At 37.0% G+C, this 144,179-nt stretch overlaps 1 protein-coding gene across 6 annotated transcripts; it reads left to right on the top strand.

Annotated features, from left to right (window-relative positions):
- Positions 1 to 42,160: 42,160 nt before the first annotated feature.
- Positions 42,161 to 137,663, top strand: HHIP (hedgehog interacting protein). Of its 6 annotated transcripts, none has more exons than XR_013532879.1 (14): positions 42,161 to 42,947; positions 48,578 to 48,770; positions 54,774 to 54,930; positions 55,622 to 55,823; positions 100,477 to 100,628; positions 101,029 to 101,202; positions 102,114 to 102,257; positions 105,894 to 106,015; positions 108,692 to 108,815; positions 109,753 to 109,883; positions 112,043 to 112,124; positions 127,444 to 127,592; positions 129,551 to 130,556; positions 131,379 to 131,849. XR_013532879.1 is itself a non-coding variant. In XM_008992649.5 (14 exons), the coding sequence occupies exons 1-14, from the start codon at positions 42,669 to 42,671 to the stop codon at positions 131,391 to 131,393; spliced, it is 2,049 nt and encodes a 682-aa protein (XP_008990897.1). In that variant the 5' UTR covers positions 42,161 to 42,668; the 3' UTR covers positions 131,394 to 137,663. The 6 variants fall into 6 exon arrangements, 5 of the variants coding, with proteins under 5 accessions (XP_008990897.1, XP_008990896.1, XP_002745364.1 ...); XM_008992649.5 differs by having other exon boundaries at positions 130,428 to 130,552; positions 131,379 to 137,663; XM_008992648.5 differs by having other exon boundaries at positions 130,428 to 130,556; positions 131,379 to 137,663.
- Positions 137,664 to 144,179: the final 6,516 nt, after the last annotated feature.

The raw sequence follows: 144,179 nt of genomic DNA, 5'->3' as shown, positions 1-144,179 counted from the left end.
CATGGCTAAGTGGCACATGTAGAAAATATTTAGCAACTGTAGTTGACTGTTCTTTAACAACGTGGATGTACTGAATGTCTACTATGTGACAGGTGCTACTTTAAAGGTTTTCATATCCTAGTGTCAGAGCTCAGACAACACTACCACAAAGGAGATTGGGAGGGCCTTAGAAACAAGGTCACTCAGACCTTTCCCAGTCTTTCTGTGTGATTACGAGCCATAAAGCCATTCTCTGACCCATCTCACCTAAAAGTGGATCATAAGAGGAATCTAAACAGACAGAGGCCAAGAGGAATCTAAACAGGCAAACCTTGCTGCGTTTCCCCCACCAGTTTATTACCATTAAATCATACCCTTTGTGTCCAACGATACTTCCACATCACTGTCCATTTTTCAACAAACCTGAGCATAAAAATGCAGTTATCCTCAGGTTTTTGGATTTTCATTTCTGAAAGCTCCTGCATCATGTGAAACTTTTGTTGAATAAATTAATTATGCTTTTCTCTTGCTGCTCTGTGTTTTGTTATAAGTATAGACCTTCCAATGGGTGAGGGAAAGATATTACTCTTTCTCCCCTACATTAGCTTATAAAATCCTCCCATCAACCTTATTAGGGAGGTACCACTATTATCACCATTTCCCCAAAAGGGAAATTGAAGAATGAAGAGGTGAGTAACTCGCTCAAAGTTACATACATAGTAAATGACAAGCTGAAATCTGAACTCAGGTCATCTGGCTCCAGAGTCCACATGATTCACCATGGTCTTGTAGCTTCCTTGTTAAGTTGATAGTGTGATACAGCATTCTAAGAAAAGCTCATTGAAACTGATCTTTACTAATTGAAGTGTGATATGCTGAACAGGTGAAGTTAGCATTCTACTAGATCATGAGTATGGATTGGATATTGATTAGATTTAGACTGGACAGAGATCGTGGAAGTCAAAGTGAAACAAAGTAAAGCCCAGTATAAGATGAAAAGATCCTGTAATGACAGTTGTCCAAATGTGAAGCGAATGGCTCTAAAACAAATTTAATTTCCACTCACTAAACGTGATTAAGTAAAGGATAGGAAACCACTAGGTGGGAATATTGTTTAAGAAATCCAAACATTAAATACATAACATGACCAGAGCCTCTTACTGGGAAATCTACTAGTCAGTTCCATGTTATCTTGGTTTCCCAAGAATATTTTGCTCAGTCAGTACAAGCTATTGAAGAGTTCATAAGACTATGTTTAGATTATTTAAAATGTGCTAATTCTGGGGGAGCGGGAGTAAAACAAAGTAAGATTTTAGTATCTTTTTTCTGACCTATAACCACTCTCCTTCTACTCATTTCCCTCTCCTACCCTACAAGATGCCACCCTCACCATTATCATAAATTGCTGCATTAATGAACCATGATTTTCCTCCCAAATTATAGGCTGATTGCTTAATGCGATTAAGCTCACTACATATGCATTCAACTCAATTCACTTTCCTTGGGGAATCTTAATGAAGAGGAATTATTTCCCAGTGGTATGTTAAAAAATGTTGAAGCAGTTCTTTGAAAAACTAAATCTCTGTTTTGTTGCATTTTCCAATATCAGCAGTATAAAAACTCCCACCATGGCCAGTCTCAAGATACCAACATGATATCATGTTGATGAATGTAGAGTTGGGTGATATATTAGTTTGTTACTGCCATTAAAAATTAGCATACACTTAGTGGTTTAAAACACTACCAAGTTTATTGTCTTACAGTTCCACAGGTTGCTGGAGATCACCACGCTAAAAGCAAAGTGCTAACAAGGTGACATTCTTTTCTGGACTCTCTAGAGGAGAATCCATTCCCTTGCCCTTTCTCTCTTCTGTACACCACCCACATGCCCTTGCTTATGGCCCCTCTCCTGCCATCAATGGCAGGTGAGGCCTTTTTCACATGGCATGTCTCAAGGATGCCACTGAAAATGTTCCTCTACTGTGGAAAGGAGGAGAGCATTACACCAACACAGAAGGAGAACCAGAGTGAAGCAGAGGATTCTGGCATGCTGAGCATGCAGTTCGAGTCCTTTAACCCTTGCTTCTATAGAAGCTATCCTAATATCCTTCCTAAACATGTCTTTCCTGCACATATGAATAGATACATCTTCTTTAATTAACTTAGCTTCATTATTTGAAACCAAGAGTGGCAATGAATACTTATGGTATAAGGCAGCACTTGGTCTAGAAAGTGAACTGCCTACCCTAATTGATAGAAATTTTGACCTTTTAGGAATACAATAAATAAAACGTGTTTAATTCAACATATTTCTGAAATAAAGTAAGTCTTATGTTGTTGTTGTCATTGATGTTTTCATAGAAAAATCAATGTTAAGAAGTGTGAAGGGCCTACAATTTTACCCTACTGAGATTTCACAAGTTAGCTTGCTACAGTGGCTGGCAGAGGCCTGACACTCGTAAATCAAAAAGAAAAAAGTGTGTTACTCCTACCTATGGTGATAGCTGGAGTGTCAGCATTTTTTCTGATTCCCCAGCTTCAACCAAGTCACTTGGCACTTGCTCATCAAGTGGGTTGTGTTATAGAAGGAAAGAGAACCCAAATATTTTATAATGGTCATTAAGTCTGCCTGACTTTTGCCCCAGAGGAAGATACAATTTTTAGTTTACTAGATAGTAAACAAACCTCCTCTTTGCTCCAAGGGAGATACTATATTTTCCAAGGCGGTTCATTCCACAAACAACCTTTACAAGATTCCCTGGAATAAGGGTAGTAAGTGCCACTGTTCACAAGACCTGAAAAAAATGCAAGAAACTCATAGACAAGAGTGGCACAATAATCAATAAAGAAAAAAGTATTCAGGACAGGCGCGATAGCTCAAGCCTGTAATCCCAGCACTTTGGGAGGCTGAGGTGGGTGGATCACGAGGGCAAGAGCTCGAGACCATCCTGGTCAACATGGTGAAACCCCGTCTCTACTAAAAATACAAAAAATTAGCTGGGCCTGGTGGCACGTGCCTGTAACCCCAGCTACTCAGGAGGCTGAGGCAGGAGAATTGCCTGAACCCAGGAGGTGGAGGTCACGGTGAGCCAAGATCGCGCCATTGCACTCCAGCCTGGGTAACAGCAGTGAAACTCCGTCTCAAAAAAGGAAAGTATTCAAAATTACCTAAAGAATTTCAATAGCTGCTTACTGAGTAGCTACAAAGAATTATTATTTAACTTATTTTTTAATTATTAATTTTTTGTTATTGTCTGCCACAAAGAATCTCTTTTTAAACTTAGAGCCTTAATATTTAGAGCTATTGTAAAACAGATAATTGTTGATATAGAATTTTTAAGATTATTTATGAATAGATTGTTTAGAAATATTTACTGTGATATTGATATGGGTTGTATCTATGTCCCTGCCCAAATCTCATGTCAAACCATAATCTCTAATGTTGGAGGTGGGGCCTGGTAGGAGGAGATTAGATCACAGGGGTGGTATTTTATGAATGGTTTAACATCCTCTCCCAGTGCTGTTCCCATGATAGTGAGTGGGTTCTTGTGAGATCTGGTTGTTTAAAAGTGTGTAGCACCTCCCCACACTTCCTCCTGCTCCAGCCATGTAAGACATGCCTGCTTCTCCTTTGCCTTCTGCCATGATTGTAAGTTTCCTGAGGACTTCCTAGAACCAAAAGCCACTATGCTCCCTGTACAGCCTGCAGAACCATGAGCCAATTCAAGCTCCTTATTTTGTAAATTACGCAGTGCTCAGATATTTCTATAAAGAAATACAGTAACCTGAATACAATAGTGCACATTTTTATTTTTATAGCACTAACAGAATATTGTCCTTCAGAGACAGTGAGCTGCAATATGACTCCCATAACAGTCACTGTCAATGAAGGATGAGATTTAAGAAAAAAGAGAATGTCTCAACTAGATATTGAAGAAAAACTAATCTTATTAGTTAAGTGAACTGGTTCTCAAAAAGACATGAAAAGTGATAGTCTCAAGACACTATCTGCATATCAAAATGATTCTGTAAATCCAAATAAACTGCTAGTTATGAAACTGTGGAGGGGAAGAGTTTCTAAGGTAGGAGCACCCACCATATGGTGGGTAAAGATGGCAAGGAAGACTTCCATTGCTCTGTGTTGCAAGCTTCTTCCACCTAGTCCTCTCTCTGTGTTTAGTTTGCCAGAATATTAGACAAAATGGTTGAAGCAGAAAAGCACAGTTGACAGGTTTTGTAATGATCTCTCCATCTCACTCAAAGTATGACTGAAAAGTATGGCTGTAGAGCCTTGGCAGGAAGGTACCTGTTTTTACTTATGCCCAAAATGCTCTTCCTCCCAGATATCTGCCTCATTTAATTACATCTCTGCTTTAGCATCACTTTCTCATGGAAACCTACTCTGACTTTTCTAGGTAAGCATCACTACTGACATTCCCTCCCTCCCACACTCTTGTTCCTCTTTACTTGCTACCTATCTTTTTCTTTTTCCATAGCAATTATCACTTTCTAATATGCCATATACTTTATTAATGTTAATATAAGTATTATTTGTTTTCCATCTCCTCTCATTAAAACATAAGCTACATAAGGACAGGGATCTTTTTGTTGTCTTTTGTTCATTGACCTATTGCAGGTATCTAGACTATGTCTATTATCTAGTGGGCACTCAAGTTTACTGAATGATGAGTAGATTGGTGCATTTCATTCATTATTCTCTTTGTGTCCCCTGACACATACAGGCCATGGGAACTCAAATGAGTTAATTAACCTTTCTGAATAAAATGGGGTAATTGTTGAACCTGATTTACTGCTTGTTTCATAAATTATTATTATTATTATTATTTTTTTGCCAATCAGTTTGAGCTTATGAGGTTGCTCAGGTTAGCCTTGAACTGATGACCTCGCCTTCACGAGCGCCATGACCTCCGGCGGGAGCCACTTTGGACCCCTGTTTCATAAATTAAATGAGAGTATGTATTTAAGGCACTTAGCACACTGCCTGGTGGAGAGTGAGAATGTACTATTAGCTATTAACATAAAAACAAGCAAATTTGAAACCCGATAGAGAAAAGTACCAAATTCCATTCAGCACAAAACATTTCTAGATCTCTCTCCTAAACTGTGAGAGCTCAGAGCCTTAGAATCGAGAAAGATATTTTTTAGCAACTGTATTACCGTGTGTAAACTTACAGACCTGAAGTCTATAATGTTCCAACTTGTCACTTCTTGTTAGAAGAATTTTGTGTCATTTGCAAACCTGATAATCTCATCACTCACTTTACTTTTCTTCCAGATAATTAAAAAGAAAAAAATCTTAAATAAGCCATCTCAGTTTAATTCATAGGATCTTATTTTAAGTACTTACCCTTACTGGAAAGTAGTAATTTATCACTTCCCTTTATTCAATAGATAGACAAAAAATATATTGGATTTCAGTCTTACTAAGGACTGTCCCCAACCTGTGGCCCTTCTGAGGAAAGGCATAGGTTTGGAAAGAGGTTCCAAACTCATCTCTGCTCCATCATTTTCACAAGCCTGAGCTTCTTACAAGTAACAGGAGACCTCAAGGTAATGATAATAGACTTCAGTCCCTTTGGTCGGTTAAGGAACTTGTAAGCAACCCCAAGAACTTGAATGGTGTACAAGACATTCCATTGTCTAGAAAACACCAGTACAATAGAACACAGTTAGAAAACAGTTATAGAAATCATAAATGCAAAAACAGCATGTTATGAATTGACTATATGAATGCTAAAAGAATGTAGAATAAAGGGCCAACAGAAAATCAGAACTGTAAGGAAGGATTCAGCTCCAGTCTTTCAGTTCTGCAGAAGTAGTTGTAGGGACCCTGAATGCGTCTTGTTTTTCTTGGTGTAGACACCAATTTAAGCTAGCTTAATCCAAAAAAGACAATTTACTGAAATAATACAGATGCCTTGTGTAACAAAAGGGTAGTAAGCCTATTACAGGGCTGAAATAAAAAACTGGAAACTTTTCAGAATCCCAAAATGTGTTTGCTCTCTCAGTGTATCTCCTTCTGTCTTCCAAAACTTATGATTCTCTCCAGGACTACCTTCTTTCTCTGCTTCTCGATATATAGATGATAGTGGCCCAGAGCTTCCTAGCGTACATCATCTCACCCCCAGCCACTGCAGAGACTAACTCTGCTGCCTCTGAATCCAAAATTCAAACTTCTGTAACAGATAATTTAATCGGTCCACTTGAGTTAGATTTGTTTTGTTTCCCTTGCCTGCCTCTCCCAATCAAATGTAGTCAAACCAAAGGCGGCCACCCAGGGGTGTGTAGTGGGGGTGAATTCTGAGGGATTTGGGACATTGTAAACTGTACAATTATTCAAAGTCTTTCTATTTTCCCATCCTTACCTGAAACCTACAGATTTCCATTTCTTTCCACCTCTTTTTCCCATAAGCTCTCTAAGTACCACATCATGAGGCAGAAAGATGACATTTTTCACATCCTAGTGGAGTTCCACAGCTCCTTTTTCCAAACTCTTAGCTGTAGTCTACCCATATCGTAGGAGAGTCTTAATTATACAACAAGCCTCTTGCCTCAACTTAGGCACTGCCGACGACCGGCATTATGTCCCTTCCCTCCAGGTCACAAAGGAAGTTTCAAGTGAAAAGTGGCAGGATTATGCCAGCCACTGAGTATATGAAAAAAATAAAACATGGTCACTCCTCTTCATTAATAGGAGGGGACACAAAAAGAACAAAACATTGCAAAACACTGTGAGAAGCACAACTATGGTGGGAAAAGTGACAACACAAAGCAGGAGGTCATAGACTCAGGATAATACTTTTAAAAAATCCATTATCCTCAGAAAGCATCAAAGGGAAAGCAGCAATTGGTATGACATGTATAAAATATTAAAATGTTCAAGGAAGCAAAATTAAAAGTAATTAAATAAAATGTGACTTTTTGACTGCAAGATTGGATTTTCTCCCTGCACATTAAAGAACTCTGTGGAAAAGAAAACAATTAAGACAGCACATGAGTGTTAGTATTCTTTCCAAGTTTAAATTGATAGATGATTTTTAGTTCATTTCATAAAGAAATTCATTTATACATACTTTAAATGAGTTAAGTGTGAATTAACAGAAATATTCATGCTTAGCAATAATTTTCTTCATATAATAATTTAGTTTTGTCAGGGTGTTGCTAATTTAAACAAGATGACCTACCCACACATGACATTCTTGCATTACCAGCAGATTCTTGGCTAATGGCATCATAATTTCCAAAAGATATTCCAGAAGACAAACATATAGTAGTGACATTATCATAACAGGCTCCAGCCATCATTCAAGGAGACCATCCTGGTACCTCCACTCTTTCATTCAGAAAATAGCTTCTGGAAGGAATTAAAAATTAGTGATGAGGCAGAGGAAGTAATTGAAATAAATTAACAAAAAACTAAACATCTATGTTTCTCAGAATCACCACTTTTTCTATGTAGTTTCAGTATAAATCTTGATTTATTATATTATCTTTACTTTTATGTTGTCTTGGGTGAGACTCATTTCCATCTTTCCTTTTGAGTCATGTGGAATGACCACTAATGGGAATGATGACAACATGGAATTGAGTCATACAGTCAAGAGGGAAAGAAAAGCTGCTTCAGCTGATTATCATTTCTCCAGATGCCGCTGCAGTTAAAGTTGCAGTAGTTACACATTACAAGCACAGGTCTTTTCCTAACAGCAATGGCAAAGCTGAGTATAGAAAGTCAATGGACAGCGATGTACCAAACGTTTGCTATATGTGATACAAAGCGAGGGTGGCAGAGGATTACAAAATATCTTCAAGGAAACAAGTTCCAAAGAGATGCCATAGACATATAAAAATTTAAGAAGCAAAACTTTGGTTAGGTTCACCAACTGATAGTAAAGAAAGAGTTTATAAAGGGACAAAAGAGACTTAAATGAAGATAATATGTGAGTTACAAAATCTTTACTAGAATAGTCTCGTTTAATCTTGGCAACCAATCTGTGAAACTGGTGTGTTAAATCTATTGTATATATGGGGGTTTAATGTCTCGGCATGTTCAAATGTGACTTTATTGTAATTACAGCCATGAGACAGCCTCCCTGATATTTTAGCTCTTACAAAGTTGTCTGGATATGGTACTATGTTTGGTTAGAGCTATGATGCCGAATGCCAGGTCAGACCATGGTGATATGGTTTGGCTCTGTGTCCCCATCCAGATCTCACCTGGAATTGAAACAATCCCCACGTGTCAAGGGTGGGACTAGGTGAGATAATCAGGTCATGGGGGCAGTTTTCCCCATGCTGTTCTCATGATACTGAGTCTCAGAAGATCTGATGTTTTTATAAGCAACTGGCATTTCCCCTACTTGCACTCATTCTCTCTCCTGCCATCCTGTGAAGAGGGAGGTGCCTTCTGCCGTGATTGTAAGTTTCCTGAGGCCTCCCCAGCTATACAGAACTGTGATTCAGTTAAACCTATTTTCTTTATGAATTACCCAGTCTTAGGCAGTTATTTATATCAGCATGAGAACAGACTAATCCACATGGTTGGTGTGACCCCCCATAATGTATATGGCATTACTATAGGCAAGCAACTGCAGAAGAGGCAGATCCCCAGACAGGAGGCAAGAACTCTGGCTTTGGGCATGCAAGAGGAGGAACTTTTATTTATCTGGGCCTCACTGTCTAGATTATCTCTTTCAATAATGATGGAGACTCCTGTTTATTGGTATAGAACATGACCATGACAAAGTAGCTGGGCAGGAGATCAGATGGGACAGGCCCAACCAGCCTCAGAGGAGGGAAAGAACATTTTGTAAGATTACCATATCAATTCATGTTATTCTTGGGATTACTGTTTTGTTGTTTCATTTTTATTTTCTCTTATCACCCTCTGTTAACCCAAAACTTCCACATCTCATCTAAATATGCTGCAAAAAATGAATAACCCCATTAAAAAATAGACAGAAGACACTGACAGATGCTTCTCAAAAAAAAGACATACAAGTGGCCAATAAATATGAAAAAAATGTTCCACCTCACTAATCATCAAAGAAATGTAAATCAAAACCACAATGAGATAACATCTCACACCAATAAGAATAGTTATTACTAAAAACTTAAAAAACACACAGTTGCTGGTGAGGCTGCAGAGAAAAGGGGACAATTATACACTGTTGGTGGGACTGTAAATTAGTTCAACCACTGTGTGAAGCAGTTTGAAGAATTCTCAAATAATTTGAAAATGAAGTACTATTCAACCCAGCAATACCATTACTGGGTACATATCCAAAAGAAAATAAATTTTTCTACCAAAAAGACGCATGCACTCATATGTTCATCACCACACTATTCACAATAGCAAACACATGGAGTCAACCTAGGTGCCAATCAGTGTTGGACTGAATAAAGAAAATGTGATATACATACATCATGGAATACTACACAGTTATAAAAAAGAATGAAATCACATCCATTGCAGAAACATGGATGCAACTGGAGGCCATTATCCTAACTAAGCAAATTAACACAGGAACAGAACCAAATACTGCATGTGCTCACTTATAAGTGGGAACTAAACATTGAGTACTCATGGACATAAAGATGGTAAAGATGAGAACAATACACACTGGGGACTAATAGAGGCAGGATGGAGAGAGGGGGGAAGAACTGAAAAAATTGAGTACTATTGGGTACTGTGCTCAGTACCTGGGTCACAGGATCAATTATACCCCAAACATCAACATGCAATATACCCAGGCAATAAATCTTGCACATGTACCACCTGAATCTAAGATAAAAGTTGACTTTTCAAAAAGGTATTTTACATGTGTATAAATAAATAATGTGTTGTTTCTCTCTTAGTGGAGTTATGGAGAACAAAAAGAAATCGTGTATCCACCTTCGCCCCCTTGAAACCTTCATAGTGGTAACATCTTCGGTGAAAGAGAATCTTAGCCAGATTTGGCTACTATTCCTAAAGTGGAAATATGTCTCTGTTAATAACTGTGAAGAGTTTCAGGCATAAACTAAAAATAAAATCCTAAGCCCCCCAACTACTGAATGGACCCCCTCTTGGCCAAGGGAACCCCAGAGAAACCTTAAAAATAGAGTTCCTAGCCATGACAGAATGGAAGGTCAGACATGCCTTGTTATACACCCTCCCTTTTGCAGTTTAGACACAGCAACCGATCAGCATTACTGTTAAAAGAGAGATCATAAGACTGATGGAACAGACTCTTTGTGGCAGTAGGATACCAAATTATGAGCAAGTCCTAAGGCCACAACAAGCAGGAGTTGAGTTATACACCCCTACAGGTCATTTTGACACAGTATATGTCTCATGCTCCCGTAACCCAACTCTGGCATAGCATCGCAGGATGACGATTAGTCAACAACTTATCTTAATTACTGTATGTTAAAATTAAACATTCTTTTCTCCCGATTCCAAGTTTTAGACAAAGCCTTATTCCTTCAGCCAATCACAAACTGAGAAAACTCTAAACCCACCTATGATCTGTAAACCCCTGCTTCAAGATGTCTTGCCTTTCTGGGCCAAACCAATGTATAATCTTCATATAATGACTGGTGGTTTTTCCTGAAACTTCTGTTGTCCTGAAATGTATATGACAGTTACAATGTGACTGCTTAGGGACCACTTATTCCATGATACTTATGTTTGTGTTTTCCCTGGCCACAGTCACTCATACTGGCTTAGAATAACCTCCTTAAAATATTTTTAGAGTTTGCTTTTTTCCTCTGGCACAGATAATCTGACAACTAAAAGGAAACAATTGTCTCCCTACTGTCTGACAGATTGACAAATAACAAATTGGGCATCTCCATCTTCAGTCTTTGTCCCTTAAAATCAGCGCTCTTGCTATTGCCATACCCAACTGCACACAGAAGAACAACATGCAATAGCACTTTTCATGAAGTAGGGACATAACTAATTAGTTACTTCCCTCAAGAGAGGCACCAAATAATTCTTGATTTGTGGGAAAAAATCTATTTGGATATAACCAACTGGAATGCCATGACTCCACAGACACTGAAAAGGGGAGTTTCAGGGTGGCAGTTGTCAAAAGTGCCAACTGCTGAACTTATTCATGGCTTCTTTTTTTCAAAATGAAAGTACCGTTTGCTTTCAAGTCTCTTCTATCTGTCAATTCTATCTCCTCCATTAGCAGATGCTGGCGTTACACACGTTCATCTCACCCGCACCATCACATCCATTGGTCACTGCTGTACAGTGTGAATATAAACAAAGGCATTCTGTAATTTGCCCATATACATCATGACTTTTTATTTCACGCCACATCTGTATGCCTTTCATGATTGTTAATGAAGACATACTAGTGTAATCTCCTGCATCCTCAGTCTTTTCAAAAAGTCTTAAAACATCTGTTTCTGAAAGAGACTAAGCTCTAAAGAAAAAAAGGCTTAGGATGAAGATAAATGTTCATCTCCATCAGTAGATCACTGAAAACTGAATTTAAAATTTGTGTTATAATTGCTGAGTGGCTCTTCAGCAAATGTGGCAATAACAGATATATTACACAGTTTGAAGCCAACGGATAACATAGAATTTTGCAACACTTATGCAGACATCGCCTCACATTAGCAGAAATATTTGCGGTTGAATCTACATTAAGTAACTTTGTAGACACCATAAAATTCACTCAAAGCATTCGTTTCCCACAACTGATCTACAAGTAACTCTGTTTTGCTTCTCCAGATAAAGATAATCTGAAAACAACAGGCCAATCAAACAAAAAAAAAAGAAGAAAAAGTGTTTTTAAAGAAGCATTGAGGTTACACAATTACAAGATTACTTTTTCTTTTGGCTCATGAACTGATTCTGAGAGCAATTACAAGAAAGAAGAAACGAAAATATTCTGAGCAAAGGAAGCAAGTGTCAACAGTGTCTAATTTTTCAAGATTTTCACAATTACAATGCCAGCTTCTCTTTATAGGTGCTGACCTATCGTTTTAAAAATTGATTTTGCTACTCAAAAGTTATAATACCCATCATTCAGACAAAACACACTCAAATACCTTTTCAAAAATACTAGATACTAACTGTATTGGCTTCAAAACACTATAATTTTTAAAAAATATACCAAAATGTTACCAGTGTTTACCTCAGGGTGGGGAGTGGAGTGAGATGACTGTGATTTTTTTTCCTTTGGTGTTTCCTGCCTTCTCCAAATTTTCTACATTAAGAATTGTATTTGTATAATCAGAAAAAGTTATAATTTGTAAAATAAACTTACATTGTGTTCTGGAGGAATTAAGCAGTACCATTCTTTCCAGAAAAAAAAAAGCCAAAATTTCTTTTCAGAAGGAAGAGATAAGCTTTATGTAAGAATTATACAACCAAACTTTGGTTAGCATTCTATGGAAAGAATTCTCTTTGAATGACTTTTATCATCTAAAATATTAATTGAGCACATTTTGATTTCTCTGCTCGGGGTACCATGTTAGTGTCTTCTCATTGACTCTCAAGGAGTTCCATGCATGGATAAGCTACCCAGAAAAGGGAACTAAGACCTGCTGCAGCAGGCACTCAGCATCTCCTTTCATGATTCTTTTCATTGTTTGTATAGCACAGAATTCTTTTTGGCCAGAAAAGCATTTGTTTATTAAATTTTTCTTAAAATGCTCCTGGGTTTGAATTAAGGAGGACTTCATTTAGGAAAAAACAAAACAAAACAACAAACAAACAAACAAAAACATGCTGCTGCAGATTTTCTTAATACAAAGCATTTTAAAAAATACAAAGATTTACTCATCATATTTGCTTCTCACATTCAGAGTAAACTTGTCCCACTTGGGACATGGGCAAACCTTTGTTCCTTTTTTAAGTTTCTTTTAAAATGGGTATTTATTAAAAATTACTACATACAATGTAATAAAAAATGAAACTCATAAACTGCCCTTGGGATTTTCTATTTATTTCTTTTGACATTGACTTTCCTGGTTCAGGTAACCATATAAAACACTGATGATGAATGAAAGTTAAAAGTTAGATCGAGACCATCTTGGTCAACATGGTGAAACCCCGTCTCTACTAAAATTACAAAAAATTAGCTGGGCACGGTGGTGCGTGCCTGTAATCCCAGCTGCTCGGGAGGCTGAGGCAGGAGAATTGCCTGAACCCAGGAGGCGGAGATTGCCTTGAGCCGAGATCGCGCCATTGCACTCCAGCCTGGGTAGCAAGAGCGAAACTCCGTCTCAAAAAAAAAAAAAAAAAAAAAAAAAAAAGTTAGATTCTTTTTGTTTTCATAATTTTCCCCCAACTCTATAAGGAACAATTATTAAGAAATTAATGCTTACTCCTGTAATCCCAGCACTTTGGGAGGCCGAGGTAGACTGATCACCTGAGGTCAGGAGTTCAAGACCAGCCTGACCAACATGGAGTAACCCCGTCTGTACTAAAAATACAAAAAAATTAGCCAGGCATGGAGGCACATGCCTGTAATCCCAGCTACTTGGGAGGCTGAGGCAGGAGAATCCCCTGAACCCACGAGGTGGAGGTTGTGGTAAGCTGAGATGGTGCCATTGCACTCCAGCCTGGGCAACAAGAGTGAGACTCTGTCTCAAAAAAAAAAAAAAAAAAAGAAAAAGAAAAAAGAAATTAATGAGCACTATTTCGCCAAATACGTTATGCTATATTTTGCCTTCTAAAATATGTTGTATTAGCAGCATGTTGGTAGACTAGACAAGAAAATCTGAGTATGTCAGTGGATATTAATTCAATAGTTTGGCAAAACATAGAACAAAAATTTCCCTGTGTTTTTCTTGGTTATATAATGACTGCTCAGCTTCACTTTGCTATATATTTCGAGGGCAAGTCGCCTTCATTTTATTCCTCTTACACACATGAACACTGACATCCATGCAAACTTACTATTAAAATGGTACACTATCCCTATTAAATATTTTGTATTAGAATATATGAAGTAGAGATAACCTCCGTACCGCAGAGTAAATCTGTTCATTAGATTAGTAAATCTAATCCCCACATATTTTGGATGCAATTTCTTAACATAATAGTTCTTATCCAGAGAAATTAAAAGCAAATTCTTACACATATGAACGTTGACATCCATGCAAACAATAAGTGTGAAATGGTATCCATTAAGAAAGTAATGGCAGCCAAGGGCACCTTTCATAATGCACAAATTTCAAGTTCACCTCAGTTTTCTAGATTCCTACAAATAGATTTTATTATCTAAGTATAAATACCCATATGCAAAAATCAAAGAGAATGTAAGTGATATGTCCACTGTGGTACCATTTCCTTATGAACATATTAATAAAAAGTAAGAAGATAGAATTCCTAGAAATCATTCCTCTGGCTTAGTAGGAATGCTCAAGATTCTGACTGGGTGATGTTTTTTTTTTTTTGAAATTCACAGCATTTTTATTCTCAGAAACAATTTCCTAGTAACTAAAGGAAAAAGGGCCCACTACCTGTTAGGAGGCACGTACTTCTCTCGATGAACTATAATCATACTGATAGCAAAAGTAGGCTGCCAAATGCCTGGGCAAATAGGGGCAGGTCCCCAGTGAAACCCCACCTCCAAGCCAAAGACAGTTTAGAGCCTGAAAGCCAAGCTACAAGTTAAATCCTCAGACAGGATTGAGAACGTGTCTTCCTGTTTGGTGTACTTTCCTCTGGTTGGTCGCCACCCTTCACCTATATTTTATATATAACTACTCTTTCCTAATTTGTTTTCTACACTAACATGCCCACTTTTGAGTGGTGTCTTCCCTTTACCCTTTTTTGCATCCTCACAAACCAATCAGCATGCATTCCCCCATCTATAAAAGGCCCCGGACCAAGCCCCATGGGAAAACTTTCCCACCTTCAGGTAGGAGGTCCAACCTCGCATCCTCTCTCTGCTGAAAACTATTTCCATTGCTCGATAAAAATGCTTCTTTGCCCTCCTCACGCTTCAATGTCCAGCATAACCTCATTCTTCTTGGGCACAGTACAAGAGCTCAGGAATGCCAAACGTGGCTACAAGCTGTAACACAGGCAAGCTGGGGCATGCCAGTGTGTGCAAGTGAGCCCCAGGTAGGGTGGCACCAGCCAGGGATCCCCAGTTTCCAGAGTAACCAAGAAGAAAACTCCTACGTCAATGCCAACAACAGACATGCCTTGTTCTAGAAGTCTATTAGAAGGAGTCTATCATTTGGCTTCCAGATCAACATAGAAACAGAAAACTGAACATGGCACTGAGAAGCTGCCCAGTAGCATGTAAGTTCAGACCAATTTGTTTATTATGGGGCTGTCAAAAATTATGTTAACAATATAAGATTTTATAATATATCCCCAATTCCCTCCGTCTATCTACCTGTTTCCCGTTAAAGGAATCCTTTTCTTTGGAAGCATAAAGGACATAGTCCAGACAGATGATGTTATGCATAAACTCACTGGAACTAACTAAATAGCGAGGTATCAATGGATATGAAGCTGCTGCCATTTCACAACATGTATTGAAAATAGAAATTTTATGTTTCTTTTTTTCTGGGTTTTTTTTTTTTTTTTTTTTTTTTTTTTGAGACGGAGTTTCGCTCTTGTTACCCAGGCTGGAGTGCAATGGCGCGATCTCGGCTCACCGCAATCTCCGCCTCCTGGGTTCAGGCAATTCTCCTGCCACAGCCTCCCGAGCAGCTGGGATTACAGGCACACGTCACCATGCCCAGCTAATTTTTTGTATCTTTAGTAGAGACGGGGTTTCACCATGTTGACCAAGATGGTCTCGATCTCTTGACCTTGTGATCCACCCGCCTCGGCCTCCCAAAGTGCTGGGATTACAGGCTTGAGCCACCAGGCCCGGCCTTTTTCTGTGTCTTTATAAGGAGATTCAAAATAATGCTTTCTTTCAGTTCATACATATTTTTAAAAGTTTATCATTATTATGTCACCACTTTGTAGGTATAACAAAAGGAAAAGAAAGTACATGGATTCATAAACCTCTTGGTTCCTCAGATAAATGTACAGTAAGGGGAAAAAGCAGAAAGAGTATTTCCAAAAGTATTTAAAAATGGTTAAGTAATTTATATTTGAATAGTAGTGCAATAATCACATTATTGAGAAGGTGTAAAATGTTAACAGTTTGCTTTCAATTTTCCTGGATAAGACCTATTATGTCGAGAAATTGCATCCAAAAGATGTGGGGATTGTATTGTATAGATTTATTCTGCAATTTAGAGGTTATCTCTACTTCACATATCCTAATAAACATTGTTTGATAATGTTTTGGATTGGTTTGGTTTGCTAAACAGACTGTGGAAACCACTCTATTCAGTCACACTAGTTCCCATCTCCAAGCATCGCTTTTAATTACACTTAATAAGAATGGTGTAGCAGTTACTTGCAACAGCCTCTCACCTGCTGTCAACCAGGGCTTGATTTCTTATTCACATTTTAATGTTCTGTTCCGTTCATTTACATTTCAAAAAATTAATGTGAACAATTAATTATGAAAATTATGAAAGCAACCAGACTTTCTTTTTCCTCAACAAGTTGGTAATTGGTTTGGCTCTGGTCACAATTATTCTACAACCAATATGCACCAATTGTCTACAACAGACCAGGCTCTATGCTAGGTACTGAGGAAAAATCATGGTGTGAATAAGAATATTATCTCTGGTCTACCAGGGATCTGACAGCAATAACTGCTACTGAACCAACAGCAACCAGGAATAGTGAGTCCTATGAAGAAATGGAATACTATGACATCTCAAGAGGAAGAGTTAATCTTTTCTTTCTAAAAAAGGATACTGAAAACCTCTTTTATGCCAATAATTGTGCTTAACAATGGAGACAGGAAAGAATACGGAAGGAAAATAACAAACAAGCAGCCAACCAGTATTTCATTTAAACCTGTGAAATGCTATGCAATTACTGAGGAGTGATTTACTTCCAATTATATAGTCACTTTCAGAGTAGGTGTGGTGTGGTACTGAAAAGAATGTATGTTTTTTGTATTTAGGGTGGAGAGTTCTATAAATGTTTATTAAGTTTACTTGTTCCGAGTCTGAGTTCAAGTCCTGGATATCCTTGTTAATTTTCTGTCTCATTGATCTAATATTGACATTGTGATGTTAAAGTCTCCCACTATTATTGTGTGGGAGTCTAAATCTCTTTATAAGTCATTAAGAACTTGCCTTATGTATCTGGGTGCTCCTGTATTGGGTGCATATGTATTTAGGATCATTAGCTCTTCTTGTTGCATTGATCCTTTTACCATTATGCAATGTCCTTCTTTGCCTCTTTTGATCTTTGTTGCTTGTTGCTTTAAAGTCTATTTTATCAGAGGTGAGAATTGCAACTCCTGCTTTTAATTTATTTATTTATTTTTGCTCTCCATTTGGTGGGTAAATCTTCCTCCATCCCTTTGTTTTGAGTCTCTGTGTATCCTTGCATGTGAGATGGGTCTGGATGCAGCTTACCGATGGATTTTGAGTTTTTATCCAATTTGCCTGTCTGTGTCTTTTGATTGGGGGACTTAGTCGATTTAAATTTAGGATTAATAATAATATATGTGAGTTTAATACTGCCATTTGATGTTAGCTGGCTGTTTTGCCCATTCGTTGATGTAAATTCTTCATTATGTTGATGCTCTTTACCTTTTGCTATATTTTTGGAAAGGTTGTTCCTTTCTATGTGTAGTGCTTCTTTCAGAAGCTCTTGTAAAGCAGGCCTGCTGGTGACAAAATCTCCGAGTACTTGCTTGTTCGCAAAGGATTTTATTTTTTCTTCACTTATGAAGCTTAGTTTGGCTGGATATGAAATTCTGGGTTGAAAGTTCTTTTCTTTAAGGATGTTGAATATTGGCCCCCACTCTCTTCTGGCTTGTAGGGTTTCTGCTGAGAGATCTGCTGTGAGTCTGACAGGCTTCCCTTCATAGGTAACCTGACCTTTCTCTCTGGCTGCCCTTAGCATTTTCTCCCTCATTTCAATCCTGGTGAATCTGATGATTATGTGCCTTGGGGTTGCTCTTCTTGAGGAATACCTTTGCGGTGTTCTCTGTATTACCTAGAGTTGAATATTGTCCTGCCTTGCTAGGCTGGGAAAGTTTTCCTGAATAATATCCTGAAGAATATTTTCCAGCTTGGATTCATTCTCTTTGTCACATTCAGGTACACCTATCGAACGTGGTCTTTTCACATAGTCCCATATTTCTTGGAAACTTTGCTCATTCCTTTTTAGCCTTTTTTCTTTAATCTTGTCTTCTTGTTTTCTGCCATTAAGTTGGTCTTCAACCTCTGATATCCTTTCTTCTGCTTGATCAATTCGACTGTTAAAAGTTGTGCATACAGCTGGGCGCGGTGGCTCAAGCCTGTAATCCCAGCACTTTGGTAGGCCAAGGTGGGTGGATCATGAGGTCAAGAGATTGAGACCATCCTGGTCAACATGGTGAAACTCCATCTCTACTAAAAATACAAAAAATTAGCTGGGCATGGTGGCGTGTGCCTGTAATCCCAGCTACTCAGGAGGCTGAGGCAGGAGAATTGCCTGAACCCAGGAGGCAGAGGTTGCCGTGAGCCGACATCATGCCATTGCACTCCAGCCTGGGTAACAAGAGCGAAACTCTGTCTCAAAAAAAAAAAAAAAGTCGTGCATACTTCGAGAATTTCTCGTTGTGTTTTTCAGCTCCATTAATTCACTATATTCCTCTCTAAATTGTCTATTCTTGTTAGCATTTCGTCAAACTTTTTTTAAGGTTCTTAGTTTCTTTGCATTGCGTTAGAACATGTTCTTTTAGCTCACAGAAGTTTCTTATTATCTACCTTCTGAAGCCTGAGTCTGACAATTCATCACACTCATTCTCCATCAGGCCTTGTTCCCTTGCTGATGAGGAGCTAATCCCCTGAAGGAGGAGAGGCGTTCTGATTTTGGATGTTTTCAGCCTTTTGGCACTGGTTTCCTCCCATCTTTGAGGATTTATCCACCTGTCATCTTTGTAATTGCTGGTCTCTGAGTGGACGTCCAGTTTGTTGGTGGTGATGTTATTTCTGTTTCTTTGTTTTCCTTTGGCGGACGCCCCTCCCCCACAGAGCTGGCCCTTCCTGGGTTCAGCTGTGCTTGCTGTGAAACTCTCAACCGTCAATGTTTCAAATTGCTGTTTTTTTCTGGGGGTGGGACCAGCGGAGCCCAATCTCCTGGCTCTCCACCTCAGAGCATCCTTTATTTCTTTTCTTAATTGCATAGTCGATTCTCTCTCAGGTGCCCCAGTCGCCTGCCAAAAAGGCACCAGGATCTATGCAATTTCCCATGCAGCGACTGCACCGGCTGAAACAGTGGTGCTGAGATTTGTGGCACTTTTCTGCCCGGGAATCTCCCAGTCTGGCTCCTGGCTTCAGTCCCCCTCCCAATCAGCTGGATGGGTGACTCTGCCTTCTCAGAACTCCAAATGCCAACTAAAAAAGCACCCAGTCCCACATACTCCGCACTCAGAACCGCCATACCAGGACACCGGCAAAACAGCTGCGCCAGCCAAAAGAGTTGTGCTGGCGACCCGTGGGGCTTCTTCACTGGGAATCTCCTGGTCCATAAGCAACAAAAATTCGTCTGCAAGTCTGGCATCTACTCTCTCCCTGCGCCTTCACTGGGAGCTGCAACCCTGAGCTGCGGCTAGACGGCCATCTTGGATCTCTCTCTGAAGAGTTAATCTTTAATAGAATTTTAGGAATGGCTTTCTGGGGAAAATAAAGTTGAGAACTAACATCAGTTGTCTTCCAATCTTGGTTTTCTCCATATTCCAGGAATATAATTTTACCTAGTTGAGACTCTGAATAAGACTCTCTGCCTTCTTTGCAGTTAAACAAAGTCAAATAATCAATTTCTGGTCAGTAAAATATGAATAGAAACATGTGGAACTTTTGAATTGTACCTTTTGAGAAAATATGCATGATTTCACCTTTCCTTTCTTCACTTTCTGCTGTTGGGAGCACAATCATGGTGACAGGACATCCTGGACAATGTCAGTAAAGGAAATGACAGTGATAAAGAGTAGTAAAAAAAAAAAAAAAAAAGAATATGGCTTCTAATGATATTCAGAGCATAGCAGCCATAACAAATTAAAGAGAAATACAATACAGTCTTGTTTACCACTGGTTTTGTTGTTGTCCTCTGCTATACACAATTCAACATATGTCTTAACATTGTCTTGAGGGAAGAGCCTAAGAAAAATAGAAGAGGAGGAGGACAGCATTCCAGACAAAAGATAATTTTGCACAATCCATTCAAGGACATAAAACTTTTACATGACCAGTTTGAAAATAGGGGTAGGTTTGTCAAGATGAAGCTGCAGAGGGAGTAGATTGTTCCAGTAATGGCCCCTGATTGGTTCATACCTCTGCTACACACAGTTTGACCACGTGACTTGCATTGGTCAATAGGAAAATACCAGACACAATGTTAGCAAGGCCTTGACAAGTCGCTCTCATTTTGCTCCTTCAAATGCTGAGACCACCGCATGTGAACAAGCCTGTGTTAGCCTACTGGAGGACGAGAGATCATGTGGAACAGAAATGTGCTGTTCCAGCTGAGTGCTCTTAGGCCATCTGGCCTTCAATAGCCAGACACAGAAGTGAGGTTTTCTTGTACTATCCAGCCCTAGAAAAGCTTCCAGGTAACCTCAGAGATCTGCTAAGACAGTACAGATAAGAAATGCCTTGCTGACCTACAGAATTAAAAGCAAATACATTGTTGTTTTAAATTGTTAAATGCCATGATGGTATGTTACATAGCAAAAGCTAATTGATACAAATAGAACACAAACTATATAGGATCCTACAATTATTATTAATTCATCCCATGTTTATTAGCACCAACTTTATACCATATACTGTGCTAAAATAGATACTGGAGATGCAGCAGTGTACAAAACACAAGGTCTCTGCCCTCATGGATCTTACCCGCCTATCAGCCATACTGAGGAAATTTGTCATAAAGACAGTAACAAACTACTAAAAGTCTTTAAAACAATAGGACAATAATTAGGTTTGCATTTTAAAGACTGTTATGCTTAAAATGTGGGAGATGGATTGCAAAGGAGTAAGAGTGTATACTGAAGGACAGGTTAGGAGGCCAATGCAATAATACCAAAGAGTGATGATTGCAACTTAGTGTAAGATGTTATCCATGTACATAGATAGTAGAGAGATCCATTAATTAAGAGATAGAAAGAATAGGATTTGGTAACTCATTAAAAATATGGAGTGAGCAAAAAGAATGATCAAGAATAACACTTTTCTGGCTTGAGCAAGTTGCCAATAAATAATGGTGCTCTTTACTGAGGTATGAAACATTGAAAATAGAGGTCTACATAATGAAGATTATTAATTTGGATCTCATGATGTTAACTTTGAAATGCTCATAAAATTATTAAAGTGGAGATAATAAAAAGGCAGATACGTGATTCTAGAGTTCCACGAGACACTTGCTCTTTATACATATTCAGAATCATTTGACATAGTAATGGAAAATTAAAGACACACAGAAGTAGTCAGGGCATTATGGCTCATGCCTGTAATTTCAGCACTTTGGGAGGCTGAGGCAGGCAGATCACCTGAGTTCAGGAGTTCAAGACCAGGCTGACCAAACATGGGGAAACACCACCTCTACTAAAAATACAAAAATTAGCCCAGCATGGGGGCACCCACCTGTATTCCCACCTACTTGGGAAGCTGAGGCAGAGAATCGCTGAACCTGGGAGGTGGAGGTTGTAATGAGCCAAGATCATGCCACTGCACTCCAGCCTGGGTGACAGAGCAAGATTCCATATAAAAAAATAAATACACAAACAAATAAAAATAAAGACACAAAAGTGGATGAGATTGTCTAGAGAGGGGAAAGTGCAAATTAGGAGAAGGAAGGAATCTGGGCATAATTTGAAGGAATGACAACACTTAAAACTTTAATAGAGAAGGAGAATCTAGCTAAGAAGATTGAGAGAAAACAGAAGAAAAATGAAATCCTGAAGCATGTTCATGGGAAAAAAATGAAAAGAATATTTTTAAAGAAGTTGCTGAGTGGTTAAGTAACATAAGGACTGAAAAGTGTTATTTGGATATAGTAACTGGATATAGTAATAATTGGTGAGCTTAATGGGGACCATTTCAGTGGAGCATTGGAGTTGAAAACCCAAATGCAGTGCGTTGAAAAGACAGTGAAAAGTAAGTTAAAAGTGATAGTGTCCAGAACTCTATCAATAAGTCAGGCTGAGAAATAGAGGAGAAAGATAAGAATATTGCTACTCAGCAGGATAGAGAGTCAAGAAATGGTTTAAATATTCACATACTTAAATGTTGATGAGAAGGATCCAGTGAAGAGAAAGAGGTTGAAACTAGAGGTTAAAGTAGGGGTGAGATTCAGGTGGAGAAAATGACTTATTATAGGAAACAGAGCCCTTATCTGATGACAATAGTGTCATCTGACTGTAGATTCAGAGGAGGAGGATATCTGTGCTCATCTAGAGTTGGGGCTATCCACGTAAATGCAACCAACAGACAAAGGGTCAAGGGCACTGATGTCTTAGCAAGACAGCAATTGAAATGTGGATGCAAGAAATCTAATATAAGAAAGAAAAGGACAGGAGGAGACAGATACCAGTAGAGAGAAGAGACATCAATGGCCTAGAGAATCAAATGAGTTAGACATGGCAGAATAGTAAAGCAGTAAGCCCTGAAGTGTAGGAGGGTGCAGCAGATTTTAACTGGCCTCACATTGCCCATCTCCTGGTGTTCAGGTCTTTGTGGGATTCTATTCCCTCCCCAGACTACAGTTGATGATAAAGCGCTGGGTTATCTCAGTAATAAGTGGATGAGGTGATGTGAAGGAAGGAGACAGTGGGAAGGGGGAGAAAACTTAGAGAACCTATGACTTGCTTCTAACCAACTAATACAGCAATGGAGATGGAATATATACCATTATGTACACATGATTACGTTATGTAAGCTGTAAAGGCTGTCTTTAGGGGAGACTCTCTCTCTCTTGCTGGCTTTGAAGAAGCAAGCTGCCATATTGTGCACTGGCCTGTGTCATGGGCCATGTGACAAGAAACTGAAAATGTTCTCTGGACAGCAGCCAACAAGAAATGGAGGCTTTCAGTCCAACAGCCTTCAAGAGACTGAATGCTGCTAACAACAACATGAATCCTGAAGCATGTGTTGACATGGGAAAAAAGGGAAAAGAATTTTTTTTTGAGACAGAGTCTTGCTCTGTTGCCAAGCTGGAGTGCAGTGGCATGATCTCGGCTCACTGCAACCTCCCCCTCCTGGGTTCAAGTGATTCTCCTGCCTCAGCTTCCTGAGTAGCTGGGACTACAGGCGTGTACCACCATGCCATGCTAATTTTTTTGTATTTTTAGTAGAGACAGGGTTTCACCATGTTGGCCAGGATGATCTCAATCTCCTCACCTTGTGATCCACCCATCTCAGCCTCCCAAAGTGCTGGGATTACAGGCATGAGCCACCATGCCCAGCAAGAATATTATTTTTAAAAGAATGGAGAAAGTTATTGAAGTTGCCTAGCGGTTAAGTAAGACAAGGAATGAAAAGTGTTACATGGATATAATAAGTATATAGTAATCATTGGTGAGCTTAGCGGGGACCATTTCAGTGGTGCACAGAAGTTGAAAACCAGAATGGAGTGGGCTGAGAAGCCAGTGAAAGAGGGTCCTTTGTCAGTCTAGTCTTCATTGAGACTGGTGCCCCAGCCAGCATCTTGATAGCAGTCAGAGACCCTGAAGCCAAGCCTGTACTTCTAATTCATAGAAACTGTGAGATAATAAATGTGTTTTGTTTTAAGCTGCTGCTTTGTGATAATGTGTTTACAAAGCATATATAACCAATGCAGAGGATGTTGTCAGAGATAGGAATGTCAGACCAGAAATGATGACAAGCACTGGGTTATCTCAATAGTAGCTGGATGAGATGAAGTGAAGGAAGGAAACAGTAAGAATGAGAACAACTTAGAGAATCATGTTTTGTTCATATTGCATGATGACTAAGAAGTTATATTGCAATAAACTTCAGACTTTGAAGACTTATGATTTAAAAAAAGGTATTATTGAGAGAACTGCTGGCAGTACACATACAAAAGGATGTGGTATTAGACTGATAATCAGAAAATGAACACAATAATAGGATATCTGTGTTCAGGATAAAACAATAATCACAGCCCAGTCTTTTGGAAGGCACACTGTAGTGAACTGATTGAGAATGGTCTTTCGACATGTCTGTGTTTATACATAGCTCTGTGACTTACCAACTATGTGACCACGGGAAATTTTCTTCACTCAGTTTTTGTTTCTTATGTATAAAATGTATTTCTTTCATGTGGGGTTATTTTAATGATTAAATGAAATAATAGATGCAGAACATCTATCACTGCACCTGGCATAAGGTAAAGGCTTAAATATAGCTATTTCTACCAGCTTTTCATGTGAGAAACTCCTACTTCACACACACAAAAAAATTGATCAAATGAATTCTAAGTCTAGAAAATATTTGAAAGAGTAGAAAATATCGCATAAGAGTCAAAAAAAGGTCTTAGAAGAATCTATTAAGAAGTCATCCAGGCCAGGTACAGTGGCTCACGCCTGTAATCCCAGAACTTTGAGAGGCCAAAGCAGGTGGATTGCTTGAGATTAGTAGTTCAAGACCAGCCTGACCAACATGGTGAAATCCTGTCTCTACTAAAAATACAAAAATTAGCTGGGCATGTCGCGGGGTCGGGGGGGGGGGCGGGCAATCCGTAATCTCAGCTACTGGAGAGGCTGAGGCAGGAGAATCATTTGAACCCAGGAGGCAAAGGTTGCAGTGAGCCAAGATCACACCACTGCACTCCAGCCTGGGAGACAGAGCAAGACTCCATCAAAAAAAAAAAAAGTCAACCATTCGTATAAGTAGAATAACACAAAAGAACTGAGAAATTAATTATGTCCCAGCAGCAATGAAGAAGAAAAAGCCCAGTTTTAAAAGAAATGAGGTAAGGCTTGCTTACAAACTTATAGAATGCAACACTAACTTTCAAACATATGATCTCATTTTTTCCCTGAGGAGAACCTAAATCAGCATCCATACCTCACAAGAGCAACACATGTTTAAACCCTTCTTTTTCTAACTGTGAGCAAAGACTTTATTTCAGAACTGTGTTGTACCTCCAGATGTAGTGCTGGCTTTGGATTGGCCTCATATACAGTGCTCATCACTTTTTCAAGATGAGAGTAGTGCTATTCTTCCTCAGGTGCTTATTAATCATCTTAAGCTGTCGTTTAAAAGCAACAAACAATGCACACATGTTGATTAGCATAGAATTATTTTTCATAGGAAAATAAAGTCTGGCTCAATATGTTTTGGATTCACATGTACAAGAAAAAATTCACCATGTAATTTTCCATCTCCTTACCAAGTAGAAAGAAAGATCATTCATTTTAAAGGGCACATAATCCTGATATTTGGATTCATTTATACTTACAACTATCCAAAGAAATGTCAAGAGCTAGTTATGTTTGAGAATATATATTCTGGATAATTTAAATAGAAAAATCACATTTTATGTAAGGTAAAAAAACCAAAGCACCAAAAGTTTGAATTTCATGGAATCTCTGGTCTTATGAAATTCAAATAGATCTTAAAGTATAAAAGCTTTTTCTTTTATCCAACATTTATTCTAATTTTTTGCATATAAAAGTATCTGTAATGCCTACCAAATGCCCAGGTGTTTACAACCATTAATAAATGAAAATGTGTGTAGAACTTCATGCCCTTCGGCAGGACATAAAATTTAGAATACTTCCAAAAAAAAAAAAACTGAAGAATTTCCTTATAAGTAAATCGCATTTGGAAAATAAAACCAATATGTATAATTCACAAATTTTAGAAGAAGAATTTGCAATCATGCTCCACACCACAGAAATAATTTTTAAGTACATCACATTGCTACTAAAATTGTTGCCTTAGTTTTAGTAATGTCTTTGATCCAAAAATTGACATGCTAGGGTTTTGTTTTAGTCTCTCAGAACATTCTTTCAGAAATGTATCTGACCCCTTCTAGACCACATGACCAAAACATTTGTTGCAAATACACATTTTAAACTAGGTTAAAAGGGTTTCATAACACAGCATTTTTCCAGGATAATTTATAAATAATGCTTTAAATGGTTGACAATATTTAAATTATCATATATTTAGGTTTGATATAATTATATATTTTTAAAAATATGAAATAAAGTTATCTTTCAAATTTTTTTAAAAAAATATATTGCCAGATTGTCTAATTGCCTGAATCGTACACAACTTCGTATTGTTGAGATTGGTTCTGTGTCTTGTTTAAGGTAGTTGGTTTCGAATAAATGTCTTAGTATTTTTACACTACTCTTAAATTAAAAATATCTAGAAACAGAGCATGTTTTCATTCAGTCATTAGCAAATATTCATTTGCATATTTTGTTTTAGTGGCTTAGTTGCCAAACATTTAGCTAAATGATAGATACTCATTGAGGAAGCAAACTTTCCTACAGGGTGGTCTTGATATGAGTCAAAACCAGGAAATTAATGCTTAGTTTCCAAAACACCTAATGCACACAAAAGTAATTAATGCTATAGATGTGTGGGCTTTCAATTCTGTGAATTAATAATGTCTTCCATATTTTATTAATTGTTTACATAGTTGAGGTATTATACTTCCTTATATCATTTACATAGGTTTGAGATACAAATAAGTTAATTTAATTGACGTAATCATTAATCATTGAATCATCTCAGTTGTGGTCATTCTGTTTATGAGGTAGTTTCATGATGTACACTGTTTTTCATTATATTACAATTAAGTACCATTTCTGCTCACCCTCTGGTCCCATTAGTTCACCCTTCCAATTCCACGGAAGGAAAATGTATTAGTAAATTACACCACTTTCAGGTATTACAGAAAATTGACACTTACTAAAGAAGTACTATAAAAAAAATAACAGTTGAAGTCATTACCACCAAATAAAGCGACTTTTTAAGTGAGTTTGACTTGACAAGATGCAATTTCAAGAGATACAACTTTCAGGCCTAACTTTCATAAGAAATCTACATGAGAATCCTGTTGCAGGCACACAGTGATCTCCATCTCAATTATATCTTTATTTCACTGACTTCAGTCAATGTGCAGAGAGCAAATCAATGAATTGGGGAAGTCTAGCAGGGTGTCAACAAAGTTATGAAGATTCAAAAACACTCATAGGATATAGGGCTGGCAGCACCAAAGAGGTTATGGAGATAGTGGTAGGTCACAGAGCCTGCAGCTGTAGCCAGATAGAGTGAATGCTGCGGGGAAAATTATTCTGTCATGATTCAGACATGATAAAGTAGATGTAGACATTTAATAAATATAGATGCCATCTGCTAAGTGTTGCTGCTGCTCCTAAAGATTTTAAATGCAGTAACAAAATTTTTTCCAATTGAATTTAAAAGTAAACATACATGTAAAGTGGAAACGATAAGGCCTAATTAATGCATAGTCCATAATATTGTTTAATAATAAATTAATTATCTAGCAAAATAGTTATAATGAATCGTGAATAAATAAAATATAAATTGAATACCATTAAAACAATTATGAAATTATTATTATTTCATATGAATTAAACCATAATCAATATATCTGCATAGTAACTTTAAGAGAAAATGTCATGGGAATGAAACTTGAAAAGATGATACAAGCTAGGCAAACAATGTACTTTTTTTTGGCAAATTTACAATTGATGCATTTTAAAATACAACTTTGCCAAAAATCACTCCTCCTTTATCCAATATCCCTCATCAAAGTTCCTTGCTCTGGAGTCAATACTCTTGGACATGATCTTGAGCATGCCACATTGCTATCATTGATGCAGCCAAAAATTTCTCAAGATGCTCTCATTCTTGAGGGCTTAGATGTCATATCCATAAAAATAATTCTGCCATCTGCCTGTATGTCAGCAACTTACTTCTCATTTCCCATAAATGCTCAATCAATATTTTGCAACTTCTCTACTTTAAGAATAATTCGATTTCAGAAAAATTTAAGCACTTAGAAATGTAAAATGAATAATAGGTCAGCAGGGACTAGATGATAAAAGCACTTAGATATTTTTCCTATAGAAGCAGGACTTTTTTCTTAATTGACTATGAATTCATTGAAGAATTTTATGCAGGGAGAAACATATGAAATGAGCTGTGGTATACAAAAACTCACTTAGTGGCATTGGGCATAATGAAATAGAGTTGAAGAAAATAAATTATAGGCTTGAAAATCTTACGAAGTTGTTGCAGTGATGCTAATAAGAAATGATAGGCCCCCTAATATATAACGGACCTAGGCAATGATCATGAATCATTGTTGAACCCATTAGATAAGTGATTATAGGGATTTCTTAAATGAATGGATTAGTATAATAATAGTTAAAGCCATTGAAAACTCTTTTTGTTACAATGAGAGAAATAGCCATACATTATATGTTCCCAAATATGATGAAACAGAAACCACTTATGGAATATTCTCACAAAAAGTCCATTCAAACCTCTATATCTAAATATGAGTTTACAGAAAACAAAGAGATACAGAAATAGGCTTGAAGATACTAGGATAATACAACCAAATAAATCTGCAATGTTTAGAGAGATCCTACAGGAAGAATAACCTGATTTCTTCAGTAAATAAATGGGAAAGAAAAACAAAAAGGGGCTGAGAGCGGTGGCTTCCTCCTGTAAATTCCGACACTTTGGGAAGACGAGGTGGGGGGTCACTTGAGCCCAGGAGTTCTAGAACAGCCTGGCCAAAATAGAGAATGGCCATCTCTACTAAAAATACAAAATTAGCCAGGCATGGTGGCATGGCATGTATCTGTTATCCCAGATACTTGGGAAGCTGAGGCATGAGAATTGCTTGAACCCAGGAGGTGGAGGTTGCAATGAGCCAAGATCGTGCCACTGCACTCCAGCCTGGATGACAAAGTAAGATTCTGTCTTAGAAAAAAAAAAAAAGGAGGAACCTCTCTAAACTAAAGAAGAATCAAAAAAGTTATGTCAACCATGCAGTGCATGAATCTTGCTTAGTTCCAGATTTGAACAGACCAATTATAAATATATATGACAATCAAGGAAATGTAGTGGACATATGAACATATTTCATAGTGGATACAAGAATAAATTAAAAAGGAATTATTATTTTTATGACGATAAAAATTTTTTTGCTATGTCTTAAGAATTTTTTTCCTTTAGAAATGCATAAGTTTTACCAAGGAAATAATATAGTATCTGGAACTTATTTTAAAATAGTTCAATGGAGGGATTTAATAAGGGAGGAATATACATTAAATAAGATAAGCCAAATGTTGGTAACTGGTGAAGCTGACTGACAGCTGTATTTTACTCTGTTTAAAATTTTTTATAGTAAAAAATTTAAAATAACTGTTAAATAAAAGAAGCACTAGCTGAGAGAAATGGAAAGAAGTATACATTTCTGAGCAATATTTAAGAGGTACTATGCACAAGACTTAATGGCCAATTATATCTGAAAGAGGAAGTGAAGATGGCTGATACATTTTTAGACTTGTGATTAGAAGTATTAGCATACTGGCTGGGCAAAGTGGCTCACACCTGTAATCCTACCACTTTAGGAGACAGAGGCAGCAGATCACCTGAGGTCAGGAGTTCAAGACCAGCCTGGCCAACATGGCAAAACCCCATCTCTATTAAAAATATAAAAATTAGTGAGGCATGGTGGCAGGTGCCTGTAGTTCCAGCTATTCAGGGACTGAGGCAGGAGAATCACTTGAACTTGGGAGACTAAGGTTGCAGTGAGCTGACGTTGTGCCACTGCACTCCAGCCTGGGAGACAGAGAGAGACTCTGTCTCCCCCAACAAAAAAAAAGAACTATGGATGTATTGTTCATCAAGACAGAAAGTACATGTGGAGGAGCAGATTTAGAAGTAAAGATGACCAGTTCAGTTTGGGATGAGCTGAGTTTCAAATACTAGCTAGACATCCGAGCAAAAATGTCTAAAGGGCATACCAAGAAGAGAAGGAGGCCAAGGAAAGAAATCCGGGGTTCATAAGTGTGCAAAGGAGATGTAGAGAGGAAGTGAAGACTGAGGAGTTGTATCCAGATAAATAGGAAACCCAGTTGAGACTGGAGTTACTGAAAACAGGAGAAGACATAGTTTCAGGGAAAGGAATTGGTCAATAATGTCAATTAAATAATTAAATGTTAATTACTATATATCTTTAGTTTTAGCTAAAGTGGTTGCCTATTCAAGACAGCAAACTGAGCCTAGGAATTTATCTTCTCTTTTTCCTGAGATTCCACTAAAATAAGAATTCAGTACTTCACCCCTATTCAAGATATTGTTTTCCATGGTTTCAGTTCCCTGTGGTCAAATTCAGGCCAAAAATATTAAATGAAACATTCCAGAAATAAACAATTTGTAAGCTTTAAATGGCATGCCATCCTAAGTAGTGTGATAAAATCTCATGATGTCCTTTCTGTCCCACATGGGATATGAATCATTCCTTTGTCCAGTGTATCCACACTAAATACTCTACCCACACCTTAGTCACTTAGGCATCTCAGTTACCACATGTGATGGTCCTTATTTTACTTAATAATTGTCCCAAAGTTCAAGAAAAGTGATGCTGACCATTTGGACATGTCAGAGAGAGGCCTGAAAGTACTTCTTTTAAGTAAAAAGTGAAAGTTCTCTACTTAAGGAAAGAAAAAAGTCATATGCTGAGGTTTCTAAGCTCTATAATAAGAAAAAATCTTGTGAAATTGTGAAGAAGGAAAAAGAAATTTGTGCAAGTTTTACTGTCGCTCCTCAAACTGCAAAAGTTATAGCCATAGTGCTTTCATCTAAGAGTTAAGATGAAACAGACATTAAATTTGTGGGTAAAAGACATGAACAGCAGTGTGTTTCAACTGATGGCAATTATCCCCTGGGGGTCTTGAAACATAGCCCCAAGGTTAAGGGAGGGCTGCTGCATACCAATTTAAAAGGGCAGAGGCAAACACAGAGCTGTGAAAAGAACAAGAAGGGGTTTATCAGTGGATAAACTGTTTCAACACATTTCTAGAAGGTGGAAAACGAGTGGCAGAGAGGAGCCCAATAAAGCAGACTGGGAAAAGATGCAATCCAGAGTAAATATGGAGAGGCTGCAGCCAAGGCAGGAGCCATTCTGTCTTTCAGAACTTGGGGGAGGTTATAGACTCAAGGATGCCAGGTATAATGGGCAGCAGAGTACAGCATAATACTAAAAAAGAAACAGTTACTGAAAGTCTGCTACTGATTTTCCTTCCTTATATTCAAAATACATAGCAGCCAGGTGTTACCCTCTGGGCAAAAAAAAAAAAAAAAAGAGAAAGAGAAAAAAGTAGAAAGGGTTATGTGTTTTCAAAATAAATTTAACACACTGTACAAAAGAAGTAACCATGGATGTTGGAGTACCAGGAATAAAAAAAAAAATTCTGAGATTCTTGGTTCCCCAGGCTAATGGCAGAGTAGGGAAGAAGGCAGGGCCATGGCTCTGGAAACAAAAGGTGATGGACAGAACTCAAAGGTGTAGATATGAGATGGGGAAATGTAGTTAGGATCACTACTCATAATACAGAGCAAAAATGGAAAAAGACTGAAATAAATTCCTACCAACTACTTTGTGAGACTGTAGGTTATATAAAGTGATAGTCCCACAGAGACAGACATAAACAGAGGCTGGTAATAAAACATTGACATGAACCACCCACTGGCTTGGTAACTAGGCATGCTATGTCCTGTATTTATTCAAGTAATTGAATTGGTTATTGAAAAACTTCTTATATGCACAAATAAAAAGAGTTAAGACCCTTGCTTCTAGCCAAGATGGAGTAACAGGGATCAGATTAATCAACCCCTGAAACAACTAAATAGTTAATATTGCAATATTTTAACAATGGGAATGTTAAAACTGGACACAATTTTTAGGCATTGCATATCAAATAAGTAGGCAGAGGACACTGACCCCTGAGAAAGGGAAAACAAGCAAGGTAAGCCCTATAACTGCCCCAGTTTACTGCCCAGACTTGAAAGAAGTAGATCCTTGGAGCTTACATAGGCCTAAGAATAGCTGGTGTTACAAGAGCCAGAGAAGTACATCTCATAATTCAAAGAAAATCAGGTAGTGTCCATTTTTTTTTCTAGGCAAACTTGGTGGTATTGCCTTAGTAGTGGAGAAAATAATACTTAAAGGTGGTTTTGGTTTTACCTAACAAAGTTTAACAGCAGGCTTGAAAAGATCAAATTGTTACTAAGTAATTTCAAGAAGAGCAAAGCTCAGGAATATTTATAGAAATAGGCCAAGTGTGGTGGCTCAAACCTGTAATCCCAGCACTTTGGTAGGCCAACGTGGGCAGATCACAAGGTTAGGAGCTCAAGACCAGCCTGGACACTATGGTGAGACCCCCATCTCTACTAAAAATAAAAAAATTAGCTGGGTGTGGTGGTGCACATCTGTAATCCCAGCTACTCAGAGGCTGAGACAGGAGAATCGCTTGAATCCAGGAGGTGGAGGTTGCAGTGAGCTGAGATCATGCCATTGCACTCCAACCTGAGCAGCAGAGTGAGACTAAATCTCAAAAAAAAAAAAAAAAAAAAAGATTATGCATAGAAATATAATGCCAAGCATCCAACAACAAGGTTAATGTTGCAATATTTAGAATCTGTCTTAGTCAGTTTGGGCTGCTAAAACAAATTACCATAGACTGGTGGGTTAAATAATCAACATTTATTTTTCACAGCTCCAGAAGGTGAGATGTCAGAGATCAGGGTGCCAGCATGGTTTAAGTTCTGGTAAGAGCCCTCTTCCAGGTTGCAGATGGCGAACTTCTCCATGTATTTTCACATGGCAGAAAAAAGTGAGAGAGCTCTCTGGAGTCTCTTCAGTAAGGGCACCAATCTTATATTTGAAAGCTCCACTTCTATGTTGAAACTACCTACCAAAGGTCTCACCTCCTAATACCATCACATTAGGAATTAGGATTTCAACATATGAATTTTGTAAGACACAAACACTTTGTCTATAACAGAATCTAATAAAAACTATCAGGCATGCAAAAAAGCAGGAAAATATGAGCTGTAAAAAGGCCCAAAATCAACAAAATCAGTCCCAGAACTGTCACATGTAATAGCATCAATACATAAGGACATTAAGACAGTTATTAAAACTGTCTATTCCCTATGCTCAAAAATGTGCAAAAATGTAGATAAAGATGATTCAGGCAAATAACAGACTGAAAAGACTTTAAAAGACCCAAACTGGAGTTTTAGAGATAAAAATGCAATGCTTAAAATTAAAAACATATATTTACATTAGATGAGATAAAGGGCAGAATTATCTAAATGTCTAAAAGATACAGAAATTATGTAAAATGAGGTAGAAAAAAATAAAGGCTAAAAAATAAATGAAGAGAGCTTCAGTGAACTGTAGAACACCTTCAAGTAGCCTAATATACATATGGGCAGGAGAAAAAAATTGAAGATTTAATTAAAAAATTAGATGAAGCTACAGATCCAAGAATTTCAATAAACCCCAAGCACAAGATTATGAAGAGAAGAATATGAAGAAAACTACAACAAGGTATATTAGAATCAAATGGCTTAAAGATGCTCATAACGATGAAAAGCAACCAGGGAAAAAAGACATGTTATATACAGAGGAACAAAATAAGAATGAGGGTAATTTCTCACTGGAAAAATGTAATTTAAAAGATAATAGAGCAACATGTATAAATCCTGAAGGAAAAAATAAATCTATACCCAGCAGAACTGTCTCTCAAAAGCAAATGTTTTAAAAAAGACTTTTTCTGATATACAAAAGCTGAAAATACAACTATCACCATCAGTCCCTAACTACAAGAACTGTTAACACATGTTCTTCAAGCAGAAGAAAAATCTTATCAGATAGAAGTTTAGCTGTATAGTAAAAAATAAATAGCAATATAAATGGTAAATATGTGAATAAATATAAAAGACTTTTATTTTAAAATCTCTCTAAAAGATAAATATCTATCTAAATAAAAAATATTAACAATATCATACTAAAGTGTATAACATACGGGAAACATATATACAAAGGCTGGAAAGGAGAAATGAAAGTATATTGTTTTAAGGTTTTTATACATGAAGTGGTATAATATTAACTGAACATACAATGTGACAAGTTAAACCCTAAAGTAACCACTAAAAAAAGAATGTGAGGTAATAAGCCAATAACAGAAATAAAATGCAATAATAAAAATAATGAACCCCAAAATAGGGAAAAGGGTAAAAAGGAAATAAACTAAAAAAAAATAGATAGTACAAATAGAAAACAAATAGTATGGTAAAGAATTTTAAACCCAACTGAACCAATAATCATATCAAATGTAAAATGTTTAAACATCTTAATTACCAGCCATAGGTTATCACATTGGCAAAAATAAGCAAAACTCAATCATATCCTCCTGTACAGAAATAGGTTAAAATAGACAGAAATAGGTTAAAACTAAAAGGATGGGAAAAGATATACCATGTTAACACTAATCAAAAGAAAACAGAAATGGTTATATTAATAACATGATTTTAGAATAAAAAATATTACTAGGAATAAAGCAAGACATTTCATGATGCTGAAAGTTTCAGTTCATTAGGACTACATAACAATTCTAAACATTTATGTACCCAATGACAATGCCTCAAATTATACAAAACAAAAATTAATAGATCTGCAAGAAGAAACAGACAAATCCCTATTATATCCAGATATATAAATATCCTTTCAATAGTTAACACAACAAGTAGATAGAAAATCAAGAAGGAAAGATAAGACTTGAACAATACTATCTACCAAATTGACCTAATCACACATTTATAGATCACTCCACCCAAAAACAGCAGCGTATAGATTCAATTGTACACCGAATGTTTATAAAAATGGACCACTTTCCTGCCCACAAAAAAGTCTCAAAAATTAAAAATTTCTATGCATATGGAATATATTCTCTAAAAACAATGGAACTGAGTTAGAATCAACAACAGAAAGTCTTCAAAAACCAGCCCCCGTGTATTTGACAACTAAATAACAGAGTTCTAAATAACCTGTGGGTCAGAGAAAAACTTAAAGGAGGTATTAGGAAGTGTTTTGAACTGAATGAAGATGAAAGCATGACATTTTAAAATTTCTGGAATATGGCTAAAACAGTACGAAGAGAAAAATACCTACATTAGAAAGAAAGAGAGAGAGAAACTGAGACAGAGAGCCCCAAAATCAATGACTTCAAGTTTCATTTTAGGAAACTATCAAAATCAGAGCAAATTAAAGCCAAAGTCAGCAGAAGAGAATAAACAATAAAGATCAGAGAGGAAATCAATTAAATTACAAAAAACCAATAGAGAAAATAAATGAAACCAAGAGCTGGTTCTTGGGGGGAAAAAAATCAATGAAATTGATAAACCTACAGTCAGACTGATGAAGAAATAAGAAAAAAAAAAGATGCAAATTACCACCAATATCAGGAATGAGATAAGTGATACTATTACAGATTCTATAGAATAAAAGCCTAACAAGGCACTCATTAGGAACAACTTTGTGCCAATAGATGAAATAGAGAGATTCCTTGAAAAGTAGAGACTACTATCAAAGCTCACTGTGCTGCTAACAGTTCACAGCTGCCTGGTCTCCAGAGAATTGTTCTTGGCAGAATGGAACCTGCCTACCTGGAGATGCATGATCCCTAAGGGGAAAACCTGCAAATAATAACCAACTATCATATGGATTTAAAAAAGTAATCCCTCTACCCTTGTCTCAAGTAGGAACCAATTCTATGGTGCAATTCATGCTCCTGAGCCTTCTTGGAATCAGGCTGAAGCTAGATCCCAGATCCAGCCTTATTTAGTTTCCTTCCCTGGCCATATCCTGCTGTTCTCACCCTCCTCTCCCTTGGTTCTTCTCAATGAATTATTTTCCCAAGAATCCCTGTTTCAATCTCTGCTTATAAAAAGTCCTACCTAACTTAGGGCACTAGAGGGAGGCTAGAAGGCAAAAGAGAGAGAGGAGGGACTTGCTCCTTTCCCTTAGTTTGCAGTTCCTGGCTACATCACCCCAGCAGTGACCCCTTCTCTTGTGTTATGGATTAAATTTTGTCCCCCAAAAAGTTGTTAAAATCCTAATGCCTGGTATCTGTAAATATGACCTGATTTGGAAATAGTGTTTTTGCTGATGATCAAGGTAAGATGAGATCATTAAAGGTAAAGTCTAATCCAATATGACTGTTGTCCTTATAAAAAGGAGAAATTTGGATGCAGAGATAGACATGCACAGAGGAAAACTACAGAGAGATTACTACCTACAAACCAAGGAGAGGAGCGCTGGAGGTTGCTGGAAGCCAGGAGGGAAGCCCAGACACATTGTACCTCATATCTCTCAGGGTAGCCAACCCTGCCAGTGGTTTAATTTCAGACTTCTAGCCTACAGAACTGAGAGAATACATTTCTGGGGTGGAGGGGGGTTGGTTGTTCATTTGTTTTGTTTTGGGTTTTTGGTTTTTTGGGTTTTTTTTTGAGGCAGAGTTTTACTCTTGTTGGCCAGGCTGGAGGCAATGGAGCGATCTCGGCTCACCACAACCTCTGCCTCACAGGTTCAAGAGAGTCTCCTGCCTTAGCCTCCCTAGTAGCTAGGATTACAGGCATGCACCACCACGCCCGGCCAATTTTGTGTTTTTAGCAGAGACAGGGTTTCTCCATGTTGGTCAGGCTGGTCTTGAACTCCCAACCTCAGGTGATCCAACCATCTCAGCCTCCCAAAGTACTGGGATTATAGGCATGAGCCACCGCACCCGGCTGAATTTCTGTTGTTTTTTGTCATACCTTGTTAAGGCAGCTCTAGGAAAGGAATATATCCTATCTGCAGCAATTGGTTTCTTCTTCCTGTGCTGTCATCATCAGCTTCATTTCACCATCTCAGGGTATCAGGACCCACTGGGCAGCAACCCTGTCTCCACAGCTCTAGGAGGGCTCTCCAATAAGCCCCTAAATTCTATTAATCCCAGCTCTTCCCTCATTCCTCAATCCCTAGGGATGCGAGTGGCTTCCTGGAGTAGTGTTCCCCTTTTGACCTTTCAGTTCCCTGACATCCACTTAACTAACTCCACATATGTAAATTTCACTGTGAGAATAGCTAGCATGGTCTATTTCTAACAAAGACCTCTGACTGAAAACTATCTCATTCCAAATTTAAAATCTAAAACCGTAACATACTTTATAAGATCCCATGCAATCTGGACATTGGCTATTTCTCTGTCGTTGTTTCTTGTCTCTGTCCAAATACTGCCTCAGAAAACACTTTTCCTGATGATGTACGTAAAATTATTTCTCCCAACTCCTGCAATCTGTCCTCATGCTCCCTTTTCTCTGCAGCATTCCTTGCCATCAGATGTACTCTATATCTATTTGTTATCTATCTTCCCCATTAGAACATGAGTTCCATGAGAAAAGTTTTATTCACTGCTGAGTCCCCAGGGTCCAGAGCAGGCTCTGGCACACAGTAGGTACTGACTTGAAAGACTAACTAACTGTAGAAAAACCCCTAGGAGCAGCCCTACCATTGTTTCCATTTACCTGAACTATAACCAACCTTTAATTTTTAAAGGATGTGTATTTATTAGCTCACTTTACTGGCCACCCTTCCTCTGTGGAGTCATACTCTAGTCACACTCTGCTTTCTTCTGTTTAACAATTTACTTTTTGAGACAGGGTCCTGTTCTGTCTCCCAGGATGAACTACAGTGTTGCAATCATACCTCACTGCAGTCCTGATCTCCTGGGCTCAAGTGATCCTCCCATCTCAGCCTCCCAAGTAGTTGGGACTACAGATGTCCACCTTGCCCAGTTAATTTTTCTTATTTTTTTTTTTTTTAGAGATGGAGTCTCACTATGTTGCCAAGGTTAGTCTACAACTTTGGGGCTCGGGTTATCCTCCTCTTGGACTCTGCAGTTGCTGGGATTGCACGGGTGGGGTAAGCCATATGCCTGGCCCAATTTAAAATTTTTATAATGCAAATATTTGCTCCATTTTAAACCTTTAAAAATTATCAACTCAATCAAGATCAGCCAGTCAGTAGCATTTATTGAGAGGCTGGTTGCTGTGCTATGAATCTAAACTAGACCATGTTGAGGTGTCCAAAGAAGGAAATGCAGTTCCTGCCCTTGCAGAGCTTATAATCTCATGAATATTCAACTTGTGCATATGAAAATGTCTCAGATATTTACCAATGATGCCCAGAAAAAAATAAAGAAAATATGGTGTCTATGTGGTTGTTAGTTAGATGAGGTGCAATGGTTGAAGGGCCGTTCAAACTAGAATAATTCTTAGAAGAGATTGCTGTTAAGCCAGAATTTAAAGAAAGAGACAAAGATGGGTATGTATAAAGTAAGAAAGAAAGGACACTTGCAAAAACAAAAAGAAACGACAAATATATGGAAGTAACTTAATTAGTTACCTGGAGTCTATAAACTAAAAATCTGTGAATTTGGCCTCTAACCTTCCTGTTCTGAATTTTCTGTTCCGTACTTCTCAAATGTATCAAATTATATTCTGAACTCAAATGCTCCTATACTTTAAATGGCTGTTGGAATCACTTCAGACTCCTTCCAAGCCATCCTAGGTTTCTGTTGAGATGTCATTTTCCCAGAGCAGCTTTTCCCAGGCACTTAATCTGAAATAGATGTGCTGTGCTTTGTTATCTATACTTTAGCATTTCCTTCACAGCCCTTACCGTAATTTATAACTGTAACTTTGTGACCTTATCATTGGTCTTCCATACTAGATTATTAACTATCTAGAAGCTGTATGTTTGTATTATTTTTCAGTACTATACATATATTGCTGAGCATGGTATCTGACCCTTAATATATATTTGTTGAAATGGAATTAAATAGTACATTTTTCTGTGAAGGCCAAAACTCTATATATAAAACTGATTCCAAAACCCAAAATAATTTTATTTTAAAAACTTACCAAAGTTAAATCGTCATCACTTCTGATACATAAAAAATGTATATTCATATAACTCTTGATATATACATATGCATACATACATAATTCACATACATGGTAACAGTTTGAGCTTTAAGTCTGAAATTAATTTCAATTTGTATCACATTTTTTAATAATAAACTGAGTATGTTTATGAGAATCATTAATTCTTCTAAATTAGGGAATATAACCCTGGATAGGACCAGGGTATGAGGGTGGGATGGTCTGAACTGGTGCTAGCTCATAGAAGTTGCCTTGGTGCACATTTCAAAAAGCACCCACATCCTCTGGGTAGACACAGACACACAGCAACATAAGCTCTGCTTGGTGAATGGAGCCTGGGCAGGGCTTCAGCTCCCACTTTAGGTGCTCTTGCACATGGGGGGCAGTCCTGGGGGGGAGTTGCTCAGTGGTGGTATGAGTAGAAGATGTGAACTAGCCACCCTTGTGCTGTTCCATTTTTTGCTAAAACAGGCCGATTTGATTTGTCTGGATTATTTTGGTCAGGAAGGATTCCCTTCTTCTCTTCACCACTCTGTCGGTTTAGCTGAAGAGGGAGAGCTCTCCAATGAAAGAAGACCATCTTTCACGTTCGAGTGTATGCATGGCATGCTCCCCCATTTCAGCCTCCAAGGGGGCTTTCTAGGTTTAATCTGAAGAAATAACCCAGTGTTGATTCTTGATTCCTAATTATGCTGTCAGTCTGGTTGTAGGCAAGGGTTGCAATTTTCCCTCTGGAAAAAAGAATCAGAAGTTAGTCCATTTGTATAATACTGCTTAGTAACTGTTTAGAAATTATGGCATTAACACTAAGAATAAGCTCAAGTTATCTCTTAAGTGACCCAATTTATTGACTTTCAGACAAACAGTAGATGAAATCGATTCTAGTTTCCATATGTCAAGAAATAACAAACATGTCTCATTTCAGTAAACTTTTATAAACTTTCTATATCTTAGGGTTATGGGTTATAACAGATTCATAGTATTTTAAGACAAAAATTAATTTACCTTTAATTGTCTTTTGACTTGAATTATAAGCCATAAGAAAGGCCTGTTTCAAAACTACTAACATGAATTTATCAGAGTAGGAGAGCAAACCACTGAAATGTAATTTTAGAAGGATTTTTATTTTGGAGAAAGAATATAAAACTGGCATTTGGGAATAAAGTATTGGATAGTGGAAAGCGCCCTATATTGGGTCCTGATTCCTCATTCTCAAACTACCTAATGAGATGAAATTGTGCAAGTCATTTAAATTTGATGGGATTCATCTGGAGATCTATTAATGAGTTTAAAGTCTTAAAGTCTTTATAGTTCTCTGGTTAATTTTATATGAAAAGTCCTCAAAGCAGAAAGAATATCACAATAAATAGCCTGTGGGATCCAAAGTGGCACTTACAACCACATGTATGAAGAAGTCATGTGTGTACAACAGCCCCTGGGGAAAATGTTACATATGTCATCAGGGCCCAAACATCCTAGCAGATTGTTTTCACTTATTCTGATGTGTCATCTCTTTTGGGAAAAACCTAACTTCACTAATATCCAGGCTCAAGAAGTGAAAAAGAAGGCTCACCTAGCCACTGGGACCACTTTAAAGAAGTAATTAATTTAATCAACTGCCCACCTCACCCAACACCAACTTTCGCAATCGCTTGGCAAAATCTATGTCCAACAAGTGAAGCAAATCCAAATATGGTGAATATTCCTCCACTGCCAAAATGGGAAAACTGCCTTATCTGCTCATCAAAGCCCATCTTCTTGGAAATCGGCTTCTCTGTTAAATACCCAAATGGGCTAAATGCACATTTTGTGTGCAACCCTGTAGAAGCTCCTCCTGATGCTAACTTTCGGGGATCCGGTAAACGTCAAGTCACTGCTCCTGATAACATAGACATCTTTTTAGAAACACTTTATTTACACAGACTTTGTCTAGCTGGGTGAAAGGTTAATTTATTTGCACACCGGGGGATAAGCAGGGCACAGCGCTTCTGGACGCCCTCAACAACTAATTTTAATTCTTTCTGCAGCTCTCACTCCTCTTTCTACCTACACCCAGGGAAATCTCCCCCCAGGGGCGGTGTGTGTGTGTGTGTGTGTGTGAGTGTGTGTGTGTGTGTGTGTTGTACCTGTGCTCCTAGATGGCACCAGCAGGGCCCAGCTTATTCCCGGACACTTGTGGGATCCTCACAGGGGCAGGTCGGGGACTAATCCGCCCAAACCTAGGCAAGCACTCTGGGAGGCAGACTCGGGCTCGGCCTGCAGCCCGACACACCGCCCACTCAGCGCACACGCGTCCGTGCCACTTCAGTGGTTTGCAGGACTTCCGGCGAAGACGAGTCTCCAAACCATCTCAGCGTATCAACGGAATCTGGGATGTCCCCTGCCTTTAAGTTAGACCCCAAGAAAGAACTTTGAGGACTTGAGCTTCACATCGAAAGTCAGTGTGGAAAAAGGGGGTGTCCGTGCGGCTGGGAAAGACAAAGGGGCCCAAAACCTCCCTCCCGTCGGCTCCAACCCACTTAGTTCACCCTTCCACTGGGCGAGGGACTGGCCGGGGGTCCGGGTGGGAATGGCCCTGGAAGGGGTCCCTCCCTTCCCACCTCCCACGGCCCACTCTTACTCACTTTCTCTCGGAGCCTCAGCTTGGCCGCCTTTAGCCCGGGCAGTGCAGAGAGGAAGCGGGGAGGAGAGAGGAGCCTGCTGGCTGCAGCAGCCGGGCAGTCCCGGAATCTCCGGACTGCGCCCCTGCCCCAGGCCCGCAGGGACCCGGAGCCGTGGACGCCCCCACCCGGGCGCCGCGGCGAGGCGGGAGCACTGGGTTCTGCGCCTTCGAGGCTGGCTCCGAAGACTCGCTGCCCTCCCCCTCCGTCCGCCGCCTTCGCGGCCCGCCGCCCCTCCCCGCCGCAGCCGGGAGGCCGGCGGGGCCCTGGGGACGCGCTCGCGCGGGGGACGCCCCCTCCCCTTCCCCCCACCCTGGGCGGGGGCGCGCGAGGAGCGGTGACGTCAAGGGGCGCGCTGTGGCAGCACCTCCCCGCGCGCTAGTTAAAAAGAAGAAGAAAAGAGGGAGCGAAACATGAGAGGCTGTGTGAGAAGCTGCAGCCGCCGGCAGAGGAGACCTCAGCATCATCTAGAGCCCAGCACTGCCCCGCCGCCGCCGTCGCCGCCGTTTCTGTTCCTGCTACTGTCCCACCTAAACAACTCCCGTTACACGGACAAGTGAACATCTGTGGCTGTCCTCTCCTTTTCTTCCTCCTCTTCCAACTCCTTCTCCTCCTCCCACTTCCCAGCCGCAGCAGAAAGCCCCCAACCCAACTGACACTGGCACAACTGCAAACGGTGTCATCTGCACAACTTTATCTGGCTCCTCTGGCTCCCCTAAGGCGTTGGACCCATCGCCGCGTCTTTTATATTTTGCAAAGTTGCATCGCTGTACATATTTTTGTCCCCGCCACCTCCCTCTGCCTCTCGAGTGCCCTGCAGCCCCGCAGCCTCCTCCTGGAGCTGCGCCCTAGTGCCCCTGCTGGGCAGTGGCGTTTCCCCCCCATCCTCCCGCGCCCAGCCCCTGCTGCTCTGGGCAGACGATGCTGAAGATGCTCTCCTTTAAGCTGCTGCTGCTGGCTGTGGCTCTGGGCTTCTTTGAAGGAGATGCTAAGTTTGGGGAAAGAAACGAAGGGAGCGGAGCAAGGAGGAGAAGGTGCCTGAATGGGAACCCCCCGAAGCGCCTGAAAAGGAGAGACAGGAGGATGATGTCCCAGCTGGAGCTGCTGAGTGGGGGAGAGATGCTGTGCGGGGGCTTCTACCCTCGGCTGTCCTGCTGCCTGCGGAGTGACAGCCCGGGGCTGGGGCGCCTGGAGAACAAGGTAGGCACTCACTGGCCTCACGGATGCGTACTTGGCATATTGGCTGGGTGGGGTTCCCTGTGACTCTGGCAAAGCCGGTGGCTGTAAGAAGGGCAAAACTTTGGGGGAGTTCTTTTCCTAACTTTTCTAAAGCGCTAACGTGATACCGTTGTGTGTTCCTCTGTGGTAAAGCAAACAGCATTCCCGCCCCCAGAGTCCACGGTGGGGATGCTGTGCAAACTTGCCTATCTCAGAAAACAGAGGCTTCTGCGGTACCCGCACCCTGGGCTGGGTAAATATTTTAAAAGAATCGCGATTAACAGTGTGTTTTGGATCGAATGGGGGCATTGGCTGCGGTGAAACTGTAAATTAAGGTCTCTGTGGTTTCCGGTTTATTTTTCTAGGGTAAAAAGATTTGTGCCGTTTTCTCCACGTGCTCGGTTAGGGAGAGGATTGAGTCTTAAAGGATGTTGAAGCATGGTTGGTTTATGATCCCCAGCCCCGTCAGAGGGGGGTGTCTTGCATTACATTAGTTAAACCAAGGGAAAGGAACTCCTGGTCCTCCGGTTAGGGACCCGAAAAAAAATTGGTGAAAGATTTTGCTGGAACGTTATTTGTCACATAAAACGGAGACAATTCTCCGTCATTTTGTAAATTATAAATTCAGGCTTTCAGGGTCAGTTAGGTGTGTTGGAAGAGCTTCTCCAAGAATCTGTTTTAAGAGTAATGGCATTTACGTTTTCCTTGTGTGTTAGTAAGTTTAACTAAATACCAACATAGTGTTTGTTGACTGTAAAGACACGCTTATTTTTGAGTTTGCAATATCCTTCTTGCCAGGAGGTGCAGTCATGTGTGGTATCTACTGTACTCCAAGGAATGATTGCTGGGTCACATCATTAACAATCACTGCACGTGAAATAAACAATCAGGTGTCTTTGCTCCCCCTCCCTTTCCCCATTTTAGGTTTAATTAAGAATTCCTCTGTTAGAACACTGCCAGTTGTCAAGGTCTGAGAGGCTCTTGGAAAACTTGTGCTTTAGTCTTGCTGGCCCAGGCATAATAATAAAAAAAAATACCCAGGCTGAATCTAATTTTTATGCTCAGTTCACGGTAGATTTCACTCTATTCTCATGTAAACAGCTCCTACGAATCAACATATGTGTCTGGGTGGTATCTCTCACTTTGTTTTGTAACAAAAAGCCATATTGCATCATTTAATTTGCTCAAGTCATGCAAATAGGAAAAAATCAATAGGACAAAAAGGGGTCGACTTATCCTCCTCCCCACTAAACTGCTGCCCACACACAGAGTCCTGTTGCTTATGGCAAAAGAATAACAACAACACCATTGTATTTGTTAGTTGGTTCACTAATGGGTGAAACTAGAGAACATCATTCTCTTTCAGTCCCCAGCTCTGTCCAAATGTTCATGCCTTTTGAGGGAGCATTTGTCCAACTCCTTCTATTCCCAGATGAGTGAGAACTGTCTTGCTGCAGGTTTTCAGCTGCAACTCTCTTTTTATTCTTACCATATGCAGCAGGAGCCTGAGATTCAGGGAACAGATATTCCAGGATTTTATTCAAAACAATGTCATTAAGCTCCTGTGTTGCAATTGAATTAGAGTTACAAAATAGCTACATTCAGGTCACCTTAAAGGTTTTATCAAAAGCCCTAAAGAACCAGGAAATTCAGAGAAAAGTTTAGAAATATTTGCCATTAAGTCTTCCTTGGTGCAATACATGCTATGAATAAACTGATGATCTAGAGATCCCTGCAATACTGAGCTCTTCCAGGGACATATGGAATGAAAATTTTGTTTTGACTCAATGGTGGGAAGAAGGGAAAAGGAGATGGCACTGAGGGAAGTTATAGTCCTTAAGAGTAGTTATATAAAAACTTTTTTAAAGAAACCATTCTTTAGGAAGCAATCTGCCATGTTAACTATACATATTCCTTTCTGTTTTATGTGCTTCCAATCTCCAACAAACCCCTACTCATTTGGAAAGTGTGTCTGAGGTAACTTTGGTACACTAGACTTTTGCTGGTTCCATTACAAGTGGCTTATAAACTAACAATACCCAAATTGTTCAAAACAGAGATTTGCTATATCTATGCATATGCATTCTTGACCTATGTTAGTTCTCAAGTTTTAATAGTTTTTAAAACATGTTATTTTATAATAAACTTCAGTGTTTCCCTTTTTCCCGTAAGCCTTCCTGGATTATAATATATGTTAGGATCTTATTTCATAATGTGTATACAGGAGGGATGATTGCTATTTGAAAGGGCCCTTTATTGTTTATGAAAAAAAAAAAATCCCCAGAAAGATTTCTGCAGCATTTCAAGAAACTACAGTAGTAGCTTTTTTCTACAGGAAGAATTTCTTAGACAAATAGATAGTAGAAATATTAGCATGCTTAGCTATGCAATTAAGTCCTGTTTCTCAGCTAAGAAATTTTCTTTAATGAACTAGAATTGACTTCAATTCATTAGCCATGGAATTGTGTGCTTATTTTAATTTTTAAAATATTTTAATAATGTTGTATATTGTGATGAGATTGTTTACTATGGCAAATAGTCACTGTCAAAATTTAGGAAGTCATATTATCTTAGCAATATTATCGCACTTTCTAAATACAGCATGTTAAAAGGATCTAATTCTCATTAAGCAAATTGAATCTGTAACCAAATGATAAAACCCCCATTTCTAAAACTTAACTTGTAGCCACAGAAGCATAGAGCTCTCTACCTTGGGTGGTTTCACAGCCAAAGCTGTCAAGGAATGGGTGAAAAGTAATTGTTTTCAAGTGTGCCCTTTTACAATCATTTGTTTGCTCTGGCTCTTTCAGGGACAAAGGCTATTGTTGAACACATCCAACTAAACAAATAACTCATCCTGGGGTCCCTTTAACAGCTGCCTTAGTATACAATGATCTATTTACATATTAGCCTAAAATTGAAACTGAACTCTTTAATGACATAATCCAGCGCTATAGTTGAGAGACACATGTGTTCTACCCAACAGCTGAACAACCTTGTAGGCATATGATTTTTAGAAATAACTTTTTGTAAACCAAGTGATCTTAAGGTGACATCTTAATATACTGTTATGTATTTTCTCCTTTTGTCCCCTCATCGAACCCATGTGGGTGCCTTTTGCCCTCTTTGTTTAGTTACTTGGTAAATAAAGAGAAATACAGAAGGTCTCTGTCACCCATTTTACTATTTGTTGATAAGCTATAGTTGGAGGCCACACTTTACTGTGTATCTCCTATTTATCTTACCCTTCTTCTATGGATTTTACTTTCGTGTGGCTAAAGATTAAAGGATGACCTGCCAGATGCTATAAATTAGCAACAGCCACAATGATTACTAGGCATGCTGTAATAATGTTTCAACGTTTTACATGATTTCTGAAGTATATTTAGTTTAAACCACTATAATTTGATGGTTTCGTATATGGCTTTTAAAAATCGAAACAGGATATTAGCTTAAATTTCTTCTTAGGATTAATAGCATCGTCAGAAATAAAGTTAAGGACCTATAGAAGACACAGACACTTAGGCAAAAAAGTAGAAATCACCCTGCACACACCCAGACTCATCTGTCTAAAACACTGTTGCAGCTTTGGCTGAGTCAGTTTAATTGACTTCAGTAAGACTATTGGTTCATTGAAACCAAAGCCAGAATGATGGCTCTATCTATCTTCAAATAGGTATTTACACTTCAGACCTCACACAGAGCAAAATGTTACCATCCTGCTGGGCCGGAACAGCATGACACTTTAAAAAGAATAATATTATACTTGATTTCAGATAATTTATTGAATCCTACTTCTGAAACTTTTGATGAGAGATCTGTGACCAGAGCACATTCCAAAAATTGTAAAAGACAAAATTACTTAGGCTCTAAAATCAAGCTCTTCCTGGATAGCAGCCGGGAGAGTATATGAGGATCATTTTGTTTCAGCTATAAAAAATGGAAGCATGCGTAATCTCCATAAAACAAAAGGTAATTACACTCCAGGTTTTCAGCCAGCAAAAAAGATGGCTTCAGCATCCTGCAATTGTTTTGTTCTTAGTGGACTGCTGTATGATAAACAAACAGAACAGAATTGAACACTATTAATATTGAATAGATCTGGTGAGGTTTGCCAGAGTATGGACAATAAAAGACATTTAAAACGTTCTTGGAATGCAAATTCCAAGGGTGTAGTGTATGTTTCCTTTTAGAAGATTTTATCCATTTAAGCAATTGTTATTTAAATAAATTTATAAGACTGTAAATATAATTGTGGTTAATAATAACTTTTCTGAATAGTGTAGCTACAATGCATCATATATTTTTTTAACTTTTATTGGACTTGGTGCATACTAAAATTTCAGCATGCTTATATTTGATGATTTTTTTTAGTTACTTTGCTCTTGCAGATTTAAATTTTTGTGATTACCTAGAATATCATTATCCTAAATTCTAAAAAATAGAAGCCATAGATTTACTCAAATTAGAACCTTCGTTAATGAATGAAATATTTGTTTAAAACAATGCTCTAGAATTTAAAATGTTAATTTTGGTTCACAGTTCTGAAGAAGTAATACAGTGTGAATGTAGTTAGATGAATTGGGAAAAGGTATAAAATTCAATTCCATTATGGTGTTTTTAAAATACAAAATTAATACTTGATTTAGACAGCGCTACATTTCACATGTCAAATATTGTGTTGTTATTGTCTTCTATATATATTAAAGAAGCTTCTGAAGTCAGATTTTTAAAGTTACTGCTAGACAACAAGACCTGTTCTGTCTACTAATTGCTAAACTCAATGAATCAATAACTCAAATTTGTCTTATTGAAATAAAAGACATACCATTGTAAAAAAAACTGTGATGAAGGTATGCCATTTTTCATTAAAATTCACTAGACATTATTCAAAAACACTTTATTAAACTCTTATGTTTGTTCATACATATAACATACCTGAGGACCTAGTTAGAAAAATTTTCCTGGCTAAAATACGATGAATAATAAAAATAGGTCTAACCTGTTCAATTTCGCTTTAGATATTATTTTTATAAAACATGAAAGGCACATATTATCCTACTTTAGAAAACTTTCCCTAATGCAGTATGCGGATTGAAAATTAATTGAAATTTTAAAAAGGTAACCCAAGTACATTTTTGAGATTATCATATTAAGAATTTCAGAAATGAAATCGATCTTCACATAAGACACAAATAAGCCATGTCTTGAAAAATTCTGTTTTGCACACAGTTGGACAAAGGTTAGAACTTGAAAGTTAAAATATCATTCAGTATACACTTTGAGGAAGAATGAAGTTATAAAACCTTAAAGAGTCTAAATATAGTAGCCTTTTAACTTTTTACACCTGAAGCACAGATGAAATGTCTTTGATTTGCAAGAATAAGAAGCACTTTTATGTATCCCTGCCCTTTGTTCTCCCAGCTCCGTTCCAGAGACTGTACTTGTATCCTTATAAAGGCATTCTGTATTGTGACACAGTAATTCTTTTCAGAAAACTTCACTGGCTAGATTAGACTGTTCTACTTACACAGTTGCAAAAAATAATAATAATAACTAAACCTAAACTTCACCTAACTAAAACAATATTGTTTCTGATTTATGGCTTTCAGATATTTTCTGTTACCAACAACACAGAATGTGGGAAGTTACTGGAGGAAATCAAATGTGCACTTTGCTCTCCACATTCTCAAAGCCTGTTCCACTCACCTGAGAGGGAAGTCTTGGAAAGAGACCTAGTACTTCCTCTGCTCTGCAAAGACTATTGCAAAGAATTCTTTTACACTTGCCGAGGCCATATTCCAGGTAAGAAAAAAAAAGTACACAAGTGAAATAAAACACCACACAATCTCCTTGTAAGATACGTGTTCTTAAATGCTTATTTACAAGACTTGTAAAATTCTTCTTGCCCTTAAAAATACCTATTTTACCTCCTAATTAACATTTCCAAATTTATAACCTTTATTGCCTCTAAAGGGGGTATTATAATTTCAGTCTGCAAATAGTATAATTGGTTTTGTTGACTTGTTATATATTTCTTGTTACACTGATAATACAGGTGGTAATCTTTACACACATTGGTTTCTCAGTCCAAATCTCTTCTTGGTACCTTCTTTACCCATCAGCATCAATATCAAGGCAGCGTCTTCTTCTACACAGCTGATACAAAATTGGAGAATGTCCACTGACTTGTCTAAGATAGACCCTTAAATAAAATATGATTAGGAATCCAAAAAGGTAATACCTTACAAAGCACTTTCAATAAAATGGCTAATTTTTACTCTGTGAGGTAGGTAGGAGCAGTAGAGTCCTCTCTACTTGACAGATGAGGATATCTGAGCCTTGGGAGAAGTCACACACCTTAATCAATGTTGTACAATGAGAAGGTGATAGGAGAGATATGGACATTCTTACGCATATAGTGTCATGAACATGCCTAGTCACTATCGTATTTTGGACTCCAATAAGCATAAATATTCATTAATTAATTTTTATCATCAAAAGTTTATAAACTTTGGTTGCTGTCGCTTTAGTTGGAAGATTCAACATATAGGAAGAAAATGATTTAACGAGACAGATTCTGTTTAGTTAGGCAAAGTAGCACACAAATCTAATGAAGATTAAGCAGTATTTAAGAAAAAGGCAAGCTTTAAGAACTGTAGAATGCACTGAGAGAATTTTTTTAAATGCTATGTACATTTTACTTTTTTCCCTGACCCAGGAAAGTGTGGATTTTTGTATTTTCTAATATAGCTCTCTTAATAACTTTAGAAAACATTTTGACTAGGGTTGCTTGCTCTCTTGCATATAGCATAACATATGTCTAAACCCATTCAATATGAAAATGTTATTATTGTCTTCATAAACCACAGCTGTGTTCCTAGGCCTTTTCTCAAGCAGCTGTTTCTTCCTCTTTATCACATTCCCCAAAGTAAAGTAGAATAGGTCAGGGTTGCCTAGATGGCCTCCAGAGAAGTGATAACAGATTAGATACCATGAATGTTTGCTGGAAGCTTCAAGTCCTACACATTTGCCTGTAGGCCTCTAAATTGAAAGTGATATCCACACTTAGCATTTTTATTTATCATTATCTACTTTAGACAAATACAACATGCTAGATCTGGGGACTTATCTGTGGGGGTCTTTATGTATTTGAAGTAATTTTTAGCTTCCAAAAAACAATAAAATAAAAGCAATACACTGAAAGAGAGAGCACAGCAAACAGCTCAGAGCCAAAACTGCAAGCACCTCGATCTCCAGATCAACATATGTGGTGATGAATGACAAATTTATTTTTCTACAAAGTTTGTATATATGTAAAACTGCTGAAGTGCATCAAGATGTCAAGTGCTTTTGGTGGCCACCCAGGCTGCTTTGAAAGATATCCAGATGAAAGCTCCACTCCAGAGGTGGACAGAGCAGCAAGGGTGCTTTCCAGAGACTCTGGAAGGCGTTACCAACAAGCAGAGCGGGCTGCCCCTGCATGCATCAAATGCTAATGATCATTCTAAATACTTGTCCCAAAATTGAGCGGTAGTAACACACTCTTTGTATTACTTATGCTAATCGATTTGTTACCTGGATTGATGGTTGGCATGTAGGTTACCATTTCCTCAAGTACAATGACTAAGATGCTGATCAGCCCCTACCCCACAAGCCTGTACCTTCAGCACAGAACTGTCTTTACAGTTGTGGAACACAGATTTTTTGGAAATTACTACAAAAGCAAATTTTTAATTGTTTTCCCTTAAGTTGATTTAATGATACCGTTCACTTTCTTCTGAAGTTCAAAGTGTTGGAAAACAACTATTTCATGTTTCTTTTTTAGAAGAAACTAAACATATTTTGACTGTCCTCATTAATAGTTTCATCTTTCTACAAATCAGAAACTTGAAGAGGAGGGTACCCCATGGGATGTATTTTGCTAAAAGAAGGCAAATGCTGAAAGAATTGGGAGAGAGAAAATAATTCCAGAGACATCTTCATTTTTTTCCTTAGTGCCCAATACCTGTAGAAATGTACATAAAAATGACTTAACCATTTGCTTTGGCTTCATGGCTTTAAGAAAGCACAGTCACTTTAACATATTCATATACCTACAAGTTAGCTACTTTCTAGAAAGCTCAATTAGGAAATAGTCATCGTTTGCCTATTTTCCCAAAAATGGGAAAAGATTTTACAAAGCAATGTATTGGGTATACACTAGAGTTTTATTAACCATAGTATTCTCCAGTCATGAATTCACTTAGAGAAGTAAATTCTCAAAACTTCTAAAAATGCCAAAAACTCTCCTCTCGTCTCTACAAGTCTTTTCTTCTGCTTGACTGAGCAGGGTAGCTACTTTGATGGTCATTAAAAGATGGTATAACATACTCTGTGGAAACCATATAGGTGGACATCTATTGGCCTTGCTTCTTCCTTTATACCTATAGTCATAATGATTTTTATTACTCATCAACCTCATCTTCTCAGCAGTTGGTTATTGTAGTATGAAATGTCTGCACACAATTAGTTCAATTGGTTTAATCCTGTTTCTAAGAAGGCCAAGGTCAAGGGTTTGATTCAAACTGAATTTTTCTAGTCCATAGTCATTCCTGACCCTGGTCAGTTCGCTTACACATGTGTCTTCTTAGTCTCAAGGAGAGTAAACCAGAAGGAATAGATGGATATATCAAAATCTACCACTTCTTTTAGAACATGTTCATGAGTAGGCCTTACTCCCAGTGAGTCAGTAGCTCTTTTTTTTTTTTTTTCCTTATCATGAGAAATAACTTTTCTCTGGAATACATGCCGAGAGAAAAGGGAGAACTCATAATCCTCCACAGGAAGCATTTATCTTACATGTCAGTATTTCTAGGGTGCTCTGTGGGATAGCAGAACCAGGCTCATGATCCAGGAGAACATTTACAGATCCAAGATAGTTGAGAAGTGACCAGGACTTAAAAAAATACAACTGCTGGAATATTCAGTGTTTGTTGATTATTAGTAGACCTGACTATATTATGATGATCCCAAGTGAGCTAAACATGCACTTTCAATACAATGCTAAACAAGAAGGAACCATTAAAATTACATCTTCCCTGGCAATAAATGTTAAAGTATGTCTCCTTATTCATCGTTGTTCACTGCAGAATCAGGTCATTTAAGGTAAAGCATTAATAAAAGTATTAGATACTTAAATTCAAACAAAATTACATGGTCATAAAAAGAAAATACCCATGTCTTTAAGTAAAAATCTTCTAAGCTGGTTCTTTTACACATAGGCTACTCAGTTTGTCTAAATTATGTAAGAAGCTTGGAGTAAATTTATTGTAACATTCTTTATTTTTTCTTAATTTACCAAAATTTCTTAATTTTCTTAATTGGCTCCATCATACCTCTGGAGCCACCAAGTTTATGAATATGCATTATTTAATCTTTTGATATTCCGTTTGAAAATGAATTCTCATTTCCTCATGTTTGTCCCAGCTACTAATTCCCTATAAAATGGAATCGGCCACCAGCATTGTTAATTAATTTCCCCTTAAAATGGTATTGGTTGGTAGACAGCAATGCTGAAGCACACATTTTTTTTAAAAAAGCGAGCTTGAAATCTCTTTTGAATTGCATTTTGTAATTTTTCTGTGACCCTGCAGGCAAATATCACATTAAAACTAAATTTCTCACTTGCATATTCAGTTATAAATATGACCATAATATGACAGTCTTCCTGCATGCATAATAAATATATGGAGATTTTGTTGCCTAATGGTAAATATGATCTAGCCCAAAACTGTGCAAAGAGTTTGATTTAACAAACCCAATCGAGTTAATTTAGTTTTTCTTTCCCTTTCATCTCTAAGAGACTTGTTGAACCCTATTTGGCCGTTTTCATCTGAAGCCTTATCCATTAAAGAAGGGAGGGGAAAAGTTGTCTTTTGCGAATGGTGAATTGCCAAAGATGAGTAAATGCTTCTATGGCCTTCATTCCTCTTCCCAGTTCCTAATCCTTGAATTTTTGTCAAAGAAAGATAACTTTCCAGTTGCCTACCCCTCCCATGGAGCACTTCCCAGCTGCTTGTCTCTTTTTTTCTGTGCCCCGCACCACACAGACACACACACACACACACACACACACTCCCAAGGACATCTGCTCTTACTTGCCTGGTTGCCAAAGACAAGATCTTTTCCAATAGCCCAGTCAGAAATTGGCCTAGAAGAGTCTCTCTCAAAAAGGTCAGGGTGATACATCTCACTCAAAAGTTAGGTCAAAATGTACTTCAAGCTTTACAACCATTTGGGACCTTCACATTCTCAGATAAGTTTTAGGTTTGAAGGGTTCTAGGTCAAGCACACAGAAAGTAAACTTGTAGTGTCTTTTATGCACCATTGATGAGTCTCACTTGGCTGATTCCAAATTCTTATTCTTAGAAATCCTTGCTAAATCTGAATTTGTTATACAACTTGTAAATTTCCACTCAACTACTCACAAAATTGATGAGGTATGATGATATAATTTGTTACATAAAAATCAAAACTTTAGATATAATATAAAGTATAAGACCAGAAGCAGCAATTTAGGACCATGTATAAGGCTAACTCTGGTAGCACCATCCTATTTTGAGAACAGAAATCATTAGCATGTGGAAGTGGGTCTTTTTAATATGTCCCAGAAAGGTAACACCCTATTAACTCAAATTGTAAAAGTAGTATCAAAACTTTTTTGCCATAAAGTTCTTTTCTTTCATATTCAAAGATAGCTGTCTTTATATGATGAAATATTTAATGTGTAAGAAAAAACATCTTTCTTTTAGCTTCTATTAAGTCTCATGTTTTTGAGAAGATTGAAGGAATATTTTAAATGTAATTTTTCTATTACAAATTAATCATTATCTTCTATAAGTGAAGTGCAGAAAAAAGGCACTTACATATTTGAAAATGGAGGCTCTGTTCTAATGATCAAGCATCAATTCATTGCTTGGTCATTACACAGTGAGTCAATTATTTAACATCGCATATAATGAATTTGTGTTATTCATTAGATTTATTATTTAATCTTATGTGAATGACAAGACACTAAGACTCGTAACATTACCAAAACTGGCACCTGATGGACTATCTCCTTCTTGATTCTAGTTTGTTCATCTGAGGAATTTATTTAGTAACGTAGGACAAAATGCTAAATATTGATGAGATAAGCTTGCAAGTACAACATAGAGTAACTAGAGAACCTTGAAAAGAAATCAATGCAATAACAAGATAAATGCCAAGTTTGTCTTATTCGTACTTCACAGGAGCCTTTAAAAATAACCAATACAATGTTATTTCGTTTTTACTACAATTTTTAAATTTTGTTTAAATTGCAAATGGAAATCCCAACCCCTATTTTTTCTCTTTCTTCTTATTTCTTATTTATTTATTTTTTGAGACAGAGTCTCACTCTGTAGCCCAGGCTGGAGTGCAGTGGTGCCTATCTTGGCTCACTGCAACCTCCACCTCCCGGGTTCAAATGATTCTCTGCCTCAGCCTTCTGAGTAGCTGGGGTTACAGGTGCACACCACCACACCCGGCTGATTTTTGTGTTTTTAGTCAAGACGCGTATTCACCATGTTGACCAGGCTGGTATCGAACTCCTGACCTCAGGTGATCCACCCACCTCAGCCTTACAAAGTACTGGAATTACATACAGGCGTGTCTTTTTATTTCAGTCTAGGCTCTTCCTAAAATATCCATCTAGTTTCTAAAAATTTTTTTCCTCATATCTTTCAAATAAGGTGGTTTTACTATGACACCATGTGTTTCTAATGAGTCTTCTTATATTTTTTAAAGGTTTCCTTCAAACAACTGCAGATGAGTTTTGCTTTTACTATGCAAGAAAAGATGGTGGGCTGTGCTTTCCGGATTTTCCAAGAAAACAAGTCAGAGGACCAGCATCTAACTACTTGGACCAGATGGAAGAATACGACAAAGTGGAAGAGATCAGCAGGTTCATAAAGATAAATGCTCTTTAATCTTAAAAAAAAAAAAACCAACTGACAAATGTTGTGGGTTTGACCGTGAATCAATTTTCTGTGCTTATGTTCAGCAGCTATATCCCCCAGATGCTTTATTTTTTTCTTTGTGGTAGTTTGTTTCTCTAAAATCATAGCTTAAATGCTTTTAATACTTAGATTACTCATCTTATATTATGAGCTTGGCTTCTCTATGACTCATGTGAATTTTTTGGGTATAGTTTTAAGCCTGAATTTTACAATTGTTGTTAGCCTATGGCACTGTGAAAATGTTCAGCGCAATTACTATTAGCAAATCAGATTTTTATAAATAGATCTTACAGCTTTCTCTCTACATATCTTCTGTAAGGTTTATTTATTGTGAGTAAAACTAATTTTAGTTACAGTCACTGAAAGATGAGGAAAATAAGATTATGATATTTGAAAATATATACATGTTTTGATTCTCTTGTTTTACTTTCTGATAGGGGACTATTTTGTTGTTCACCATTGAAAGAATTTAAAAGAACCACTTAAAAGAATTATATTGTGACCCTTGGGTCAGCAGCACTTCATGGTTCTCAAAACCATGATTCCTAGAGGAAATAGAGTTTGAACAGGATGCCAAGTGCATCCCTTATCTCCTTCATCTCAAGAAAGCTCACTGATTTTCTTTAATTTGTTTAGAAAGCACAAGCACAACTGCTTCTGTATTCAGGAGGTTGTGAGTGGGCTGCGGCAGCCCATTGGTGCCCTGCATAGTGGGGATGGCTCGCACCGTCTCTTCATTCTGGAAAAAGAAGGTTATGTGAAGATACTTACCCCTGAAGGAGAAATTTTCAAGGAGCCTTATTTGGACATTCACAAACTTGTTCAAAGTGGAATAAAGGTTGGCTTTTTAAATTTTATTTATTTTTGTGGTGGCTATGTTAATTTTATTTTAGTGTTACCTTCCTCAGTGAAGGCATTTCTTTGTAATAAAAGAAAGAATCTTGCAGGAGAAAATAAGGGGGCAATATAAGGAAACAATAATTATGGCACCTGAAAAACTAGGAAAGTGACATTAAATTTCTGTTATTTGTTGACTGTGGTGCTGTGCAATCGAATTGATATTTGACATACTTTCCCTATGTAATTGACAAATTTAAAGGAATCTTTAACTTTATAAAGTATTTGCTTAAATATTTTTAATGGTCATAGCACAGGATTGTACATCAACATTTGCTAGTAGAAGCAAAGATGTCTTTTGGTTATTTTGGCAACTGCAAATCATTCTTTCACCATCTCTGTTTCCGAGTCTATCTCATAAAAAATGCTACTTACAGTATGACTTCCTTGTACAATGTTTTTACAGGTAAGTCAAATATTTCTATAACTAGCCATCTATATAACATATATTGCCCTTTTTCACTTCTTTAATTTGAATTATCCTGTTAAATAACCTAGGTATGTAAACAAAATTATTGTCAAGTTTGTTTCACAAGAGTAAACATTAGCAGGACTAAACTATAAAGGAAATGATGACATTCTAAAATTAAGACACATTTAATAGCTCATGCCTGTTTCAGAGTGAAACAAAGTAATAATATGATTTGGAAAGAACTGGCTATCCTTTTCACTTCTTAACTGAGAAAAAAAACTGAAGGAGGATTTATAGTCTCCTGCTCACATGGAATGAACTCTTTCTTGCTTTGTTGTGCTCTACTCAGTGGTAAGAAGACCCAAATCAGAAGAAACAAGTCAGAAAAAATATAGATATATTCCTGCTAACTATTTCATTTTCTTATTGTGTGAGAGTTTAGATGACTTCAGTCTTTACTCTTTACCATTGTAAATAATGTTATTTATTATTCTTGTGCATTTTATTTAATCTTATCATGGATGACTTCCTTAACATGCATTCACAGGAGGTGCATTACTCAGGTGAAGATTATAACCATAATACTTACTGCCAATTTGCTTTAAAAATATTTTCAGATATTTGAGAGAATATTTGAGAGAATTGATATTAATATTAATAATAGTTTTCAAATGTGCTTTGAGTAAAACCATCGGTATGAAAAAGATATGTTTGATAAAATATATATGTAAGAAGGGCTCAGAATACTGGAAAATGGTTTTAGAACAAGAACTGATGTTCTTGTTTCTACCTAAATTTGACTGTCTTTTAAACATGTAATATGTAAATATAAGAAACCCTTTTAAACGGTTGCGTCAGCATTCCTATTTCAATTTACCCTCTTCATAGGGATCTCTGATGACTCATTAGAAAATTCAGTTCTGACATGGAGATGTTTCATCATGCAGTAAAATTGTGCAAGCAAGGATATAACCGTTTCTTGGTTCTGAGTGTATGTGTTCTGCAGTCTTCTAGGAATTCTGCAGAACTTGTCCAAATTTGCAAGAAAACTTGCAGAATTTGGACCTCCTTCTCCAGAAGAGCTCCAGGGTTTCTGGGGCCTAAAATATACTTCAAAATCTATTATTCTAGCAAATTTACATGACATATTTTAAGGTGCAATATTTTAAATTCCTTTAGTGTTTTAGCATTAATTATGTCCACAAGATAGGAATATATCACATGGATGACAGAGTGTGTATAGTGAGTAATGAGAACACATCCTTCTTAGCTCAAGCAGGTTATGCTGCAGGTAGCCTTTATTTCAGTGTCATATTGAACTCCCCATAGAAGTCCCTGATTGGAAGAGTTAAGGTCACTGTCAGTATGGTGAGGCAGATGCTGCCACGTTCATGAGTTGGTCATAGCACTGCTTTTGGTGGTTGCCCCTCAAAGACATGTAATGTAAAAGCATTTTCACAGCTATTTCTGGCTTCTTTAATATATTAAAGTTATTTTATGTTTATGACAGTATTCTGTGTTTGTCAATAACATTTTGCATAAATAATGCAAATAAGAATTTTCATTCATTATTATATATATCAACTCTTCTCTATTTTTTTAATTTTAAAATCCTAAGAGGGGGCATAAAGCTGTTTAACAGACTGAAGTATTAATTGCAATACTCAAATCATAGCATACTAAACCCAACCTCCACATATTTGAAATTGAGAATAACACAAACCACAGTGCAGACCCCCTTCACAATTACATAAATTGATGTCCAGTAGGAATATGTTAAGTCAGACATAAGGAAGAATTCCTGATAATAAGAGTTTCTGAAATGTATTGCTGTCTATACAAAAAATCTGGAATTCTTTGTCTGCTAATGTCGATTAAGAATTGGTAGTAATTTCTGTCACATGGTAAAGGCTGACTTTTTTGTGGCCAAGAGTTGGACTTGCTTATCTCTTTAAACTTTGCCAACCCTGATTCTTATAACTGCTTAAGATGGATACCATCAGCCAAGAGCCAATCATAAGGGAACTTGGACAACTCTTCCTAAATGGGTCTGACTGAAGCTAAAAATATGATGTCTTATTTTTAAACACCAAGATCATGCTGCCTAAATTGTAAGAACTTGAAGTACCTTAGGGGCTAAACTGCCTGCAGTTCCCAGAGAAAAAGTTAATCTGTAGAAAATGCAAAGCACAAGCTAAAGAATTAATTTCTTTTTGCTATAGAAAAAAAAGTTGTGGCATTGAGATTAAAGTGTAAGTCAGGAATATGTTTTAAAAATACGTAGTGATTTGGTGTGTCTTTGATGATAGTGTACTCTGCAAGCTAATCACTAATACTGACACTGTGAAGAATGGCCCAAGTGTCAAATTGATGAACAAACTTTAAACTTTCATTGTGTGTGTGGCTATGTATGTGCATGTGCACATGCAGCATTATTATTGTTCTGTTGTTACTCTTTTAGTCCAAAGGGCAAAATTTATAAAAATTGTACTATCTTCGGAGAGAAACACTACTTTAAGATACCGGGTGATTTGAAATCGTTAAATTGAGCTTATATGAGCTCTGAATCAGAGCTTCTGGCAAGTACTAAAACCAGCTGTATCTGTGTAAAGTCCTTGGCAATGATAGACTAGTGGCTCTCAAGAATGGCTTCACAATATAATCACTCAGGAGCTTTCAAAAATTCTTATAGCCAAGCTGGGTGCGATGTCTCATGCCTGTAATTCCAACACTTTGGGAAGCCAAGGCAGGAGGACCACTTGAGGTTAGAAGTTCAAGACCAACCTGGCCAATATGGTGAAACCCTGTCTCTACTAAAAATACAAAAGCTTAGCCTGGCGTTGTGGCACGTGCCTATAGTCCCAGCTACTCAGGAGATTGAGACAGGAGAATCACTTGAACCCGGGAGGCACAGGTTGCAGTGAGCCGAGATCATGCCACTGCACTCCACCCTGGGCAACAGAGTGAGATTCCATCTCAAAAACAACAAACAAACAGACAAAAAAATTATTATATTCCCCTAAAAGTTAGAATATCTGGGGTTGGTACCCAGGTAGCAATATGTTTTTAAAGCTTTCTTAGGTAATTTCCATGTGTAGCCAATTTAAAAACCACTGATGTCAACAGCCAAACTTCTGGGTGAGTTACACATTGAATGAGACATATTTTCTCTGCCAAGGCTATACCTAAGTCCTGTTTCTGATGTAACAACTAAAAGCAGCTGGTTGGACACCAGTTGTCATTTGCCCTGTACCTTTTGTCATTTACTTAGCTTATATATATTACTTATCCAACTTGAGTGAGGAATGGGGTTAACTCTGGCAGCATGTAAGATGCTTGATATAAAGCATACTAAACACCATTTGAAAAAAAAAGGTATTTAAAAATCTCAAGTTAATTCTAATTGAGAAATGGCTGTACCCATTAATTTTTTTCCATTTTTGTTCCATTTTGGAATCTGGTGCTTAGCTAGTTGGCAAAATTGCAATTGTTCCTGATCTTAAGATATGTGGATTGTGATTATATATGGTAAACCATTGTTACAAGTGACAAGACCACCAGAAGATACTCTAGTGTAATTTCTCCAAAGCGTTCCTGACTGCCAAGAATGTGAAAGTCAGTCTTGGCTTTGCATGTGTGTTAAAGGAAGGACATGCCTACACCTGTCACTTTACAGGGTGGCCCCTTAAGGAAACTAGCAAGCACCATTTTCTGCCACTTAGTTCTTGCAAGTGGCCAGAGGACGAAGAGGTTCACACCCTCAGCAGCCCTCCACTGGCGGCACACAGCAAACAAAGCTGAAAGGCTTGTCTATCATTGGAACAAGTGTCACTGGACTCCTGTCCCTCTCTATCTACTTGAATACTCATTTCAAAAGATGCTTTTAGAATCAGTCCTTTTACCAGGGGAGGAGAGAACGTGAGGCTGAAAGCTGCTGATTGTCCGGGTGACTGAGCCCATTGAGGTGGGGCTCTTGAGAGACAGCAGTCCGGGTGCCCAGGAGTCACAGGAGCATGTGCAGGAGGACGCAGAGTCCACCAGGGCAAGCCCTAATGGGGCAGCGTCTGTTTTCGGAGGCTTGTAAATCACACATGTAATTATGAGCATTGAAAGTTTAGTGAAATCTAAGTGCTATCAACCATGGAGGCTGATGTTCCATTTCTCTGAACTTTGTCAAACCTAACTTTTTACATTTTTTTCTTTTTGACTTGCAATCTTAAGGCAACCTATGAAGTGTTAGTGTCTTTTTGCTTGTGTGAAATGAGTCAAAGCAGATTGAGAAGGAGTTTATTTTTCAAAAATAGTACTGGTAACATAATGTGCATATACATTATACACACATACACATATGGTGATTATTAGACCATGTAACAAATGCTTCCCCAGAAAAATTGCTGAGAATTCTGCTTTTAAGCATGCATTAGGTTAGAATAAAGCCTGTGTTAATTGAACGAAAGCAACAAATTATATTTGTTAAATATTGCAATAGAAGAATCACCCTTGTGGAATATTTTTGAATACTAGATGGCATTTTTAAACTTCTTGACCTGTCAGATTACTGCTCAGAAGTCATTAAGCCTCATCTAAAAGAGAGCTGCTGTAGTGGTTGAAATAATAAATAAACTTATTCAAAAAGTGGTAGAAATTGTCTTCACCAAGATAAAACTTTTAAGCAATCTCTTTTTTTATAGTTTAAAATCCTGGTTATAAACCATTTATGTCATGTAAAAATATAAATGAAATGCACACTGCAAGCAAAGACATTTTAGTTTTTTTGTTTGTTTGTTTCTTGAGACAGAGTCTCGCTCTGTTGCCCAGGCCGGAGTGCAGTGGTGCATTCTAGGCTCATTGTAATGTTCTGGGTTCAAGCAGTTCTCTGATCTCAGCCTCCTGAGTAGCTGGGACTACAGGCATGCACCTCCATGCCAGGCTAATTTTTGTATTTTTAGTAGAGACGGGGTTTGGTTTCTTCATGTTGCCCAATGTGGTCTCGAACTCCTGGGCTCAAGTCATGCACCCGCCTCAGCCTCCCAAAGTGCTGGGATTCCACCTGGCCTCTGGCAAGTAAAGTTTTTGACTGCAATTATTTTTAATATCAAGGTAGTGATGACATGACTTTGAATACAGCTATCTTTATTTTATTGAGTGTTGCTGATCCTTTATATCACAATGCTCTCTACCCTGTAAAAAATGTCATTTTCAATTTTTTTATAACTTTAATATGATTTTAAATGTGTACATGCCCACAAAGAAAAATTATTTTTCATAAAGCAAAAAGTCCCTTAAAAATGTGAAATAACCTCAGTGTAATTTTCCATTTGGCTGAGTTAGTTTTTGCTTCTGATATTCTTTTATTATTTTTGAATTTGCTATTCTATTGATAAAACCTCTTAGTAAGTATAAGTGTGCATTTATGTGGTTATGTCAGTTTAAGGCAGTTTAATCTATAGATTATTTGCCATCATGTTTTTTGCTGAGGCAGAAACTGGAGTGGCAGATGCAATGTTTCTCCAGTTGAATAGAGAAAGCCCTGCCTTCTCCTACATTTTGGGTCCCAACAGTCATGGCAGAGATAAGGAAAGTTTTTACATTAATATCTTTATATTTACCTAAGATTTGATGGGCAAAGGACATAGAAGCTATAAATCTGAGAAATCTTATGATAATCATTTAAAACAAGTGAAAAACGAAGAAATCTGGACCCTAGAAAAAGTCTGCCATCTTTAAAGAGAATCTCTCTGAGATATCTACCATCTTCTAGAGACTATCTCTGACTAGGAAAAAAAAAGGAAATCTATTGGTGATATCTGTTATCATTGTTTTCCAGTGGCTGTATTACTTCATGAAAAGAAAATATCTAACATCACAGAACTATCTTTAAATGGCAGAGAATTCCCTTTGGTACAGAATTCCCTTTGATAATTGATCATTTCCTGACACTATAGTCGTGTGCGTGTGTGTGCGTGTGTGTGAACACTTAAGAAATCTATTCTCTTAGCAAACTTCAAGTATACAATAAACTTGAATACTATAGTCTTCAAGGAAGCCGCTAGCAGACACGGGCTTCTTTCTTATTCATGGTAACCGCCACTTCTTAAGGACTTACTTTGATAGCCATTACACTGATTACTTCTAGAATCCCTGTCAGGTAGGTGTTAATATCCCATTTCACAGATAAAGGGATTGAGGCCCAGATATTAAGAAAACTGCCGTGATAATACAGCTAGCAAGTACCACAGAGAGATTTTAAATGCAGACTGACACTGTGCTCTGAACCAGGGTGCTGTGTTGCTAAATGCTGCTATATGCCTCTGATAAGCAGCACTGCATGAGAGAGGAGAGACTGCAGAGCATGTTCAGTAAACAACATTGATAATGGTCGGTGTCAGCATGCTCAATGAGGAGGCTGAGAGCCCAGCATCTAGAGTCAGGGATAGACGCCTGGGTCCTGACCACTGTTCTTACCAAGCCTTACTGGTTGTTTGGCCTTGGGCAAGTTGTTTAACTCTCTAGGGTCACTTTCTTCATTTGTTAAATAGAGACAATAAAAGGTCACAACTAATATTTTGCATGCACAATCACACATAAATATGAAGTGCTTTATAAGCTGTTAGCCATCATCTATCATCCTAACATAAAAAGGAGGAGAGAAAGGAAAACATGCCCACCCCCCAGAATAACTCACAAGCTGCAGTGTCCACTGCTAGCAATGCACCCTGGTGTTGAAACAGTTCCTCTTAACATGAATTTTGGTGGCTCACTTGCAATCCCAGTACTTTGGGAAGCTGAGGCAGGAAAATAGCTTGAGGCCAGGGGTTCAAGACCAGCCTTGCCAACACAGCAACACCCCATCTCTACCAAAAGTTTAAACATTAGCCAAGTGTGATGGCATGCACCTGTAGTCTCGGCTACTCGGGAAGTTCAGGCGAGAGAATCCCTTGAGCCCAGGAGTTCAAGGTTGCAGTGAGCTATGATTTTGCCACTACACTCCAGCCTGGGTGACAGAGTCAGACCTCATTTCAAAACAGAAAAAAAAAAAATAAATAATGAATAAAATAAAATGTATGTGAATGATAACTTAGGGGAAACTCGTAATAGTATTAGCATTCACACCAAAATTATATGGCAGTCCCATGGAAACAAAGTTACTGTTGCATGTGGAAAGGTTTTCTTTACCTCAGAAAGATAAACCTAGGATATATTTTCATTTAAATGTGTTACTAGAAAAAACAACACCTTTTGACAGCATCAGCTTTTGACATTAGTTATAGGCTATTGCTACCCACCTCACTCTACAAAGTCCCCAGCTCTGGAGTGTCTGGGAGCACCTGCCTAACGATGACTAAACACAGAGCAGCTGACCCACAAGAACTACAGCAACCTTTCAGCAGCATTTCCTTGCTTTCGTAGTAGTTTTTCTCAGCCTGGATATTATAGTAATGTCGGTCTTTTTGGTGTTTATTTTGGAACATGATTTGTGTCAATCTGCCATAGAGTTAATAAATCGTAGGATTTGCAAAGGAAATATACTGGGACTGAAAAGTAAGAAGGCATATATTTTTGCCCACTAGCAACTATGGCTCACAGCACAGATTTAGAATGTCAGGAGTTGGGAGGGAGCGCAGTTGGGTGCAGTGGCTCATGCCCGTAATTCCAGCACTTTGGGAGGCTGAGGCGGGCAGATCACGAGGTCAGGAGATTGAGACCATCCTGGCCAACATGGTGAAACCCCATCTCTACCAAAAATACAAAAATTAGTCAGGCGTGGTGGCACTCGCCTGTGGTCCCAGCTACTCGGGAGGCTGAGGCAGAAGAATCACTTGAACCCAGGAGGCAGATGTTGCAGTGAGCCGAGATTGCACCACTGCACTCCAGCCTGGTGACAGAGGGAGAAAAAAAAAGCTAAATTTGTTCCCAGAGGTGGCTCAAGCCTGTAACCCCAACAATTTGGGAGGCCGAGGCCAGTGGATCACCTAAGTTCGGGAGTGCTCCATCAGCCTGGCCAACATGGTGAAGCCCCATTTCTAATAAAAATAAAAAAATTAGCTAGGCATGGTGGCACATGCCTATAATCCCAGCTACGTGAGAGGCTGAGGCAAGAGAATCACTTGATTCCAGGATGGAGGCTGTAGTGAGCCGAGATCGTGCCACTGCACTCCAGCATGGGTGACTGAAGAGACTCTGTAAAAAAAAAAAAAATCTAAATTATTTACTTTTAGGTTGGTGCAAAAGTAATTGTGGTTTTTGCCACACTGTTTAGTTCTAAAAAGCCGTTTCTAAACCAGCCTCTTACTGTAACCCATCTTGATCCAAACAGATCACAAACTTAAATAAAATGGCATCTGTCCTCAGGCTATTTCTAGATAGGGAAACATGTCTGTTTCATAAGAAACCTTAGCCCACGTTTCCAACTGTTCAGAAAAATTCCTTTAAGAGAAAAAAAGGATTGTGTGTATGAATGAAAAGATGCTTGAGACTGGGGAAAAAAATGCGTAAGTGCTACTCTTAAGAGGATAGAAATAACAAAATTTAATTTCCATTACATTCTTAGGCTTTCTAGGAAGGATGTGGTGATGAGGCTCCCATAAGTGTAAATATCTTTGCGGATGGTTGTGAACACATCTGTTCAGGAAAAGTGAAACAAAACTTGAACCGACGTCCCCCCACACACAGGTCACCAAACATCTGTCATAAGTTATCAGTTACTACCCTAGACTGGACTCAAGCCTGTGACCCAAGGTTGAAAAAGCCACATAGTTCATTCTCTTGCCCTGTCTGTGATTTTTCTCTGTATCACCTTTAAAGCTTCTGTTTAAATCTCCAGGGATTTGGAAGATCAGTTGACCCCATGATGTTAATAATATATTTACACCTGAGGTGTCTATGTACATTACCCTGGGGCTAATCTTAATGCTTGTTACACCAAAATGCTTTACCCTATAGTTAACATAGTTCTTTAATTGCATAAATTCCTTAATTGCAACCTGCAGACAATGTCTCCTTGTCCAAGGAGGGGTTTTTTCCCCCCTTAAGATTTTGCCTTTATTAAATGTTAATGCATATAAGACTTCTGGGCAAACAAACAAACAGGCAGACAAAAACTGAAAAGTATTCTGGGCATGACTAGGTGAGCGTCTTCCCTTGAGAAATATTAGTTAATGGAGGAACTACTAAATAAAACTTAGGTGATAGCATCAATTTTCAGAGCCTTTGATCTCTAATGGGTTGCATTCTTGTAATATCCCACCTCAGTTGGATGTGTGAGAACTAATCATGGCATAGCCATATCACTCACTGTCCATATGACACCAGTTTTGCCACACAGTGGTGGCATGATCCCTTCTGGGATCATGATGGCCTCATCTTTTAAGCCAGAGGACTAGGCTAAATTAAATAATACCTTAGATTCCTTCTTGCTCCTCAATTCTGAGGAATGGAAAGTAGTGCAAGTCTCCAAGAGAGTTATGGAAAAGAGAAATGTTCCGTGTGATCAGGCATTGGATGACTCCATGCTTGTCCAGGCTCAGAAATAGTGGGTATGCTTTGCTTTATTTTGATTTTTTCCCCTTTGTAATAATACAGAAACCCGATCAGCACCTCCCAATGCAGAGTTCATGTGGGTACCTTGCCTCATTGCCCAATAGTTGCATTGTCTTTCTGTATGATCATCGTTGTTCCAGTAACTTTTGAAAGCTGCAGTAACTCAACATGTACTGAGATTTCAGGTTTCGGTTAATGACAAGATAATGTCTTGAATGTGCAGGGAAACAAGGAAGTAAATTTTCAAACCTTGGTCAAGGTCAAGATATATTATGACCTCGAAGTGGACAGTACTTGGCGGGTGGGGGAAAAGCCTAGCATGGAACTAAGTGAAGGAAGAGGACAGTATTGGTAGGAGAAAAGATTGCAGAGTTGGGCATCTGAGTGTTAGTGGGGCCACGAAGTGTACAGGTTCTGCTAAGGTCTTTGGCTTCTATACTCAGTGAGATGAGTGCAATAGGGAACCATTGGAGGGTTTTGAACAGGAGTGATATGATCCAACTTAAACCTTTTTTATTTTGAGATGGAGTTTTCGCTCTTGTTACCCAGGCTGGAGTGCAATGGCGTGATCTCGCCTCACTGCAACCTCCGCCTCCTGGGTTCAGGCAATTCTACTGCCTCAGCCTCCTGAGTAGCTGGGATTACATGCATGCGCCACCATGCCCAGCTAATTTTTTGTATTTTTAGTAGAGACGGGGTTTCACCATGTTGACCAGGATGGTCTCTCTCTGTTGACCTCGTGATCCACCCGCCTCGGCCTCCCAAAGTGCTGGGATTACAGGCTTGAACCACTGCGCCTGGCCTGACTTAAACTTTTTAAACAAGATCCATAGCAGCCATGCTGAGAGTAGACTTGGAGAGGCAAGGGTGGAAGTGCGGATGAGGGTAGAATACTGACTTCTAGTACCAGGTCTGCTGTGACTGTTCTTTGTGCCTGTGAGCCAGTCATTTCACCACATGAGTCGCAATTTTTACTTGTAAAATGAGAGGATCATTAATATCTGAGGTTCCTTTCAGTTCTACCTTTCAGTGGGTCAATACTTGGAAGAATATTGCAACATTTTTCCTATTAAACATAAGCATTTTTATACATGGTATTTCCAAAATGTATACCTTCTTTCTCATAGTTTTAAAGTACAAATTTTGAAACTCAGTACATTAGCAACATAGGATATTTCTTGGGTTCTGGTGAAAGGTTGTAAATTATAGGAAAATATCAATTGTGGTAATGTAATGAAGAAGGCTCACTCTATGCCAGCTGTAAATGGTAATTCACGAAAATGGTAACCACAACTAAAGACTGTTTGAATGATACACAAACACACTCATATGTGTTCCTCCTAGGAAATACACATTTAAAGAGGGTAAGGGTGGAAAATACAGTTTTTTTAAAAGGATAACTATACTTGGATTTAGCATATAAAAGGTCAAAATCCATGTATCCTGAAGTCAAAGATGATTAAAATGATAATGGAATATAAAAACATAGATCTCTAATAAGGGGATATGGAAAGCTTGTTGTAGGGAATTTCTAGCTTTTTAAACGGTAAAATAATTGACCTTACTAATAAAGTCCCCATAGTTCACTCTCAAAAGTAGAGTAATCCCAAATATCCACAGTGGGTTTCTTCTTTGTTGTTGCCATGTGAACAAATAACCTCATCTAACAAATCATTCTTTCAGGCTGTATGTTAAGCTGGCAAAGAACTGTCCCCTTCCTACCTGCATCTGAATCTACAGAAGTTAATTTGGCTGTGGACAGAGTAAATTAGATGCGAAAAATTGAAAAGGGAAAGAGGTTAATGCTTGATCATCTTACTTGCACATGTAAGGATTGCAGGGCTCTGTGTTTCCTTGAGAGAATTCCCTTGATGCCAATTAACCTAACTTATTCCAAAACAATTCTCTGTTTGGAAAGAATAATTTTCATTGTGGGTGTTCCCTGAAATTGTATGCCTCATCCCCTGTTATTACTGAGATGTGTGCTGTGCAATTGAAAGTACCAGCCTCGTTTCCATGCACTGTATAGATTAGAGCTGTATCCCACACACAGTGTCAAATGGTGTTTTAATTTTGTCCAATGTACACATAGTTTAACTTCTAGCATTTTTTAATGTGCAAAGGCCATCTCTGTCTAATATTAAACCCAATATCTTATGACAAAAAAATGAAAGCAGGAGATTTGTTTTAATTAGAAAATAGCTTTTCTTGCCATTTCTTTTTTAAGTCAACTTTTTTAGTTGGGTTTAAATAGCATCCTCACTTTTTTTAAATAGTATAATGCATTTTTTCTCCACTGTGAGAATAAACTGGACTAGAAAAGATTGAAAACAATATAACTAACTTTTGGCAAATATATTATCCTTTTTATTAGACTGTGTTCTCTGTTTGAATTTCTGGGGTTAAAAAAACTGAATAAATCAATTAACCAATATTCATTCTGAAATTTAATTTACTGAATCGAATATATGTGCTTTTTATCAGGCACATATCTTTTTTAAGTCTGAAACCACCACACACAAAGAATTTAATTCTGACAGACATTTGTTCTCAGCATAAATACTTTAGGGCCAATAGTTGTCCCCACTTAATCATGCTTCTTAAAAGTGAATTCCAGAAGACTTGAGGCCCCAGATGACCCCTGGTAAGGTGAGTTGTCAGTAAATTACTTTTATGATGTGCCCTAGGGAAGTAGTTCTGCTAGAAACTTGGTAGGGAACTGGCCCCGTTTGCCTGTAGGGGGATGACCTTTAACTTCATCTAACCTTTGCGTTTCTAATTCTAAATTTCTGGGAGGCAGTTAGTCACATAGTTGAATATCATTTTAAAAGTCTCTCCTGTACTCAGAAGATAGTTTTAACCATGAATTTGTTGTCTAACCTCCAGATGAAGCATCACAATAAGCATTTTATTTCTATACTTTAATTTTAAATACCATTTAATGAATTGAAATACAAATGAGTTCCAAATGGATTCATAGTTAAATTATAATTCATAGTAAAATTGAGAACATTTAATCTCTCTAATTTTGCTAATTTGAACTTGCCAAGGGACTTGAAAATGTGTAAGAACAATTAGAGATTAATGAAGATATTACATCAGAATACAGATATTAAATCAGAATAATTTCTCACAAAATATTTAGTTATTGAAGACAAATTGTTGCTCACGTTGTTGTCTCCATTATAAGAAAGTTTTTATGGTAGTTTTTGGGAATAATAAATGCATCGAAATTATCAAACATGGGAATTTAGATTCAGTTTGGGATAAACAAAACCTTATTTGGCTATATTAAACTGAAATCATTGGGAAATAATTTTTGTTTACAGGACATAAAATAGATAAAGATTATTAATTTCTCATTCGTTTTGGCTGACATTGGATAGGGCAGTATTTTTAATTCTTTCCTAAACAAAATATTTCATGCCTCAGTTTTGTTATCTATAATTGCACTATTTGATTTAAAAATATTTACATATGCATATGTATATATGTATGTGCATAAAATACTATATTGGTCAATGAAATATTACTAAAGATAATAAGCTTTTCTAAAAAATTACACACCTAATTTTTAATCAGAGAATGTTTAGGTATATGAATACACAGACTAAATGTAGAATATTTCCATAATCTCTTTGGTTTATATTTCAGTTTATAGCATAAGCAAAGCCAGGCAGTCTAAACTTTGCATTTGATATCAATCCTTTGCAGGAATTCAACAATAAGCAGTCATTAATATAACTTCAGTCATTTTTCAGTGGGGAAAGAAAGAGATCAGCAAAATTCTTTCCTATAAACCAAAGGTTCTGGCTCAGGAGTGTATGTAAACAAGACGTACGTTTAAATACAGCTTAAATGCCACCCAGGAGAGAAATCCAATGGTGAAAGAGCTGTCAACAGACTGAGGGCAATCTTTATATTAAATTAATGACACTAGTGTTTGGGAATACACAGGCATGTGCTTCCAAGAAATCCAGGACAAAATATCCCCTTTTCCCCTCACCCTAAATTGTTTTTATTTGGATATGAGAGATATAATAATAGTGAAGCAGAAGATTTTACTTGAGAAAATGGCAACCAAACTCACAATTTTGAAACAAATTTGAAAATAAAAGTTAGAATAAAATGTTATTTTAATCCTGCCAAAGCATTTGTTCATCATCATGTACATTTCTACTTAGCTATGGCTAGGTGCAGAATTTTTTATGTTATTGTTTGTGTATTTGTTTTTGTTTTATCAAAAATTTCGTGTGAAAGTAAATTGATGCTTATAACCATTACAGCATGTCCCACATTATTCTCTGGAGACTTGCTATTCAGTTTCCATTCAACCTGGACCAAAACACACGTTCATTATATGTCATATGCAATGTACAGGGCATATCTCTGGAGCCCAGCCCCAAACACAGGACTTGAATATGGAAGGTAGTTTCCCCACAGGAATATCAATGTGCTTTGATCAGATAAAGGTAAATGGATGGTGGGCAGGAAAACCAACAAGGATATGAAGAACTCAAACACATTGAGGGAGAGGAAATAGAAGCAGAAAAACTGTAAATGACCTGATGTATGCTGTAAGGAAATTATAACCAAAGTCTTGGAGACACCAGAGGAAAGAACAGGTAACTTCTCCTTCTGAGGATGTCTGTGACTCACATGGGAATGATTCTTAATAGATATGGGCATTGCCTTTCATGCAAAAAACATGATGAAGAGACTGAGATCAGGCTAAACATCTGGGTCAGGCCAGAGAGGGTACCTACAAAGTATCTTACATGTTCAGCTAGCGATTCGGTGTCTCTTCAGTAGTAGACAGCAAAGACAGTTATGGCCAGCCTCCCAGTGATGTGTTAGGTCTCTGTGTAATCAGTTGGCTTAAGACAAATGTTACCTTAGCTACTGTGACTGCTGTTCTTCCCCTAGTACAGGATTTGGGAGCTTCTCCCTGTCTGGGAGACAGGGAGAATTGAGTCTCAAAAGAAGTGAAAAATGAATGCAAGGGGAGAAGATCTCAGGAAAAACAGAAACCGAGTTCAGATGGGCTTAATCAAAAACCAAAATAATTTTACTTTCTCCTGTGCTGGCTTCACTTATTTGCAAGCTTTCTCCTTGTGGCACAGACTGTAGCAGCTCTAGGCTTACATCCTACCAGCTTAGCGAATCCAGGAGAATAAGGGCTGCTTTTCCCTGGGTGCCAAAGCCGTCTCATAGCAAATGCTGCTGGCTTGGGCCCCACACCCACCCTGGGGCGGCTAATGGGTCCCAGAACTTCTCTGGAGCCAAGGACAGAGTCCAAAGCACCCAGTCCCAAGTGTGGAAAGGGTATAACCCCAAGGGGAATTCAAGGTGGTGTTAGTCAAGGAAGAGGGAGTGGACGCTGGGCAGAGATAACAATAGACATTCACTCCTTACAGAACAAATAAGACCACTCAGAACCAGAGTCCAGGCTCTTACTATTCAATCCTGCCTTGCTCTCTCCTCATGCTTCTTAGTACTGGGCTTTCTTCTGTGACATACGTTAGGGACATTCAAGATGTATAAAGCAATCCAACTAAGGTTTTCACTTGGTAGAGTGTGCCTAATTAAGTGGTATTTTCTTAATGTTCACATAATATTTGTTTCTTGCTTACTTATATATACTTTCTTTTATAAAACCTGTAGACCCAGATACTCACATTTAAGGTAGTAGTGAAATATACCCAGAAAACCTTGCTGAAATGCCAAAAGCAATGGAGTCAAAAAGACTCACTTAGTAACTTCTAAGTTGCAGAAAATGGCTCATCTTCCAAAAAAGGAATAGCTGAAGCCTTGTAATAAACACATCTATACAACGTATAGTCCCATCCTTATTTTGAAAGTATTTTGTAAAATTTCTATTTTATTTCTGTCCATTAATTGTATTTATTAGGGAATCACTGTAGTTTGCCTCCAAATCTATAAGAATAACAGAAGTATATCAGAAACTGCCTCCAAAATGCTTATATAGAGATTATGAAACATCTAATGATGAGGTTTTGTACTTTGGTAACATAATTTTGAAATATTTTTTACACTGCAGCTCTAAAGTTCACATTTTCTTTCCAATGATGTTGAGCTCCATTATGTGCATTTAATTAACTTTGGTAGACAAGTATGACATTATTATTATTATTTAAGTTCTGGGATACATGTGCAGAACGTGCAGGTTTGTTACCTATGTATACATGTGCCAGGGTGTTTTGCTGCACCCATCAACCTGGCATCTATGTTAGGTATTTCTCCTAATGCTATCCCTTCCTAGCCCCCCACCCTCAACAGGCCCTGGTGATGTTCCTCACCATATGTCCATATGTTCTCATTGTTCAACTCCCACTTATGAGTGGGAACATGTGGTGTTTGGTTTTCTGTTCCTGTGTTAGTTTGATGAGAATGATGGTTTCTATTTTCATCCATGTCCCTGCAAAGGACATGAACTCATCCTTTTTATGGCTGCATAATATTCCATATGTATATGTGCCACATTTTCTGTATCCTGTTTATCATCGATGGGCCTTTGTGTTGGCTCCAAGTCTTTGCCAACACAACAGTGCCACAATAACATACGTGTGCATGGGACTTTATAGTAGAATGATTTATAATACTTTGGGCATATACCCAGTCATGGAATTGCTGGATCAAATGGTATTTCTGGTTCTAGATCCTTGAGGAATCACCAAACTGTCTTCCACAATGGTTGAACTAATTTACACTCCCATCAACTGTGTAAAAGTGTTCCTGTTTCTCCACATTCTCTCCAACATCTGTTGTTTTCTGACTTTTTAATGATCGTCATTCTAACTGGTGTGAGATGGTATCTCATTGTGGTTCTGATTTGCATTTCTCTAATGACCAGTGATGATGAGATTTTTTTCATGTTTGCTGGCCACATAAATATCTTCTTTTGAGAAATATCTGTTCATAACCTTCACCCACTTTTTGATGGGGTTGTTTTTTCTTGTAAATTTGTTTAAGTTCTTTGTAGATTCTGGATATTAGCCCTTTGTCAGATGGGTAGATGGCAAAAATTTTCTCCCATTCTGTAGGTTGCCTGTTCACTCTGATGGTAGTTTCTTTTGCTGTGCAGAAGCTCTTTAGTTTAGTTAGATCCTATTTGTCAATTTTGGCTTTTGTTGCCATTGCTCTTGGTGTTTTAGTCATGAAGTCTTTTCCCAAGCCTATGCCCTGAATGGTATTGCCTAGATTTTCTTCTAAGGTTTTTATGGTTTTAGGTCTTACCTTTAAGCCTTTAATCCATCTTGAGTTAATTTTTGTATAAGGTGTAAGGAAGGGGTTCAGTTTCAGTTATCTGCATATGGCTAGCCAGTTTTCCCAATGCCATTTATTAAATAGGGAATCCTTTCCTCATTGCTTGTTTTGGTCAGGTTTGTCAAAGATCAGATGGTTGTAGATGTAAGGCATATTTTCTGAGGCCTCTGTTCTCTGTGACATGTTTTAATTTGTCTTTAGTCACAATAGTATGATTAACATGCTGTAGACTACTGAAAATGTAATACTGTCAGTTACACTTTGAAATACGCAGGACATTTCTGAATATTCTCATTAGTCTATTAGTGTGCCTTTGCTGGCTATTTAATATGCATATTAAAATATGTTCTTGTTTATTCACTTAAATGAAAACAAGAGAAAGTTTAAAAATCACAAATCCTGATTCTGTTGGAGAATGTGTGTGCTTTTACCTCTAGCAGGTTGGAGAGTCTTTAAGTCAGTCATTTGTTTTCTCGTTGACAGCCTTCGTTACATTTAAACATGTTCATGAAATTCATGCTACCTAAATACAATTAGCATTCAAAAATAAAAAGTTAATTTCTTTTTAATGAAAAAAACTACTTTATGTCTTATATATCCTAGTTTTAAATGGGAGTAGTTTTATGTAATTATGTGACAGGATTTTAGTCTTTTCTGCCTAGTAACATGCTTATATACCGTGCTTTACTAAAAAAGCTTCTTGTTTTCTATTGTCTGCCATATCCATTCTAAAAGCAATGTTTAATTTACTTATCTAGAAAGTTTAAATAACCTTTCTGCTTTATTTCACCACCTTGACCCCTTGTCATGCTGTTCATTCTGCCATTCATTCAAATGATGAGAAGATATTTTTCTTTAAAACTAGCTTTTTACCCATGGAACAACCCAGTTAGAAGATTATTACCAGAAGACAATTACAAAACTACTTTTTGTTTGATCAAAAAACTGACAGATTTGTGGAAATCAGCTCAGAGGAATAATCTACTTTCCAAGATCTCTATGTAGGAACTTAGTAAACGTCTTCCCTGTACTTTGTAGATCTGCAAAAATAAAGTGATTCAGCTCTACATCAGAGCTGTGACTATATGTTTGCTGTTCACTGATGGATTCATTCATTCATTGAGCGAATGATTATTGGACTTCTTCTAATTGAAACAGAGGAACTAGAAAAAAATCCAGAAATTCTGTTTTTACATGTTGATGGATTATAATAAACTATTTGCAAGCATTCAGGTAGAGATTTATGGTATTAAAAAAGAAGATAGAAGAAATGAGGGCTTTTGGACTTAAGTCCAGGATTACTGTATAAGCAGGTTCAAATGTCCCCATTTACTTGTTCACTGTTAGGATACTGAAGCCATCTCATTGTTCCTACTATTGACCTGCAAAATACTAAATTGCAGAAAATTTCCATTTATTCCTACCAAGGAATAGGAACTTCTCAGTAACTGAATATTTTGGTTGACTAATAATTTAAAAGATACGTGATGAAACTGACCAGTTTTCAAATAATGTATATCAAGGTATCATGAAAAATGTGAAAACAGCTTATTGTTATATGTAAAATATGAAATACTGTAGTATTTAGATCATCTTTACAAATATATGAGGTTCATCATCCTTCACTATTCTTCACCACTGAGACTAGATAAGTATTAGAATTTAAAGATTTTCAGGTGTATATTAAGTCAATATGTTTCATATATTATATATTACCCAAGGGGTAGGGGATAGCACCTCATAATCAAATACATTAATCTAACTGCAGAAAAGCATCTGAATATATAAAGACTATGAATTTTTTCACAACCATTCAGGTCTAATTTTGCTGCCAAATAAATATGCATGAAACTTACAGAAAAAGCTTTTGCTTTTGCTCTTCAGAGCATCTTGGACTTCAAAAATCTATCAGATTGCAGACTTCTTATTTCACAGCAGCATGCTTTAGGATCTCATTTATGTGGCAATCAGATTTCCACATCATCTTTTGGAGACAGAGTTGGGAAGGCAAAACTGGCTGCTGAGCTTCAAATAAAATAGCTGTCACTGAGGGCCATGTGTTTTAGTGAAAAAATTATAAAACTTTTGGAAGTGAAATGTACCTTTGGAATCATGCAACCTAGCTCTTTCATTTTACAGTTGAGGAAACTGAAGCCTGGAGAGACAAAATAGTTTATTTGAGGTTGGCTAGCCACACAGAGCCATACTCATGTTGAATTATTTGTAAAATTAATCTTCATTATTTAACAAGCCTGATGTCTTGCTGTAAGCTTTCCCAGAACGTTCATATTTCTGAGTGATAGTGATTAGTATAGGAGATTAGAAATATGGGGAATATAGAAGGCACTCTAGAGACTAATTTACCAAGAAGTGGAACTGAGAAGCAGAAGAGGAAGCAACAGATTTGCAGGACAGCGAAAACTTCCCAACATGCTCTGAAAGTTAGAAAGCACGAGCAACAGATTCCTTTAGGGATGACAGTGCCTGCTGGTTTTTCAGGTGCTCTTAACCAAAGGAAATGCAGTGTTTTCCCATGAAAACAAAGTGAAGGGCCACATGACACCATGTTTTGACAAACCCATTCACCCTGGGTTAGATTTACTTCTTTCAAAACACCGCCAAATATCAAAGTAAAAGAAGATAATTTCAGGGGACTGGAATATATGGGAAATCTCTATCTCTGTTCAATTTTCCTGTAAAGTTTAAATTTCTCTAAACAATAAATCCATTAAAAGAGACAGAAAGAGAGAATTGCATTCACTTCTCATTGATATTTCAATTAAAGGAGTTTCTTAACAGAAAACTTTGAGAAGAGAGACTGAAACAGCAGCTACTGCTGTGACTATTAGTTATTTTCAGGAAAACACTGTCTGTGTGAAACAAAATACAGATGAGACCATTTTTAAAAGGTTGACATTAAGACTCGAAGAACAAGTTAAAACTGTATGTACGAAGGCAAGGGTGTGAAAAATATATTTTTCAAAGATCATCGGCCAAATTTTTATTAGCTATTAGCTTAATCTCTTTTAAAATGCAAATATTCCTGAGAAAGCTGACTGTTATCCTTACCAGTCTTTTTAGTTTAGTGAGAGCAAATTCCATTTCTTGTCTCAAATGCAGATTTTGATAACAGAAAGCTTGGGTATCTGAGTTTAGAGAGGAAGAAATAGATTTAAGCAAAGAGAGAAAGAAAGGCAAAACCTGAGAGAGTTTGGACACTGAAAATGAGTCTCTGGTTTATAATCTTGCCCACATTAAAGTAGTAACTTTGAGAATAAAGCTCCATTGTCAGGTCATAAGATTTTATGTTCTTGTTCAGTAATTTTGAAACTATTAATTTGCTTAGACTGTTGATATGTAATTAATAATTAATGTTTCTTATTTTGTATCTAAAATAAAGAAGCTTGGATCAGATTGGACAGAGATAAAATATCATCACTTGGGATAAACAACCAGAGCTAAGCTATTCACTTTAATCTTCATTTTTACAAAAAAAGTAAAGAATAAGGATGGTATTTTATGAGGAGTTTCTGAATATAAAAGTTAAGCTGTAGTTTAAAAAATCGTGGCTAATTACAATGTTTTCTTTTTTTTAGGAATGTTAAGGAGTTAACAAAAAAACACTGTTTATAATGGTTGGTTCTTAGAAATTAAATTTAAGATAATAGCCAAATAATGTAAATTTAATTGAATTTAAAACTTATGATAAATTATACTATACCGACTGCTTCCACATATGTGGATATTACTTAGCTTTTGGGCCAGAGTAAAGTATACTTAAGACACACTATAGGGTAATGACTTTGATTCAGGTCTGGCAAACTACAGATTGAGTCTTGTCCACAGCCTCTTTTTGTCCTATAAAAAGTTTTATTGGAACACAGCCACATCATTTGTCATTTGTTTATGTATTCTCTGTGGCTACTTTTGTGCTAAAACAGCAAGGTTTGAGTAGTTGCCAGAGAGACTCCATGGCCCACACAGCCTTAAATATTTACTATTATATCTGGCTCTTTAAGAAAAACATTTGCTGACCCATGATATGGATGGTCAATTCGTGATTTTCAGCACACTTCCTCCTGAGAAATTGTGTTGGCTTAAGTCTTTAAAGACCTCCTGTAGTCCCAGCTACTTGGGAGGCTGAGGCAGGAGAATTGCTTGAACCCAAGAGGCAGAGGTTGCAGTGAGCTGAGATCGCACCACTGCACGCCAGCCTGGGCAACAGAGTGAGACTCCATCTAAAAAAAAAAGAAAGAAAGAATTAGGCTGGGCTCAGTGGCTCACACCTGTAAGCCCAACACTTTGTGAGGCCAAGGTGGGTGGATCACATGAGGTCAAAAGTTGGAGACCAGCCTAGGAAACATGGCAAAATCCCATCTTTATTGAAAATACAAAAAACAAAACAAACAAAAAACTTTGAAGATACTAGAATATCATTTGTACAAGGATATTTTAACACAATTAGGGATATTCTATAAAAGTTTGGCATATTTCTCTTAATACACATTCTAGTCCTATTTGAGATTATGGTTTATATTTCCTAGGGCTTTGAATTTTTTAAAACATCACTATTAAGAACCATTTTTTAGTTCCATATACCGGACTAGTGAAAAGAAAGTAGCATCGTTGCATCTGATTGTATACTATAACTTTCAACTCTAAATGACTTGTGTAGGATTTCACCAGTCATTGCTATGCCTGGGTCTTGTATACCTATTTCAATCCTAACTTCATTATGTTGGCCCCCTGCATATACTGCTACTCTCTCTGCCACTATCAGTGCCACCATTTCCACGTACTGTACAGCTGCAACCTTCTGCTGTATACAAGATAGCCAAAGAACACTCTTCATTGTATCCTAACTGTAGCACTAACCACCTTACACTGACATTCCCTGTCCATGTGGGCCATGAGCTTCTGGAGAAGAGGGATCATACCAATATCATGTTCCTGCGTGCCAGCCTTGGGTACTGTTTGCTATACAAAACTGAAATTTTTATCTAGAAGTGTACTTTTAGAATTTTCTCCTCTGTTCAAGCTCAATAGTTGATATATATATTAAAGTAAGGGTGTCCATTTAATTTGTCACCAAATCAGGACAAATTTTGAGAGTTTAAGAAGAATATCTGAATAGTTTTACTAGGACGTAGACCAGAACTATGTTCAGAAAACCAGGACATACAGTCACTGCTATATTTGCAGAGTTTTAAATTATAAAATTTCCTTAACTATACCATGTCTGATATTAAATAGTTGTGCATCATAAAGTAGACATTAAAATGACCTTTATAATGGCAACAAATAACTGAAAACAAAAACAAAAACTTTGGAAAAATTGTGGAATTTCAGTTAACTTGGACTTAGTATCTTGTGCCTGATATAAGCAACATGATGGCCACACCTCCTTTTCTTGGTCCCCTGCTTTCATAGGCCCTTCCTATCATTTTCATCATCAAGAAAATCAGGTATCTGTCACTCTAGGCAAATAAATACTAATAAAAGAAAAAAATAATAGAAGTAAGAAGGTGGCATATCTAGGGCTGTGTCAGGATTAGGAAATAATGTCTTGCACCAACCATCTTGTTCCATTTCTTTCCTTTTAAATTATTGCTCTTTTTATTAAAAAGCATAATCAGGCATGCATCGATCTTGAAATAAGCTTTACTTATAGTAAAACTGAAGCACATTTTAAATTATGCAGTTCAGTATATTAAGCCAGGACTTTCCAGTCCACCCAAAGTTTCCAGTAAAGTTCTGTTTGACCTTTGTATAAAGACCACCTTTACTAGGTGACTTATTTTTGCTGCTCTCTTGGGTGGTCGAATGAGGCAAATTTCCCTGTTGAACAACATACAACCTTCTTTTTTGCCAACTGAACATTACACTGGGATGTGGCTTGGAGGCACAGTTTCTCAATACTATAAACAACTGCTTTCTTGGAACAGCTTGTTGCTGAAGCATAAAGAGAGGTTACTCTTGGTTTAGCCTTGAGTAGCATATGAATTGGTTAAGGAAGTAAGTGTGGCTCACCCACCAAATTACAGTGGCCATAATATAATTAAGTTTGGTATCCTCCCTAGAGGCTCTAAGAAGTATTATTATGACACCAAACTTAAAGAAGAGGGATTTTTTTTTAAGAGCCAGCATATCCATGAGAAGCTGTCTTTGGGGAAATGCTGCAAAGATTTTTAAAAATCAGTACAAATGCTTAAAAGTAAAGGCTGGTTGAAATGGAGTAGCTAGTTATCTATTATCCTGAGTACTAGTAAATCAGTATCTATCACCAGAGTAGGGTGTCTTGGGATTAAAGATGTTATTGAAATTGGGATGGAGAAGAAAAGGGGAGATTAAAGATCTGTTAGAAAAATTAATAGTAAAACAAAGGACAAATAGGAAACGTTACTAAAAGAAATTATGGGAAAGGCAATTGCTCTCTGCCTATCCACATTGTAATTAAAACATAAAGTTTCTAATAACTTAGACTATTAAGTTAAAGACTTAATACAGACTATTAAAAGATTATTAAAGACCTACATGACTCTGAGTGGAAAGAAGGAGAAAAGAGGAATGAGAATGTAGAGCCACGTGCTGGCTCAGCATAAGGCCACAACTTTCTTAGCAACGCAGCTTGTACAGTTGTCAGAACTTCTGGGAGAACCCTAGTCCGGGTGCCACAGTCACAGCGACAAATATGAAAACAGGAACATGTATGAAAACTTAAACACTTAAAAAGAAAGATGCTCAGACTATATTTCCTCTTTCCAAATCATTGCTGTTCAAGGCATTGCTCTTTATTTCTTGGGCCCCGTGACAGAGTGGCTTAAAATAAATGATCAAGTCTCAGGGCAAGGGTGATTTATTTTTTCGTCGTCTACTGCAACTTTGTCACTCTACGTAATCATTATATTCAGCCACTGTGCTTATCATTGGTTATAGCTTCATAATGTTGCAAGTAATCCTGCTTATGTTTGTCTGTCTAGGTGTTAACCATCCATGCAGTAAATCCTATGACAACCTAATAATATTCTCTTCATGTGTTTTGTGCAGAAGCTACTTTGCAATAAACATTGCTTTCGTATAAGTAGAGAGTTTTGGAGTAAAGGACTGACTCGGGGTAAAGTGTGATCCCACAGATGGTGCTGCTCAGACAAATCAAAGGGCTGAATGTAGTATCTGGCAAATCCACCTTTAATGCTGCCATTCCTCCACATGGCTTTGGTTTAGAGTCTACATTAATGCATTAACTCCAGGCTAGTACAGAGTTTCATGATGCATCCCTGCTTAATTTCTACCAAATTCACAGAGGATAGGAATCAAGAAAGTGTGTTAGCTGTGCTCATAGTATAGTGAGCCTTATGTGAGAAAAGGAAAACAGGCACCTTTGAATTCTTATGTTCTGTGTGGAGTTGCCCTAAATTAAGCTGATGCTTCAGTGTCTTCACCCCTCACACGATCAATTGCATCATTCCTCCACCACAAAGCCCGTAAGGTCACTTGGTCTAGTGAGTGCTTTAAACGTTTCAGGGACCTAATAACTTTTGGCAACATTTTTTGTTTGTTTGTTTTTTGCTATTGGCCTATAGGTCACTTCAGCATTATCGAAGCTAAGTTTGATATCTTACATTCTACTTGCATGTGGCTTTTAACTTGTTAGAAATGGGAATCCACTTTTTTGAAGTTTCACTGTGTTACAGAATTTTTACAAGATGCAATGCATTTAATTTTTGCAGTGGTCCTGTAATCTAGATATGATTGCCCCTTTTTATGGATAAAGAAACTCATGTTCAGAAAGTTAAGCAATCTTCTTGATGATATGTATCTAGCAACTGGTAGAACCAGGATTCAAATTTCATTTCCAATAATTGTGGACAAAATCCATCTAATAACCATCCAAAACCCAGCCTATGAATGTATTTAAACATTTTTTGCTACAGAATCAGCACTGATTTTCAACTCTGCTGTCTTCTGTGAGCATTGCATAATAAACTAACACAAAGTCAAACACAGACCATGTTCCTGCCTTAGTCAGCCTTGGTTCCCAAACACGGTCACTTTCAGAATAGCTTGTTGTTGAAGCAGGAAAGAAAAAGCTGTGCTTGATTTGGCCTTGAGTAGCAATATGAATTGTAAAGGAAGTTAAGTGTGGCTTGCTAGAAGAGTCCCAGTGGTGCCTGTTGACAGAGTGTCCTTCTGTAGAATTAATTGGAGATTCTTTTTTTGAAGTTCCAGGCAGCCAACAAGTGAAAATGCATAATTTACGCAGGTGTTGGGGAAAAGGCTCACATGTGCCAAGATAAGATTTTCACATGTTGGATGAGGGAGAAGTTTTTCTGCAAAAATAAATTGAAAGTCTAAATATTAGAACTTATGAGGAAGAGTTATGCCTTCTAATGTCTTCAAAGAAATGTGAGGTTTTTCTGTTCCCTTCCTCAGTCCATTTTATCCTTTGAAAGACACAAGTCACGGGAGCATGTTAAATGTCAAAGAAACTATGTAAACTGGTAGACGTTAATTAACTCTGCCAGACAAAACAGTTGCAGGATTGGATAAATGAGGAAATGCACCATCTAAGCAGTTATATGCAAGAATGAAAGAGAGGAGAAGTCATTCTCATACACACACAACTTCTCAATTCTCCTGTGTCTGGATGAAGGCCATGGACATTTTATGAATTTAAAGTGGTAGCACCAAAAATGTCATTGGAGTGTTTATTTCTTCAAGTTTGGTGTGTTATAAATGTCATCTAGGGACCACGCCATACCAGTAGGAAGATATCATTTAGAGCTTGTTGTAGACGCTGAAACCATTTCAGTGACAGAAGGGTTTGGTTTGCAAAAAGAAAAAAAAAAATCTTTTTATCAATTGCTGGATTATTAGGTCATACAATTGTTTCAATCTGTAGTGACTAAACTATACCTGCACACATGTGATTTACAAGACAGTTTGATTTCAGAGAGCTTTTATTAATGTATTTTATTTCACCCAGAGTGTGTTCCTTATAACAAACAGGAAACCTCACTAACTATAACCCAAAGTTTGAGCAATGGAAAGGCACATAGATGATGTCGTACATTATAAATATTTTTTGTACTTGCTAGTTTATTTCTAAGGAAATTATGAGAATGACATCATCATGATGTCTGACTTTTATTAGTGTTTTTGCTCTGAAGATCTAGACAAGTAGTTACAAAGAAAAACAAATCGTCTAGTGTTACCCCTTAATACTTTGCCTGATGTTTTCTAGTGACATTAATCTTGGGAAGTGATTCCAGGACTACTCTGCTACCATGAATTCTCTTTTATACATTTATTATCAAAAAGAACATGGTGGTAAAGTACAAAATTTTTTAACTCAAAATAGTAAATAATTACTTTTGATTTTTGTCTGGAGCACTGCTCAGATTATTCTACAACTTGAAAAACAATTTTAGATCAATATTTTATAGACCATTATTTGTTACTATCAGAAGAAGATTTTTCATAACTGCTTATTATATATTTTATCAAGATGCCTCTTTTCTCTATTAATATCAAATAGAAATTGTTAATGTTCTGTTTATACTGAAGCCTTACCCTAGTATCTTTTCTAAGTAAATTATTTTATTTATTTATTTTTTGAAATGGAGTCTCACTCTGACGCCCAGGCTGGAGTGCAATGGTGTGATCTCGGCTCACTGCAACCTCCGCTTCCTGGCTTCAAGTGATTCTCCTGCCTCAGCCTCCTGAGTAGCTGGAATTACAGGCATGCGCCACCATACCTGACTAATTTTTGTATTCTTAATAAAGACGGGGTTTCACCATGTTGGCCAGGTTGGTCTTGAACTCCTGACCACGTATGATCTGCCACCTTGGTCTCCCAAAGTGCTGAGATTACAGGCAGGTAAATCATTTTAAATGATTTATTTGGTAACACTGTGTTTTGAAAGAGAAGATTAATTGGGTAAATATAGATGAAATTCATGAAATTGACGTGTAAGTCTTATAGTCTACTGTATATATATGTATATTTTTTTTGAGACGGAGTTTCGCTCTTGTTACCCAGGCTGGAGTGCAATGGCACAATCTCGGCTCACTGCAACCTTTGCCTCTTGGGTTCAGGCAATTCTCCTGCCTCAGCCTCCTGAGTAGCTGGGATTACAGGCACACACCACCATGCCCAGCTAATTTTTTGTATTTTTAGTAGAGACAGGGTTTCACCATGTTGACCAGGATGGTCTGAATCTCTTGACCTCGTGATCCACCTGCCTGGGCCTCCCAAAGTGCTGGGATTACAGGCGTGAGCCACCACACCCGGCCCTATAGGGGCCTAATAGTCTACTGTTAACCCACACAATGAATATTTGTATACCTAGAGGTGTCAATCATTGGGCTATGTACTGAGATACAATCAAAGAATAATAAAACTTGATTGCATTTAAGATTTCTTCTGTATGGAGTAGGGAGACTGGTAGATATAATCAATGCAAAATTATATGATGGTAGTCTGGTGTCCTAGCAATATCTGGAAATTACTAGGACAAAAAGAAAGACATGCTTGCTAAACTCTGGAGTCAAGGAGGACTTTGCAGAGGCACTGGAACTGGTCGTAAACCATCAACAAGTTATTCCAGAGAAACTAGATGGGAATGGTCTTCAGAGCAGAGGGAACAAACAAACGCAGAGGCATCTGGATATGAAAGCCAAGGGAGCGTCAGAGTTCACCGTAGCTGGAAAAACAGGAACATGAGATGGAATGACAGAGCGGAGGCTGGAAAGAGAGGTGAAGGCCGTACTGTAAAGTGTCTCATGGTCCCTGCTAAATTATTTGGGCCTATTTTATAGGTGATAAGAGTCAAAAAGTTTTGCTTTGTTATTCTTTTAAAGATGCAAAGTAAAATGACCGCATTTGTTTGTTACAAATCTATGTGAAGAATGGACAGTGTCGTATCATCAGACACGGCCAACAGAAACAAAAACTCTCACAGTCAAAGAAGAAAAATGAACGTTCTTTATGCTGTCCATGATTTTTTAAACCTCCATTTAGATTTATATCAGGAAATTCAAAGAAAACTTAGTTTTATCTGTGTTTTAACCAGCTTAGCAGCAATGGATGCCAAAGTCACTCCAGCATTAATCAGGGCAGTTGTACCTTTAGCCATATTCCTACTTCAAGACTGTTTCGGAATGGTGTGTAATACTACACAGAATAATATTTCACGGTATACTGAGGGGCTCCCAGACAATCTTACATGTATCTCTGATATCTACCACTTATTAAAATTGAAAGATCGCCAATTTTCTAATAGAAAAAAAACTTCCCTTACCATTTTTACAGCAATAAAATATAGACCTCCAGAGATCTGGATTTCTAATATTAACATCAACATGGCCTTACATTTTGCTTATACATATAAAAAAATCTTCAAGATTTATATTATGCATACTAATTTTGATAGGTAATTTCACATTTGAGTCCCTGATTGCTGCTATCTAGGCTTACATGTGTGACATAAAGACAATCTGTTTGCATCTGGCAATATTTAAGAAAAAGAAGAGCAAGGCAATTTGTTGATACTGATGATAGTTGAGTCCATAATTATGCTGATGGACTGCTGCTTCAGGAGTGTTGCTTTTATAGGTGATGATTTAATGATTCTTGAAATATCTATGTAGTTCTTGCTAATGTGCTTATATTTCTATTTTCTTTTTTAATAATTACACATAATACATATGAATACAAATATAATCCCTCTGTTTATATACTTAAATAAGTCTACATATATTAGATTATTATTGTCTATCATATATTACATTTTGTATATAAAGAAGGAGATGCCTTTTAAAATTAGCTTTTAAATTTGATTTCAAATAATTCCAGGTACCCAGTAAAACAAGCAGCTTTACTGCAAATGCTGCATATGACAAATCTAAGTACCATCAGCAATGCCTCCTCCAAAGTCCTCACCCTAAAGTCACTTGTCACGCATTCTATCAAATGAGGGGGAAAAAACGAACACCATATCCAATTATAGTTTTCCACCTGAAACTATCAAAATAGAAAAAAAAATTCCTATTAAAATGGAAAATGTCTAGGTGGAAACATTTAACTATCATTTTTGCTAGAGTTGACCTTATTCATTTCAAAGGTGGCACCTTGGTTTGGGGTGATAGCTCTGAGAGAAGAATTCGGTAAATGAATGAATGAATGATTATGTGTTCCTTGGTACAATCTTATATTCTCAATCCTTCCATACAATTAGGGACAGCTCTCCTATTTCCTACTGTCATGTATATGAACAATACGTTCATTGCTCCTCCCACACGTTCCCACCATGATGAAGAAAAGAGCTGATTATTGAATAGTTAATAAATAGGTGCCATCTGAGTACTAGTAACTTTAAATTTTTATTTTATGTGTTTTTCATTTAAAAAAAATGAGATTGTGAAGTAGAAGCTATAATGCCTTTACAATAGAAAAAGACTAAAGCTCAGGGGTGTTAAATTATTTCCCAAAGTCAGGCAGCCTGGAAGTCATGTAAACAAGGATTCAAACCCAACTTTCATGTAATAGAGCCCATACTCTCCCCCATATTTACGTGTGCCCTCTGATAACCTAAAATTCTCCACAATCTCTAAGAATAGGAGGCACACTTATTTTTGTACTCTTCTCTTCCATTTCTCTTTTTTTCCAAAGAATCACACTCATTACTCATAAAGTATCTCTCTGGGAGATGCTGCCCTTTCTTTCTTCCCTTTCTGGCTCTTTCTCATCACTGAAGTCTCAACTTGAATTTTTAGAGAGGTCTTCTCTCTGTAGAAAGGTATTCCCTGATGCCCTAGTCTGAATTACATTCCCCCTGGCTTCTTTTTCATAACACCCTATTCTTGTCTTTTATAGTCCTCTCCAAAGTTGAAATATGTATTTTCTGTATAGCCTTTCTTATGTAAAGTATCTTTCCCCAACCAGAATACAATAGGCTGGGCTGTGGTATATTGTAACAATGGCTAAATTTTCTTGAGCAACAACAGTCTATCAGGGATCATCCTTCTATCTTTCCATGCAACAACCCATGAAGTAGGAAATGCGTGTGTTTTGAAAATGGTAAAACTGAGAAACAGAGAGGCTAAGTTTCCCAAAGTCAGAAAGCTATCAAGTGGTGGAGTCAAGTTGCAAAGCAAGATAGTCTAGATCTCTGAGCCCATAGTCTTAAACACAATACTATGAAAGAATAGGAATCTGACACCATGAAAACATGGATGCAACTGGCATACCACATCTGCCCCTTGATGACTGAGTGACGTGGCGGAATCTGAGAGCAAATACTGTGCAGTGAGTAAGGATAAATGTTTATAACATTATAGATTTTGAAGAGAGTGGGTGCTGGCAGTCAGAAAAGTGGAAGCACTATAAACACTTCATTTGCCCTACTATTTAGAATCAAGAACTAGTCTCTGAATAGTGATTCTGGGAATTTGAATGGGACTCATTAACTTTCCATCAGTTTTTTCAAACTGCTACATGTGTTGAATTATGAACATACTAGAACCCTGGTCAGTCTTTCAGGGTTTGGTTTGGTTCTTCCCTTAGCTAACTAACAACACAGTCTCAAGAAATTTTAATATCAGAAGTTCCCTCAAATTCTGCCCTTTGATCCAAAATTATATTAATCATAAATTTTAAAAGTATATTTTCCATTATATTAAAAATTATAAGGAGCAGAGCTTTTATTCATTGAAATCTATCCTGTTGGTGAAACTTTCATGGAAAAGATGAACAGCTGGACACTGTCCTCCTTAAAATAAATCCTCATGTACTTAAATAAGGTTATTTGTACTCCTCAGAGTTTTTTCTTTAGTGACTTTAAGAAATTCAAGCCCTCCCTTTAGACTTTCTTTATAAATTCTATTTTAATTTTATAATCACTTTCCTATCTTTAAACTTCATCCAGATTTTTTGATATCTATTCTATATAGTTCCCACATTTATTTTATCTGAATGGAATAGCACATAATTTCTCTCTTAAACATGGAATTACAACATTTTATATTTTAAATTGTCACATAATATAATAGTGAAGATGCATTTGGTCAGAAATATCTATTAATAGTTTTTATTCAGAATTAATACAAAGAAAAGATCAAATATCAAAAAGAATTTCTTAATTTAGATATCTGAGGCATAGCAAATGTTTATTTTCTAAATGTTGATTTGTAGTTAATGATATTTTGGAATAAGTATAATTTTCTTATAAAAATGAATGTTTAGATTTCTCATATTTTAGTGTTTTAATGTTTCTAGGTTGTTGGAATTCTGCATTTGATCATTTTGGAAAATAGTACTTAATGAAAATATTAAAGATTCAAAGAATTTGATTCTGCTTCTTGGTAAATTTGAAGTTTAATTGGCATATAAATCATGTAAATACAAACTCTACTTAGAAAGTAATTTTTAAAGTACCATAATTGTTATATGACCTTGAAGTTCCAGCAGTCTATTGCATAACTCTTCAAGACAAGTCACATGGAGGAAACCTCATATTTCCTTAAATTTATTAGTGTTCCTTGGTGGTCTAAATGATTGGGTTTTTTTTTTCAAGGTCTCTTTTCAAAGCAATAATCTTACTTAATTGCTTAATGTTTTCTCTTACATAAGTCAATTTGAGTTCTTATTTAGAGTAACAATAGAAATACATAATGGGCAGGAATAGTGAAACATGACTAGGAAACTCAAGTATGCCAGTGTTATATTTCCATATAACGATGTGAAGATAATGCTTTTTGCTGCATGACCGACATATTAGCCACACATCATAAAAACAAACTTTATAAAAGCAAGAGGTCAAATTCATTAAAAACAATTTTGTACCCTTTGCTATAATTAAGCATTTATCTTTAATATTGTGATTTCTTTCTTCTTTTGAAAAGGCCCTGAATCTCCCATTTTTTGACAGGAGAAAAAAAATTAAACTAAAAAGGTATAAATCACATGAAACTATCGAGAAAACTTACTTTATATTTCAGGGTTTAATGTTTAAAATAAAATGATAAGACTTTATGCCTCAGAGAGTTTAGCTTTAAAGATGGTGAATGAAATTATATAAGTCCATTTTATTTCATTTGTTTTCAATATAAAAGTCGAATATTCCATTAACTCCATAAAATTAACTTTTGTTTTTATAAAAGTTAGTTCTTATGTTTGTAAGATTATTATTAACAAAATATGAAAATGTATTTGCCTTTATTACAGACCAAGTCATTCTAAGAAAGACACTTTTGGCCGGGCACGGTGGCTCACGCCTGTAATCCCAGCACTTTGGGAGGCCGAGGCGGGTGGATCACGAGGTCAACAGATCGAGACCATCCTGGTCAACATAGTGAAACCCCGTGTCTACTAAAATATAAAAAATTAGCTGGGTGTGGTGGCACGCATCTGTAGTCCTAGCTGCTTGGGAGGCTGAGGCAGGAGAATTGCTTGAACCCAGGAGGCGGAGGTTGCAGTGAGCGGAGATTGCGCCATTGCACTCCAGCCTGCCGCCTGGAGACAGAACAAGACTCTGTCTCAAAAAAAAAAAAAAGAAAAGAAAAAGAAAGACACTTCTTATCCATTAAGTAAAATAAATTATAAGGGGGTATAAATAAAGGGTTTTCTAAATTGTCTTTCTTATTCCAAAGGAAATACTTGCTTTTCTCACAATATTTGCTCAATATTGTCAACTTAAGGGTTTTTTTTTTAACTATTTATACTTTAGAATGGTCCTAAAAGTGAAATCCATAAGACACTGAGAGAAGAAAGAATTGAACCTCTTCAAATACATATAATATTTCCTTTATTCTGTGGTGTCATCTAGTCTTTGGGGATATGTATATTTTAATGGATGTGCATACTCTCACACACTCTTTGAATAATCTTACATTCTTCCTTAGTTTATAATTGATTATCCAAATTTAAATCTAAATTTGGTATCCTTTTTGTTTCTATAAATATATGTCATATTGGTCAATAGTGCTCTGAAGTAATTTTCACAGCTGTTGCTACTATCAAAAACACACATTTTTCTATCACAACTCTTGGAAGTGCATTTTTACATTGGGTTTGTTTTGGTGGGAAGGAAATATTGTGATTTCCCACTGGAATTATTAGAGAACAAATAAATGTTGGGGTCTGTTTCTTTCACCCCTTATCTTTGTCTACTAAATAAATTGTTTTATGTTTAACTTTAGAGAATAAATTTTATATATTTTTAAATGAAAAAACACTATATTTCTACAATCACTAAGTTAAAGATATTTCAATTTTAAAGCAAAAATTTAGATTGCCTCAAGCCTTACAAATCATTTGTGAATAAACCAACCACTGGTAACACATACCACCTAAATCTTCTGAAAAGATACACACAAATCTTTATCAAAAGTATGTGGTAAGCCTGGTGCTAAATATAAGTATAAATGTGCCTGTCCATGCCTGTAATTTTCTGAAGTCCAAAAGTGCTTTGGATGGCAGGCAGCAAGTTAATACTTCTGCTACATAACGTGCACACATTCCTCATCTGATCAAAATGTAGGACTTCACATTCTGTACTTCAAAATCACATTCCCTACTTAAGAAGCTTATTGTTTTATAGAACAACTGAATGTGAGAATAGTTCTTCCCTCTCTGTGCACTATAATAGTTATGTCTTCAATTCGAATAGCACTTTAGAGCTCACAAAGTAATTTTACATTCATCATCCTTTTGGATTATCTGAGCAACCTTATGTCATAGATTTAAGACATTTACCAAGAAGTTTTCCTTTGCCTCAGTGAGAGTATTTATACCACAGAAATTTACACAAATCAGCACTTCTTTTTTTTTTTTCAAACATCCCATTTACTGGCCCAACACTACCTTAAAACCTAAATTAACCTTTGTGTTAAAATAACTGAGGTATATACTTCACTATATCCTACATAAGTTAAAATGACTAAATCGTTTAATTTAAAGTAATATATATAAGTTAAAGTAACTGAGGGATGAGTTTTATTTTATTCCCCTGTAGAACTTCAGAAACTCAAGTTACTTAAGACTGTTTCAAAACTGCCTGGTTTTGAACAATGGGTGCTGATAAGAGAAAACAATCTCTTCTTCATTTGTTCATTTCTTCATTTAGGAAATACTTGGTAGAGCATTGTAACATCATAGTTCGAATTGTGTGTCTTCCATAGACACACAATTCTATGAGATCAATTCCAGAGATTATGTCACAATCTCTGCTTTGCTACTTTTATTTGTGCACTTTGGGCAAGTTACTCAATTCCTCTATTCCTGTTTCCTTAAATGGAAAGTAAGGATAATAAAACACTGTTAAACTCTAGAGTTGTTATAAGGTTTAAACAGACTAGTGCTTGCAAATCGCTTAGAACAATCTCTGGCACACAGTAAGAACTCAGTAAAACGTGCTAGTACAAAAACAAGTCAGTACCTCCACTGTAAATGAGGTACTATGTAAGACATCAGAAATACCAAGATGTGGTCCCTTCCTTCAAGAAGCTTACAGTCTATTGGAGACTTGTTCCTAATTTACATATCTAACATTTTGTTGTATCTAACAAAGTAGTTAGCTTAATATTTTACCCTTTTATAGTTCAGTCTCAAATTTTTTTTTAATTTAAGGTTCAACAAGTCTTAAACCTATGGTTTTCCTAACAGTTTAGTGAGGTTAAAAAGTTTTTTCTAATTGTAATCTTTATTCATTTTTTATTCCCAAGAATATTCTTGTGGTTTTGTTAAACCATCATTATTTTCATTTAGCCTAAGTGCACAGATTAAGAGCTTTGCTTTCCCTCTGTGTCACCAATATTTCTATATATTTTTTTCTTCATAAAAGTGTTTGGTGCTAGGATTTTATTTTTGAGAAGGGTTTATGCTTTTTGTGTGCTTATTATTTTATTACTTTATTGTTTCAAGTAGATGTTTCACACAGTTTAATTTTGTTAGAGCATTTTGTCTTATTGAGAAGATATTTTAGAAAACTGAACTTTGGAATACTATGGATATTATTAACATCTGATGCATATTGAGCCAGATAGTCCCTCATATTTAAACCATTCTCTGATATTATATTGGATTTCTTGTGCACATATATTAAAGTTTCCACAGCTGTTGACTGCTGCCTCGGCAAGATAAAAGGTACATGTCAATCCAATCTCTAATATGCCTTGATGTATCACATGTCACAGTTCAAATGCTTTAAAAGCCTGAGGAGGAAATAGTAATATGAACATAATAAATTAAATTCCATTTGACAAATACAAATTTTATATAAAACAAATCACATATATACATAAAATTTTGTGACTGTAATAGTTATAAGTATATTACTGAGTATGTGTATACGTTTTTCCTTATGGGTGGAAATATCAAAAGATCTTTCATGTATGAAATAAGAAGGAGCTATGAAACTAGAAATTCTAGAAAATAACCACTTCTAACATCTTCACTCTGAGTAGGCTGTAACTTAAACCTAGTATGACTGATTTATTTACTTTGTTTGAAGGGAGTAGAAAAGAGAATTATTGTGACTTACAGGTAGATGATTTCCATGTGGAATCTCTTTTATTCTTCCATTTGTACTTTTCTAGTCTGTCTTTGCATCTGCTACCTTCAAAAGATAAATTGCTTGAAAATCCTAAACACATATTTGATATGGACCAATTGCTACATACCAGAGATTACTTAATATCATTGTATTAAGTGGCCAAAAATTCTGAATTGCTGAGTACCTTCTAGCAGCTCTCAATGTTATCTGAAGCAGGACAGATTTCTTTGTCAGGTGTGATGGACTGTGATGCAGGTGAGCTTGTATCCCACCAGCATTTGAACATTTTATATACAGTTATGCATTGCATAAAGACATTTGAGTGAAGGACAGACCGCATATACAATGGTGGTCCCATAAGATTGTAACACCATATTTTTACTGTACCTTTGCTACGTTTACATACACAGATGCTTATCATTGTATTAAGTGGCCTACAGTATTCAGTAAAGTAACATGCGGCATAGGTCTGCAGCCTAGGAGCAATAGGCCATACCATATAGCCTAGGTGTGTAGACGGCTCTACCATCTAGGCCTGATGTTCACACAAGGATGAAATTGCCTAACAAAACATTTCTCAGAAGGTATCCCCATTTGTTAAGCGATTCATGACTGAAACAGTGAGTAAACACAATTAAGGAGAAGAGACAGGTTGAGCCTCAGCATTCCATTAATTGGAATTAAGTTTAGAGGAAAACCAAATCTGAAAAAACAGAGGAAATTTTAATGAAAAAGGGAGAATTCCTACTAGAATTGATAGGAACTTAGTTTATTGTGGCTGGTTTTATCCTCAGAGAATAGTGCAGTTCAGAAAAGCCAAGAGTGGATTACAAATTGACACAAGATATTTTATGCCTTTCCCAAACTTAAGTTTAGGAGGAAAAAAAGTCAAAAAAGTCAAGTTCAATAGTAAGAATTTTTTTTTTTTTTTTTTTTTTTTTTGAGACGGAGTTTCGCTCTTGTTACCCAGGCTGGAGTGCAATGGCGCGGTCTCGGCTCACGGCAACCTCCACCTCCTGGGTTCAGGCAATTCTCCTGCCTCAGCCTCCCCAGTAGCTGGGATTACAGGCACGCGCCACCATGCCCAGCTAATTTTTTTTTGTATTTTTAGTAGAGACGGGGTTTCACCATGTTGACCAGGATGGTCTCGATCTCTTGACCTCGTGATTTACCTCGGCCTCCCAAAGTGCTGGGATTACAGGCATGAGCCACCGCGCCCGGCCCTCAATAGTAAGAACTTTATGAATGGAAAGAGAATTACCAAATTATTCGAAGTATTCTTTGACTTTAACTTCACCAGTAGACTTGATCATAATCTCCACTTCCCTAGAAAAGAGAATGGGCTAATTAACTTTTCAGGTTCTTTTGAGGGTGTTTTCTGTCACCAAATGATTTTCTGTCACAACCACCAGTTCTCTCATACCAATATGTGTCCAAGAATTCGATTTAATTCAGTTAAATTCTGAAACTATCTGAACTTAACTCAGACCTTACAGGTTAAGGGCTCAGCCCCATTAGACTGCTCCTACTTCAAATACCAGTCACAAATGGGGTGCCCATGCTAGCCACATTTCTGCCTAGCTGACTACAAATGTGGGAGTTCCTATAACTCACCTTCAGGCTTGGTAATTCACTAGAATGACTCACAGAACACAGGAAAGCACTTTATTTGCTGTTACTGGTTTATTATAAAGGATACAGCTCAGGAATAGCCAAATGGAAGAGAGACATAGAAAAAGACATTGGAAGGGGGTGGTGTGCAGAGCTCTTTTCCCCTCTCTTGGAGGGTTTTATGGAGGTTTCATTACACAGACATGATTGATTGAATTACTGGCCGTTTGGTGACTGAACTCAACCTCCAGCCCCTCTCGCTCCCTGGGGCTGTGGGGTGGGCTGAAAAGTTCCAATTCTCTAATCACATGGTGGGTTCCTCTGGTTACCAGCCCGCATCCTGAAGTTATCTAGAAGCCCACCAATAGTCAATTCCTTAGCATAAACTCAGGTGTGATTAAAGCAGTTCCTTACAAATGAAAAGAAAGCCATTCCTATCAGGAAATTCCAAGAGTTTTAGAGGCTTAATGCGAAGAACTGGAGACAAAGAACAAACATATTTTTTATTATATCACAAAAGCAAATCATGTTTCTCCCGTAAGCTAACTCAGGGACCTCAGCAGATTGACTTCTGTTCTAAGACCTATTTCAACTTTTGGAACTATTGAGAAGTGATGCTCCTTATCTTTTCCAACAGTTGTTAAAAAATCAGTGCTCTGCATTGTTTCACAGCTTATACACACAGCAAAATAACACAGTTTTAATTAACTGAAAATGCAAAGATTGTCTTCTAGTTAGTAGAAATTGTGTATATTTAATTTTACCTTCTCTGTATCTTGGGTATGCATTTGACTAACATGGGAGTTTTGATCTTAACAGAATTCACATGTGAAAGTTTCACATGTCCACATTTTATTAAATGGGCTCTCCTTCTCAATTCTGAAGGATGCTTTCACTTCATTCTGAAGAATGTTGATTGTTCTTTCAGTACTGAGAGCTATGAGAAAGAGTTTGCAACAGTGTTCCTTAAGTATATCCTGTGAAGTGATAGATTAACTTCACTGGTCTCCTCTTTCAGTGCTCACAGGAAGGCATAGCCATGAAGACGCAAGTCATAGATGCTTGGGATCCTTTTATAGAAACAGATTAAAATATTCATGTAGTAGGCAGAATAATGTCCCTACCCAAATGGTGTCCTTGTCCTTTCCCTAGAACTTATGAATATGTTACCTTACATGGCAAAGGGGAATTAAGGTTGCAATGGAATTAAGATGGCTAAACAGCACATAGGAAGATTATCCTGGATCATCTGGTGGTGGGGAGTGCTCAGTGTAATCACAAGTTCTTAAAAGTGGAAGAGGGAAACAAAGGAGGTCAGAGTGATGTGATATGAGAAGGATTCAATTCATCATCTCGGGCTTTGAAGATGCTAGAAAGAAGATACAAATTGAGAAATTCAGATGGCTTCCATAAATTGGAAAATGAAAGAAAATGGATTATCTCCTAGCACCTCTAGAAAGGAACTTAGCTCTGCCAACATTTATTATAATCTGTGAGACCTATGTTGAGCTTTAATCTACAAATTAAGATAAATTTTTGTTACTTCAAGCCACAAAATTTGTGGTAAATTTTTATAGCAACAATAAAAAATGAATACAATTTAGTATTGTGTTTGAACTAACAATGCTCAAACAAACCCGTTTTCCCATTTCTGATCAGCATACAATTCCAGTCTAAGAGAAAGCATAGATTTCCATGAGAGGGTCCCATGTTAGTCCCAAGTCCTCTTTTTCTTTTCATGATGGATATCAGCAAAAAATATGCGAGAAAATGACAGTTAACAAAAGAAAAGTGAAAGCCTGCCTTATAGTAAAAGTACATATCTTATAGAAAACTCAAAATACCACCATTCTGTTCTTATGTGAATTCTTAGAAATTTCTTGAGCGTTGAGAGCAACAATTTTACTAGAAACTTTCATTCATGCCTGCGTGCCTGTGTCATGTACATAAAATAAATTACAAGACGGTCTTACTGTTTATAGAAACTCTGTTTACTTCTTCATGTAATTTAGTTTTTATATAACCAAGCTTTTTTTCTTTTTCTTACCAAGTTTTAGAGTGGAGAAACCTCAGGTGCTAATACATAAATTAACCTTTGTGTCAGAAGTTACCAAAAATATTTATTTCCCATCTTTAATGCTTGTTCTTTGGCCATGCACATTTCTAACCATGTAGCATTGTTCATCCTCCTCAAAAAAAAGTATGATAGGAATGAAACAGCTCAATATTCAAAACTATACTTTGTTATGTGCTTTCATATACAAACTCATTGAGAGCAGCGATTTATTCTTATTGATTGTTTACCCCTAAGCACCATGTCTAACACATAATAGGCATTCAATAAGTATTTGTTGAATAAATATTAAATAAGTTTTTTGACAAGGCAGTAACAAATAATATCTTGAACATAGTGTCACATTACGTAGTTTATGTTTTCTGGCTTTCTTAATGTCATAGGGTCATGTTGTGGATGACTGAACTTGAAATCAGCCACTTACCAAAAGGTCACTAAGTTTCCTAAAATGTACAAGTCAACATTTCCTGAAGGACATTAGGGCAAATTTAAAGCAAAAACAGAAATCAGAAAAAATGAACTTTAACCACATTAAAATATGATGAAAATGTCTTTAAAGTATCACCGTGAAAGATACTGCCCCACAATGTTCGTTAAGAAAAAATAAGGCCAAGTGTGGTGGCTCATGCCTGTAATACCAACACTGTCAGAAGCCAAGGCAAGAGGATCACTTGAGGCCAGAAGTTCAAGGCTGCAGTGAGCCATGATTGTGACACTGCACTCCAGCCAGGTTGACAGAGGGAAACCATGTATAAAAAAAGAAAAGAAAAAGAATACTTTCTGATTATTCAAAGAAGAGGAATATTCTTAATTGGTTAGAACTTTAATCTGCTCATCAGGGAAGAATTCATCTCAAAGCTCCAGCACTAAGATCAGGTCTGATCTTATACTTACATTGAAGTTATCAGTATTCTTCATTTGGGGTTTTGTCTATTTTCTGTGGACCCTGTGAAATTGCTTCTAAGAGTTCACTAATAACTAGAATGGCAGATAGTGAAATACTTATTAAAAATTCCTGAAGAGGGTTTTATGATTTCCTCTGAAACAAGTTAGCCTCCAGGTTCCAAAGTGTGGGAACATTATTTTCAAATCATTCGACACTCCAAATTTGAGCAGTCATCTGTGCTTGCTATATGGCTGTCCAGAAGTTGATACAGCATTGAAGAGCTGAGCAAAGGAAAAGAAGGGAAGACCCTTCATAGGCAGCCTATGAAGTTTGGGTGTGATTCAAGTCAGTAAGGTTTTTTTGTTGTGGCTTTTAAAGCATTACCAAATTGAGGAAACTGTAAAGTCTTGTTTGTAAATTACTTGTTGCCCTTTGAGCTTTCAGTTTGGGTCTAGAAATGCTGTCTGTGCATGCCCAGAAACACAACATACAAAGAGCTCAGTGCTAATAATGAAGTACAATTATAATGTGAATATTTGGGCAAATCACTGCTTTTCACATGGGTGAGGATAAACATTTTGGACATTGGTTAACAGTTTTTAAAAGTATAATGTTAGGGCCATGCACGGTGGCTCACACCTGTAATACCAGTACTTTGGGAGACCAACGTGGGAGGATCACCTGAGGTCAGGAGTTCAAGACCAGCCAACATGGTGAAACCCATCTCTACTAGAGATGAAAAATCAGCCAAGCATGGTGGCACATGCCTGTAATCCCAGCTACTCAGGAGGTTGAGGCAGGAGAACTACTTGAACTCGGGAAGTGGAGATTGCAGCTAGCCAAGATAACACCATTGCACTCTGGCCTAGGCAAAAAGAGGAAAACTCCATCTCAAAAAAAAAAAAAAAAAAGATATAATGTTAGAATTCAGTGTCTTTTTGGAAGGCATGATTGTCTGGATCACAAATCTTCCATTTGCCATTCTATTAATATGTTTTCTCCCTTTTTATCCAGCTTGGCTCAAATTATCACTAGAAGCTAAAGAATGAAATAAAAACTCCCCAGATGCTTCCTAGACTCAGTTCGATAATTGACATTTCTGGAAAGAGTGTATCATTTTGATTCCATATACTCTGAGCCATAAAACCACACATATTGAAGGGGAGGGATGGATAGGGGTAAGAAGAAGAGCAGTTAGTATTATTGGCACCAGGGCTTTGTTGCTTTTTTTCTACTGAGCCTCTAAAGCTGGGTTATCAGATTTGGAAACAGTGAAGAGAAGGGAGCCTTTGGGCTTGGTGCTCAGACCAACATAATGGGGCTTGGAACACACACAGTCAGATTTGGGGCAAAGGGGACTAAGATAATAGAAAAAGTATAGGACCCTGGGAGGTCTGGTTCGCTTGCCAGTCCTGGCTCAGGCGTCAGTGTTCAGGCTCTCGGGCTAGAACAGTGTCCCGGTGAAGACTACAGCTGAAGTGACCTTATGGGGCCTGAGGGCCTTAAATATCTGGTGGTGGTTCTGATGGTGTGGCCTGTAACTGACCCTGATCTACAAGTAACCCTTCAGTGCCCAATCAACATATTTCTTCATAAGCCCTTGAAAAATGATCCAGATCTGAGATAGGTTTGCATTTGAGAGTTAAATCATAATTTGTCAGTAACACATTTTAATTAAATAGGCAACATAACTCTGAAGTCTGATTCAAGTGACATGTGAGTTCTCAATACATTAATCTCCTGGCATACTGGCACAGCAGGAGTATATCTGTCCTTTCTAATTTCTGAACATTTAGGAATCCTGTTATATCATTTAAAAATCTGGATTCAGGCAAATCTGGGATATTTTCATAATATATTAAATTGTTTTCCTCAGTGTCATTATGAAAGTGAGTATTTCTATGAAATGACTTAAGAGTAGTCAAGTTTCTAACCCAACCAAAACACGACTTTACACCTGGAAGTTGATATTAACAGTGAGATCACATGTAATGATTCATCAATTGTAAATCCTATTACCTGAAAAATTCAGAATTACTGACTTTTTTAAATTGCTTTTTTAATTTATTTCTCTGTCATTCACATGTCTCATTCTGTTTCCATATTTGGCACTTTAATAAATGTCAAAAATGCTCCCAAAGTCATTCGTGTGATAGATAGTATCTCTAAAGTGAACAATTGTCTTCTATCACTTGTGGATTTGTTTAAATCTCTTTTCCCATCTGTCTTTCTACAGTGCATTAATTCTACGTTCCTAATTCCTGAAAAGCAACCAGCACAGTTTTAAAGCGTGTTGCTATCCAATTCAAATTGTATTTCTGATGATTTGATTAAAAACTACAAAGAACTACTTTCAACAAAAGCTGCTTATAGTGGAACACAAACATTTGTGAAGCAGGCATGCAGTACTTAACCTGCACTCACAGCTTTAGAGGGAAATATATTCGAGGCAGGAATTAATCACAAATGAAATCCCACCCTTGGGCCTCGTTAGACAATCCGTCAAGGAGGTTCAAATGTTCAGTGGCTTCTCTACAGTCAAATTGTACTTACATATCCTAGCTTCCAGTGTCTCATAAGAAAGCCAAGAGATTTTTATTTAATGATGATTTAAGAAGAAAAACAGCACCATCAGTTAATATTAAAATCACCAAAACAAGATAATCTGAAAAACAGAGTAATTCATATATGTTATTAGAGTTTTACCTTTGTGATTAAAATTAAAATTATGCAGATTGTGATGGAAGTTGACTTTTTGACATTTAAATAATGATTTGGTAGTTCTGTGATATTTGCAGCCATTTTAATATTTATATGCTCTGAAAGTTTGGGTATTCTACTTTGGATGATCTGTATCTAAAAACATTTTCCCTAAGCCAGGAAACAAATCAGTGTTTATTAAAAGCAAAGTTTTATGCCTAAAGCTTTCAATTCTGAATGCCATGTAAAATAAGAACTACAAACAGTTCCATGCTTTGCTAGTAACATATACTGTTCTGTGGGGGACAAAAACATGGGAGTGATTCTATGACGGAACATGACCTTATGAGGAGGTTGCAGCATTAGAGATTTTGTTTTTCTCAGCTAATACTTGAGAAGGAATAACTTCTCATAGCGTTTTACCATAGGGTATGTCGTGATGTTTAATGGAATAAATAAGGTGATGTGCTATCAGCAGTTGCAGCATTCAATTTCTATGACATGTTTTTCACCGAGAAAGTGCTCTCTGGCTTACTAGTATGTGAACTTTAAGGCTCTGATCTAGATAATTTTAGTGACTTTGATTTCATTATAGAAATTCCTAGACTACTTGTGGGATAAAACAAAGGCTGAGACCATATTGAATTTCAACAAGTTGAATTAGCAGAAAATAAAGATAAAATGCCTTTCTATTTAAGAACATGATGATGTTTTAATTGTTATAGCATTTGGCATGCCTAATGTATACAATCCTTGACATTCATATAATAACACAAGAAAGTTGTTTGGGATTTTTCTTTAATTTCCTAGTGTCCCCTTTCCTCTCTAGCATTTCTCCCACTCCTTCCCCAGCCGTGGCCTTTAAACCCCCTCCCTCTGCTTCATCCTTCCATAAAGAAAAACACTATGCAGCGAAGGGATTCATGTAACAATGTCTTATTTCTATATAGATGGGCAAGGCAAGGCTGCCTATTACCTAGCTATGATGAACAGACCACCATCGTTGTGACAACTGATGTAGATGCCTCCAGGGCAAAGCAAAGGTTTACATATTACACAAGCAATTTAACTGTTTTCTAAACATATTGCCAAGACAGTGGGAGTTGGCAGCCCACACTGTGTTTTAGGTTTTGGAGACTTGGATTAGAAGTGACTGTTGATTATGAACCTTTTTATTTGTCTTCTATAAACTACAAGCAACCTAGTAACCCAGGAAAGAATTCTTCACAGCACTTAAACTTGTCTTCCTAGCGTCCCAAGATTACATACACAAATCACTTGACAAAAGTGGTGTAAGACTCTTGCGCATAGATAACCACACAAGACAATTGTCTTGTTCTAACCCTTAAAGAGTTCCACAAAGTGAAATGTTTTATAATCCTTTTCTGTGCAGTAGGCAAGGAAGAAAAGAAAAGAGGTTGGGCAAAGATTATCCAGAAGAAAGAAAGAGACTCTTTTGGGGTTCCAGTTGAAACACAATAAAGAACATAATTAACTTTACAATTCTTTGTGTTTTTCATTTGACTGCAGGGAGGAGATGAAAGAGGACTGCTAAGCCTCGCATTCCATCCCAATTACAAGAAAAATGGAAAGTTGTATGTGTCTTATACCACCAACCAAGAACGGTGGGCTATCGGGCCTCATGACCACATTCTTAGGGTTGTGGAATACACAGTATCCAGGTATCACTAAAAGCCATCGAAGCATAAAAATTTTTATCTTATTTTCTCATAAACTTTTCATAAGCTTTTTTATTTCAAAGTTGCAAATAAATAGCCATAAGGTGGCAATAATTAAATCATTATCTCCATCTTTCTGAAAACTTCATATGTGTCTTTAAGAGAAATTGAGAATGATGGTTTTGACATTTTTCCTCAATTGTCTTTTAACTTAAAGGCTACTTCGGAAACTTGGAAAATAATGTAATTTTTCAGCAATTTCTATTAGCTCCATTTCAAATATATGTTTACTTACTTACTATGTGCCTGGAGTTTGTTTTCCCATTTATGTACTATTTACTTTCTGGCAGACTCACCTTACATATTTTAACAAGCATGGCATTGTTTTCTTCCCACAATGTAGAAAAAATCCCCACCAAGTTGATTTGAGAACAGCCAGAGTCTTTCTTGAAGTCGCAGAACTCCACAGAAAGCATCTGGGAGGACAACTGCTCTTTGGCCCTGATGGCTTTTTGTACATCATTCTTGGTGACGGGATGATTACACTGGATGATATGGAAGAAATGGATGGGTTAAGGTAAAAGGCTGATCACAAATGGGTTCCTCTCAAGGTTGAAATGGTTTAAGTACCAGGAGAAAAGCTCAGCACCAGGGAATTAAGTACCATCTTTGATTGGTCACCTTGGTTAAATACTTAACTTGTGTCGTCAGCATCTGTATTTATGAAATGAAAAGGAATTCACTAACATGCTATGTGATCTTTTGTTTGTCATAAAAAGAATTAGTGTTGTGTAGTTCTTTGCTGCAGGGCTGCCTCTGCTACACAGAGCACAGAGAAGCGGTGGCCCTGTACACCCACACTGCCTCTCAACGCTGCGTAATGGGCTAACATCGCCCAGTGAAGCTCCTTGGGAGATGTAGAATACATAGGTTTAGGCTGACAAAAATTAAGAGAACAGAGTCAAAAAAAGAAAAAAAGCAGTGTACTAGTGATGCCACAGTCCTCAGCCACCATCATGCTGTGTCTTGGTTCAGTCTCTTGTCTGGAATGCCTCGGTTTCGTTTTCCACAATAACAAATTTATTTTATTTTATTATTCATTTATTTATTCAAACAAGGTCTCACTCTGTTGCTCAGGCCAGAATGTAGAGGCACCATCATGGCTCACTGTGGCCTCAAACCCCTGGGCTCACGAGATCCTCCTGGCTGCATGCCACCACATCTGGCTTATTTTTAAATTTTCTGTAGAGATGGGGTTTCGCTATGTTGCCAGGCTGGCCTCAAACTCCTGGCATCAAACAATACTGTCACCTTGGCTTTCCAAAGTGCTGCCATTACAGACATGAGTCCCTGCATCCAGACACTTTAATAATTTTATTTCAAGTAACGAGATGATTCTTTTATCAATAGAGCAACCTCACCATATTTAATATAGATGAAATACAAAATGAAAATGTAAAATACATGTTCTGTCCCCCAACTTCTCAGTGATTTCACAGGCTCAGTGCTACGGCTGGAAGTGGACACAGACATGTGCAGCGTGCCTTATTCCATACCAAGGAGCAACCCACATTTCAACAGCACCAACCAGCCCCCTGAAGTGTTTGCTCACGGGCTCCACGATCCAGGCAGGTGAGAACACAAGTCTGTCTTCTCACTGACTTTAAAGCCAGGGAGGGATCTGGGAGCTGGGAAAACACAGCATAGAGCATCTACCACCATAGAACAGCCCAAAGGTGGTATCTAAGGCCGTGCCTCTAAAGTCACAGCAGGTCGTTACTCAAGTGAGTATTTAGCACTCTGTCTTCTATTACCATGAGAAGCAGATTGAGAAGGCAGATTAGACAAGGAAAAGGACATATTCATAGAGAAAAATTCACTTCAAAATGTGGAGGGGTTATTATCAGATAAACACTGTTGGACTAGTATAATGACCAAGAGTTTAATCTGAACAGTTTAGAGAGATAAACTTTTTGATCTGTCTCCTTAAATCCCACTAAATCTTAAGTTCTTTATATATTACATAGGGGTGAATAATAACTGCCTTGCAATGATTAAATAAAAATCTGTAAGTAAAGTACCAATAGTGTGTCTGACCCCTGGTAGGTTTTTAGTAAATTGCAATTCTTATTCTCATAGCTTCACTTCAAATATGATGCTGCAGTGTTCATTTGCAAGGAGTTGAGCTAAATATTAACTTTTAGTTCACTTTGAAAAAAATTGCAAATATTAAGGACTCCATATTAGCTGTCCGTACTATAGTGAACCAAAATAAAGAAAACCTAAAAAGTATGTAAAATGAGGAATTTGGGGTACATTCTTTTTAAATGCTATGAAGTATAATACAGCGATTCAGTGACGAAAGCTTCATCCAGTCTATGGTCTATTATTCATACGCAGGGATATGTGGCCACATTCATTCATTTACTAGGTAAGTTATTATTACCATTTAATGTTTATTGAGTGTTCACTATGTGCAAGGTGAATATTTCTCAAACCTTTTATTTTTATAATCCCTCATGCCCTTCATCTCCCCTCCATCAAAGCCCAAGTCTACAGTTCATTTCCTTTTTGGCATCTCAGCAGATCTTAAAATCTGTGCGACAGGGAATACTTAAGGTGGGTTCAGGATGTGGAGGAAACTGTCACATTCCATTCCTAGAGCTCAGAACTCACAGATACCACCACAAAGCAACACTTTGAAGTCAGCCAGCCTGAGTCACCACAATCCCACTGGAGCTTTCTCACAACTTTCCTGGGGGTCCTGAACCTCAGTCCGAAAACACGGGATGAGGTGCTTAGAGACCAGACATGTGGCAAGATGCCTGGGCTGCGGAGCCTCCCCACCTCTGGGGGCAGAGGGCTGAAGGAACAGTTGGTGTTTATATTCCACCTCTCTCCATGAGTATTCTAAGCAGAAGACGATTTCATGAAGTAGAAAGAAAACTAACTTAATTATTGGCTAAAAATAAGGCAAACTTTTATGAAGCACTCTACTGCAGGGTGCTGAACTAAGTATCCTGTGTACTTTATCTCCTCTTTGCTTCTCAGCAAAGCTCACCATCAGCCCCGCTTCTCCCACTGCCCTTTCATTAATAGACTAGTTTACAGGACAGCAGTACATGCACAGCAAAATTGAGAAAAGATACAGATATTTTTATATTACCCTTAGCTCCACACATGCATAGCTCCTCCCATTATCATCCCCTATAGAGTGGGACATTTGCCACCATTGATGAACTGACATTGACATGTCATAATCACCTGGAGTCCATGGTTTACATTAGGGTTCACTCTTGGTGTCGTACTTTCTGTAGGTTTAGACAAATGGATAATGACATGCATCCACCATTATAGTGTCACTCAGAGAGTTTCACTGGCAAGACCCTTTTTCACGTAAGAAAGTGAAGGTTACAAGGGTCAAGCAGTTCTTAATGGACCTGGTATTCAGCCAGAGCCATAGCTCAAAGCCCCTAGCATCTCCACCTCTGTGAGGCCTGGGCCGTTTTCCAGATTTGCTGTTTCTTGTTGGAAACAAGGCAAACCTCTTTTTCTCATAGTTTCTCCATCTTCAAAGAAAGGTAATAGGGGAAAATGTTCTCCCCTCTGTGGACTTAGTTCCACCTTAAGACACAGCATGACTCTGTCATGATCCCTGCCAGGCATTGTGTTCTGTGAATCATTGAACTAGAGAGGACAATAGAGGGACTGTTGCCATAGAACAACTAACCCATCTTTGGCAGGTCAGGCTTATGGTTTCCCTATCATGAATGAGATCATCTAGAGCCAAGAGTTTATGTTTTGTTTTTTGTTTTCTTTTTTATAATTGCTACATGACTCTTCTGTCTCTTAAGAACCAGCACCAACTCTCAGTTCTTTTATTTCTTACATTTCTTTAATAGATCCAATGGTCTGAGTTTGTTTTTGAGTAATTGATGTATTTTCTTGGCCTAGAACAGTGATTCTTGATGGGATAATTTAACCCCCGGGGGACATTTGGCAATGTCTGGAAAGATTTTGGGTTTTCACAATTAGGGTGTGTGGGGGGTGAGGGAGAGATGCTGCTGAACTTTAGTGTGTGGAGGCGGGAGATGCTGTGAAGCACCCTGCAGTTGGCAGCACAGGCTCCCCAGACAAAAAGTTACCTGGCTCAAAATGTCAGCAGTGCCAACACTGAGAAACCTAAAAACAAGGCAAGTCTGTTTTCCACACTTTTGAGAACTTCAAAAGTTGTATTATTTAACTTTATTCTTCCCCCTCATGCCCAGTCCCTCGCGATTTAAATATTCTGCAAATCTTGAGCCCCTCTCATATTACTGGCTTTGAACCAGATGATAGGATGATAGTGATGAAGCTGCAAGTGCCACCTCCCCTTACGGAGCTTCCTGTCGGTGGTTTAAGTCACACAGATACTCTGGCCCCCATATAGGGATGGAGAACATGAAATCAGAGTCAGCATAAAATACCTCAGTGTTTGCAGGGACCAGCTTTACTATAGTCCCTGAATTGGAACACATGTTTTACTTTGATAGAACAGCCTAAGTTTTAGAATGCAGCAATTTCATGTAGGAAACCCAAAACTAATATTATAACTAATGTGTTGTATGACACAGAGATGAGTTGATGGTGACTCTGATTTTTTAAAATTTATTTTACTTTAAGTTCTGGGATACATGTGCCGAACGTGCAGGTTTGTTACATAAGTTAACATGTGCCATGGTCGTTTTCTGCACCTATCAACACATTATCTAGGTTTTAAGCCCCACATGCATTAGGTATTTGTCCTAATGCTCTCCCTCCCCTTGGCCCCACCCCCCAAGAGGCCCCAGTGATGTTCCCCTCCCTGTGTCCATGTGTTCTTATTGTTCAACTCCCACTTACGAATGAGAACATGAGGTGTTTGGTTTTCTGTTCCTGGATAGTGACACTGATTCTTATTCGCAGTACTTCACCAGTGTATTATACATGTGATATTCCTTAAGAACAGGCTCACAATTGTTTTAAGACAGTGTGGACACTTATAACAGAAGAAATTATAAGTCATAACAACAGAAATTAAGAAATATATTCCAGAGATTATTAAGCTTCAACCAAGAAAGCAAACACATAGGACTATTTCCTTCAGTGGTTTCTAGACGATCCAAACTAAATTACCCATAAGATCCTCGCCAGTCCACAAAAGTCTCCTTCCTATGTCAGGAGTCTCCAGTCTGAGCTTGGAAAAGATCACGGTGGGAATTAATGTGTATCCCCTCTTTTGTTATGCAGATGTGCCGTGGATCGACATCCCACTGATATAAACATCAATTTAACTATACTTTGTTCAGACTCCAATGGAAAAAACAGATCATCAGCCAGAATCCTACAGATAATAAAGGGGAAAGATTATGGTATGTAGAACATAATTTGCTGATTTTGCTTTAGTTCCAGTTTTGTTTTAGTATATTTAGCCACTGAAGAGAAAAGGATTTCTGAAAAATGAGCATTTGGGAAAGCATAAAAACGCTGGCCTGACAATGATGAGGGAGTAAATTGCTCACTTTTTAAAGCTCCAGTGACTCTTACAAGCCCTGAGAGTTCCATCTGGTTAATTATCACGGGTTGAATGGTTCTCAGTAGGTCCAAAAAATTTAACAGGCCTTCAAATGTTAGCAGCTTATATTTTGCTCATCAGAGAATCAAGAAGAATAACTTCTATTCAATAAGGGAGAGCTTGTCTTAACGTCATACATACAGAGAAAGAACAAATGTTAAAAGTAAGACATTTCTCAATATCCAACACGCCTGTCTCAGTAGTTAGGAAAATTGTAAGTGATTCAGATAAAAATGTAATTTTTTAAAAGAAATGTTTATTTTAGAGAAAACAAAGTAATCAATGTGTAAAAGCAAGTCATGGGAATGGGACAGTTAAGCAGTATTTTTAATAACATGAATACTTGAATATTTAGAGAGAACATGTAAAAATACAAAGTTGGATAATAATAAAGTTCAAAACACTTAGTATTTTTTAATATTTTAGAATTTATTCCTTTTGAAGGAAGCAATATATCAACCATTATTATGATTCAGGAAACACAGTAGATTAAGATTATTAAATTGATTGCTTCTTCTATTTACTCATTCAATACAGATATTTATTTAACACCAGGAATGAAGCAGCTGTGTTAGTTCATGTGGTATTCAGTTATTTTACTTTTTTTTAGGTATTTGTGTGTGTGTGTGTGTGTGTGTGTGTGTACACAGACACATGCATCTTTTAAAAGCCAAACCAAAGAGTAATGTGATTTGCAAAAAAAAAAAAAAAACCTAATGCCTTACTAGCTTGATGAAATTTAGGCTATATTTGCAGATTAGACGAAATTCTACAGTCACATTAATTGAGGTTAAACTAAAATTGGTTACAATATCAACAGCCCTACATCTATGTATTTTTAAAACACATCTACAGTGCTTACTACATGCCAGACCCAGTAGTAAGCACTTTATACTCATTTCCTTTATACTGGCACTATCATTGGCCACATTGTACAAATGAGGAAACAGGCACAGAAAGATTAACTTTCACACAACACAAAGTGGCAGCGTCAGGATTTGAATCTGAGCACCGTAACTCCAGCTTGTGACCTTAGTTATTCAATTATGCTACCTCTCAGTGTGCTCATTATTTAAAATTTCTCTTATCTTTTCTATCTTTTCATAGTCTCATATATATCATAATCACATGGGAGGGAAAGAGGTCATTAAAATTACTCTCTTTCCACAAAAGTTTTTGATAAAAGCTGTTGATAATGACTTCTTTGACATTAAACACACAAAAGGTAATTTTCATATTAATTTTCAAGTGGTTTTAGAGCTTTTCAAGTACAATTAGCATTCATATATTCAAGTATGTAATGGCATGCACAGAAAGATAGAGACACAGGCTAATACACATGTAGCTCAAGAGTTATTGAAATAGACTTTCTTATCCACACAACTCTCTGAACAGAATGTTAAAATATTTCAAATGAAGATATTACTTGACTGAGTTACAATGTTTTCATATATAGAATAAATGCATGTTTAAAGACCTTTTATGTACTATGTTTTATTTTCATTAAAGTGTATGCTTTTAAACATTTTATATATTTTGACAGAGGTCTGTCTCAATTTACTCAATGTATGCAGAAGCATTTCTACACAAAACTTAGTATGTAAAATTTTAAGTTTTTTTTTAAAGTATTTTGGTTCTAAAGTAAATAATCATGAGTCCCAAAATATCCAGATTCTGATTTCATTGAAAACTTGGTATGTCTTGAAAATTACAACAGCAAGCATTTGCAGAGTATTTTCATTTCTCTAAGCTGTACAAGGTCTATTTTCATTAAATATGGAGACTATTTTCACTAAATATCTCCAGCAAGAATCCCTTTGGTATATCATAGAACACATTTCAGAGTTAAATTACTGTAATAATTGTTGCTTGCTGTACATTTCCTTTGACCCAGCAATCCCATTACTGGGTATATACCCAAAGGATTGTAAATCATTCTACTATAAAGGCACCTGCACACGTATATTTATTGCAGCACTGTTCACAATAGCAAAGACTTGGAACCAACCCAAATGCCCACAAATGATAGACTGGATAAAGAAAATGTGGCACATATACACCATGGAATAATATGCAGTCATAAAAAAGAATAAGTTCATGTCCTTTGCAAGGACATGATGAAACTGGAAACCATCATTCTCAGCAAACTAACACAAGAACATAAAACCAAACACTACGTGTTCTCACTCATAAGTGGGAGCTGAACAATGAGAACACGTGGACACAGGGAGAAGAACATCACACGTCAGGGCCTGTTGGTGGGTGGGGAGGGTTGGGGAGGGATAGCATTAGGAGAAATACCTAATGTAGATGACAGGTTGATAGGTGCAGGAAACTACCATGGTTCATGCATACCTATATAACAAACATGCATGTTCTGCACACGTACCCCACAACTTAAAGTATAATTTTAAAAAATTCCTTTTACTTTATGAAAATGTTTCATTTGATCTAATGCTATGTTTCTTTCCAGAAAGTGAGCCATCACTTTTAGAATTCAAGCCATTCAGTAATGGTCCTTTGGTTGGTGGATTTGTATACCGGGGCTGCCAGTCAGAAAGATTGTATGGAAGCTATGTGTTTGGAGATCGTAATGGGTAGGTTACCTGATACTACAATATGATATACCAAATGACATATCCACTAATCACTTGGCAGGCTGCCACAGAATATTCAAATGAGTGTCTCTTTTTGTGGATCAGAGGGGAACACACATAAATATTATTTACTTTTAGTTCCATAGATATAATGGTTTAGTTGAAGAACTTATGAAAAAAGTGCTTCTCAACAGGCTTGATAAATTTCACAAAATAAATTTTAAGGCCACAGAAATCTTCAGATGGACTTTTCATATTATTTACCCTCTTCCCTTCATCCTCAACATAAATTTACAATGATGATAAATAATTTGAAAACTATTATTTTACCTGCTCTATAAATATTTTTTTAATTATGTTGGAAGGATAAAGATTTTTGGTTTTGCCAAATTTTCAGGATTTTAAGCAAGAGAACATAATTTGTCTCTACAAGTAAAAATAATACAAAATTAAATTTTAGTCTCAATTTGCAAGGTCACATTGTAGATAATTGTAAGAAACTCTGTGATGAAATCCAAATTAAGAATTTTGTTTCCCAAGTCACTGGCATTCAGGCATATGGCAGAGCTGATACTCTTGATCGCTACTGGGAACTAGAAAAATGTACTGACCCCATGCTCTTCCCCTGTTCCTCTCTCTGATTAATAGCACAGCATGGAGTCTAGTCCTGGCGAGGAAGTATCATTCTCTGGATGAAGGGGAGGGCTTTTCTCATACTCAGGTACTTTTAGTGCCCCCTCCAAACAAAATACTATTTTAAGTACTTTCCCCGCATATGGGAATTTCACAGTACTCACACACATTATGGGCTATTTTTTCCTTTAGAAGCCAGGTCTATGGCAAAGCGACTGTTATGAATTTTATTTTAAACATTTTATTGACATCTTTAAAGAAAAACATGTTTTCATTGTAGGTTTATGGTATGTTTTTGTTGTAGGAATTTCTTAACTCTCCAGCAAAGTCCTGTGACAAAGCAATGGCAAGAAAAACCACTCTGTCTCGGCACTAGTGGGTCTTGTAGAGGTTACTTTTCCGGACATATCTTGGGATTTGGAGAAGATGAACTAGGTACTGTATAAACTAGATTTGTTAAGATTCATCCTCACTTTTTTCCAAGAGGCTTTGTTCTTCCCTCAAGAATAAATATAGCAATCTTATCCTCTACTTGTTGGGAATGTAATCTACAGTAAAGATGACCTACTCCAGAAATTAAGACGGTCCAGTTACATATTATCTACCAGTAGCTTTTCCCTGAGGGCCTTTATATTTTATTTCCACACTAGAAATACTAAAATACAAGGCAGAAAACTGGGAAGAAGGAAAAGAATTTTTTAGTTCTGAATAGATAATTTTTTAACTGTTTAGTGATATTTTTTATTATATATATCTAATAGAATAGAAATTATGTTATCATGGAACAATATGGTATAACATATAATATACACGTTTATCAAAATGTAGGCAGCTTAACAAGTAAAAAGAAGTTGAAATTGAAACATGATCAGTCAATGAGTAAAAATTTTGCTATCTACTAATTTAAATTACAGAGGTAACTGTAGTTTCATAGTGACTCCCTTTACATAAATAAAATAAATAAAAGTATTGAGAGTCTGGTATTTTGTATTTTTTTAACTATAAAGTCAAGACAGATTTGTTGTGAGGATTAAATGAGGTAAACTATAAAATATTTGATAAAATAAGTATTAATTCTCTCAATTACATTCCTTTGCTTTTTACTTTCATTTTTATTTTTTCTATTGTGCCTATGTTTTTAATACAAACTGTGTAACATCCTTTTCAGAAGTAGAAAAGTAGCAGGGTGAGTTTAGTGCAAAATAATAGAGTGAAAAAGAGAAATATAGACTAAATCAAGGATTATTTCATGACAGAGGACCAAATATAAATTTTAAAACTTATTTAAAGCTGTAATTATAAATACAGCTTCTAATTTTCTATTCTCATGATCAATTCAATACATAGAATTATATGAAAGTAGTGATGAAAAATGGGGTGATTTTTTTTTCTAAAAGAGTACCCCATCTGTTGTATTTCACCATTATGAACACAGCTAACATGAAGAGTTAGAGTTTAGAGAGTTGAGACTGAGCATCAGGGTCTCTTTCTCTCTCTCTCTCTCTCTCCCCAATGTTTATTTTAACATACTGTGGTGTACTTTCATATCTCCTAAAAAGCTAAAGATTAAGAAGTTGCAACCCAATTTCATGTGGCCTCACATTATCAATTAATAGTAACAACCTGATAACCAACACCTATCAGTCTTGCACATAAATAAATCAAGATAAAGCTTGGCCATTCAATATTCATTCTACAAATATTTATTGAGCACCTACTCTGTGCAAAGCTCTGTTCTAGATGCTGGGGATGCAGGAGTGGATAAAGAGACAAAAAGTCTAAACTAGTGTCATGAAATTTATGTTGTAAAGGAGGAGGAAAATGAAAATAATTTTAAAAAATACTGTCTATAAATGGGTAATAAATGCTTTGAAGAAAAATCTAGCAGTGAAGAGGAATTGCTGGGAGTTGGGGAAGGCGCAATTTTAAAGTGCAGTTAGGAAAGGTGATATTTAAGTACATCCTTGAAGGAGAGGAAAAAGATTAATCTAGTAGAGACACAGAAAGATGGAGCCTGTGACAGGAGCCTGGAACAGCAAGAACCTGAAACAGGAGCCTGAGCTGGGAACCTGCCTCCCATGTGTGAAACCACAAGCCAGTGAGGCTAGAGAGGAGTGAACTTGAGGGCAACATGTTGCAGATGAGGTTATAGCAATAAGTGCTTCTGTCAGGACTTGCTTTTGCTCTAAATGAGATAAGAAGATATTGCAGGGCATTGACACAAATGACTGAGATTTAAGTTACATGATCTAACTTCTTTGAAAGAATTGCTGTGGCTGGTACATTGAGAATACACACAGAAGAAGAGTGGCAACAGGGAGCTCGGTTAGAAGGCTGTAGTCATAATCTAAGTGAGAAATAATATCTGCTTGCACTGAGTAGTGGCAGGATATTGCTACTACTAAAGGAGTGACTGGAATCTGGAATTCTGGATGCATTGTGAAGGCAAACTTGTAAGACTCTTGCATAATCTTTAGGCAAGGGATTTGCTTGGTGGATAGGTGGAGGTAGATTTACATATAGAATATCTGCCAGGCAATAGGAAGTAAGGTCCTGTACTGCTGTGAATTTGCATATTGTTGTTTCTTTAACAGGTGAAGTGTACATTTTATCAAGCAGTAAAAGTGTGACCCAGACTCACAATGGAAAACTCTACAAAATTGTAGATCCCAAAAGGTGAGATTTCTTTCTATCCCATTAAGCCAAGTAATTTTCTTCTTTCAGTTATTTTAGTTCATTCAATTAACGACAGAAACGTTACAATGAGCAATCAGCAAAGATGTCCACTTCCGCCATTTCCTTATACTCAGCACTGTCCTGAGAGGATCCTCTTCCCCTGTCTAAGATGACTAATGCCACTATGCAGAGCTTTAAAAGCTCATTCATGTTGTTCTTGCTGCCATCACAGAGCAGCGTTACATTCATGGAATCAGAGTCCTCAGTTAAAAGCCAGGAGGGGCCTGACATGTGAGGCAGTGGCTTAGGCCCTGGTGTTGGAAGCCATAAACCCTCCTTATTGTTAAGAAAATGAGAAACATACTGGCAGACATGACAGTTGCTAAGTATGATTTTTGCTAAGTAAACAGATAAGTTACTTTGGCAGTTCAACATCTGAGCCTCATTTGGAAACTATCTGAAAAGCTCATAGTGCTCATGAAGACTGTAGTGACTAGATAAATAAAAACTTAGGTATGGTTTTGTTATTCGCTTCAGCAAAAGAAAGATTTGAATCTTTTAATCCTTTAAAGAGTATGTTTATCTTGCTCCTGGTCCTTCCCACCCACCCATCACAACATGTATACCTAGGTACTTCAATCATCTTGAATCATTTCTAGTCCATTGTCAATTTCATGGATCAAACCTGAGCTATCAGAAGCTGCTAAAATTATATGTTGTCAAAAAGACATTAGTCATAAATTTAGAAACAACTAACCATAAAAAAACATAAGGATTGTCACAGACACCACTGTTGCTGAACACTAGGAGTTATTACTCTTTAGCCACACCGTGCTGCAAATTTCAGATTCCTTCTACGTTACTTTCATGAGCCCATTTTCAAATTTCAATTTCTGAATTTCAAGTCTCTTTCAAAATAATTAATTCTAATAATCTGAAAAGTTTACTAAGGGCATTTAAAAATATTCTTTGCAAATTGTAAATTTCATAGGCTTTTCTGAGACTTTTGTCCTTTTTCTATACCACAAAATGCTTTTCTGAGGAAAATGTAGTTTTACATCGACTCTTGTGGAACAAAAAGAAGAATCAGTTCTAAACGATCTCTGGGCAGTATCACATATCACAAGTTGATAACATTCCTTTTCCATTTAACAGGATACACTTTCTTTCACAGTAAGAAAAATACCCATCTATATGCTATAGCGATGTTTTTCCTCAAGTGTGAAATTAATGACCTCCATAAGAAAAGTAAAGATATTAATGAAAAAAAATCAGACACTTAGGGGATTGTTGAAGTTGGCAATCTTAAGAATAAAAATCAAAGTAATGTTAATTAACAAAATAGCAGCATTCTAAAGATTCATAATGAGGTGTAGGGATTTCACTCAGATCTGATACAATTAGTTTCAAAACTGTCCTTGTTATTCCATTACACTAAGTTGATATGTTTTTGCAAAGTACCTGGTAGTATCGTAATGGATTCTCTCTCCCCACAAAAATCTTTCTTTCTTCATCTGGATTGTTTAGTCTGTGGCTGAGTTGAGGTGAATTTTACACCTTCAATCTATTATTAGTGTCTAATTACCAAGGTCCCATAAGGGACCTTGGCTTTGTGATCTTAGCTCTCCTCTAGTAGGGTGGTCTCAGAGTGACATACCTGAAGGCCTGACTTCTCATTATGGCGCCTGTTTCTGGTGAGTCATGTCATGTCGGGGGCTTGGGTTAAGATTTGTGTTTGCTTTTCAGGAGGTGGGAGAAGTGGCAGAGTCCCAAAGCATCATCCTTATACACAGACATGAGCATAAATTCCAAAATTAAACTGACTATAAGAAAACAAATGTTTTTATAAACACTTGTTGGGAGCCTCATGCTGTTTTGATTTGGCCATCAACGTTTATTATTATAGTATTCCTTCCTAGATGAGTTGAAGTTCTATATAAGCAGACACTTAAGTATGTGAACAGGATTATTTTGGAAACAAACTAATTATAAGCATAGTAATGTTCAGGATGTCTGTGTTAGAGCAGGATTGTTTTTCTAAAATTTTTGAGGCAGAATTTTAAAAAGTAACCTTATCAACTAAAAAGCAATATATAGACAGGTTTTGTATACCACAAGTCAAACACAAATTAAACTCTTAGGTTAATTATATTCTTGCACTGAAGCCCCCAGACTTGTTAGAATAATGTTTTCAGAATAACTTTCAAACATCAGTTTTGTGGCCCAAGAAGAGAAAAGCAGCAAATTATGAAATTATTATTTTCTGTATTATATGCCATAGAAGTTACACTCTTACCATAAGATTTATGTTTTTTTATTTTTCCCTACATGTGTGCACGTGTGCACACACACACACACACACACACATATACACAGTGAGGGAGTTTAGAATTCATAGAAACTATATATGCAGTATCTCTTAAATCATTTTGGCAAAAACAGATAAGGTTCTAGTATTACCATCTCAGTCTGTAAAGACAATTTGATCTAAGGCTGTAAGTTACGTAATCATTTACATAAGTTTCAAATCAATTACAGTGTGCAGCCGTCTCAGAAAAGGATGGTGAGATACCTTGTTGTAAAAATTAAATGCCATCATTTAGCATGAAAAAAAATAGAAAATGCCTGGAACTCAGAAGTTAACTTAAGGAAAAAAAAAAAAGGAAACAGAAGGAACATTCCAAGGAAACAAAAAGGAATTAAGTTTGCCTTCATGTTAGAACATTGTATACACTTCTGGAATATCTTCGGGGATTGAGCAGTCACATCATATGGGAGAGCAGAATTAGGGTCAAATCAACACCAATCACCCAGTTGGCTCAGCCAACTCACAGGATCCAAAAAGTCTCTAGTACTGAATCCAGCATGCCATAGGCTGGGGGCTCCTACAGCTAGCACCTCTGGAAAACAGACTTAGGTGAACCGACACGAAATCTTGGCAATAATTTTACTTGCACTTAGTAGTGCCATCTGAAACTAGTCAAAACTGGGAGCAAGTCTAACTGGGTAAGACAGGGAGTGGATTGATTTGGTCTCTAAATCTTCCTTAGTGTAACACCCAGCACAGATTATTTCACCATACTGTGCCCCTTTGTCCATCAAATAATATATAGGTGATATTTCTGTCCCTGCTGCATTTTACAGAGGGCTGTGAAGCTGATTAAAATATTTTAAACATGTTACATTCTTTAGTAATTTTTGTATGTTTATTCTAGGCATTCCAGGATTATTTTTAGGTGATCTCTCAACTTTTAAGGTTCCTTTAGTTCCATAATTGGAATACAGACCTTCATGGAGCTTCTAAGAACTCCTAATACGGCCATGCGCAGTGGCTCATGACTATAATCCCAGCACTTTGGGAGGCCAAAACGGGTGAATCACTTGAGGGTCAGGCATTTGAGACCAGCCTGGCCAAAAGAAGTGAAACCCTGTATCCACTAAAAATACAAAAATTAGCTGGGTGTGGTGTGACTGCCTGTAATCCCAGCTACTTGGGAGGCTGGGCAGGTGAATCACTTGAACCAGGGAGGCAGAAATTGCAGTGAGCCAAGATCACACTATTGCACTCCAGCCTGGACAACAGAGTGAGACTCTGTCTAAAAAAAAAAAAAAAAAAAAAAAAAAACTTTCAACACGTAGTTTTCAAATGTCCAAATTACACCTTGGATGCTCTCTCTTTGCTAAATCCTTTCAAAATTACATAAATGTTCCTGGGGGTGGAAATAAAAGAATTCTCACAGTTATGTAACTTCCAAGATTTATTTTTATAGAACACAATTTTTTTCATAGTATTGACAAATATTCTTTAATTTTTGTTTTAAATGAACTTAAGCCAAATGACTTTTTTGTTTTGAAATGTTTCCAGGTTTTATTTCTCCAGGAATTTGTAAAGGAAAATTATTCTCCATTATGTTGATTTAATTTACTATGTACTCACTCTTGCTATATTTTAACATACCGTTTATCTGTTACCCAACCAAGTCACACAGACCATTCCCTTAAGACTAAATTAACAATGCAAACGCCAGGCTCGAGAGGTCATTTTACAGAAACATTGTATCCCCAAACTCCTCTGTGACCAATATCCAAAACTGCCCCTCGTACCTCTTCCTCCTATGGCCCCCTTGCTGTCCCTTGTTTATTGTTTTCTTAATATCTTCATCCTACTTCTCATTACACTGGATGCTAAAGAGTGCTTTTTTCAAAAAAAAAATCACTTTATAAGAGGAAATCAGTTCTGTTTATCCTTCACATATGTCTCAGGGAGCCAGCAGGCAGCTCTGCCATCCTAAAGAAAGTCATACATAATAGAGCAGCTTTAGCCCAATAAGCCAGTCTAGTCCCAATTCATCAGTCAAAGTTTTATGCAAGTGGCCCCCCTAAGTTGATAAATTCCCACAGTGCCTGTTGACCCAGCTGCCAAGTCCTCTTGCAGCAGGTGGTGTTTTCATGGCCACCCTGACAGTAATACAAACTGTTTAGCAGCTCCATTGACCTTTCAGCTATTAACAGGGATACAGGCTCCACTAGGGACTAGTTTTCAAACATGACAGAATTTCTTAACACTAGAGGTCATGAACAAGTATATGCCCTATAAAAGTCCATTCAGCATGGTGGATTTGAAGTCTAAGAGACAAGGAAACATTTTCCACATTTCTGCTATTATCATTCTATGTATCCAGTAACCAAAGATGGATATACACTTATCTGACTGATGATATTTTATTCTCAGTGTACTAGATGTCCTGTTGTGGTGCACAATACCTTTTCAACTAACAAATCCCTCCTAAGCTGCCATATAGCGTCTGAAATTGTAGAGATATATTACAACAGAATTGGGCAAGATCAAAGTCAAAACTTCTAATGAATGGATGAGCATGCATACATAATAGGCGGTAGCAGCCTGAGCATAACTAAAATTTTATTCATACTTTAGCAAAATTTGCATACACGTACATGAGTACAGACACACTTAAACATACGGGTAACACATGCAATGTTATGTAGAACCATTCACCTATTTCAAAATAAATAGAAACTATTATATAATAATTTACTAAAAAACCTTTGTGTGACCGTGTTATTTTGAAGTGCTTATGTCTTATTTTTAAAAACCATCATATGCTTTTATTCCCAATGCTGACAAATATGTATTTATAAAATGCAAAACTACTTCTGTTTCTCTCCTTGTTGAAATCCTTCACTGGTCTCTCACAACTATTAAAGATGACTCTAAAAGCTTGATTTTCCCCAACTTTAAGGTATAATTGACAAATAAGAATCACATATATTTACAGTGTACAACATGATGTTTTGATAAATGTTGTGAAATGACTCAATCAAGTTAACTAACATAGCCATCACCTTACATACTTATCATTATTTATGGTGAGAATATGTATTAGTCTTCTTGTATGTATCTGTATATATCCTATTTTCTGGAAATGTGACATATGAGCCCAACATTCAAAGGAATTTCCTGTTTTATACTAAGTAGTCACTCAAGCTATCAATTTTGAATCTTAGAATACCATCCCCTTTAGTAATTGGACAGACTGCTATAAAAACTTGACTGAACTGCCACTTCAAATTGGCATTCATTTAAAAAATATATAAAATGGAGAATGTGAATGATGAAGAATATATTCTTCAAAGTGATACTTATATATTGAGTCAAAAACTCTTAAAAGAATTTTTTTTTTCTTAACATGGCCACCATCATTACTATACCTGCCACTGTCTCTTCTAGGGCAATGCTAGAAGTCTGATATTAGTACTTTTGAATGTCTGATACTTTTATTGGAAGGTAGTATATCTTCAGATATTGCAGTACCTTAGATAAAGGCAGATTTAATGTTGCATTAGATATGTCTAAAACAGGCATGCAAATTTTTTGAAAAATGTTTTCTGGAGGAAGATGTAACTTATAAAGAAAAAACTGCATCTTCACATCATTTTTTTACTAATTCATTTTGGTTGAGTTAAAAAATTTGTCATTTAAGTGACTTATTTTTGTCAGCTGTGACAAATAAAAACATTGAAATTTGGAAATACATCAGGCTAGTCATCTTCAAAGAGAATTTGAACTGACATTTCTGTGCTCTTTTATAGGAAAGAAACTTGTCTTAAGTTTCTTTTTTCCTTTAAAGCATTTAGTGAGACTTAAATTTCTACCTTCCTATGATATGAAATTAAAACGCTGGTAGATATATTGCTTTATGACTGGGGAAAGGGAGTTAATAATTTATTTTTTGATGATTTCTAAAAGAGAAATACTACATTCTTTAAGTCTTTTGGATTATGTTGTAATACAAGTGTTATATAGTGAGTGTATGTGTGTGTGTGTGGTATGTGTGTGTGTTTGAGACGGAGTTTTGTTTTTGTTGCCCAGGCCAGAGTGCAATGCCACGATCTTGGCTCATTGCAACCTCTGCCTCCCGGGTTCAAGAGATTCTCCTGCCTCAGCCTCCCGAGTAGCTGGGATTACAAGTGCACGCCACCCACACCTGGTTAATATTTGTATTTTTTGTAGAGATGGGTTTTCACCAGCTGGCCAGGCTGGTCTCAAACTCCTGACCTCAGGTGATCCACCTGCGTTGGCCTCACAAAGTGCTGAGATCACAGGCATGAGCCACCATGCCCAGCCTATTTATTCTATTTGTTAATATTAGTTGCCATTCCCCTGAGCTATTTTCATCAAAATAAAAATAGATAAAATCAGAAAAAAATTCTCTGGTTATATTAAGTTACATAAGCAATACTTGGTTTCTAACATTTTTATCAATTACGGTTTATGAATTAAGTATTTAAGTTAAAAACTTGATTTTGGACATGAAATTCTGAACAGAATATATTTCCTTCTTTATATTAGGAAGCAATGGCATTGGCTTTTTTAAAATCATACCCTAACTAATTAGTTTTATTTTTGTGTCATATCAGAGTAAGTAAAGATATAATCCAAGAGTCCTGATTTTATTATTCCTGATGTCATTAGAAGCATTTTTTGTATGTCTCCTATGTTCAAGATATTGTATTTGCATTATGTGCTATGGAGGGAGAAAATAAATGAGAAATTGGTCCCATCCCCTAAGAAGTTTATTTTTACTTTAAATCAGGAGATTGCATACATTATTAAAATATAAAAAATATCATTTGAGATAAAATGCTTTGGAACAAAAATACTATACCATAACACGGTACATCATAAGTTGCTAAATGAATGATTCAGAAATTATTGATGCAGGTAAAACTCACCATGATTCAGCTTCCCATTCAAATCTGTTCTGCTACATTGTGAATTTCTTTAACACTAATAAGCTCATATACAAAAAAGAATATCAGCATAATATGAAAGCTACGTAGCTTTTCAAGCAAGATGTAACCAGAATTATAAGGAAAGGAGCATACCCTCAGCCTAGCTGTTGCACAGGCAGAAAGAGCCTTCTCAGCTGAGCTGTCAATGAAAAATAAATGTCTACACTGGGTTTCCCTCCTCCAAGAGTCACCCCAAAGCCTTGCATGGCTCTCTTCAGGGTACACATCGTCTTTTCAGAGTTCCACTTCCATCATCATTTCATTTTGTGTGTTTCTAGTTTCTTGAAGCAACCTCCAGCTACTTCGAAGCTGTTCACTTGGTTGCTCAAACTTTCTTCCAAGATAACCAACTTTTGTATTCACCACTGCTTTAGTTACATAGCTGCACAGATCTTGAGGGGTCTGCCCTAAACCAATTCTTCCCATAAGCCCTTGTCTTAGTCAGCTTAGGTTGCTATAACAAAAAATACCTAGGTGGCTTAAACAACAGCCATCTACTTGTGATGGTACTGAAGGAAATCCAAGAGCAGGGTGCCAGCATGGTTGGATTCTTGGTAAAGGCTCTGTTTCTGGTTTGCCCATTGCCACCCTCTCACTGTATCCTAACATGGTAGAGAAAGAGACTATTTCTGAAGAGATTATTAGTCACAAAGAAGACAGCCAATGCCAAGCCCCACTTGTTTTCAGCACATTTCAGAACAGAGAAATTTCTAGACACCATGTAAAAATAAGATAGAACATTAGCTTTATCAACCCTAAACTTGAATTTTAGAAATATGTAGTATGAATTAAAAATTTGAATATAATTCATAAAGTACATAAGTTCAGAGTAATCCTTGAATTTAAAGGTTTGTTTTCTCTTTGTTCTAATATCAGGGTTTTTTTTTAATTGTACTATAGCTTCTGGATCTATTGCACAAGATCTACATGTGCAGATCTTACAGGATTGTTGCATAGGTACACACATGGCAAGGTGGTTTGCTGCCTCCATCTCCCCGTCACCTATATCTGGCATTTCTCCCCATGTTATCCCTCCCCAACCCCCGCCCCGTAACCTCTGTTTTTTTTGTTGTTGTTTGTTTGCTTTGTTTTGTTTTGAGATCAGTCTTGCTCTGTTGCCCAGGCTGGAGTACTATAGTGCCATCTTGGCTCACTACAGCCTCTGCTTCCTGGGTTCAAGAGAGTCTCCTGCCTTAGCCTCCTGAATAGCTGGGATTACAGGCATGAGCCACCACACCCAGCTAAATTTTTTTTGTATTTTTAGTAGAGACGGGGTTTTACCATGTTGGTCAGGTTGGTCTTGAACTGCTGACCTTGTGATACACTCATCTTAGCCTCCCAAAGTGCTGGGATTACAGGTGTGAGCCACCACGCCCAGCCCAGAGTTATTTAAGAATACATGAAACAGATATTTCTGCAGCCTATATGCTATAATGTCAGGGAAGGTATTCCTTAAAAATAAAATGAAAGCAGTAACTCTTAAAACATTTAATTCCTTGCTGTACTTCAAATAGTACTAGAAAGATACCATTAGGAAATGCATGTTGCTGTCTCTACTGCCATGAAGTCCCAATGAGATCAATATTACATGGTTACACAGGAATAGATTCCATTGGCTACACTATGGAATATGATTTTATTATAAATATATGATTCCTCAGCTAAATTGTTTGTATAATGCATTTTGTTTATTTGTTTGTTTTGTTTTGTTTGAGACGGAGTCTCACTCTTTCACCCAGGCTAGAGTGCAGTGGGGTGATCTCGGCTCACTGCAACCTCCCTTTCCCAGGGTTCAAGCAATTCTCCTGCCTCAGTCTCCTGAATAGCTGGGATTAAGGCACAAGCCACCACGCCCAGCTAATTTTTGTATTTTTAGTAGATACGGGGTTTCAGCATGGTGGTCAGGCTCCTCTCAAACTCCTGACCTCGTGATCCGCCCTCCTCGGCCTCCCAAAGTGCTGGGATTACAGGCGTGAGCCATGTCGCCCGGCCGCATTGTTGTTTTTAAAGCCGCTACAAAATGGCTATATGTGGTCTCAAAACATGCAGTAAATTCTTCAGAATACAGCATTCTACTCCTTATAAGTAAACTGACACTGAAGTAAGAAACACTGATATGACCAGGAAAAATCCAGTGAACAGTCAGATTAAAGACAATTATGAAGAGGAGAAATATCAGTTTGTGTACTGCCTTTGAGAAAGGCATTACAATTATTAATACACAGATGACACATACTAGCACTTAGTCCTATGCCTAAAGCTCTACAGATGGGAGACAGTAAAAATTCATCCCATCATGAGAAATTTTTTACTTCCTTACCCTTTTTTAGGTAAAAGTGATAAATATTGGCTTAAAAATGATGAATGGTCAAGGATATCACTGTGTATCGAGTTGGTTACAGCGTGAGAAAATTCATTAAACCATAGAATCTGCTGTGGCATTCGAAGACTGCCTCCTTGTTCAGGGCACAGACTCCACCCAGTTGGAAGATTTCAGAGCATTCTGTACTTGGAAGCGCCTGAACACACTAATTACTGGCCACATTAATTCCTCCTGGCTGGGAAATGGTCCTAATTTAGAAACAGGCCTCACAAACTGGGATATGAATGCGAGTCACCTGGCCATCTTGTTAAAGATTCAAAATCAGTAGATCTGGGATTCTGCATTCTGTGGAATGAGGATTTTGACTTGTCAATTTTTCCTAACTCATAAGTATGAAAAAAACATGGAAGATAAATAGTTCTTTAAATGTTAGAGTTGCAAGGGTGCTCTTTTCCATGTATCCCAACATGTATGTGGATAAGGAATTAAGACAGCTCTTACATCACCTTCCACCCTTAAACATATAGCTGTCTAAGAGAGAGGCTACTAAAACCTCCATCAGAATTTCATACATAAGTATCACTCCTGATCTGTATATCTTGTTTAACAATGAAATGAATTCAAAATCTAGACACCTCACAAAAATCTCCTTTAATGAGCTCCTTTCCTTTTGTGAGACAAAATAGATTTCTGCATTGCTCATGTGGAAGTAGTTACTCTTGCTCAGACAGGATTTATCCTTGTACCTCCAAACAGAATCAAAGGATTTCCTGTGTATTGATTTATTTGTTCATCCATTAAATTAAATATCATGAAATGAAAACCATTCATAATACCATTACCCAAAGACTTTCACTGTTGGTCTTAGCTATTCAGAGAGAGTCATCACCTACGTGTGTTATAAATCACTTATGCTTCTCAACTTCTCCTTTGTTTTCAAAAAAGTATCCAAATCTTTATACTACTACACAAAGCAAGCCAAAGTTGGTTTCTAAGAAAATATTTTAAATTTCTGAAAACAGTGCTTTATACATTAAAGAATGTTGGACAGTTTTTTGCACTAGAGTTTTAGTGTTTCATTATTTGTCATGTGTGAAGGGACTAGGAAATATGTTTTTCTGATTTAAATTAAGTTCAAGGGCTATGGGGATAGCTGTCAACGAACAGGCTAGAAATATTCTTTTTTAGAAGCCTAAACACCCTCTGGGGTACATTTTCTGTTCTGAAAGTTACTTCAAACTTCATTTAATAGAGTGCCAAAAGTTTAAAGAGTTAATGTTTAAAAGAAGAATGAGACAATTTAAATTCTTATTAGATCATACATTAAAGCACCCAATTTTCCAGTCTAATAAAAATAAATATGAAAATGGGTTAATGCACCACAGAAATATACCCTAAAGTTTTGTTTATATCCTATCTAGGTGTGTATATGTAGTACTTAAGTATATGTAAGATGGTCTATTTCAACATGACAATAATAAGCAAGTTTAAAGGTACTATTTATTCCCTTTTTGTAAGCCTCCATGTAAAGGAGCCCTGTTCTTTTCTGTAAAAGGGATAATGTCACCATTACAAAGAGTTATTGCAGGGGAATGATTAGAATAACGAAAAATCTTTGTCAGACGCTACGAAATATTAGAAAATTGAATTTTAATGCGTTGCCTTAATGCCCATCTGGAAAAGAAGACAATCCTATCTCTTTATCTCATGTTGACCATGACTTGCTTAGCCTTCTGTTCATTTACTATGGTTGTAGTTAGCATAAAAATACGTCTTTCAGAATGAATTTAACTGTACCTTGGGGAAAACTTTAAGACAAGTTTATTTAGTCAATAGAGAGAAATGCAGTAAATGTTTGTGTTTATGATATGAAGGTATAGCAATTAGATTTTAAGGATATCCCTTCCCTGAATGGCCCATATTTCCCTCATATCTTTACCCAACACAAACACCCTTTTAAAATTCCATATTCTTATTAATTTCATTCATTCAACAGATTTTTATCAACCATTTTCCATGTGCAACACATCCATCTAGGTCCTGGGAAACCACAAGAGATGAGAGGAAATACTCGTCCTCATGGAGTTCATATTTCAGAGAGTACATTTGAGAAGGTTACTATTAAATTCAATTTATTTATTTTGAGTTAGAGTTTCACTCTGGTCGCCCAGGCTGGAGTGCAATGACATGATCTCAGCTCACTGCAACCTCTGCCTCCTGGTTCAAGTGATTCTCCTGCCTCAGCCTCCTGAGCAGCTGGGACTACAGGCACCTACCACAACACCCCGCTAATTTTTGAATTTGTAGTAGAGATGGGATTTCACCATGTTGGCCAGGCTGGTCTCGAACTCCTGAACTCACATGGTCCACCTGTCTTGGCCTCCCCAAATGCTGAGATTACAGGCATGAGCCATCATACCTGACTTAATTTAATTTAATAAACTTCTATTGATTGCCTATACAGTATTTTCCTAGTTCCTATGAATATGAGTAGTTGAAAAGATAAAATACATGGTCGCATAAATGTCATCTCTCTATAACATCTCTTAAACTAGTTGCCTCCTCGTGTATTTCTATGATACTTCATGTACACCTGTGTCATAGCAAAATCACAGTTCATTATACTTTTGTGTATGCACGTTTGTCTTTCCCTCAGTAGTCTGTGAGGCTCAGGACCCTGTAGTATTTATGTCTTATTCCCCTGAAAAGCGCAGTACTTATCCGAGTAAGTGATTCGACATGAAGAAGATTGAATATGTAGCTTCTGCTCTCAGAAAACCTTCAGTGAAGAAAGAAAAAAAGAGAGAGAGAGATAAATAGCCTATTCCTGAAGAGAAACAAAGCCCTATAAGAGACACTCAATCTTTTATGTAAATGTTCATATTAAGGGAGCCCAGATAGAGTAAGAGTTTAAAAGAGAGAGGATTGGTTTAATATAATAAATACAGAATGTTTTCTGTCACTGTATAGACCAAAAAAAGATAATTTCTCCTGGTATTTAAATAAAAGTTGAGAGGATTACAATGTTTGTATATGACAGCCAAACAGTCTTATATAAATTAAACAGGCCCAGATGTGAAATAATTACTACATCCATGGGTAGGCAAGAATTTACCAAATCTTAGTCAAAAAAAAAACAAAAAACAATTTAGAATCCTCTTCCTAATCTGGGTTTCCATATTTTTGAATGTTTGGTGAAAAATAGTCAAAGCAGCCAATTGGAGTATCAGCAGGGAAACAGGTCAGACACTCTCCCCTAAAGAATTGCCCTTCAGCATCGAATTTCTATTCATCATGTCCTCATTCCTTTTCCGAGTGTCCATGAATCAGTGTTCCTATATTTTGCCTCAAACAGGCAACATTTTCTAGTTGTTGTTTAACTAAGTTGACCTATATTCATGACCTAAATGATGCCATCTCTTTAGATTCACCTCTTCAGGCATAAACCATCTCATAGGGTAGTAAGTGAGGGTAGGTACCTGCATATTTTGCATTGCCTATAGCATGTAATATATTTTTGACATACCCTATTTCTGAGTCTCTTTTCTTGAATGAGTCAGAAAGTGGGTGAGCAAGTGAGTAAGGAATAAAAGTTAGATGCACAGAATTCTACAATTTCAATTAGCATATTTGTTTACTGAATGCCACTTAGTAAATGATCATGGCTACTGAAAAACTGCTCTTCTGGTGGTCAGAAATGCCACCATTGTCTCACAAACAAAATAAAAATTTGAAATGAGAAAGAAATAGAATATACTTGGGATACTCAAGGACAAGAAGAAGACGAAGATTGTGTCCTTTCTTCCCCTGGCATAACCGTTTAACCTTTTCCTACCTTATGCCACCCCACCCTTATCCTCAGAAAGACATTCTTGAGGAACACATGGAAATTGTTCATGCTTTTTTGAATAAAAATATGCTTAGGGCATGGAATGCTTGAAGGACCTTTCACATAAATTGACCATTTCTAGATTCAAATAAGCGGCTGAATAGGTTTAAGGGAGTTTTCTGAGTTATCGTGTTAGCTACAGAACACAGCACTTTCAACATAGAGTAGAACTTCCTTGGGGAGAAGAGCTAGAGAAGTCACTGTACATTTTAAATATTTTGGTTTTTAACATATATGGTTTTGAGTCATTGTGGAAACAGCCTGAAGTCAGGCCCCAAATTATTATCATTGTTTATATTGCCATAGGGACATTAACAAGGTAACCTATCTCAAAAAAGCTGAGTCTGCAGGGCTTAATTATTTGCTTATCTCAGATCGCTCTGTAATTTACCCTTGAGGCTTTGACCTGTAATGATCACCTTCTTTTTATGATACTAAGGTGTCCATTTGTTTGGCCATCCTAATGCTGTTGATTTGACTGGCAATGAAAACATTCATTTACATTCCTTAACTGAAAAGAAACTTCTCACCACACTGTGGCACAGGTAACAGTGACTGATAGGAATGTGCCACTGCATTTTTTCCCTGAAGATTAGGTAATGAGCAGTTGTGACCATGACTCCAGCCTGACCCAGCTCAAATGACATCTTACTTTAAAAACAGTAAGAACCATAAAAATCTTCTGAAGGTATCTTAGTTTCCTCTATAAATGATGTCAGTTGTAGAGCAATTAAAATCTATGACTTTTTACATTACAAATAAGATGTTTCTGTTTGCTACTTTTTTTTTTGGAGATGGGGTCTTGCTCTGTCACCAGGCTGGAGAGCAGTGGTGCAGTCTTGGCTCGCTGCAACCTCTGCCTCCTGAGTTCAAGAGATTCTTCTGCCTCAGCCTCCAGAGTAGCTGGGACCACAGGTGCATGTCACCATGCCCAACTAATTTTTATATTTTTGGTAGAGACGGGGTTTCACCATGTTGGCCAGGATGGTCTCGATGTCTTGACCTTGTGATCTCCCCGCCTCGGCCTCCCAAAGTGCTGGGATTACAGGTGTGAGCCACCGCGCCCGGCCTCTGTTTGCTGCTTTTAGCATTCTTTTTCCTTATAGCAGGACAAAATCAAATTATTTATAGATATATAATCATTATATATATATGGATCAAAATCAGATTACGTATGTATAATCTATAGATAGATCTTTCTGTGCATGGAGTTTAAATTTTGACTCAATAGTATACACACATACATTATGGTTACCTTTCAAGAAAAATCAGTCTGAAACTATTATCTCAAAAGAAATGTAAAAATAAACAAAAATTGATTCCAAAGCTCTATAGGCCACAAGTCATTTTGATGAATGCCTTAAGCCCTGTAATACTGCCAACTGTGTCAATAACAAGTGAAACTCTCTCAAACACTGTTCCTAAACATTTTTGTAGATATAAAAGAGAACGTTTTAAGATATTTATACATATTTATTTTAAATATTGCAATGGTTAGAAATTCTTAGTTACCAAGTGTGAAATATTAATTTAATTAAACATAGTTTTCATCAGTGGGTTTTGATCAGGATAAAATTTCTGAGAATGTTTAATGTGTTCAGTTGGGTTCCAAACAAGTTTGTTTCCTATGTATTTCCTGTCCTTAGAAAGAGGTATATCTGACTGAGTCACTGTAAAAAAAAAGTCTCTCTGTAAAGTAAGAAGCATGTTTTGTAAGCCACTGAATCACTAGATTCTGTTCCAATGTTGATTTTCAACGAGAATACACTTTCAACTATTGTCTTTTAATGTAGACCTTTAATGCCTGAGGAATGCAGAGTCACGGTACAACCGGCACAGACACTGGCCTCAGAGTGCTCCAGGCTCTGTCGAAACGGCTACTGCACCCCCACAGGAAAGTGCTGCTGCAGTGCAGGCTGGGAGGGGGACTTCTGCAGAATCGGTTAGTATTTCTGTTTTCACCTGAAAGGACTGGGGGCGAGCCAGTCCTTAGGTACTCAAGAACTCGACATCCGTTGTTTCTTCTACAATTATATAGTGTTCAACAGTGGTTAGCCATTTACAATACTATTAATGCTCATCTGTGTCTGAGCTTGTAAGTAAAATCTTGCTCATTTTCTTAATGTAAACAATTTACTTGTGTAAGTTAATTATGAAGATACAAAATCTTTAAATGACTGAATCCTTTCAAAAAGCAAAAAACAGCACAACTGGATCATCTCTGTGGACCTCAGTCCTGGGCTCTGAGATTTCACACTAGTGATGACTTAGTGTTTGCAAAGCCCCCCTCCAAGTGCTAGCATTTTTCAGACACCCCGTAAATGACCTCCCTGGCTTTACTGCTTGCTTTCCTGCTACAGCAGACTAAAAACAGGGCTTTTCAGTGGGTGTTGTTAAATAAAAGGAGAAATGCAATTATTTAGAGATATATTATGAGATTTTTTTTTCATGCTTTTTGCCACTCCCCTGTGAACCATCAACTAGGTGTGCATCTGCTCACAGACAGCAAAGGAGATTTATTCCAGGGTTGTTCTAGCCTGTAACTTGATACTTCCTCAATTATGTGCAATGATGTTTAAGTTCTACTTTGTGTGAAGTAAGAAAAGTAGATAAATGTAGAAACCTAGAGTTTAAAATTGAATATGCATAATTAACGACCAGCATATATCATCACTTCGAAAAGATTTTGATCTCAGCTATTTCAAATATTATAATACTTATTGTCAATGAAAATTAAAATCTCAAGTTAACATTTAATATTATTAATTCATAAATGCTCTTTGTTGGTCCTCAAGATGTATTTGTTTCAAAAAATTATAACTATAAATTGTCTATTTTTATATTGTCTAACAAAAATAACCAACATTGAAAATCACATATAGAGGATATATTTTAAACTTACATTGCTTCGGCATTAATAACGTGATGTGTTTAATTAATACTATGGTTATGTATCTAGAAAGCAGATATCAAAATTAAAACTCGACAGAAATTAAGTAATTACATTATTTAAAACAAAGGCTCACAATTTATTGACCCATCCTCTCTCTTTTTGTTAGTTGACCAAAAATATGACAATCAGTATTCAAATGCAGTGATATTCAAATTCCTGATAATATATTGTCTCTCTGTTTCCTTTGCTGCCTGACAATATCTACTTTCTCCGCATTTTTTTGTAAGATGGAGTCTCTCTCTGTCGCCCAGGCTGGAGTGCAGTGAGGTGATCTCACCTCACCGAAACCTCCACCTCCTGGGTTCAAATGATTCTCCTGCTTCAGCTTCCTGAGTAGCTGGGATTATAGGTGCCCAGAACCATGCCCTGCTAATTTTTGTATTTTTAGTGGAGATGGGTTTTCCATGTTGGCCAGGCTGGTCTTGAACTCTCAACCTCATGTGATCCGCCCGCCTCACCTTCACAGAGTGCTTGGATTACCAGTGTGAGCCACCACACTCAGCCTCTCTGCATCTTTTAGTGACAGAATATAACATAATAGTGTCCATTCTGCTATATTCCCTGCTTTGCATTTTGCCTAATCTCTTATGTTACCTGAAGCCTTCTAGTGGCAGTATGTTTAAACTGAGGATGAATGAATTATCTTGAATATGGGTGGCATTATACATACCTTAATTGATATTAATAGTAAATGGTGATATAAATTAAAATAGACATACATTGAGTTAAAATTTTACTCCATGAGGTACTTTCATCTTTACACTGAGTAAATTTAAATCATTTGAATATATAATATTTACCAAAATCATTTTATAAAAGTATGTTTATTTTGTACGCAAACAAGAATTTTATTAATGTACTCACATTGTTTTCTCATCTCCCACAGATTTAAAAGATAAAATTGTTTATTTTCTTCTTATTTTTTCTTTTCCATGTGTCAACCACAGACCCCTGGAATTTGATTAATGCATTTGAAAGGTCAAAATGACCCTGTCTCGTCAAAACATAAGGAAATGTATTGAAGGAATTTGACTCCATCCACAGGGATTGTACTCCCCAGATTTATCTTACCAGAAAATGGCAATTTATACACCCAACTTTATGTCTCATTTTAGCATTATATCTTTATACTCCACATTTATAATGTAGTGGTAAAAAATTATTTAATAAATAAATTCTGGGCTATAGGGTTACCCTAAAAAGTTTGCTCAAAACATCCTTTGCTGGCCAATTGCACTGACTCCAGAAAGGGACTTCAAAGTGTAATCAGAGAGCAAAGCATATGCTGTGTGCCCCTGGAAGCAAGGGAAAGGAGGAATTCAAGGGAGTTTATATGGCGAATATTCCACCTAACCAAAATCCAAAACCGTTCCTTTATGTTGCATTGGAGATGCTTGAGCCTCTGTGTCTCCCCCTCAGGCTGGGCTGCTTCCATGTTGAGGTCCTACCTTGAAGGAATGGGAACATAGCAGAGCGTGCGGGGCCGGCCCTCTGTAGTGAAGGCTTCTGTGGAGCAGAGATTTCAAAGGACTAAAATCTTCGTTTAAAAAAGAGTTAATTTTGCAAAGGGTTGCATTTGTTTCTCGTGATCTCTGCTTCTCTAGAAATGTCTCTCGTTCTCTGCTGAGTTCAGGCCCCCAAATAACTATAGGTGTAAAAGCCTGTTTCCTACTTACATATTTATCTTTCAGATCATTTTGTAACTATCTCCCTTCTTCTTTCCCTCGCTTCCCTTAGTCAGCAAATATTTGCTGGTCTCATGCTCAGTCCTGTTTCTGACATACAGAATGAGAGTATGATGTTCTTGCTCTTTTTCTCTCCCAGCAAAATGTGAGCCAGCTTGTCGTCATGGAGGTGTCTGTGTTAGACCAAACAAGTGCCTCTGTAAAAAAGGATATCTTGGTCCTCAATGTGAACAAGTGGACAGAAACATCCGCAGAGTGACCAGGGCAGGTATTCTTGATCAGATCATTGACATGACATCTTACTTGCTGGATCTAACAAGTTACATTGTATAGTTTATGGAACTGTTTGAATATTCCTTTCCAATGGGCATTTATTTTATATCCTGTCATTAAAAAGAAAGACTGTTATCCGGCTACACACTCCTGTGATTTCATTCTCTTTCACTAATTTAAAATAATTTCCAAAAATGTGCAGATCTTTTGTGTGTATGTCAGCACATTTGTTCACATATGCACATACACACACTCATAACTCCTATATGCGTGGTTGCATAACAGATGAATTTTTAAAGTATATACTTCCTTGTGCAGAGTAATTTATGCAGAAATTCCATTGTAAATTGATAATGGATTTTTTATGTCACCAGAATAGATTATTTGACTTCCCAGGAATTTTCTGTCTGTAATCACGAAAGCCAACTTTAATAGAGTTTTGAAACATTACTGTGCAATCTGATGGATCTAATAAAAAAAGGCAATATTCTTATATTAAAGTACTATACTGGGAGAGAATGTTTCAGAACTCCCTAATGAATTTCTAAGTGAGCAACCTGATATAAAATTGTAATCTTCATTTTTGTCAGTGTATCCAATTACAGAATGTTACGCACTTACCTTTTTATTGGCAGAGCAATCTGGTTACTTCATCTTAATCTCAAGATTGTTTTCAAGGGTTTTATAATTAAATCATAATGGCCTATTTTAAAATCAGTCTTCCTAAAAGGTCTGCTTTTATTGTATATTTTATTTAACAATAGGCACTGGGTTTGTGTTGCGTATTTATATTTTTTATTTTATTTTTATAATATAGACATCACCTAGATGAAACACCTTTACCCTGTCCTGTAAAATACTAAAGTTACATTTTTCACCAACTTAATTGGAAAGAAGGGGAGTGAGAAAGCAAACAGTCTTTAATGTGCTGTGGATCTAATCTAGCAAGGTATCCTTGTGCCAACATGTAATCATTAACGACGGATGAAAAAGCAAGAAAACAGCCAATCTTTATAAAATTCCATCATTAAACATTTGTAAAGTGCTTTTTGCCATAGTAAGACTGTCAGAGTATATGTTATTAGAATGTTGCAGATTTCCATTGAATCGAACCTCACTGGAGAAGAGCTCACTTGTTATTAAAAAACCTTGGCTATGTAATCTGTCACCTGTACAAATTTTTAACATAATAATTCTTGCCAAATATGACTTTAAATGTATGTGTTCCTTCAGAACTCAATGAAAATACTCTTTGGTTAATGTATCAATAAATTTTCTGTAAATGTTCTGTTTAGGGTTTTAAAGAGATATGACACATTCTGACTTAAATCTGCAAAAAGTCTAGTAGATATTTTTCTTCATGGTTTTCAAGGCCAGCTCTCCAAGTTTGGATTTTAACAATATATAAGGCCTCTTTGCACTACTAAAAAACACATCTACTCATGACAAGTGCACACTCACTGTGGCTGCCCTTCTGTAAACATCCATTCCTATAGAATCTAAATTGTGGAGCAGTATAGATTATGCAGCACAAGCTGACTTTCTAAACCTGCTCCTTACCTTTAGGAATACAACCCTCAATTTAAAAACTATACTGTAGCTGGTATTTCTCTATTGTTTTAAGGTGAGAGATTTGCAATTAAAGCCCAGTAAGCATTTATATAGAAGCCACAACGTAGAAAGATTGGTTAAGTACACTGCTCTTGTCTTCCATATATGATTACTTTAGTTTCAAGTGACCTCATGCCAAATGGAAATGGGTTGAGAAATCTTGGTTCAGTGCTTAGTGAACAATAGCCTGCATTAAAAAGTGCATGCATAATTTTGCACAATTTAGATTCAATTGACAGTCTATTCAAAGAAGTCTCAGGATTAAATGAGCATGGAGACCAAATTGCCCTCTTACCCCAGAAAAGGGGTGGTCCCTTCTAGTCACACCAACACTTCATTGGCCCAACAGTGTGACAAATCTTGCAATGAACCATGCAGTAGCCTGCATCTGTAGGTTAATAGCAATCTTTTGTCTCCATTGCTTTCTCTTCATAGCCCTTTTACTGAATTCCATCACAGAAAGTTTTACAATTAAAAAAAAAATGTCCTGACAACCATTTTTGTAAATGGACCTTACCATCTAATCGTCTCTTATTCAACGTGGGTGACGTTAACAAAATGTGAACTTCTTGTGAGGGAGCCAGCTGTCTAAATCTGTCAAATTGTGCAGTTTTATTACACATTCTCCCATTCCTAGTTTCCCTGAAAACAATAAGGATACTGCTATATATTCAGCAAAATGTAAAAAAATCAAGCATTTCTTCTTACATCTTTAAACTTTCCATCTCCTCCCCAAAATAAAAGGTGTCCTATTGCCATAAGTTCTACTGTTTAAAATATCTATATTAAGTTGACCAGACCCAGGTTTTTTATACGGCTTTTTCCCAAGTGAAAGATTTTTAAGTGACTTAGAAAAACATATGTGCCCCAGGTGTCATTGCCTTTTCTTTTGTGAGTCATTAGAATAAAAGACCAAGTTCTTCTCAAGAGAAGATAGCAAGATCCACGGATATTAAACCAAGCAAAGAAAGTAAAGTCATTGGAGTCATTTCTTTCTGTTCTTAGGAGAAAAGTAGATAGCACTGGCTAATTGATGGCAACATATTTTAAATTAAGTGGTCAATTCAAAAAAATCTCTTTGACCTTTTCTTTCAAGTAGATTTTTTAAATGCATGACTGGCGAATTATCTTCCATGATTCATGATGAGAGGCAGGTAGGAATTGATTAAGAAGTATGAGCTAGGAAAAAATTATTGTTTAATCACATGAAAGGCAACATCTGCTCAGTTCATAAAGCACACAATCTCAAATGGAAAGAAAAGGTCCTTCGTAAGAATACTGATGGGTAAGATAAAGACTAAATAATGAAAAAGAAAATTGTATATTATTATTTCCTTGTCCATTCTCAAGTTTAATGTCAGTTGAATGTGAAACGATGTTATAGTTGTTTTAAATGTTTGGAAATAACCTTTCTACTACTGTTTCTGCCATACTGTTGTCCTGGTTCATAGAACCTTGTTTTCTTGACAGTTATTTAAGATAAAAGTGACACCAATTGGCAGATGTTTAAGTGAAAAGGAGAAAAGATTTAAGAAACTTGAGTGATGGCAAAAAGTGCTTCCATCCATAACTTTTCTTCTTGGATTTTTTTCAATGTAATTATTGTAAAATATATATTTTATTTTATCACAAAGAATACTCAGAAGTTTTCTCAGATTACTGAGTATCTCATAAAGAGTAGAGAAACCAACACACACATATATATATATACACACAACCTAAATAAAAAACGGTTCTGTTTGTCATTGGCAAGTCCCAGATAGTTACTTCTTTCCTATTTATTTCTTTGGAAATAATTACAAAATAATATAATAACAATTTTAATCCATTTGCTCTTTTTTTTTTTTTTGAGACGGAGCCTTGCTCTGTTGCCCAGACTGGGGTGCAATGGTGCGATCTCAGCTTGCTGCAACCTCAACCTCTCGTGTTCAAGCAATTCTCCTGTCTCAGCCTCCCAAGTAGCTGGGATTACAGGTGCCCACCACCATGCCTGGCTAATTTTTTTGTGTTTTTAGTAGAGATAGGGTTTTATCATATTGGCCAGGCTGGTTTTGAACACCAGATTTCAAGCGATGCACTCGCCTTGGCCTCCCATAGTGCTAGGATTACAGGCGTGAGCCACCATGCCCTGCCTCCATTTGCATTTGATACTGTTTTATCTCTGAATTATAAACCATACAAACCTACCAGATGTAAGATGTGAGATTAGATGCTACATCTAGTAGCGTTCAAGGAATACATTAAACTTTTATTAGTCTAACTTTCCACTAAGCCTCTTAGCTTTGAAACCTGAAAAAGAAATCAAGCCCAAATTTAAATAGAGGAAAACTATGGTATGCCATTGGGAGATATAATTTTCATTGTAGTTGACTGATTAACAAATTAGTTTAAGTATTTCTATAAAATGTTACCTATAATGTCTGTGTTCTCTTCTTCTCCCTCCCTCCCTCCCTCCCGCCTTCTTCCTCGCTCTCTCTCGCTCTCTCTCTCTCTCTCTCTCTCTCAGCTAATACACACACACACACACACACACACACACACAGACATATTCTTTTTTCTTTTAGCCACTTCCCTGTCCTATATTTTCTGTTGGCTTTGCCTAAATAGACATGTTCTCAATATACCCATATTCAAGGTAGCCTGGGATAGTTTGCTATTGATTTTGCTAGTTATGATCTTTTCCTTGTTTTTATGAAAAACAGCCTCTCCTTGTCCCACATTTTCTCAAATTCTATATAACAAAGAATAGTAGATAGTAAACAAATGTCATACTAGACTGATCTATTACAATCCTTGAAAGATATAAGGAAGAGTATAAATCGCTAACAGTCCAGATACTCCAGCGGCCCAAGCATAGATATAAGAAAGACATAGGGAATAACACGGGTGAGCTAACAGCAGGGAAAGTTAGTAGCTATTTCTTAGCCAGGGAACAACCTTCTCTATGGAATAATTTTAAAGAAAATTATTCCAAATCCGTGAGGAAAAAAATAAGCAGTTCGTCAATGGAGACTTTAAAAACCTTTATTTCCCCACCCCTGGGTTGAGATTAGAAGTTGCAGAGAACACAGAACAAAGTCCCATGGCAGAAAATGTACATATTTTTACTCCCAGGAAGTAAAGTATTACTTGAATGCTGGCAATACCATCAGAAAGTCCATGTTTACAATACATAAAAGAAATATATGTTTGCTATCTTACTCTCTTTCTCTTCTGTCACACCAACACAAATTGGTCATACCTCCAATAATTAATAAGATGACAAGGAAAGTGGGAAACCTAAGAATAGAAGCATATAAATATAAATAGAAGCATATAAATATGCTTCTACTGTGTTTCAGTCCTTCTTTCTCTTAACTGTCTTCTCTAAATAAGTTTTGGACATCACCTCGAAATAAGATTTTAGAAGAGTAACATATATTCGTGGGATTGGGAGGAAGTATTGTAGAACTGTTTTCTTCCCAGTCATACAGTGGTCTTCCTAGCTGCTATGGAAAGGTTTGTTCACTTATGAGACTAAGACTTTTCTCAAATTCCTTATTAAATATGAACCTTAGGTATACCCATCATTTACCTTGATTCTCATATGATTTGTATAGGTCATATATAAGTCAATTAACAAAATAAAAAATAAATAATTAGATTCCTTGTATCAACAGAAAGCCTTGTACTTAAAATCTGTTCTTCTTTTTTGAGCCAGACTAAATAGTAACATAAAAAAATGGTATCAGCTCAACATAAATCTAAGGTTACCTCTTAACATACATCATAAAGTCAGCCATCTTCTTTATAGGGTTTCTTTTTACATATATAGATTATGTATTACTTAAATTCAAAGTACATTTGTGTATGTATGTATATATATATATACATATATATGCAACTTAATATAAATGTATGATGCATTATCTCAATTGACTATAATCTCCTAAGTCAAAAAGAACATTTCAGCACATAATATAGAAAGAACTGAACAATAACAGTAATGGGAAATTCATAACGGCTAAATATGAAATAAGCTTTGTCTTTGCAGTTACAAACTAATTCTTGTACATTTTTGTTTTCATTAAAAAAAATAACTGATTGATAGTTTTCATTTACATGAACAAAGTATGATCAGGTTTGGGATGGTATGCCCAAAAGATATGTTTCTTTACCTCATATTCTTAAAATCTGAGACATGACTTGTCTAGAATAATTAAGATTTCATGTACAATAGAGTCCCTTTCCTAATACTATTATTGAAAAACTCAGTTGACTACCTTATGAGAAATCAGATATTTCCCTTATCTCATTATATTCACTACACGTTTAGACATGCATTTCACCAAGAACCATGTAGTAATAAGATAAATAGTAACTGAGGTACTATGAAAATTTTAGAACTTGATTCTTCAGGACATGCTACAGTAAACTAAACTATTTATTCAAAAGTAACCCAACTAATTAAAGTGAAAAAAAATTGTTGAATCATAATGAACAAATATAAAATACTAAAATGAAAACTGTCTTTTTTGGTTTCATCTGTGATTAATTTTGTCCAGTTTTAAGGAATGATTATCTTTATCATTCTTCTAACATGTTTTGTTGTCTCTAGCGGTTCATTTTCCTTTAGGTTGTTGAAAATTAGGGCAGTTTGTCCAGAACCTTACTCACAGCAAATACCAGAATTAACTCATACTTAGAATTCTGTTAATAAGAGGGAGAAGGTATATGAACAGGTACTAAAGGCAAGTAGAAGCTTAAGGGAGCAGGGTTAACATATGTTCTAGGAGAGATTTCTCTAACTGTCTGAAAAGTTACCTGCATAGTCATTGGCTCAGGAAATTTCTCTGAATTTGAACTTATTTGATTTATTTAACCGAGTTATTATAATATGCAGTTCTCTTTAATCAATCTTCTATTATTCAATCATCTATCCATTTATTAATTCAAAAGATATTTATTAAAGTGCCTACCATGATTATGTGCTGTAGAAAAGACAAGGACATTCAGTGGGGGGATTGTGGGCCCCGTAGGCATCATGAGCATGTTTGAAGGAAAAGACAATAATCACGTCCAACAGCACCAGTTCAGCTCAACTTTAGAATTCAGCAGTAATAGTACAGATGGCCTAAAGTACATCTGTGTGTATCTGTACGTGTGCACACACCCATGTATATATATTTATCTATCTGTACAAACACTACATATGTATACACACTATCTATGTAAAATATAATATATGTATAATGCATATAAATTCTAACAAGTGTATTTGTGTTATCTTTAAAATAGAACAATTGTATCTTGAAGTGGTAAATGCAGAGAATTGGTTTTATTGTTGATCTGTGGATTTAATGATTTTTAGGTGAAAAGGATGTTTAAGTGTATAATTTCTTTTCTTAATTTAATATATTTATGTAAATGCATGCCTGAAATTTGGTTAGATTGGCTGTGTTTTGTCTCTTTTAACATGATCAAATGTATTAAACTTTATCTTATGACTTGATGTACATGTGCTATTTTAAAATTCTTTTTTATTTTATAATTTAAAACTTTTTTAAATATACAGACTGATTACATAAACACCAATTTTTAAATACTCTATAGCCAAACTACTTCAAAATATTCTCATCTTTTGTCATTTTTCATGTTCTAATTTTAAAATATCTCCCAAAATATATGCCAACGTTAAGGGTCAGTTTCATTAGGCAGCCGTGAATATCTTACATTGATAAATTTGTTCTAAATGTAAGTCCCTTAAACCTCATTCTTTCAAGTAAGAATAAGTAAAGAATGTAGAAGAGAAGTTAGGAACACTGCGTGCCCAAATTGAAGAGAAGCAGCACGTGGAGTGGGGAGGGACATGAACGAAGGTGATTGCAGGTACCCCACAACTTTGCTGACCTTGCCATTGTGCTTCCAGTTAACCCTACCAGGAGTATTTTCATCAGTTACTTGGAGCACGAATTTAAAATCTTTTTTTTTAGAAAAAAATTTTTAGAAAAGCAATATTTTTTTTTTAGAAAAGCAGAACGTGTTCATCTAAGTCCCCTTTCTTCCTGGATAAATGCATCTCTTTGGTTGAAAGGAAAAGCTATCTCTCTGCAAGACATTATTATATCTAAGAGAATAAAATGTGTTACAACGCGTTTATTCGGAAAGTGTTCCTCAGCTCAGGTTGTTCCTTGGAGAAGTTTTAAGTCAGACAAAATGTCACCATGAAAAGAGCCCTCTAGCTAATGTTCACAATGACCCAGGAAGCACCAGAGTTCTTTATGCTCTAGAATGCATCCTTGTGGCTCAGCTCATGATCACCCTTTTGTTTCCTGTGTGTCTACTACTTCTGAATCCCTGACAGACCTATCTATTTCCTACATACATAAAAAAAAAACAATAATAGCAGTACATGTGTCCACTCTTGTAATGGAAGTGATTTCTTGCACTTTTCTCTGGGTTCATTCACTGTCTCTTTTTTGGCTTCTCCCCTCTGCCATCACCGGCGTAAGCAATTCCCTGCTTTAAATTCCCACTGTTGGAAACACTTAAAGTGGCCTCCATTTCCCATTTTTAGATGTTGATTGCTACAATTATTATTATTATTATTTGAGACAGCACTCTTGTTGCCCAGTGCAATGGCACAATCACAGCTCACTGCAACCTCAGCCTCCTGTGTTCTGCCTCAGCCTCCTAAGTAGGTGGGATTATAGGCACCCACCGCCAAGCCCAGCTAATTTTAATAGTTTTAGTAGAATCGGGGTTTCACCATGTTGGCCAGGCTGTTCTCAAACTCCTGACCTCAGCTGACCCACTGGCCTTGGCCTCCCAAAGTGCTAGGATTACAAGAATGAGCCACTACACCCAGCCAATACAAATATTAATAAGATCGACAGACCGGTGAGAAGAGAGATGCTGTGGCATAACCAAAAAGGGACATGATGAGATCTTTAAGAGGACACAGTAAGAAACCATTATCTTAGATCCCATATGATCACAATATAATGAGGTTAGTGGGATCCTACTTCCAAACTTGGAATGTAACTCTTACATTTTTAAGGCAGCTACCAACGGAGGAGTAGAACATTCAGTCTTCACTAAAAGTCTTCATAGCTCACACTTGCACTATCACAAATTCTCAGGTGCCAATTTTCCCAGGATTCTGACAGTTAATATGACAGATATGTCTATAAAATCACTCCTTTGCACTCACTTTTTTAATAGAAAATTTGAGACTAGTGTCCTATTTCCAATGGAAATGCAATTTAAAATACCAGCCACACTTAATATCTCATCAGTAAAAAATAATTTTTTCTATTTGGAGTTCTAAAGAGGACTCTCTGAAGATTAAAGTCTATTATCATTCAAAGAAACGAGAGGAAAAAGGGAAGGAAAACAATTTGAATAAAATATTTCTTCTTCATTTTTATAATTTCTATCTGGTATTTTCTATGGTTAAAATAAACACTTCAAAAGGGAAAAAGAGGGGGCGGGGAGAGGGAGGTACAAGGCTGGGTAGCTCCCAACTATAAAACTTATTCTTCTTGGGACTATGCCAGCATCAGAAACTACTTGAGCTCAGTCTTGTAATTTAATAAGATGTTGTCAGATCCTTTTGACATATTTATAGCCTTATAATTAAAACTCCTTGATGCAAAATCCATGTGCTTCATGTAAAGCAATTTCACGTATCGTAGACATTCTGTTCTATGATCTACAGCTACCAAAAGCCACACATGCCAGGTGTACTGGCCAGAGCTCTGGTCTAGGGCTGGGAGATGTGGATCCTGGGCCTGAGTCTCCAACTAATTAGCTGGAAGCTACTGGATACATCTCTCACCACACTGAGACTCAGCTTCCTTATATATAAAAGAACTCACACTCTTTCAGCTCTAACGAACAGGTATTACTATTTAGTAGTACTAATTCCATGATCCATGTGGAAGGCAGATTTGAAACTGCAAATCTTAGATAGGAATAGATTAACTACCGCGTTTCACGAATTTGTGGTGGTTACATAATCATAAACGACACCTTGCTCATTTTCCACTAATCTCCCAGCTTCCTCTTTGCCCTGGCTCTCTCCCACTCTTCTGTGCTTCTGGTATTGCCTGCTCTTAGGTATTCTCTGAATCTCCTTCTTCTGTTCTTTCCATCTGGTAGGTTCATTCTTAAATCCATTTATGCCTCCCACAGCTCTCACCCAAAATTTTTAAGACATTATCTGATCCATGTCCATCATTTCCTTTATGCTGAAGAAGTCCATGTTACAGGGAAGCTGCCATTGTCCTTAATGGGTCCTTAATGCTTGGTTTTACAACTGTCACAAATACCATTATTGTATCTTCCATGAACTATGTCCCCATGAGAACTGCGGTAAGCACCCTGCCTGACAGCATTCTCTGGGTACATAGAAGAGCAGAAATGCCCAGCTGATACCATCGAGAAGGCAGTCAATTTAAGGTACAGAAGAAAGCATAACCAAGATTATTAGTCTTCTCAGGCTTCCATAACAAAGCATCACATACTGGGAGGCTTAAGCAACAGGGATGTATTGCCTTGCAGTCCTGGAGGCAGGAAGTATGAGATCAAAGTGTTGGCAGGACTGGCTCCTTCTGAAGGGTGTGAGGAAAAGATCTGTGTCAGGCCAACTTCTCCCTGTGTCTTTTCACATCACCTTCCCTCTATGTGTGTCTCTGTGCCCACATTTCCCTTTTTATAAGGACACCAATCATGCTGGATTTGGGCCTAAACTAATGACCTCATTTTCACTTGATTACCTCTGTAAAGACTCTCTCCAAAAGAGTCACATTCTAAGGTACTGGAGGTTTCAACCACATGAAATTCATATGTTGAAGTGAATTGGCAGCTCACACCTGTGGAAGGGAGGAAGGAATGAAGGAAGGAAGGAAGGAAGGAAGGAAGGAAGGAAGGAAGGAAGGGAGGGAGGGAGGGAGGGAGGGAGGGAAGGAGGAGAGGAGGGGAGGGGAGGGGAGGGGAGGGGAGGGGAGGGGAGGGGAGGGGAGGGGAGGGGAGGGGAGGGGAAGGGAGGGGAGGGGAGAGGAGGGAACACAATTCTCCACAGCACTACTTCACCAAGGTCTCATTTTCTTTGTCTGATTCAGTGTTTCTCAAACTCCAGGGTGCCTTATGTCACATGGAGACTTCACTAAAACACAGATTCTGAGTTAGCACATCTAGGCTGGGGCCTCAGATGATCTTTAACAAACCCTAAGGTTACACTAATGCTGATGGCACATGGGCTTACTGTGAGGAGCAAGGATCTAATTCATGGGAGATAAGCTGTTTTAACTTCGAAGGTGGAATGGTAACGCTGGAAAAAACTTAGTGGAAACATGGCCTTTGGCCTCCAGAAAGGAAACAATGGTGTGGTCTCCATCTTAATTCCAAGCTTGTGCTTAGTTGGGTTGAATGTACAGAATTTGTGCATGGCAGTCAGTCATCCTCATGACACTGGGGATCCTTGCTGTGGTTACTAAAGGATCTTATTTCCAGCAATAACATTATCATCGCATAAACAAATGCAATATTTCAATGTATGCTAGAATTCATCTATCTGTTTAAACTAAAACTGGGCTGCTAAAGTGATACGTGCTATAAATAAAATATACATTAGTTTTAAACTATGTAAATTGTGTCAAGATGGTACATTGCAGTAACAGAAAACTGAAAGACTCCTGTTAAGAGAAAAAAAATAGAAAGGAAACTATCACTATAAATATATTTAATGAAGATGAAGACCATGAAAAACAAAGAAAATGAACATCTATGTTATATTCAAGTTTTTCTACCAGTTTTAAATAGACTTTATGTTTTAGAGCAATCTTAGGTTCATAGCAAAATTGAGAAGAAGGTACAGAGATATCTCGTATACCCTCTCCTCCCACACGTGCAAAAACCTACCTCTCCTGTTATCAACATCCTTCACCAAAGAGGTACATGTGTTAAAATTGATGAACTTACATTGACACATCATAATCATCCAAAGTGCATGGTTTACCTTAGGGTTCACTCTTAGCTGTGTATTCTATGGGTTGTGATAAATGGATATAGACATGTACCCGCCAGTTGGTATCACACAGAGTAGCTTGACTGCCCTAAAAGTTTTCTGTGCTGCACCTACTTATCCCTATCTCTCCCCAAACCCTGGCAACCACTGATCTCTTTAACTGTCTTTATAGTTTGTCTTTTCCTGAATGTCATGTAGTTGGAATCAAACAATGTGTAGCCTTTGCAGAATGGCTTCTTTGCTTAGTAATATGCATTTGCTTAGAAATGTCTAACCGGACTGGGCATGGTGGCTCACAGTGTGGAAGGAAGGAAGGAAGGAAGGAAGGGAGGGAGGGAGGGAGGGAGGGAGGGAGGGAGGGAGGGAGGAAAGTTTTATAACTTTATCCTAAAACAAGGTATAATCGTGTTACTTAGAACTGTAAACATATCTGGAATTATGTCAAAAATGCTATGGAAGCAAATCTAGTGCTATTTGTTAAAGAACAACACGAAATATCTGATCCGCACATTTATGTACCACATTTAGAAGGGATGACAGCAGGGATGCCCAACATAACCTTCTATGATGATAGAAATCTTGTATACTTGGACTGTCCAATATGGCTGGCTATCCAGCTCTTGAAATGCGGCTGGTACAACTGAGGAAATGAGTACTTAGTTTTATTTTATTTTAATTAAATTTAAATATTAGTTGCTCATAATCACCCAAAGTTCATGGTTTACCTTAGGGTCCACTCTTAGTTGTGTATTCTATGGGTTGTGATAGATGGATATTAACATGTACCTGCCAGTTGGCATCACACAGAGTAGCTTCTTCTTTTTTTTTTTTTTTTTGAATCCAGGCAAAAAAGACAAAAAAGAAAAAAGACAACTCATATCTGAGGGTTCCTCTCCTTTCTTCTAAACTTTCTTATAAAAGCATTTCCACTTGGATTTGTTTTTGTTTTTTCTTTTCTTTCTTTTTTTTTTTTTTTTTGGAGAGAAGAAAAGAAAAAAAAGGAGTGAAGGAGAGGAAGAAAGAGAAAGAAAAAGAAGAGGGAGAGAGAACGGAAATGTTGCTTTATTCTAAAAAATGGGTATTAATAATGGCCAATCAATATTTCATTTCATTTGAACCTATGAGTAGGTGTGATGTGGTATTGACAAGAATGTATATTTTGTGTATTTGAAGTGGAGAGCTCTATGAATATTTATTAAGTTTACTTGTTCCGAATCTGAGTTCAAGTCCTGGATATCCTTATTAATTTTCTGTCTCGTTGAGTCTAAATCTCTTTATAGGTCTTATGTATCTGGGTGTTAGGATCATTAGCTCTTATTGTTGCATTGATCCTTTTACCACTATATCATTGTTGCTTTAAAATCTATTTTATCAGATACGAGAATTGCAACTCCTGCTTTTTATTTATGTATTTATTTTTGCTCTCCATTTGGTTGGTAAATCTTTCTCCATCCCTTTGTTTTGAGTCTTTGTGTATCCTTGCATGTGAAATGGGTCTGGATGTAGCATACCACTGGGTTTTGGCTGTATCTTTTGATTGGGGGATTAGAGTAGCTTCTTTAATATTGGCTTTTTCTTTAATATCGGCTACTTCAAAAGTCAGAGTTAAAAGCAATTGAGACAATTCGGTTAAAACATTTTGGTGATATGTTTGATAATCCCTTATATGTAATGTGTACTGAAATGTTTCATATTCCCTTTAACATTTTTCCCATTTGTTCCTGTAGTTACTGAAAATAGTATAGTGTACATACTGTTTGCTCTGAAAATTTTTACCTTCACCTTTAACCAAAATCAGTAAAATTCTAAACTCTAAATACAGTTTTATAGTGTAGTCAAAATGCATTATGCGCAAATGGAAACTATGCACAGTGATCATGGGTATGCACATCTCTAAAAGTGTACAAGTGAAGAAAAAGCATTATATAGAGAGAATTGCCGGTGGGCAGAAGAAAGGGAGGCTAGTGCTTGTCAGGTGCCAAACTCTCCTCAATTAAA

This window comes from Callithrix jacchus, chromosome 3, assembly GCF_049354715.1.
Source record: "Callithrix jacchus isolate 240 chromosome 3, calJac240_pri, whole genome shotgun sequence".
Lineage (NCBI taxonomy): Eukaryota > Metazoa > Chordata > Mammalia > Primates > Cebidae > Callithrix > Callithrix jacchus.
The sequence above is the reverse complement of the archived record's forward strand: the minus strand, read 5'-3'. Positions and strand labels throughout refer to the sequence as shown.

Excerpts from the sequence above, each read along its gene's own strand:
- HHIP (XM_002745318.7), top strand. The coding sequence starts at position 42,669 with ATGCTGAAGATGCTCTCCTTTAAGCTGCTGCTGCTGGCTGTGGCTCTG. Across the intron at positions 102,258-105,893 it reads GGGCTCCACGATCCAGGCAG|ATGTGCCGTGGATCGACATC; the intron begins GTGAGAACACAA and ends TTTGTTATGCAG. Across the intron at positions 109,884-112,042 it reads ATTTGGAGAAGATGAACTAG|GTGAAGTGTACATTTTATCA; the intron begins GTACTGTATAAA and ends TTTCTTTAACAG.